The sequence below is a fragment of the Pteronotus mesoamericanus genome, unplaced genomic scaffold, assembly GCF_021234165.1.
Source record: "Pteronotus mesoamericanus isolate MK-2021 breed Mesoamerican mustached bat unplaced genomic scaffold, CSHL_Meso_final contig_65, whole genome shotgun sequence".
Taxonomy (NCBI): domain Eukaryota; kingdom Metazoa; phylum Chordata; class Mammalia; order Chiroptera; family Mormoopidae; genus Pteronotus; species Pteronotus mesoamericanus.
In genome coordinates this window covers 852,784-993,262 of record NW_026555228.1, presented here as the reverse complement: position 1 = coordinate 993,262, position 140,479 = coordinate 852,784, and the positions used below count along the sequence as shown (strand labels likewise).

General features: G+C 58.7%; 2 protein-coding genes across 3 annotated transcripts; one reads left to right on the top strand and one right to left on the bottom strand.

Moving 5' to 3' along the window:
• Positions 1-23,862: 23,862 nt before the first annotated feature.
• On the bottom strand, positions 23,863-101,470 carry STS (steroid sulfatase). 2 transcript variants are annotated; one of them, XM_054581027.1, is made up of 10 exons: positions 101,403-101,470; positions 59,952-60,092; positions 58,546-58,667; positions 58,303-58,425; positions 56,291-56,714; positions 51,610-51,746; positions 37,830-37,967; positions 33,612-33,771; positions 29,142-29,263; positions 23,863-25,895 (listed from the first exon to the last, which is right to left on the bottom strand). In XM_054581027.1, exons 1-10 carry the CDS (start codon positions 101,414-101,416, stop codon positions 25,519-25,521), a joined length of 1,758 nt encoding a protein of 585 aa, XP_054437002.1. In that variant the 5' UTR covers positions 101,417-101,470; the 3' UTR covers positions 23,863-25,518. The 2 variants fall into 2 exon arrangements, with proteins under 2 accessions (XP_054437002.1, XP_054437003.1); XM_054581028.1 differs by lacking the exon at positions 101,403-101,470 and adding an exon at positions 75,982-76,088.
• Positions 100,979-130,354, top strand: PUDP (pseudouridine 5'-phosphatase). The gene is made up of 4 exons (XM_054581030.1): positions 100,979-101,069; positions 121,154-121,372; positions 122,752-122,981; positions 130,142-130,354. Exons 1-4 carry the CDS (start codon positions 101,000-101,002, stop codon positions 130,316-130,318), a joined length of 696 nt encoding a protein of 231 aa, XP_054437005.1. The 5' UTR covers positions 100,979-100,999; the 3' UTR covers positions 130,319-130,354.
• The last annotated feature ends 10,125 nt before the right edge of the window (positions 130,355-140,479 follow it).

The following is a 140,479-nucleotide window of genomic DNA, read 5'->3' as shown; positions in this document are numbered from 1 at the left end:
CAATGACATTTACGCCATGGGCTCGGGTCTCTAACAGAGATATTTACAAGGGTGGCATGTGTGAGGGACTCTTACTGCGTGGGGGTCCGAAAAGACCCAGAAAGAGTTATGCAGCTTGGCGTTGTCTGAGACTAGAAGGAACCCAGGTACGAGTGGGAGGCAATGGCCTGAGAAAAACCCACGAAACTCGTCCAATTACTAGAGAACATGGCAAACATAGTCTCTTTGGAAGTACATTTGAGAAAAGGTTCGTGACATGTATCCTCCTTGGTTTTCCACACCACACTCCCAAAAATATTGAAAAGTCGCGGAAGTCCCACAGGAACCAAACCTCTCGATAAGAATCAGCTAAAATAAACCCGGTTGTTTTTATTGCTTTTTCCTTCGTTTCGCTGTTATTTTTAACGCGTCCTTCAGACCCTGTTCTCCACCACTGGCCGGGTTCTGCAGCTTCCCAGCCACAGGGGCGTGGCTGACCGTGGACAGATCCCGGAGGAACAAATGCTGATTCCCTGTCGTGCGGAGACTTTAGACCCTGGCCGAGGCGGACAACACCGAGGAGGAATGAGTGACACAGGCTGTGTGCCGGGAAGGCCTGTGGAGCTCTGCCTGCTTCGTGTTTGCAGGGACGCTGCTAACCAAGAATGCAGACAGGTCTGCTTGGACGAACGCAGGGCAGGGCGTGGGCAGGGGGCAGGTGAGTCTCGGGGGCCAGGGACACCAGCGATGTGCTCTCAGCGCGTGCAGGACGGCCTGGGGCACCTCGTCCAGCTGTGGTCATCAGCGCTCTTGTCAGACCTGGGTAAGACAGGACAACCCGCTCTCGCTCATCCACCACGGAGAACGGGATGCGGGAAATCGGTTTCAAAGGCGGTAGCGTAGCTGAAAAGCCACAGCGTGAAGGTGGTGGGGACCCCTTCGTCCTCAGGTCGGGCAGAAAGAGAAGAAGGCATGGTGTTGGGAGACCTACACTCCTGGGAAGGGAGGGAGGGCCTCCGGCACGGGGCTCCGGCCTCAGACCAGCATCGCCAGGGAAGCGCATCAAACACTCGAGGTGCGTGAAGCACCCTAAACACCGCGGGGCTGTTCGCGCCGATGGGCGCGTAGGACGCAGGAATGTGTCGCGTCCTCAGCTAGAGGGTCATGATTGAGCAGACACTTCGCCGACTGAGAGGAATAAGAATTAAAGCGAATGAAAACAGAGGGCGTTCGTAAATGCCCTGGTACTGCACACCTGACCGTTATCCCAGTCAGTGGCTGTCGTAACGGGTGAATTGACGAAGCCCATCAAAGGGAATATTTTTCACGGGCCGGGACTAACATTTCAATAGAGCGTGTTGAAAAGCCAGACATGGGCAGACGGCCGTGGCAGGCGCCGTGTTATCCGAAGGCTCGGGATTCAGCACTGGGATGATGCAGCAACAGAGTGCGCCCGGCTGGGAGGTGGCCTTTCCTTGGCTTCTGGTGGAAGCGAGGAATCCCCCAGGTTTGCAAACTAATGAGCAAATCCAACTAGGGAAGGTTCTTCAAGCCTAACTAGTAATTTTGTGGGATGTGTTGGGCTAAGGGAAACTCGTAGGGCTGGGCACACGTTAGCTGAACTCATGTGTTATACAAAAGACCTTTTCACTCCCTAGTCTCTCTCTTTCTCCCTTCTGTGCCTCTCTCTGTCTCTCCCCTCTCTTCCAAAACATTCTCCTTGTGTCTTCGTTTTTACCTGCCCATGGAATTACACCTTTCAAACACAAACTCCCGGGTTCTACTATAACAGATACTTCCCCACCGCCGCCCCCCGCCCCGAGTGAAAAACCAATTCTACGAGCAGAAATTGCATTTTGTTTGTGGGCATGAGCAAAACAGGCCGGCATTTCAAGGCAGGCGGGAGATGGATTTTCCCGCACACGACACACTGTTCAATCATGCCGCTGTAATCACTGCTCGCTGCCACGTGCCCGCCATTTTCCCCTTCGTTAATTCTCCATCCATTAAGCCGAAACAATTGATGAAGCCCCGAACCCAGTCGCTCTAATCAGCCAGCATCCTATGAATCAACATCGCTTTCCACTGACCTTCAAACCCATGAATATATTAAGGGATTCACATTGAAATAAATGTTCGAACCATGGAAAGATTTCGCGGGGGTGCGGGGGTCCAGTTTGCACGTCAACCCCTGGGTCGAAGGGCCGGTATTGTAAAGAGTGCTCAGAGCGTCGACGTGCGGCTGCCATTGAAGGTCAAGGTCCAGACGATGGACAAGGCAGCTGAGAAGAGCTCGTTGAGGGTAGGCTGCCAGGAGAAAAATAAAATCGGCGTCGATGGGAAAGGCACGGTGCCCCCACGCTCTCGGCCTTGCCCCATTTGTGCCTCCCGCCAACCCCGGAATGGAGGCTGGTGCACGTTGCTCAGATGTTGCAGGTGAGGGCGGTACGCGTGTCCAGTCTGACATACACGATTAAAGATGCCATCCACCAAAGAGGAAATGCTCTGTCCAGGGTCACACAGCCCGTGTAAGAGCAACCAGGAATTTGAGCCAAGGACTGGCAGGTTCAGACTTTTACGTCACGTGGAAGAAGCTGAGAGGAACAGCCTTCCTTCCCAAGCAAGTAGGGGGGAGTCCGTAGGCATGTTTTCATGCGCGTGCTGGTGCTGGGGGTGAGTGAAAAATGTCCCGCTGGTGCTACGCTGCCTGCCTTCTCCCCGGCAACTCGGGACACCTGCTTCCTGGTTCCCGCCCTCTCAAGAAGGCAGAGAAACAATGGGGCAATGTGCTCGCCAAGCAGAAAGGCAGGGACTAGGAGGCAAAGTGTATCTCAGCAACACAAGAGTCAGAGCAGAGGGACGGAAGCCTGTAGGAGGAAAACGCTCCGGTCCCCAAGCTGGCCTTCCCTCCAAGGCCACAGCGTAAGGCGGTAAGAACCTAGGCTGCCTTATTGTTCCCTGAGGCTGACAAACTCGGACAGCTGAATGACATTCCCCGACAGGCAAGGGCACGGAGAGAGGCCGGGTTTGGGGTGAGGCCCTCTGTAGGGACGCTCCATCCACTGTCTTTGAGGAGGCCATCGACAACGTCCGATCTTTATATTTTAATCACCTTCTCAAACCAGCCTCCCCTTGGGAATATTAGAATTGAAACTTGCTACTTATGCTAACTATAAATAGAGAAAACTGGCTTCGTGAATCACTACCTACAGACGGAGAATCGGCACTGGAGAGAAAATACGCCTATAGTAATATATAGAGCAACCGGCCCCTTTGAAATATTCAACCAAAATGTGTTTCCCTCCCTCAGTGCATGCAGGCCCGCCCACCGCAGCTAGTCCACGGGTGCCCTTCACGACCGGACACACGCCTCTGGAACGAAGAGCTCGGTGCTCCGGTTTGCCTTGCAGAGGGGATGCGGGCCGCATCTTAGGGATACTCGAGGTTTGCACGTCAGGGACCGACAGCAAAGCCAAAGGCTTGCTTCCGTCACAAAGCTGTACTTGCTACATCCGCAGCAAAACCTGGGAGGATGAGCCGGGGATCCTGCTATAAGCCATCCGGCGGAGGAACCCCAAAGGTAAGACGCAAGGAACATCCTACAGACTGAGAGGAGGGGGAGAGAGAGTCCTGGAGGCTGAGCCAGAGGCCAAGGCACAGCAAACGGCAACAGGAGGCTGTGGAGCTCTGCGTGGTCCACACAAGAGAGCATGTCCTGAGAAACAATTCTGCACACCCCGCCCCAGCATCTCCGCGCGCTGGATCCCCACGCCTCCGACACGGTCCTCAGGCGAGATCTGCTCGTTCCTACCCAGCTGAGAGCAAAAACGGGGCGGACGAGCTCGTCTTCCAGATGGAGACACACATGACCCCATCTTGGGGGACGGCAGAGTGACGTGACCCTCCCCAGGAGCAAGTGGACATCGTCGCTGGGATGCAGAGGCTGCCAACGCGGGGGCCCATGAGCAGGCCGGCGGCGGGGGTGGGGGGGCTGGAAGGACGGTTCTCACCCTGAGGACTGACTCCGGGCTATGTCCACTGCAGGGCAGGAAGCCGTGGAAGACCCTCACTCCCCTGGGCCACGGGCCACCTCCAAGAAGCGACAGGCCTCCCCCAAACCCCACCTGCACCCAGACACCATCCCGACCCAAGGATGACAAAGGAGAGGACAATTCCAAAGGGGGCAGGGGGAGTTTGGATTCTGAACTTCACCTAAAATATAAAACCAATAGAGGCTGCATTGCCCTGAAAGGCACAGGGAAGCTTGAGATTGTCTTGTGCCCCCGGCACCGCTGGACATGGGGCTTTAAACAGCGAGGCCGAGTCACAAAGAAAATAATACAAAGAAAATAAACAAAGAAAGCTGCTCCCCACCCCCCTCCCCATGCACCTGAAATGTGCTGTGAAATCTTTCAACTTGTTTTGCTCTCGGCTCCCAAGTCTGGCTATTGTGACAAGGTTTTCTTTAAGTGTCGGCGGTGGTTTTGTGCATTTGTCCAGCGAACTGAACCCCGAGCCGCAGAGCATTATGGAGCAGAGGTGGGACCCGGGCGACGGCCAAGCCTGCCCACGTTCTGCCTTCTGCTCGTGTGGTCCTGAGGATGTCCCCCAAGCTTGGCTTGATGCCCATGCAGCTGCCAACCTCGCAACACGCTCACGTCCTTAAGTCCATCATATAGACAGACATCTGGAGGTTCACGGGCTGCAAGAAGACGCTCATGTGGCGAACCACTGGGTGCAAAGGAACTTGAAGGCACAACGAGGATCCGGCTCTCCCGAGCTCTCAGGCTGGGCTCTCAGAGGTGACCCTCGGTGACATCTTACGCTGTGTCTGAACAATGCGCCGATCCACACAGTACACACAAATGTTAATCGCCGCAGGTCTGCTCATAGGACACTCAGGAAAACTCATTGCTAATGGGGTGCAGATGGGAGTATCAACAGACAGATGACATTTTGGGAATTAATCAACACGAGTGCTTCACGCGGCGAGGCTCTGTTGGTTTCCGGATGCTTTGCCTCGGTGCATAGCTTTCCCCTCAGTCTCCTTGAGGACGGGCAGTCGGAACCGGGCAGTAGAGAGCCCTTCGGTGTATCTGAGAACACAACAGCATAGAAGGGGAATGTAATCCTACCTCCTGCGGCCAGTGACTCCTGAACTCCGCAGAGGCCACTTCGGGGCGACCGTGGAGATGACCCCACGTGATACCAATGACATGGGCTGCTCTGCAAATGCAGCACATGCCGTTTGAGCACCTTGTGTATAGGAATCCTGTGTATGATGTTTCAAGGTCGGTGCCGATTACACCGTTTGTCATGAGGTCGCAACACAGCTTTGCCTGTGAATAAGTCGTTTTCGTGCCATAAGCTCTCAAAACGTCCGGAGTCTGGCTCCCGGTCTTCTGTGGCTGTGCTCATGCAAGTGCACACGGGCAAGGTCAAAAAATTCTCATCGAACTCTTTGGTTCGTTTCAGGCACATTCATTCAGCATCTGTGGAATAATCACTACATGGAACAGCTACGTGCTGCCAATTAGTTAGAAGGATTGGGTGCAGCTCTGCCTCGGCTGCCTTTTTGATGGGATTAAATTGACCAGCTCTTTTCCCATTTGCAAGCAGGTCCTGAATCTTACCTCACCCTCCTTCTGAGACATTCAAGAACCTGGGCTATAAAAACATACTGTCGTTAAAAGGCACGTTGAAGGGCGAATTGATAAGAAGGAGGAAAAAAAATAGGCAGGCTCATTAGTATGAAAAAGAGCTCAATCGTTTCATTAAAATTAGGTTACTGAGTTTAACGAGTTGACTCATATTTATTCCAATTAATTTCAATTAGGAAAAACAAGTGTAAAGGCCCGTGTAGACATCCAGTGACCAGGCTGCTTGTCTGAGATCATTAGGCGCGATGTCCGTGTGTAACTCTTAGCTCAACTAGTAGTCGGTGACTCCGGCTTCTCACCGGTTCATTCTATTGGGTAGGACGCATGGTGTGATGGTCCTTAAATTAAATATCCATTAAGGATTCTAATTCATCTAGACACGCATAGGGCTTTTTTTTTTTTTTGGTTCAGAAAATTAATAATGCATAAGAATTACAGAAACCAGCTGAAGCTGTCTTCTTCCCATCTCTTTCATCTGCTCAGGATGCTGGCCCCAAAGCCCAGGCGCGAAGCAGGCTGTATTTCTCAAGCAGGCGTTGCTGATGCATATCCCAGGCAGATTATCAGCGGCCTCGCCTGGCCTCTGGCACATTGATCTGGGAACTCGAGAGCTATCCTCAATGGGGCCAGAAGTGCAGAATGACAGGACCCTTGTTTCTTCTGAGGCCTCCAGGCCTCCAGGCCACGGAGAGTCGCCAAAAAGGAATCCACACGGCGTGGAAACCCCGGAGGACCTCATCACGACGGGAGCCTAACCCAACCTTCAGCTCGGCCATGATGGAAGGAGCCAGCCCGTGGATCTGCGTCACTGGCTCCGTGACGAGGAGAGGGACACGCCACTTAGTACCCTAGTAGTGAGAAACGAACACCCCGGAGAATGTGCTATACAGGAGGCGAGCTCTGGAAGAATTGCGGAGTGAGGCAAGAGCATTTTTGAGGGAGCAATGAAATAAAAGAAGATGTCTTATCTCGGTACAGACAGGGTCCGGCAGAAGGAAGCCCCGCTTCAGGGTGGTTGGTAGGGTAATAATAGGGGTGTCATAATGTCCAGTTTTCATTTGAGCGTGTTACCTAAAATGTCATACAGCGCGCTTGGGGGCGATAGGGTTATGTTACAGAAGGGCATGCTTACGATTTTTTGGAATAAAATATTTTGTAAGAAAAAGGGGCGTTATTTGTGTTGGCCCTTATACAAACAGCAGCCACCCGGACGGACACCTGGGCCATGCAAAGTAGTGGACACGTATTCATTCTGACTTCGACGATGCTATTGAGCAGTAGATGTTTCAATACCCATTTTGCAGAAGAGGGAACTGAGGCTCGGAACGGTGTCAGGGAACCACCCCCCCCCCGCCGTTATCTCTGTCCCCTCCTTGCGTCTAGAACCCCCAGGTTCTCCCACGTCTGCCCCATCGAAGACAAGCCAAGCCAGCCGATGCTTCGTGCCTGAGAGGCACTCCCCACGCTGGGTTGTAAATGGGGATTTGGGAAGATGCCGGGGTGGATAACATCTGGGGTAGAAATGGCCTGTGATCAGGAATGTACACAAGTCTGCCACCCACATTTTGCGGAGCAAGCCCTGCCACGGGCGCTGCACCTGGGCCCCGCACGTTGAGAGTCACAACCAAGCGATCAGAGAGCCCCCGCCCTACGCGAACTCCATCGATTAAAGCGCAATTATAAAACACCAGGTCTGAGAGGTAGCCTGTGATGCAATCAATTTTCATTTCAAGTTCTCTTTCTCTCTCTCCTCACCTGGTTTTACTTGTAATTGCTAGTGTGGTGTATGTTTCTGAGAGCTTTTCAAGGTGTCTTTTAGTAGAACAGAATGAAAACATTGTTTCGATTTGTCTCTCCAACTCCCTCTTTTGTTATTAGAAAAACAAGGACAGCTGCCTTCTCGATGAGGTGTATATAGTTCACTATATCTTTACTTTCTTTATAATGTGATTAGATGGCCCCCATTTCTTTATCTCTATTGAACAAAGATCTTTGAAGTGTCTAATATTTCAAAGTATAGTGTAATATATGAGGAGAGGCACAGAATACTTGAAGAGGTACTGGATCTACTTGAACAGACAGACATTCACAACACTGCAAGTCATGGATAAACGATACAACAAATGCATAAAATTGTAGCTCAATGAGGAAAAGCTGCCAGCAAAGGAATTAAATGGATTAAAAGCACAACAATACGCCCTGAGAAACAGGCTCTGAAGACCTGGCTTTAATGAAATGAGGAAGATCCTGAAAACCAGGGTCTCCTTTGAGAAGTTCTGCTTTGTTTTCGCATGCAGAGCAAGGATCGCAGAGGACATGCCCTGCTGAGTTTTAGCCGTGGAGCGGACGGGAGACAGAACAGCCGTTGTGACAAGTAAATCTGAACTTCGGTGGTCTCTTCAAGTAGCATCATCGTTCCAGGATGCTACTTGGTCGATCCTGGTCCAGGAGATTTCAAAGTGTAGACCTCCGATGCGTGCCAGTGCGGGAGAGGACGTTCAAGCTCCCGGGGGAAACATCCACCTTCCTAATGATACAGAAACGCCGTTTCTTGTTCTCACCCTTTAAAAGCTGGGGCAGAGCCAACTGCCGGTGCTGAGCAAGGTGGTAGATCCGAGCCACACTAACATTCACGGCTGGAGGAAGAACATGCTGGCTTCCCTTGAGAGTGCGGTTGGGGAGAGCCGTGCAGATTGATTTCCTCGAGTATCTCTTGAGTACGTCTTTTTGACCGTTGGGCCTCATGGTGTGGAAGTGCACACGAAGTCCTCTCACAAGGCATTCTGCTGGGTGTCTCCAGGAGAGACCAGCGTTCTGCGGTTTGAGGGGTGAGGCCAAAGAGGAGCTACCGCCTGAACTTGAGAGCCGGACAGGCACTCTGTGGTAATGCGGCGCGGGGTCTCTGGCGAGCACGGGTTCAAAAATGAACAAAGCGAGCCTGTCAACGGACACTGTTTGCTGCCAAGCACAAAAAAAAAAAAAAAGATTTCAGGGAAAAAAAAGGAGACATTTAAAACTCTTTTCGTCCTGTACTTCCCATATGACTTCATTCTACCTTGCGAAAGTAGAGATTGGTTAACAGCACGAACTCAGAGAGTACACCCCCTGTCCACGGTCACCGGTTTGTCAATGCCGGAGCTGTGATTTCAAATCAGATCCACCCAGGTCTTCAAAGTCCATGTTTTCAGGCCTCCACCCACCCTCTCTACCAGCACACAGCCTCCCCCGCCGCTGGCCTATGGCACGCTGCCGTGAAAGGAGCGACCCAAAGTCAAGGGCAGCACAGGGACTATCATCCATAATCCTCTGATGACGATGGGAAGGTGCCGGATGGGGCGTAGCCTTATCAGCAGGACCGCTCTGCAAAGCGCATACATGTCGAATCACCATGCAGAACTACCTGCCGCCATGAACTCAACGCTCCCCCCAAACTCAAATTCTCCCCCAACAAGTCAGCCGTGATCTTAATCCAGGTGCTTTTAATCTATAAGTTCTATAATGAACTGTGCGGATACCTGGAAGGCCCACAGAACTGGGTGGACTGACATTTTTCCCAGGGGCCAAAGCATAGTGTTACAAAGTCGTGCGTCGCCTACCAGGTGCATGCTAAGGGCAAGACAACCCGATGATTTTCATGTTACAGAGAACAGTATCATCCTCGATGTAGGTTCAGATGATACTTTTTAACTGCCCTGTAAGAATCCATCAGTGTTGAGTTCTGGTGTAGTATTTCAAAATCTACAGTTATTTAAATATCCTATTTTTTGCAGTTCGACACCAGCAGGAGGCCAGGTTTTCTTTGTACACAACACAATATATTGCAACAGACTGCATGCACCAGCTGCTCTGAAAACCTAGCTGTCTATGATTACAACCTGACATTAAAAAGATTTGCAAAAATGTCAGGCGATGTTATATTTTACTGTTATGTTTTGGGACATAAACATGTTCTTGGGCTCATGTCAAAGAGCTTTATGATTTTACTGGCACATGAATATACAAACACTTTTAAGTGTCTCCCTTTTAATTTCTGATTCGGTCAACAGCAATAGATGGGATTCGTGTGAGCAATCTCTTCGTGCAACTCTTGTCATCTTTCCCACTGAAAAGGGAGCCGTGCGAGCCCACCGCTCGGCGTCTGTTATTCGCGGCGCACCCTGTTTTCTGGACTTAACTAGGTGCTGCACTATCATTTCCAACGCTCCGAAGTGGGGGGCGGGGTTGTTCATTGATTGTCTTGGGACTGTCCACTTGCGTCCTAAGAAAAACCCTTTATAAATAAGGAATTTGACTTGTTCTCTTTCCGTCTACCCAATCACATGGCTCACAAGAGCAACTCTCTGGATACCTTATTGATAACCACCCCCTCCCCCGCAACGTGACCTTCACCTGCTCTTGGTCGCCCCTCCCAGTGCATGTGTTCTTCCATCGATGGTATGACTTCACAGGGTTAAGGACACGTGTCTCTCTACAGAGGGGCACAGCAGGCCAACTCTCAGATGCCCGGTCACCCACACCTTGGGACCAGAGGTTTCTGTCCCGTGCGGGCCGACTCAGTGACACGTCTCTACCCAACAGAACGGGCAAAGGCAGGGAGATGCGATGTCCCGCCCTAGCTTATGAAACATTGTAACCTTAGCTTGCTCGTGTTCGGTCTGGCCTTCTTGGCCAATGTCAAAGCTGCACATTGCCAGACTGGATTCGCTCACGTCAAAAAAAAAAAAAAAAAAAAAAAGGAAGAGAGAGAGAGAGAGAGGGAGAGAGAGATGCCTCCATCACACCTGTGGGAAGAAACTGAATTTGTCAACAGTCGCATCTGCTGAGAGGCAAGCCTCCCCGTAAGGCCGGAGCCCGGCTGACACACGGACCGCAGCTCTGTCAGGGACCAGAATCCAAAGACCCCATGAACCTGTGCCCGGACTCCGGGCCCACAGCCACCGCAAGGTAACGCATGCATGTCATTGGAGCCCGTACATACTTGGCATCGTGTCCTGCAGCAACGCACAACTAGTACGGCGAGTGCTGTGGAATTTCTGGTTCTGTGTAAGTCAGAGGGCGTCTGGAGAGGGGTGACACTTGAGAAGATCGACCCCTCATGCTGGGCGTTAATGGTGCCTTCAGATTCCCAAATTCACAGCGCCTCCAGCCCAACAAGCATGGCAGAAACTGCCACCCCTTTATGACAGCATATTGTCCATGGAGTTGACAGATGCTAGCGTCTGCGCATGTGTCTCAGGGTGATCCCGGATGTTTTCTGAGCTCATGGGACTGAACCCTGGCAGAGGGGGACAGGCTGCTAAGATCCTAGAACAGAAGGTTGGCTAAGTAAGGACTGAATCAGAGGGCATGCAGAAGCAGAACATAAGGACCATCCCTTGGAAGAAACAAACTAAGCGCAAGTCACTTCCTAGAGTTTGTGTTTTGAAAACGGATGGAGCTTTTGCGGTAAACAGAACACCTCCCTGAACGCATGCATCCACACTCTAAACCCTTGACCTTAAGTGACACCATCATACCTGCAGATGGAATTAAGGCGACTGACCTTCAGATATGCAGATAATCCTGAGTTCTGCAGGCCGGTCCAATCCAGCCACAGGAGCTCTACAAACAGAGGACTCTTTGTAGCTGGCCTGGCAGCGATGCAGCAGCAGGGGAAGGCAGCGATATGGCGCCACAGGAAGACTCGGTATGCTGTTGAGAGTTGGGAGCCAGAGGGACGCGGCTGGCCATAAGGAGCTTACACGGAGCCCTGACAGACAACCACCAAGAAGGCGGAGGCCACAGCTCTACTGCTGGGAGGAGCTGAATTCTGCTGACCCCCTGAAGGGGTCGGAAAGCGGGTTCTCTCACAGACCCTCCATCACCCTGATTGTAGCCTGACGAAGCCCAGAGCAGAGACACCAACCAAGCCCCCGCCCCTTCCCCGGACCCCCAAAACGCAGATGTTTCATGTGTGAGGAGTTAAGCTGCTCAGTTTGTGACAGCTTTTTCTTAAGGCGGCAACCGAAAACTAATAGCGATGTCATGGGGTCGGGGGGAGGGGGAGCAGAAAGGTCATTCCGGGCAGCGGGATCTGTTCGGAGCGAAGACACACAGCCAAGATCAGAGAGAGGAAATGGCGAGTTCTCCCGTGTGGCCAGTCCCTAAAAATACAGAGACAGGAGCAAGTGGACTTGGGGAGATAAGGCCAAGGAATGAGTGTCGAGAAAGCTAGTGCGGGCATTTTTCTGTAGCATCGAGTGGGCGAGAGTCTGCAGGAGGGAAGATCAATCCGAAATCCTCCAGACAGGACATGACAAGGCCCTAAACGAACCGAACAGCCCTCGGAATCGATAAACGTGTACAAGTCCAAGAGGTATTTCTAAAGTGGACTCAACAGAACTCGATAAAAATTAAATGAAGAGCTGTCGAAGGAAGAAAAGGTGACTTTAATATGTGGAGGCCAAAAGAATTCAAAGAGGGTAATGCGATTAACCGAAAGGGAGCGCTGGGCTGGGTGTATTCCCCTCCTCAGGGAAGGCGGGGGCGAATTAATGCTGTTCGGGATGCGTTGTGTGTCATGCGTCTAGAGAGGCATTTATAACGCTGAGAATTCAAGCGGGTAAGAGCTCGTGAGGGGAGCTGGGGACCCTTCCTCGGAGGAAGGGGTTGCAGGCAGGACAGTGTATTAAAAGAGAGGAGATACCATCATGTCCTGCACAAAGTGTTCCGCTAACATTCCCCGTCCTCGGCCTGGCACATGCTCAGCCCTTACACTACGATTGGCCATATTCGCTGTGCTGTACTTCACGGCCCACGGGCAGCTGTCCGTCGCTTCGCCGTGACGCGATACTCCGGGATGCAAGCTGTAATCGAAAGCTGCAGTGTCAATTCAACACACGTGAGAGACGAGAACGTTCCGCGGAAATCCCTTCCGCAGTGAACAGGAAGGCAGCCGGAGGGAGGATCAGGGAGGAATATTCAAAAAGCAAAACGAAACCAAAAAAAAAATCCAACAAAACCAAAAATCAGAGAGTTCCTCATCGGAAAGAGCGGTCCGATGAGACCGTGGAGTGGGCGCTGTCCTACAGAGACACGGAAGAGTCTTAGACAGCGAGAGCTGGTTAGTAGTGACCGATACCATGGCAATTCCATGGACATGAAAAGAAGCCAGCCATGTGGACAACAAACCAAAAGACTACTGGGAACCTTGGGGCGCGCCACACGGACAGCAGAAGGAGCCTGGCTTCCCTGTTGGCCGGGGAGACGGCAGCAAAGCCAGCAGAGGGGGACCTCTGGGATGAGGCCGAGAGGGTGTGTGACACAACAAAGGACGGACGACGTGCCGGTGGACAGGAGAGGGAGGGCGCACGGGACTCTCAAGAAAGAGGGCATCTGCTGAGGACGAGGCCGACGCTGCCTAAGAGATGTGCAGGCAGATCAAGGTCCTACGGAGAAGACAGTGCGCTCATTCAAGAGCTCAGGAGCCCGTCCGCGCAGGTGAGCCTTTCTAGGGAGCGTTCCAAGGCAGAAGTAAACGTCGGTGCAAGGGCTTAGAGGACATTTGAGATAACGGGCGGAAATGCTGTGCGCCTGTGGGCCAAGGCTCTCAGCACCGTAAGAGGCCAGAGACAGGGAGGGGCAACGTACGAGAGACGTGAAAACAGGGCCCCCAGGGCGAGGAGCTGCGGTGGCGAGTGGGATACACAGTGTCGAGGGACGCAAAGTCTATCAAAGGGCGGCCGAGAATGCCCGATATTTGTACAAGGCCAAAGAGCGTTCGAAGGCGAGTGCTGTGCATAGCGTCTAGATATTGTAAACACTCTGATATGTGTGCGTGCGTATTAAGGACGTCCCATGATAACCCTCCGTGGACAAAGTCCTGACCCGCAGTGGCGAGCGATCACCTTGCTCAATCTTGTTCACACCACACAGAGTTATTACTGTATTATCGAGTCTATTCCCTGTGCTGTGCTGAGATCCCTGTGACTATTCTGTAGCTACCGACTGGTACTTCGAAAACCCTTCGCCTTTCTTACCCACCCCCTCAGCACGCCTCCCTTCCGGCAGTCACCGAAACGTTCTCTGTATCGATGAATCTCTTTCTGTTCTGCTTGTTCGTTTATTTCGTTTTAAGTGAAATCATCTGGTATTTGTCTTTCTCCGTCTGACTTACTTCACTTGGCACAATACCCTCTCGGTCCATCCAGCCAATATCTGTAGAAGGCAGGCCACGGCCTGCGGGGAGACTTTCCAAACCAAGGTGCCTGTCTGTCTCTAACCCCATTTTCCCCAGCTGGTTTCAATCATGCTCAGGAACTTGACCTTCTCTGTAAAAGTTAATATTATTTATCAACCTGACTGCATAGCAGATGTCTCCCAGACCAATATGCACATGGATAAATGTGCATTTGTATGCCATTGCATTAGGAGTGGCTTCTTGCAAAGCATTATTGTGAAAATAGCTGACTAATGCATGGCCAATTCCAAGCTGAAGCCTGGATCAGAGTTGATATACTTCCCTGAGGGTCTATACGATGGTTCTTGGCTTCACAACACTCAAACTGAGGGAGGCTTCAGAGAGTGGAAGACCACAGGTTGCCCACAAGCTGCCTCAGAACCAAGGCACTGACAATAAAACGAAAATAACCCTTACGAGTACAGGTGTGTTCTGACCTCGATCCATCCAGGGCCATGTACTCAAAAGTATGTAAATGTTTACACCAATTAACCACGTCCTATGCGCCTAACAAACTGCTTTTTAAAGTCACCAAAATGATGAAGCGCGGGCGTTGGCCCGCCCCGTGAAATGGAGTCCTTCTGTGATCTGCCTTGCGGGTCAGTGACTGAGTCAACGGCGGCTGTGTGACTGTGGAGGCCAGCCTCAGGGCGTTGGCGCACGTGGCTCTTGGGAGAGCCTCAGCTGCCGCAGAGCATGCAGCCGGAGCACAACCGCCTCCTGCCTGTGAGCCACCACATGCAAAGGCAGCTCCGACAGTAAGGGAACAGCCAACCAATCAATGCGCTTGCAAGGGGAGAGCAAACACATACAACGGCTTTTCCCTGTTCTCAGGCTTTCATGGAATGACTCACGTTGCCATGGACAAACCCCAAGGACGTCGTCTCCTGGGCGGCTGAAAGTGGAGTGTACATTATATACCATTCAGGACGATTTGTATAAGGCCACAGCCCTACTCCTGGTATTACCTTCCAACTTCCGTTAAAGCTATTTGAAGGCTGTGTGATCTCCAAAAAAATATCCTCTTCTCCTTTGTGGTGGCTGTGTTTTTGTTCCTAGAGCTAGCTAAGTTTGCATTGTGATTTTTGAGTGCTAAAAAAATCTCGCTTTCCAAACACACCAATATATCATTTGGGATTTGAGACCCAAAGAAAGCTTGAATTCTGCTATGATAGGCGAGCTCATGAGATAATTGGTTTATTTCAAAGTAACCTGGGGGGAAAAAAAAAAGAGAGACCTTGTCCTCAAAACAAAATAGTTGCAATTGTTCAGGGCATACAACCATCAGCGAGTTGAGATTTTTAGGTTCATGAGGAATTCAATGCATGTGTTGGGTTGAGAAATTTCGATCCTGATGGTTCTTAAGGAGTAAACGCTTCTAAGAGGGTGATTTTTACGCAGGGAGTTCAGACCACTCTGCATAATAGCTCAGCTGAGGTTGGTTTTGCAGGTGATTATCACTTTCGGCCGATCAGATGGGGAGAGGGTCCCAAAATGTGTGCTTCTTTGAAAGATCCTGTTGGCCCCTTGACTTGTTATGAAGGCACCAGGCTGCTTCGCAGACGTCGTTGGGTCCCGGGAGGAGGCACCGGTGGCTCCGAGAAAGATTCCAGCGGGAACGCAGCGTCGCGGGGGCAGGGATCTAGGGTTGGAGGGCGGGGACGTAGGGTCAGCAGACAGAGCACCACAGCAGCTCGGGAGCATGAGCGCAGGGGCGCACACGTGTTCCGTTTCCATTCAAGGGGACACACGTAACGATGAGCAGCGGGCACGTCCCCCACAGAATGGGGGCGACTGAGCCAAGGCGGGGGAAGGCAGGGCTCGACGCTGCGGGGCCAGGCAGTGCAGGAACGGGCGGAGAAGAGCGGCCGGGTCCTCTGCGCCTGGAGTTATCAGCTGCAGCCTCACGTGACACCAAGAGGACAGAGACGGCCAGGGAGTTGGAGAAAAGGGGCCAACCAAAGCCGCGTGCAGCTACGGCGCACACCTCCAGGGGGCCTCGCCCACACTGTTTTCTCTGGTGGGCTGCAGACGGCGGTCTTGTTCCCGCAGCCAAAGGGAAATGGCCTCCCTGGAGTTGGGGAGGCTCTACGTTGGGGTTCGCATTCCACGACGGCACAGAGAACACCGTCGGGGGAGGGGCCCCCGCTTGGGGCCGGGAAGACCCCCGACAGCCCCGTAACCACGGCCGTGTGTGTTTGTGTGTTTGAGACTTTATTCTTAGGAAGTTTGGGGGCTCCCAGCCAAATGAGAGTCAGGTAAGGAGATGCCCCATCCACCCCTTGGCCCCCCACACATGGTGTCCCCCATCACCTGCGCCCCCCAAGGGGACCCTGGTTACAAGGATGAACCTACATGCCGTCATCGCTCAGAACCCACAGTTGACATTCAGGGTCCCCCTTGCTCTTGTACAGTCTGTGGGTCTGGACAAATGTCGACTGACGCGTGTCCTCCATTATAGCATCACACACACCAGTGTCACCGCCCGAAACATCCTCTGTACCCCACCTCGGCTTCCCTTCCCCCCTTACCCTCTGGCGACCGCTGAGAGCTGCCCTGTCTCCATGGTTTTGCCTTGGCCAGGACGCCCCAAAGTTAGAAGCCTACAGTGCTCGAGCGGCCCGTTCAGACTGGCTTCCTTCACGTAGCGATGGGCACAGAAGGCTCCTCCATGGCTTTGCATGACCTGATAGCTCTTTCCTTCTTAGTGCCAAGTAACATTCCACAGTCTGGAGGGACCACTGGGTCCTTATCCACCACTCGCTGAGCATGCCCTAGTGTCCCCGAGGTCGGACATTGATGAGCGAAGCTGCCCTAGACAGCCTGGTGCAGGCTTGTGGGTGGACATAGGCTTCGGACCCCTTTGGGACCCTCTGTTTTGAAGGTGCCTTTACCGCATGAGCAGAGGAGGAAAACTGGGTGAGGCGGGTGGCCTGCGGTTAACTATTCTGGAGATCGTGGGCGATACAGCCTTCCCAGGATCGAACCCGCAAACTTGGCGTATGAGGACGACACTCTGACCAAGTGAGTTAACCGACCAGGGCCAAACTTTTCATGGTGTGACATCGATGGTAACATTGACCACGGGTCCTTCCCTCCCTTCTCTGCACGTCCCACTGAAAGGTGACTTTGCCATTACGTCCTTTAAAGATTGAGGTGTACTAATCAACCTCTTGCACCTGCTTGAGCCAGGGATTGTGTTTGGGCCCGAGAGAAAGCAGCCAAGAGACACCGGCAGAAACACAGCAAGCGCCTGCTCCCTGATCCCAAAACCCCCGGGACCACAGCCGTGGGGACCAGCCCGGAGAATGTCGGCCACAGGGACAGCGGCCCCGGAAGTTCCCACCTTCGGTTCACAGCTGAGGTCCAGCTGTTCGCCCCTGATGAGCAGGGCCGTGGGGAGCCCACCCAAGATGCACCAAGCGGACCTGGACCCCTGAGGTCGGAAAATGTCAACCCACCGGAACAGGAGCCAGGCAAGTGGGCAGCACATCAGCCCACTAAGTTTTGAGATGGCTTCACAACCAGCGAACCTGGATACGGCTTCTGTCTTTGTTCATGCATCTTCTGCACTCTTTTCCCGCGTGAACGCATACCCTTCAAAAATATTATAGCAACGTACGCAGCGTACCTTATAGCATTAACGTCGTGATTTTCTGCTTATAGATGACGATGCAGCATTGCAAAATAGGGCGGTGACAATTGTGTTTGCCGATTGGCACCATGGTGAACCTCTCCGAAGCTTGGAGATGAGGGTGCGAAGGGTTCAAAGGTCAGCACCACGCTACCCGACTCCCCCACATTCACTGCAACCCAACATACAGTCTTTCTCCTTGTGTGTTTGTTTGAAATGTTCCACGACAGAACGTCGTTGTAAAAAATATTTTCAGCAACTACCATGCATTCTTCCCAGTTTGTGTTCCCATTGGGAAGAGCAGCGATGAGACTGGGTTTTAAAACTTTACATTTTAATCGGCGCCTCTCTCAGGAAATTCCATTACATTACTTATTCTAAGCTTTCATTCCAAATGGCTGAGGCTTCAACGGGCGGCATTTTTCTTTCACCATGCAAATTATAAATAGGTGGTGGTCTTTACTAATATCACATTTACTGTCGAAATGCAAAATTTACAGGGTCTGCTATGGTCATTATGGTCATATTTCAGAGTTTGATGAAGATGTCTTGCTTTTGCAGGGCCTAAGGTATTGGCAACTGAAATGGACCACAAAGTAATCAAGGTACAGAGCTTCGTGCTGGAAAGAAGGCTCTATTTCTCTGCCAAGATAAAACAAAATCTAGGGCAATGTGATTAACTCCCTGCATTGGCAAATCCATATTTTATGGTTTAGGAAAATACTCACTGACCGAATATGAAATGGTTTGCAGCATTGTTTCAGTTTGCTTTTGTCCTTACAAACTGCAAGAAAACCCGTGGGACATATTTGTCAAAATGCGTCTGAATGCCATCCTGCCGAGAACGTAGTCTAATTGGGTGATCCTCTCTTACGAGGATAATTAAAATGACCTGCACAGATCAACCGCGTGTAACCACAACGATGCCTTACAATGGAGCTATGATGGTCTTCGCCGTCCTTGGTTCTCTGCCGCTGGAATTGTATATGTACGTTCTAAAACTCAAATTATTTTATGTTGCCGTGAAATCCTGAAAGTTAGCGATTGAGGCTTCCGTGAACTCGCTGGGCCAAATCCTTTGTCTTCCAGTGTGTGTCGAGTCAAGTTCTGTGGTCATATTAGAGAAAGTAGAAGCCTAGCCAAGGAGACCCCACCAAAGAGGACAGGTCGAATTCCATGCAATGATGGAACGTATCACAAACAGCCGGGCAATGCTAAGGATTGCGGCGTTCACACAGGGCACATTCACACACCTGCCAGGCCTGCAGGGACAAACCGGTCAGCCATCGGCCTCCAGTCCCAGACAGGGTCGCATGCCACGCAGCCGCTAGGCACATCGTTCATGACCAGCGGCGTGGCAAGATAGCCCTAGAGCACTGCCATTCCCTAGGACAAATCTCTGCTTCTCCAGAAGCGATGTCTTGTGTGTCTAGGACACTTGGGTGCCGCAGAGATGCAGAGGGAGCTTGGGCAGAGAAAGATGTGTTTGTAAGGCGTGCTACGTGGTGAGCGGACAGTGGCTGCTTGTTCGCTGTGGAGAGGCAAGATGGTGCGGCGGGGGGTCTGCGGGGAGGTCTGCCATTTCTGGCTCTTCTCCGCACCCTGGGGCCAAATTGTCTCTTGGACAGTCGCATTCATCAGGGGCCTTCTCGGGCATTATCTGTGATCCCTCAAGATAGGTTTGCACTGGGTAATCGCCCAGCGGTGACTGATGGCAGGAGGGATCTGCAACCTCCGGTTTATCATCTTTTAAGAGAACTGCACCCCGAGGCAATCTCTTCCACGCTGGCTCCTGTGTCTCTCAGGAACAGCCCCTGCCTTCCGCTCCTCAAACCGCAGCAGATAACCCCGCCTCGGGGCTGCTGGGGACTGACTTGTCATCGCCGCCATGGCTCAATGTCAACAACGACACGAGAGAAGAGGCGTGTTTATTTATACCTGGAGAGTCTGTCACATGGCCTTGCTGTGCTGGCCATGATATACAATAGGGTTTTCACTATTTCCCTACCGCAAGTGGCCCTCTCGGGCATTGTCGTGGAAAATAGAAGCACTGTACAATTTGTCCCACCGGAATTCCCGACACATTACTGGGGGTGGAAAAAACGGGCAAGCTTAATTCAAATGATAAAAGGTCAAAAGATAGTTTTACTTGGTTCAAAGTCCTACCGAATCGTCAGTAATGTTCCTACTGTACAACATTTTTACTCTAAATATATTGTTAAACATGTTAACATGCAATTATATAGGATTAAGCACGTGGAACATTTAAACTGGCATTAAAATGCTGCGTTAGTCATTGTTTGAGCAAAGGGAATCGCCCGAACTCACGAGATGGTTGCTGAATTTCCTTGCGTTGTAAGAAATGGCATGGGCGTTACCTCCCGAATACCCACGCAGGAAAGGTTAGGTGGTGCGTATATTTCCGAGGACACAGTCAACCTAATGTAAACATTCATTTTATTTGTCCCTTCTGTTTCTACCCTGGCCCAAACCCATCCTTATTTTCCTCGCGACCAGCTCTCCAAAATATTTTTCTAAGCCTGGCTACGCCTCAACTATTGGAGGGTCCCCAATGTCCTCGGAGGGCTGAGCCCGCCTTGTCAAAGTGAGGAAAATGAATGATGGTATATTTTTCAGAATGGAATAGCTGGTCCTTGGCAGGCTCGGGGGGTGACGGGGTCCCTCCGGACAAGTGGACTTCTGCTACAGCGACAACAGCGGACAAAAGTCTACTCCCTGCTCCTCCTGTGTGTTTGTCGCGAGTCCCGTGGGGTTCTGTCCGGTGCCTGGACTCTGAGTCCAGCCTGGGCAGGGGGCTGCCTCGACGCGGGATGTTGAGAAAGGGCGGGGGGCTTTTATGCTGCCAATGGGGGCCCTAGCTGTACGGTACTGATGACACGGGACGTTTCTCATGCTGGCTTGTGAGACGCCAGAACCACCACCCGGCTCTGGGCCTGGACAGAGGGACAAGCCGGAAACCTTTCGCAAATACCCTGGCGACGGTCGCATTGCAGTAAACAACCAGATGAATGAACAGCAAACCGAGTGCCTTAGAGTGGAACGCAACGAGTCAGCGGCGAGCTTAGACCCTTTTAATGATCCGTAGGCTCAGATGACTTCTTTCCTTCTGGACGTGGCTGTTCAGTCCTGTTTTCTGTGTCTGTTTCCTCTTCTGTATCAAGACAGGCAAACACACATAGGACAGGTCCACAGACAGAGCCACAGAAGCATCCGGAGTCCGGCCTGGGGTGAAGGAGTGTCAGCAAAGCTCCTCCCACACGGCAGCCGGGCTGGGGCCCAGGCGCTGGCCCCTCCCTCGCCTGCAGGGCTGGGGGGCCTTCCCTCTTCTCCGACGGGATGGTGTGCGCAGGCTCCCCGACACACGCTCTCAAGGACGGCCTCCCTGATGCGTCTTTCTCTTAGCAGTTGCTGACCCAAAGCATTTCCCTTGTCTGAGAAGATGCCACAGAGGCCCTGCCCTGAGTTACTGGAAATGGACTCGGCTCAGCCTGGCTGCAGAATGTCCTTCGGATTTTAACACGGAGCCCGGACTTTGCCTCAACAGAATGTTTTCAACCCTGACTTTTACAAGCACAAGGAGCAAGCACCTCATCAATCAACGGGAACGATTAACCACGAATGATGTGTTCCCATTTGAAAAGCTGCCCAAAGATATTAGCTGAACAACATGGCATTTTTTTTTTAAATCTTTTCCTACAACTAAAATCTGACCCACAAAATGAAAACACCACATTCTCTGTCGTCCCTCGCCAAGGCACACAAAATGTTTTTACAGTATTTCTAACACGATACTGTTTCTTGGGAATTCGAAGCGTATTTTGTAAAAATGGGTTCATTGGAAAACTTGGCCATTTAAAATGCCATCGTCCCTCAATAGGTCTGGCAAACTTTGAAATATGCTACCCTCATACCAATGAGGCACAAGGGAGTGTTCCCCTTCGAGAAAGAACCTCGATGCTTCAGGCCTCATTCGTTTGTCGGTCGTGCAAGGAATTAAGCTCTGCCTCTTGCTCTCTCGCATTCTGGCTGCACACTCACTCACCCACGATTCCGGGCCACGGTCAGCGGGCCATGACCAACAGGTTGTCGTCAACGGACCGTCGTCAACGGGCCGTCGTCAATGAACCGTAGTCAGGTTTACCTGCCTGCAGGCTTCGCAGAGCTGATCTCTGCGCAGGTACCGCCCTGACCACGCTTCCTTTGTCCGTCTGTCAGTGGACGTTGAGGGAGCGTCCACAGTGCGCTGTTGTGAATAAGGCCATGATGCACGTTCTGGTGCAGGCGCCCGTGTGAGATCCGGATTTCGACGGTTCTGGGTAAACATCCACAAGTGGGAGTGGGACTCTGGGGTCGCACGGTAGTTCTGCTTCCAGTTTTTTGAGGCCTGTCCATACGGTTTACCCTGTGGCTGTACCGGTCTATATTGCCACTGACGGTGTAGGAGGCATTGCTCCAATTCCTCCCCATTCTCGCCAACACGTGTGTGCCCGTCCCCAGCCGCTTCTTCCCCAGAGCACGCGTGCGCGCTCTCTCTCTCTCTCTCTCAAGCTCCAAAGGACCCTCTTCTGCCCTAACTTGTTTCCCGAGCCCTTGTCTTCTACAGCTCCCTTCTTCCGCCTCTGTGACTTCCTAAATAAACTTTCTCTTATAATTTGACAAAAGAAAGAAATGGATCCCGGTGTTGGACAACCAAGGACAGATGGGCGGGCGGGGAAGGCTCTGGGTCACGGAGTCGGGGCGGGGGCACCCCGCAGGCAGCCAGGAGGGGAGGGGTAATGGGAGATCGGGAGCAAGTTGGGGGGGCTGCTGCCCACGTCACCTGTCCCACTGGGGGAGGAGAAAAGAGGAGGGAACGACGTTGGGCTTTTGTACCACTTGAAAGCCACAGGTGAACCCGCACGAAATACGCATCTTTTGTCTTCCTTTCCGCTTCCTGCTGTCACTCATCCCCTGCCTGCCTTCCTGGGGACACAGTCCAGCTTTTACCCAGAACTGCCCGGTCGCAGGAGACCCCATCCAAGTGCAGAGCCCCTGATACGCGCCCTTCTCTTGCTCACCGCTCCGGCGGCTGTTCCTGGGTCCGCGGTCTTGGAAAGCGACCCCGTCCACAGACAGAGAGCAAGGCTTTCTGGGTCTAATTTTAAACGCGTCCAACTCGTCTGCGGCCAATGCCTGTGCTGCCAGGCACAGCTTCGTCTCTCTGCAGGGCCCGCCAGGACGGGCGCCGAAGCCAGACTGTAAAAGCATCCGGCTCCGTGCGAGGACAAAAATGTTACACGGAACCCTACAATGTTAAAACACAAACACACACGGAAACTGTTTTATGACTGTGTGGGTACCCTGGGCCTATCACCTTTACCTGCTGAAACATTTTTTTTATTAAAGGCAGACTGTAAAAGAAACTAAGACATCTTAGGAGTCCACTGATAGAAGATTTTGCTTAAGGACGATGCGGCACATATATATACGCAATGGACTACCACTCAGCCATGGAAAAGAACAGACTCTTGCCATTTGTCATGCTGGCCACAGAGGTGGAGGGTGTTATGCAAAGTAGAATAAGTCAGACAGAGAAAGACAAACGCTGTCCGATTTCCCTTACATGTGGAAGCTAAAGGAAACCAGTAATTGTACATATCCATGAATTAAATAAACAGAAGAGAAACACACCCCTGGATGTAAAACGCAAGCTGAGCCCCGGCTGGGGGCCTCAGTTGGTTGGAGGGTCCTCCTGTGCACCAGCCCATTGAGGCCTCGATCCCTGGTCAGGGCGCGTACACAGGTTGTGGGTTCGATTCCCGGTCGGGGTGCGTACGAGAGGCAGCTGGTTGATGCATCTCTTGCCCATCAACGTTTCTTTCTCTTGCTCTTTACCCTTCCACTCTGTCTAAAATCAATACGTATCGCCTTGGGTGAAGATTAAAAAGAAACCAAGACACAGCTTGATGGTTGCCAAAGGGCAAGGGGGTGATGGGAATAAGAGAATTATTTTTGAAAGCCATTTTTGGTGACCCTCTAGAAAAGGCCGGGCCAGGGGCCATGATGGACCTTGGGACCTCACTGGGCTCTGGGGTCACGCAGGTCGGCGGCTCCATGGTTTCTTGCCCATCTCTGCATCCCCCCGCCCTTTGCGCCTTAGAGATGGAACGCCTGGCAGCAGACACGCCACCCCCTTGCCGAACGGAGCCGCATCTGAGGAATCAGGGCACCAGAACACACCACGTTCATTGCCAGGGACAGTTTTATTTCGACGTCACGTGAACAGGACAACGAGGTTGGGAGGAGCCTGGGCCGGAGGGTCTCACGTGACACGTAACATTCTCCAGACACAGGCCAAAGGCGGTCCCGGTCCTTGCCGCCTTCCTTCACGGCGCAGCTCACGTCGGCCTTGTCTCCTGAGTCCTTCATGACTGGGCTTCGTGGGCCATGAGCCCGCCCTTCACGCTGAGTTCACGACCGTGTAAAATAGCGCCCGCTATAGGTTGACTGTTGAAATGCTCGGAAGATAAAGGGTTAGGATGTGCTTAAAGCTTCCGAGTCCACTAAGACTTGGCTCTATAACTCAGGAATGACTACCAATGCATGCTGTGAAGGCAAGTGGCTGAAATTAGGTCTTCCGCAGAATAAAACAAACAAAAAACCAACTCAGAGACACAGACAGCAGGAGGGTGATGACCGGAGAGAAGGGGATGGGGGAGGTAGAAGAGGGTAAATGGGGGGGACACGTGGTGAGGGAAGGAGACGTCACTGGGGGGGGTGAACACACAACACAATATACAGGTGACGTGTTATAGAATTGTGCCCCTGAAACCTATGTCCTTTTCTTAGCCACGATCATCACCTCGATGAATTTGATAAAACTTCTTTAGAAAAATAAAAATAGAGAAGGTCTCTCCTGAGCAAAATCATTCAATTTTCCATTTGTACGATATGTATCCTTCATTTTCTCTTAACATTGTGCAGATTAAACAGTTAATTCTATACATAAATATATGTTTATGTTATCTATGTACATGCTTCAAGTTATTAAACCCTCCGACACACAGTCCCACCTCATAAAGTGTCTGGAAGTGCCTTTGTATTGAATACCTTAAGCTTTGAGTGAACATGATTATCTTAAAAAGTAAGCTCATACAGTGGCTTTCCATAACTTATGTATGATAATATCAGCAATAATCCTAAGACATCATTCACATGCCAATGCGCTCTTCGACAAGAATCGTTTCTTAAACAGTATGAGACATTTTTGAGCAATTTCTGGCACGAGAAATCCCCATTAAAAGTAAAAGTCTATCTATCCTGGCTGTCTACCGATTTTAGTGAAATAGTGATTATCAGCTAGTTCCGTATTTTAAATCTCTTCGCTTGCTTGAGGAAAGAAAGAATTGGTGCCTCTATAAATACATCCATTGCGAATAATATTTGGCGTGTTCTCACTAATACTGATAGCGATCGCCTTCCAGTCACTCGATGGGAACGTGGCGGTATCTGTGACTAGTCCAAGAGAGGGTTCTTCACGCACTCTCCCCCGGCATAGGTCAAGGTTCACAGACCGCTCGGTAAACCGTGCTCTGCGGCACTGGGGACCCGGCGGGGTCACGCCGCCTGAGGCATCGCATCGGAGGGTGGAATGAACGGAGCCTCCGGCGGCCGCTCACGCCCATGCGCGGCAGGGCACGTAGGCGACCTTGCGCGCCGCCTTCGCCTCTGCCTACCCTGCAGTGGGACCCCATTTTGCGCCCTCGTGCATTTACACAAGGGCACGTACTTGACCGTGGAAGGCATCCGCCCAGCATTTGTCCCTCTCCGTCCTGGTACCCTTGATTTTTCTGCCCACGGGGTCCCTGTGGGGCTCTTGAGGGGCCCTTGGGTGCCTAAAGAGAGAAGGGATCCCAGTCCAAGGCGCTGGCTGTGCTGCGTTTGCACAGTGGCTCTCCGCCCGTGCCTCTGTCACGGGAGGGGCGGGGCGGGCACTGTGCGTCGCTCACATCCCCTGGCACCCGGGGCTACCGGCTCCCTCCCCTGCCCTGCTTCCCCTGGGGACACTGGCACGACAGGGCGGAGGACGAGGAGCAACACATCTGCAGCCGCGGCTTCCAGAGAAGGTTCTGCGAGGACAACTGGTTGGGGACCTCTTGCACGGTGTGTGTGTGGCGGTCGGCCGCCTGCTGCATGGTGTCGAGGATGTCCCAGAACCGGGGCTCGGTGTCCGGGGTCACCGGGGTCGTCTCCCTGGGGTCTTTGGAGAGATCAAAGAGCAGCGGCGGGTGGTGGCGGGTGACAAAATGCCCGAAACAGAAGCACACGTGCGTGAAGAAGCAGCCGTTGGCGCCCTCGGGGGTGAAATTGGGCGTGAAGAAAAAGGCTTTCCAGATGGACGAGCCTGCAGTGGACAAGGACACAGGTTGGCGCCACAGGGGAACCGCCCTGAGAGTCACCGCCCACCAGACCCCACGCGGACATCTCGCTGCCCGGGGCTGGGAGCAGGCGCACGAGCCGCGCCCTGTCTCCCTCACTCCAGACCCGGCTCGCCCCGCCCCGCCCCGCCCTTCCGTCCCTCTGCCTCTGTCCTCCTTACGGGTCCCAGTCTCGAGCTCATGGCGCCCTGTTGTAGGGAGAGAGGATAAAAGCCCACTGGCTTCAGCACCCAACTCCAGCAGGGCGCTCGTCCGAGTCCCGCAAACCTTCCAGCCTGGCAACGTCGAGCGGACGCACGGTAAGTATGTGGGGACGGGCAGGGGACAAGCTCCCGGGGCGGTGCCCTCCTGTACTCCCGCGCCCACGTTTTCAACGTGCAGCCCACGCGTGGCTGGTTCAGAGGGAACGGGAGGGGCAGGTAGGCTCCCTGCTAACACGTGCGCGGGTGACAGACACGCACGCCCGGCCGTCGAGCACAAAGCCACCCCCGGGGCCTCCGTGAACACGTCGTTTCCTCAGCCTTGAGAAGGCACAAATGTGTCCCAGGCCCCCCCCCGCCCGCCCCCGAGCGTGGGCCCAAGGGCGAGGAGGGCCTGCGGAGGGGACGGGGGTGATCTGATCGGGGGGGCTGGCGCGGAGCTTCTGATGGGAGATTGTCACTCGACAGGCAGGACTCCGTGCATTTACTAAAAATCATCGAGCCGGAACCACCTCGTGTCGGTGTTACAGCTTAATAAAAGGATTAAACACTCCAATTTAGGGGAAGCCGTTGGCCCCAGGGCAGGAGGGTGAGATTGTTTTGAAAATGTAAGTTCTGTGTTCCATGAAATCCCCAAATGGGAAAGTTTTCGAAAACGATTTTTCAAGCCATTAGGCGATGATGGATGTGTTTCCCGGGCTCTCCCCACGACTCCCGCTGTGCGAAGAGCTCCCTGCTACGCAGACATCCCCCGACGGAGGCCTAGAAACCGTGGCTGGCTGGGAAGCGGGCGGCCGAGAGCAACCCAACGCATGTGCGTGGACCCACTGGAACCAGCTACGCAGGACACATGTCCTTTCTCAGGCTGCCCTGGCCGATGTTTCGCATCCATCGCGGCGTGTCAGCCGCCGGCAAGCATCGCGCGGCGATGTACTTTGCCTGGATGATTTGCGTGTGTCATAGCCACAGCGACTGTTATAATTGTAAGCATTTAGCGAGTCACTGATCCAAACACAAAATGCGTTAATGGAATTAACTGCACGCTGTTGCCACGGGGGTGCGCCGTGCCCGGACAGCTGTGACGTCGGACCGGCCTGCGCCAGCGGACGCAGGCTGTGCTGGGGTTTGGAGGGGGAAGCCGGGAAGCAAAGGGCAAGCGGTGCGAGTATTTTGCAGAAGCAGGTGGCGTGAAGGTCCTTGTCCACTCCTCGGCCGCCTGTCCTCCTCGGTGGGAGACAGTTGCTTCAGAAGCTTTCTCTGGGACACGGCGGCCTCAGGGACCGGCGCCTGGCCCAGGCCAGCCGGGCTGCGGCCGGCACAGACCAGAGCGTGCGGGAAGCCCTGCGGCGCTGGCGGAGCACGCCGCGCGGGGGTGCGGGGGGAGCGTTTTGAATGGGCCGTGGGCGTCGAGCCGTGGCGTGCTGAAAACCCAGAGAGCGCGCAGGGATGTCAGGAGGCGCGCCCGGGAGGGGCCCGGCGCTCGCTGCGGCCAGCGTGCGCGGAAGGGAAATTGCACAGCAGCCTGGGATGCCGAGCAGCCACAGAACAGGCACACGTGGCCGATGGACACGGACAGCGGCGGGAGACTGCTGGAGGCGGGCAACGGGGGGAATCAGCGTCGCGGGCCCGGCACAGCCCGTAAAATATTATAAAGAAACAAAACTAAGTTTTCTGAGGAAGTGCTTGGTAACGACAGGCAGGTGTTTGCCCTTTAGAGTCTTCCGGTCTGAGTTTTTAAAACCCTTTGCCAAGAGGCAGGCGGCTGCTTGTCTTTGCTTCGGACCCCTGCGGGAGCGCTCCCACAGGACGACTGGGGCGGCGTCTCACTTCTCATGGGTCCCCAGGGTAAGGATCCCACGTCAGGCCCCGGCCGGGTTACCCTCCCCCGCCGCCCCGGAAACCTGCGGATCCACACAGCAACCAGCCACTTCCATCACTTGCAAAAAGAGACACTTTCCATTTCTCATACACTCCCCGAAGGTAAGAAGGAGCTACTGGTCGGAAGTTCCGACGCGTCCTGAGAGACGAGGCTTCAGGAGCTGAACCCCGGAACAGAACAGAGAAAGGGGCGCTGTAATTTATCCTCTGAAGAGTAAACGGAACGCCCAACCTCAGCGTCTACCTCGAGAAGACACAACAGTTGCATGAACACTTGCTGGCTTTCCGCCGACTCTTAGGTGTCTTGGTGACGTGAACATTATTGCAGTTTTAAGTTTAACCAGATGGAAAAACACACACCTGACACCAATCAGCATCCTTAGGCTAATCCCCTGGTTCCACGGGCCCCTCCGGGCTTGTTAGAGAACAGCCCTCAACCTGGCGCCGGAGAACCCCATCCCTGCCAGAGCGCACGACCTGAAGGACACCACACCCCGCGGGGGGAGCCCGCCGACATCCACGCACGTGAGCTGCGTGGTAAAGGTCTAAGTCTACGAAGTCCACGTGCTCCGTGAGAACAGACCGACGGGTAGGACCCGCCACGTCCGAGGCTCGGGGGACAGAGCAGGGAAGCATCTCCACGCGGGTCAGGACCACGCACAAAACGACGGGACCGACACAGCTCTCAGAGGGCACGCGCGGAGTGTGGCGTTTCCGAGGGGCTCCGGGAGACAGAAAAGCATTGTCCGGGAAGAAGCAAGGAAGGCCCTTCCAGGCGGAGGAAGCTACAAGCCCTCACCAGCCATCGGCCGAGCACAGGACAGCGGGGCTGAGAGCAGAGGGGGGCGGGTGTGTGGACCAGCGGCTGTTTGCGCAGGAAGGGACCGCGTGTCCTGTGGCCCCCCTGCGCTTCCTGTTCTGAGGGAGGAGCCACCAAGCCCTGGTATAAACGCGGGGACTGCTCAGCCCGCTGACGTCCTACCCGCACAATGACTGGGCCCGGAGGAATACGAGAACAGGGGAGGGAGCATTCAAAGCCCCACACGGTCCCCGTCAGAGACCCCTTGGGATTCACCGGGACACGGAGCGCCCGTGGCGCCCAGGGCAGAGGTATGGAAAGGCGGGTTCACTCACTGTTAGGCGGGTGCCAGCGCACAGCGTTGAGGAAGTAGTTGCAGTAATGGAAGAGGAACTCATGCTCCGAGCGTTGGCTTTTCCCTTCAAGCAGGGGCATCAGGTCCCGGCCATCGATGATCCTGCGTGACAAACCGGGAGGGCGTTAGGCGTGGGCGGCCGCATCCTGCCTGGGCTTGGGTGGACACGCCCTGACTCCCGAGTCAGGCTTCCTGGGAAGGAGCGCAGGACGGAGCCGCGTCGCCGTAGCTAAGGAACCAACACGAACGTGCTCACGGGCCTCTGTTGGGGGACAGACTCCATCCCATGAGGCCCGCGGTGCTCAGGTGTAATCCTTCAAAGGACACCGTGCATCAGCGCTGTTAGCAGTGCATGGCAAGATCAAGAAACACAGGCCAGAGAGAAGAGGTAACTTATCCAAGGTCACCAGACGAGCGAGAGCCTGGGGGCAGTAGGGGCGCAGCTGGCTGGGCATCTACTCTCTCAACTGCTTGCAGCTGCTGCTCCTAAACCTGCTTTTCTGCCTCTGGCCTTGGCAATGACAGCGCTTTATTCCCACACCGCAGGTCTCCTGGAAATGAGAACGTCTGGCAAACTGGGTTAAAGAAAGCTAACAGAGAGCGTGGGGAAACTCGGCTTGCGTGGACGTCAGTGAAGTCAGAAGGAGTTAATCGGTGATCGTAAGGGTGACGTGAAGCCCCCGGGGACTGATGCCTCCCGAACACCAACACCGCCGACCCTTGAGGAACGGCAGTGGGAGCTACGCGGGGCCGCTTCCGCACAGACGTTCCTCAATCGACCCTCACGGTTCAATCGACCCAACTTCAAATCCGCTTTGTTCAAGGCTCCGCCCGCCGTTGTAAAACACGCATCATTAGGACTGACTGAAGTTGGACCCACATTTTCCACTGTGCGGGTGGGTGGCGCCCCTCACGTCCACAGGGGTCAGGGGTTGCCTGCGCACGGTGGGCAAACGTAGGTCCACAGTTGTGAGTACGCGAAACGCAGCTGCGTCTTGTGCTCATATTTATTCAGGATCGTATTATTTTCCATTAAAACAACTATAAACCTGCTTTTGACCACGTGGTGTATCTCTTCTACCACGGGATCTCTACCTAAGCCGAGAAAGGGAACTTTGCAGATTGCAAACAACAGCTACAGACAACAGGTGACCAGGAACGTGAGAGATCATTTGGAGTTTAAAGGAATGGATAAAAGCCTACGCTTTGGTTTTGAGGTGCACAGACACAATCACGAGAGAACTGAAATCTTTGATGTGATAAAACCGCCAGCCTCGGAGCCACCCAGGAGTGCCCCGGAATGGCTTGGAGGCTTTACCCTGTGGACGCGCCTCCTCTGAAGAAACATACTCCCTGCCTGTCACCCCGGCCGCAACTGGACGTTTCGCTTGGTTGTCTAATTTGGGGAAGCGTTCTTCAGGAAGGCTCCATCCCTTGAGCTTTGTCTGTGGTTTATTTTGGTGTCGCTAAAAACCCCAAAATGCGTCCTCAGTATTCCTCATGCCTTGCGGGGATGTCTATGGACGGAAGGTATGCCTTGACCGTACGTTAAAAATAAGAACAAGAGAGCCTTGGTCACGTCCCAAGCCTGCACTCCCGTGTGTCTTGCGAGAAAGGGAAAGGCCCAGGGCAGACTGACAGGTCTACTCAGAGGCAGCGTGTCCCCTGAAACACTACTTCTACCCCAGAGTGGCACTGACTCCTTTCCAATCGCTTCCGAGAAAGACGCAGTCCTTAATACCCCGTGATCCGGAACAGCGTGCGGAGAGAGGAAGGGATGACAGAGGAAGCTGCAGGTAGCCCTGAGCCTGAGCCAGTGGGGACACATGACCCGAAGCGTAGAGAGCGGGACAGGGGTTCAGCCACCTCGCCCTGTCCTTCCCCTCAAGGGCACCGCAGGCTTCTCGGTGACCCCTCGAGAGCAAGGACCAACCCCCACTTTTCCACACAATCTCTACCTCTACTTCTTGAAGCTGTTTTGCCTTTGTGGGTCGGTTTGTTTGGTGGTCAGAAGCCATCAAAATGCAACACTTGATTTAAGAACACATTCTCGCCCCCGTGAGAATGGCTGCCGCCGCTCCATCAACCAACTGCAGGTGCCGGTGAGGGCGTGGGCAGAGGGGACCCTCGGGCACTGCGGGCGGCACTGCAGGCTGCGGCAGCCGCGGTGGAGGGCGGTGTGGCGTTTCCCCGCCAAAGCCCACAGGAAACGGCCTGCCGACCCGGCGGGTCTACGGCTGGGCATGTATGTGAGCAAACACGAAACACTACCTGGAAACAATACAGGCGCCCTGCGGTCATTGCGGCGCTGTTGACATTCGCCAAGACAGGGCTGGGCAGTTCCTGCCTAGGGATGGGGTGGAAGTCCAGCACAGGAAAGAGGGTCACTCGTCCTGTGACAACGAAGGGGCCCCGGGGATCCTGGAACTATCGGGGGTCCCTGTGTAAAGACCATGATTCTCTCACCGCTATCCTGCACCCCTGAAACTAACAGACGCCCACAATGACGGAAAACTGCTCTCTCCCAGGAGCCCTGGGTGACAGAACTGCCTCCTGGTCCGGGAAGGCAGGCTTTCCCTTAAAAAAAAAAAAAAAAAATGACTCCACCTCGCACGTCATCCTTTTCTTACCTAAAAGCGAAATATTTAAGATGTTTTTACGTGGAGGGAAGCACAGCCTCTTCTGCAAACGTCTTCTTGTTCGAATGCAGCACTACCTCTTTTTTTGTTTTTTAATTTCTTTTTTTTTTTTTTTAAATCAAGCCTCCGCGGCACCTGGTCTTCCCTGAGAGCAGGCGCTCTGTCACGCTGCTGGGGAAGCCGCCCCTTCGCCGCGCTCAGGAAGGACGGGCGGTCAGAAAGGGGCTCCTTCCTGCCCTGGAAAATCGCAAGTGACGCCATGGAGCGCCACGTGGAAGGGGCGTCTAAGCTCGCCAAGGACTGGGGTGGTTGTGCACCGCACGGGCTCGTCCCTGCGGCCCCTGCCTCCGACCGCCAGGGGCACGTTTCCCTCGACACTGGCCGTAGGCGCTGTTTTCATAGTGTCCCATTTGCAGAAGAGGGACCGAAGCACTTGCGAATGCACACAAACCGCCACGACGTTCTGTGGTCACGATCCGATGGGCCTTCTCTGTACACAAAGGCCATCAGACCCGCTGCTCTTTCACTTCCACACGTCACTGTTTGGGGCGCACGCAGCGGGCGCCCCCGGGGCCATGTGGCTGGGGTGCGGTCTGCACTGTGTCCTCCACAGGAAGGAGGGGTTGGGGGCGCTTGTGTTTCAACATTGCTGTTGAGGTTTCCTTGCTAATACAGTGAACGTTGACAGATAACACGACGCCCACATAAACAAACGATCTTTGGGTGCCTGGATCATTCAAGAGTGTACGTGGGCCGTGGCCAGGTGGCTCAGTTGGTTGGAGCATCATCCCGTATACCAAGAGGTGGCCAATTTAATTCCCGGTCAGGGCACGTGCCTGGGTTGTGGGTTCGGTCCCCAGTCGCGGAGCACACAGGGGGCACCTGATCGATGTTTCTCACATCGATGTTCCTCTGCCTCTCAAGTCAATAAACATATCCCTAAAGAGCATTAAAAGAACAAATGTGGACATGGGCGTTCAGCCTACAAAGTTTCAGAACGGCTGAGCTGCATAGCGCTTCCTTTCGTGTGTGTGTGTGTGTGTGTGTGTGTAGGTATGAGAGAGAGAGAGAGAGAGAGAGAGAATATGCATGCTTGTGCGCTGGGGTGGCGGAGGCTCAATGAAAGTAGACACCTGAAAACCACACATAGAAATACGAGCGCTGGAACAAGCTTGTGACCCCCGGGAGGTGAGCCCACCTCCCCAGGACGCGCCCTGGCTGAGCTGTGGCTATGCGTCTGGTCCCTCCCTCCCTCCCATCAGCCGGGGCTGCCACCGAGCTAATGAGAACAATCCGTCAGCGTGCATCCCTCGCGAGTCCTCAGGTGGGCGATGACGCTCGGGGAGAGACCCCGGACCGCTTGTAGGGAGCTGCATTGAAATGCCAGAGAAAGGCCTTACCTTTAGAACTCGCGCACCGCAGACACTGGGAGGGCGGGCCCTTAGCTGGGGAGCGAGCTGCCTTCCTGGGCGCGGCCGCCAAGGGCTGCTCCAGCCCGGTGCGCGGGCAGAGGTGGCAGGCCAGGGGCACGCTGCCAGGGGCCCTCGGGTGAGGACGGTGGGCCCGCGCGGGAGACCCAGGGTCAGCAGAAGGCTGCAAGGGGCCTGTCCGTTCCAGACCACCCTCCACATGCCAGCCTGGGAGCTCACTTTCCACCGGGGTAACGGAGCTGGCAGCGGGGTCTAGGCGTCCGCGGGCCCCCCAGCGAGTCCCACGACTGGATGCGGACGACCAGTCCCGCAGGGAAACCAGAGCCCGCCTGACGGCGCAGTCTGAACAAGACACCGCCCCGCGCCTCCGAGCCACGGTACCTGTCCTCAGGCAGCGCCGCCCCCGCGAGCTTGGCCACCGTGGGGAATATGTCCATGTTGCTGGTGGGCTCGTCGATCTCCACTCCGGCCTGGATCAGCCCCGGCCACCGCAGGAGGCCCGGCACCCGGATTCCTCCTTCCCAGTTGTTTCCTTTCCCTCCTGAAAGGCAAAGCAGAAGCCACAGGGCGAGCTGAGCCATCTCTGTGCTCACAGGGGGCTCAGGTCAACGAACTCTTCAGCGGTCCCTGTGGGAGAATATCGTGGGGACAGAGAAAACGCTGTGGTAGAAAAGCAGCCTGTGATGCAGGCACTGCTGTGGGTGGGGTCCTCAATGACGGCTCTGCCACCAGGGACATTCGGCAAGAGAGGACGCCCCACAAGGACCTTGGCATCAGCGTTCAAATCCCACGCCGACTTTGTACCAGCGCCCCCCCGCCCCCTTTCCTCACACACCATCCCCGAAACTGGGGTGCAGGACCTAGTCTGGCAAAAGGGGAGAATATGGAGACTCTCTGTGTGAGTCCAAGGTCATCAGTAAGGTCCTTATGAGGGACAGAGCAGAAGGCAGGAGCAGCACCGGCAGAGGCTTGGGGACCGAGGCCCTGGGAGACACTGTGCTGATGGCTTTGAAGGCGGGACCGGTGGCAAGGCGGGGGCGCCAGGTGACAGGAGGCGCTGGGAAAGGCAGCGAGCGCGCTCACCCCGAGAACCTTCAGAAAGCTACGCAGCCCGGCCGGCAGCTCGACTGGACCCCTGTGGGGCCCACCGTGGACACCTCCACTCCAGAACGACAACATGATACGTGTTATTCCAAGTCACCCGATTCGCGGTAGACCTTCCGGCATGGTGTCCTCAACCACGGGCCCGAACGCCGCCGCCCGGAACACGGGGCTCGGAAGCTCCCCCCGCAGGGTGTGTCAGAACAAAGCGGTGCCATTCTAATTATTCTGCCCGGCGTCCTCCGAGACAGGACGTTCCGCAGTTGGATCATCCCCTTATGTGGACACGCCCAATCACTGCCAATGGCACTTCCATGTTCGCGGTGTTTGCTAATTTTATCCTCTCTCTCAAGTCCCTCCTGCCGACTCAGATTGCGTAAATGCACCCTATCCATCCTTTCTTTGCTAAAAATTGAATGCCACAGGGCCTCTCCCCTGCATTCACGTGTCTCCAGTAAGGTACGAGCTGTCACTGAAAATACCTACGTCTTCCTTGTAAACCTTGGTCCTCTCTGCAATCGGACCTTCTCAAGTATCCTTCGCACGTGCACGGCCTCGCTGTTGAAGTTTCCTCAAGAGAATGCGACGCTACTCTTCCCCACGACAAACCCTCTCCTCTCGCACCTGCCTCCTCGCCTCGACACGCTTCACAGACTGTTGTCAAGAACATCACATAACTATCTATTTAAGTCTGTAGACAGGATGGGGCGAAAGGAGGTTTGCAGTTGCTCGTACGGAAAGCAACCCAATCACGAATCAATAATAATACAAGCATAAACTGTTTTCCATCGTCACAACTGTGGACCTACGGCTGCACCGCCCTGTCATTGCCGGTGGGAAGGCCCGAGGTGGCGGCCAGATTCAGGAGCTGGGGGACCCGAAGCCAAGGCAGGGGGAAGAGAAGGAAGCGGCGTCACGTTGTGCTAGGACCTTGTACGGCCACAGTGCAAGGTGATGGCCTCCCATTCCATTCTTAGCGGGTGGGAGTAGAGCGTTTCAAGAAGAAAGAAGAGCCACGTGAAGCTGAAGAAAGAGGTTGGAGTGATGTGCCTACAAGCCAAGGCATGGCGAGAAGGGCAAACGGACAAGGGTGGCGGGTCCCCAACAGCCCCCACGGGCAGCCTGGTCCCCAGACTGACAAGGCGAACGTTTGCGGGCATCGTTAAGCCCCCTGGGTTGTGGAGCCTTGTTAGCAGCCCCAGGAAACGGAATGGAGAAGACGGGGCGCGTGTGTGCTGGAGGCCCCAGGTGCCGGGAGGAGGCGAGATGGCAGGCAGCAGAGGAGGGCTGGGGAGACCACGCAGAAACCGCCGCGGAGACATGTTTAGGAGACGGGGAGCCCGCCGGAGGCCGGCGGGGATGGAGCTGGGAAACGCGGATCGGGGTCAGCCAACACTCAGAGGCAGCGTGCACTGGACATGCTGCTGGAATTTGTAGTCCGGGCGGGTCAAAGACAGACCTTTGAGGGTCAAAGGACCCCGGCTCCGGGGGCTGAGACCCTGAGTGAAGCGTGGGGTGGTCCGGGCGGTGAGCTCCACCAGGGGCACGTGGGGCAGGGGAGCAAGAGCGCGCACACACGCCGGTCACAGCGGGCCTGGCCCAGGGTGCGGCGGCTATTTATTTGCCCCGATGGAACTCCTAACAAGGCAGTGGGAAAATACTGTCAGACTGACCGGCAACTGCAACGTAAAGGACGGCCTCTTAATTCCTTACATGGCAGTCGGGGTTGTGACCTAGCCCACCGGAGTTGTGGGGTGGACGCCATCCTTCCGAACACGTGGGCAGAACGCAAGTCATTCTAGAGGCTGCTCGAAAGTCAGTGTTTGGGGATCTCGCACATGAGAGGCCTCACCAAGCTCGCCGAACCTTCTGTGGGGTTGGGGTCAAGGTCACATCGGACCCCACCTTTACCTCCCAGTTCCCCTCAGTAAGATGGCCTTGGCAAGGATAACGTTCTCCTGTATCTACGTGTACACAGGTTGCGCATCCTGCCAACACGTGTCATTAAAACACGTGAGAAGAGAATTCAGGCGTCAAGATCCCCTCTCCGGTCTCATTAGCGAGTGATGATGTTTTAGAAGCAGACCGCAGTGCCGGTGCAATGTTGCTGTGCAAGAACAAATACCCCGTTGAATCCTACAGAAGGGTGGTTTGACCGCAGCCCTTCTATGAAATGAGCCCAGAGGTTGGATCCCTGAAACGGCCTGGCCCACTTGCCCGGGGGCGCACAGGGGAATCGCCGCATTTGAACAGGGAAGACCTTTGCGAAGGGTCTGGGTTGAGGGCAGAAGCTGTTATCGTTCGGAAGAGGACGCTCCTTTGCAGAGGGGAGAGCGAGCTGGGGATCCCTCCATGTTCGCACACGACACGAGAGTTCGCAGCCTCAGAGAACGAGACGCTGGGACTTCGAGAAGCCTTCGGCCATGCCCTGCAGCTACAAGGACGCTGTGTCTTTCCTCTGGGCATTCTGTTTTAACGACGTTTCACGGCGCCTTTGAGGTCAACGAGACCAGACACAGGGACAGTGCTCTGCGGGACAGCATCGGCGGACACTCTCGGACCGTGTCGCAGGTGGGTGGTACCTCTAGCGCTCAAGCCAAACAGCCTCCCATTTCTAACACTTTCACTATGTTTCTTACAGGACAAGCAACCAAAAAAACTGAGTTGCTGCTCGCATGCTTTGAGGGTGGTGCGGTAACCGCAGCTCCCCACCGCCGTGCGGACTCTTAACGCTGTCCTCCTCACCCGTCCCACTCATGTGTGCAAAAGTCCACCATGAAAACAAAAGGCCAGCCCCACATCCTCCGGCCTGTCATCTGCCTTCCACAGATGCGTCAGCCAGCAGTGCGGGGTCGCGGGGTCGCCTCTGTCCCTGAACTGAGGCTCCGCAGCACAGATATGTCCCTTCCCTAAGGAACGGACTGTTTGCTAGCCACACCCATTGCTGTGACAGACGACCTGGCCTTGCCAGCAGCCACGACAACACAACCTTGGAACCTAGCAGGCCTTGGGCAGAGGGTGAGTGAACAGGCGAACCAGCGCAGGGCACGCAGCCTGGAACTACGTCTCTGCGGACGCTGTCATCTATAAAACAAAATGAACTCCACGCTCTCCACGCAGGCTGTTGCCTCGTGGAAACGGGATGGAGACGCCCGGCGTTACTTGCGCAGGAAGACGCGTGTGGACCTCCACCGCTCTGAGTACGGTGACAGAGCGCAGCTGGGTGGGGCTGCTCCTGTTCACACTGAGTGCCCGGCGTCATCCGTGAACCCACGTGCACTCTGGGTCTTGTGCGCCGCACCGGAAGATGCAGTGTGTGTGCTTGTAAGTTCCCTGGGGACCACAGCAGCAATGGCCTCTTGAACCATCTGTTCCATGGCTGAGACACAAGGAAGTGCTGACCGTTGCCAAATGTGAGGGGGACACCACCAGGGCTGTAAGACTGGGAAAGCGTGACCTGTGAAGGCCCAGGAGGCCAGCGGTAAGGCGCAGGCTCACCTTTGTAGATCCCGTTACTCCCTCCGTGGACCTCTCCTTTGGTGGACACTTCTTCCACGTGGGCTCCTTGGTCCGACGTGAAGTAGACGAGGGTGTTATTCGTCAGTCTCAACTCCTCGAGGACGTTCAAGATCTGCCCTGAAGGGAAGAAAATAATCCATTATAAAACGGTTCTAGCTTTACAAAAGAAAGGGTGCCCCTTGGCCCTTCTGGATGGGTCTGCCTCTGTCTTAGGGCAGGAGGGGGATACTGTTTTATATGCAGCTCTCCCTGCCTCGTCCCAGAAGAGCCCGTGCTGTGACCAGGAGGACTCGTGGGCAGGGCTGATCAGGACCACAAGGAGATTCGGTCGTGGAACCACGTGACATCTGTAAGCATCGCTGGGACCCAGGGGCATCATAGAGGGATTCTGTACAGAGACCCGCTAAAAAGTTCTATGAAAATCAGGCGCGTCGGTCCTGAGTCCCTTGGAGGAAGAGGCAAGAAGAGAGGGGCTCGCCGTCCACGGTCCTCAGGCTACAACGAAGCCAAGTGCTTTGTCCTTATGGACTAGAGAGAAAAAAACAGCCTCCAAACCGCGGATGTCCCTCTTGTGTGAAAAAATCTGCCTACAGATATTTTATGATGAGTTATTTCTTTTAATACTTACAGTAGATACCCCAGTGCAATCGCACCTTGCAGGAGCATCAATACTCCTTGTGTATCCCTTTTTCTTGTCCGCACCTCCTTTCCCAAAACCTACCATTGCGTTCTGCTCCCAAATAACACCACTCCAAAACCATAACAATATCACCATGAAGAACCACTGCTATGATCGTTCCAGCACCGTGTCCACGCACGGGGTTTTGTGACGCGTTTAGACCACACTGAGCCTACGAGTAAATAGGCGGTTGTTTCTTTGGTCATTCACTTGACAGGTGACAGCAGCTGAGCTCTGGGAAGGTAAGTGCCCTGCTCAATTTCACACAGTGAGGAGGTGAGAAAGCCGCAAACCAAGAGTCACGTCTGACTGCAAGACCCAGACTCTCCAGCCCTGCGTAGCCACGTGCGTGGCCTCACTGAGAACCACAGAGCAGCAAAAAAGACATTAAGGGGAAAAATTAGAGCGATGCACTGAAATATCCGTATAAAATGATCTGATCACCACTGTCTCCTTCCATTGAATCCAACACGAGGCGAGTGTGGGGTGTAGGTTAAATAAGGGTGGATCGAGGACACGCGAGAGTTTTTGAACCTCCCTGCCTCCTTCTATGGATGCTCCAATTTTCCACTTGCCAAAAACAGAAGCCGGGTGAAGACTTAAGAAGGGGCTGAGCATAGGCTCTCTGATGAGGAAGCTATCACCGGCTCTCAAGGCAGAAGAAAATGATGGCCAAGCTAACAGCGTACAACTTATAGTTTCCGCAGAGCTCTACGTGCCCGGAGGCTGCTGGTTTAATTTAGTAAGTGAATGCATGCAGTGGAACGCTGGGCTGTTAGACTCTGAGTCCATTTTTTTTGGATGTGTGACTGGTAGGTGCTTCTCAGTGCGCCCTCTCCTCTTCCGCTTGAGCTCCGTAAGGTGACAAGAAACCCCGAGTGCCGCCCTCGGCTGTGTCCGGGGACACGTGGGGGCCCGTATCCACTCTCGCCCGCCACCCACCACCCACCACGGCCGCTGAATCGCTCTCCTTTTCCAGCTCTCTCAAGCTCTTTCCAGACCAGCTTGGAAACCACCCTGCCGTCCCCACAAGGCCTCGCTCCATGAGGAGGCGACCTGTTCCCATCCGCTTCCTGTGCCATCGTTAGTCTGGACCCGGGCCCCGAGTTCTGGGTGGCCTCCAGCTTGCCACTGCCGGACGACCCCAGTAACTGGCCTTCTACGAGAATGCCCGGTGTCCTCTGCAGCAGAAATAATCACTGGCGACAAGTGCCTCCGAGCCACGGCTCCTGGAGATACTCCTCCGCCCCAGGGCCCCCTCCCCCCCGCCAGCCACCTGGCCCAGGAAAGGACCGAAGGAACCCAGCGTCAGTGCCACCACGGACATGGCCCAGGTGAGTCCCGATGCCAAAGCAAGACCACGACCTTTGTGGCAAGGCGTGTTTTTGCTGCTTTATTGCCAATGCCGCCCACTGCCGTGCATTCAGTCTCTCTTAACTTTTTACCTCCTGTGATAAACATTCCTAGAAGGCTTGTCGTTCCCAGAAATGTCCCGCTCAGAACCAAGGAATGAGCCGCACGCGGCCCATTAGAGGGGCCCGCCTCCCGTGACGAGCCACTGCCGCGCACGGCTTCACCGCGGTGTTGGTAGAGCTAAGCAAACCGCCGGCCCATGCGGGCGTGGGGCTACTTGGCTCTCGTGCGAATTTATGCCCCATCACTTTGCAAACAGTAATTAGTTTAATGAGCTGGAAAAGGAAGAACCAATAACACAACTGGATCCTCACTTGTATTCTGGAGAAAAAGTTCCCCTTTTGGCTCATACACAAGTAATTTCTAAGCAAGATAATAGCCTCCGCAAGCAGCGGAGGATTGAGGGTTTTCTTGTCCCTGGGCTACAACAAGTATTTTGCAAAAGGGCACTCAACCATGCCCCTCCATTTCAAATGGAATCCACCTGTCCTATATTTACCACTATCTCAGCGTGAACAAAATCCTGCGAAGAAGTGCCTTTGTAAACAGTGTGACTTCCGTGATAACACCTACAGGCACGAGAACCTGCACACACGTGTTTCGAGCAGGTTTGTGGCCAATCGCCGAAGCCTTGGAAGCCACCGAGACGTCCTTCGGCAGGTGTCGGATACAGAAGGTGCGGTCCGTGAAGACAAGGGAATATTCTTCATCGGCACACAGATATGGGCTGTCCAGCCAGGAGAAGATATTTACGATGCACCAGACTACGTGAAAGAAGGCCATCGGGGAAGGCCTCACACTGTGTCATTTCAACTCTGTCCCGTTCTGGAAAAGTCCAGGCCAGGGAGGCTGTGCAGAGATCCGTGGTTGCACATGTCGGGGGCATGTTATGGGGAGCAATAAAGAGGAGCATGAATAGCCTTTGTCCAAGCCCATCGACTGTGCAATTCGCCCAGTGACCCTTAATGTAAACGATGGGTATTAGCTGCCTCACTAACGTATCAATATTGGCTCATCAATTGTGTCGCCTGTCCCTTACTAATCCAAGATCCTGCCACAAGGGCAACGGTGTGCAAAAGGAAGAGAACCCAGGAAAACGCTCTGTAATTTTCCTGTTTCCCTAAAACCGCTCCAAACACAGGGGGCTGCTGTTGGCAGCGGGCCTGTCCAGGGCGGGGGTGGCCACAGGCCTCTCCTCTGGCTTCCAGCCCGTGTTTGTGCAGCTGGCCGTCATCGCGGGCCGACGGCTGGCCGGCAAGGCGGCAGGGAGAGCGTCTCTCCCCAAGGCCTCCTGAGGCACGGCCCCTCTGTCCAGACCGGCTCCACCTCCTGCGGACACCAACCCCTCCCTGCCGGCTGCTTCCACCCCCAGGCACACCCGCCGCTGCACGGACCACCCCGGCCCCTTCGACGGAAACGCACGCTTCGTCCGTTCCCGGCTTCACGCGCCTGCCTGCGTGTCCCTGCCGACCACCCTCTGTCAGGCGGCCATCATGTGGCGTGTGCCTGGTCCTGTGAAGTCCAGCTGCCCACTTGCCAGAGCGCCAGCTTTGGCATTTCCAATGCACACACCGCGCCCAGCGGGGCTGGGATTCTCACGAGGGCACCTCGCTGAGGCCATCGGACTCACGCCGTTCCGGTTCTGCAGAAACTGTCACGTGCCTGATGTCCTCTCAGCCCCTCTTTCTCCCCCTGAAATACCTGCCCCGGATCCCGCTCTGCTTGGGTCTCAAGCCAGAATCCCGTGTGTAAAGCCCCCGAGGCCATGACCCTCTGAATCCTTCATAACATTGATGGTTCACGGAGGGGCACACGCAGGCGTCCCGGCTCTCCCAGGGAACATGATACGATAAAGGATAACACAAGAAGGAGCTCTGGTTTGGTTACTCCCACCTGGAAACCTGCTTTTTCCCCCACCCTGGGTAGAATTCTAACCCGTTTCTCTCCCAAAAGTTCTGAACAGGACTCTGCCATGGGCACAGAGGGTCCAGCTTTTTATTCTTGCTTCCCGAGCAGCATATCGCCAAGTCAGAGGTCGGCAAATATTATTTCTCAGGAAGGCTCTCAAAGTATAATGATACCAATTTATATAGGATGATCATTTTGAATTACCGATGGTGGGTTGCTGGATAGGTTATAAATGAAATGCTTTATTTCCAAAGCTTTCTCATCTTGTTCCCTGAAGGAAAAAAAAATACCGAAAATAAGCCATTTTGAGAGCAATTTGTTATTTAACGGGAGAAAACAAGAGTGAGCGTATCAAAAAAGGAGACCTTCCAGAGCACACTTTTGTGATTCTAAGAGAAGAAAACGTGGAAATGGGAAAATCCGGCTCCTTCGCCCTCCAGGAGCGGATGTGGGTGGGCGAGGAAGATCAAATCCCCAAGTTCCGCTGTTCCCTGTAGTCATTCAGCCTACGAGGATCAGTTTAGCCACTGAGGAGAGTCTGCCCTAGGACACACTGCCCGGGGCACAGCATGGTTTGCGAGGCACAGGCGGAGCTCAGTCTTGGCAGAGGGGGGGCGCTGTCCCACAAAACTAAGAGCTCAACCTGGCTTCCTGGTCCTGGTCGAACCAGACCTGGGCCCGCGGCTCGCTGCCTGGGGATATCTGCGCCCACGTTGGACCTGATAATCTATCGTAGCGGAGAAAGGCCAGGAGGAAGACAGAAGGATGGAATCCAAACCCCTGAGCCCAGAACTGGACAAGTCAGGGCGATCCATGAGTAACGTACGTGCGTGTCTAATCACTGCGCTGTGCACCGAAAACTCATGAATAGGCTTACTGTATTGTATGCCAACTGCAACGGAAAACCGTTGTTTTTTTTTTTAATGAAAAAATTGTCTTGCCTCACAGAAGCAGCCTTGTGACTTCAGCTGATGCGCGTTTTCTCCTCCCAAGCCCACAAAAAAATGGGAGCTACCTTCCGTGGGGCATTAGGCTCGGGAAACGAACAGAAACTATCCTTTCTGCCGCTCACAAATAATTAAGAAATCCCACCTACTCAGCATAACTCTTGGGAAGGCAGGAAACTCGAAGTCCTTTGTCTGGTCCACAGGTTGCAGGCTGGACCCAACGATTCCTGCTGAGCCCAGAATGGAGGAGCAAGGAGAGAATTTAACTGCCGCACCTGCTGGGGGCGGGCCCTGTCCGCAGGGCCTGGGGAAGGCGAGGCCGGGCTCCCGGAGGCCCGCTACGTTTTAAATGATACATACTGGGGAGAGACAACATGAGTTTCAGGCACGCAGTTCGACAATACGCCATCTGGAAGTCGCACTGCGCGCCCAGCACCTGGAGTTGACTCTCTGTGACCCAAGCTCGGTGCTCTCCTGAGCCCCTCGTCACTGAGCGGCCGGAGAAACCGCGGGCGCGGGCCCGCGCACGGCGATTCTCTGCTGCCGTGGGTAGTGTGAGGGGCACCCCCAACAGCCCTCGCAGCAAAGCAGGCCTCTCCACGGACAAGCGGACTGCGTGTGGCCCACAGGAAGCAAGGCTCACGCGATGCAGGCCCACGTGATTCCGCAGCCCCCCCTCGCCAAAAAGAGATGGCCGACGGCCAAGCGCTGGTCCACGTCCGCCTTTGTCCTCTGCAAGCCATGGAGCTCCAGGCACCACGCAGGCGGGACATTTGGAAGCGTCTCACTTATCTAGTGCATAAAACCTGGTTCCAAAGCTGCTCCATAAAAGGAAACTAGTCTGCAACCCCCAGGCAAAGTCCCAAGCTTGGATGATTTGTCTGGATTCTGTAAGTTGGACAAGAGGCGCAAATGATGTGCTGGCTGATGGGGGCGGGGGGTGGGTGTGCACGGGGAGGGGCGGGGGGTGCTGTTTGTTACGACTCTTCGTGTGTTATTTCACTGCAAGATATTTTTAGGGAAAAGCACACCCAACCCTGTAATAGTTACACAGACGACGCACGCTTGGCTCTAATCCAAATGTGGCAGTGCATGCGGTGCACGGTGTCACTGTTCTGGTGCCAGCTGGCCACCAAGGTCTAAGGAGGCATTGGAAATCAAACGCTTGCAACGTGTTCCCGCCAGCTAAAAAAAAAAAGGAGGAGCAAGACGATGCACTGTAGCACATAGGCCATTTGCATTGGCACTTGCTGAGGGATGACAGGAAGGTGGCTTCTGTCCCCAGCATCCCTCTCCCGGCTGCAGGCTAGAGCCTGAGCATACCCTGGCCCAGTCATGCAGAGTGAACGAAATAACGCACGCACACTGTGCCTTTAAGCGGCCAGGATATACCCAAGGCTTTTCCGGTTTCTCTCCTTTGAGTCACTAAATGTTGAACTATTATTGCGGTAGAGAGTTGTTGTGATGAGTCGTATTATTAAAATACTGCCAGATCGCTTATTAATACTGGCCGAATTAATGACTCTTTGATAATTCATGATGCTATCTTCTGTCTGGAAATAATTTCGGAAAGTGTTAAAAAAACGATTCATTTTACTTTGAGATGGAAATGCAAGGTACAATAATATCTGAAGCCGGCTCACGACCATGAAAGGAAGCTTCGGGCTTCGTAAAAATGGTCACATTGTTACAGAGTTCGGTGGAACCCAGAGGTGAATGATTTATAAACTCAATTAATTTACGGCGCCCCAATCGATATTCTCCACAATGAGTTTCCAAATACACATCACAGCAAGAAGTTTGGCTCCGCCTTGGCCCCGCGCGCTGTCTCCCGATCCTCCTCAGTCTGTTACTACGTGCTGTTCCCATCTGCAGGCTAAGGCTGCAAAACCCTGTTTCTGTGGAAGATGAACTATTTTGTCACAAACACGTCTTTAGCAGAAATGCACATTAAAAAAAGAAAAACCAAAGCGAAGAGAAAGAGAACCGTACAGGATGCGTGCTTCCTTCACTCTTGCGGCGCTGCTGTTGACCTAGCAGACACCCTGGTTTAGGTGAAGCTTTCCAGACGGGCGCGCCTGAAGCAAACGTTTACCACCCAGAACAGGCGGATGGAGGAGAAAGGCAATTGTTGAAGATCAGGACTGAGCGGTAGGAACAGGACGTTGAACGTGAACGCAGGGGCGAGCAGGGCCCGGGACGGACACAGGGCGTACGTGGTGTGTCGTCTCCGTGGGCACACGCGGGGGTCAAACGGGGGTCATGCAGCGAGAGAGAGAGAGAGAGAGAGAGAGAGAGAGAGAGAAAATGGCTTCAATACTGACGCCCATAGAAGGCAGGAGAAGGCGGGCGATTAAGGCAGCTAGCTCCTCGTTTCTGTGCGCCCTGTGGCCGTGGGAACCCGCTTTCGTCCTGAACCACAGGTTCGCTCTTGCTGTCGCCCCCGGTCAGAAACGCTCACAGCGGCCATTCTCAGCAGTGCCCACGGGAACAGGGGGCCCCTCCCAGGGACCTGCACGGCCGGCCCCACCTGGACCTGCCCGGCTGCGGCGGAGAGCGAGCGGCCGTCACGCGCATTCAGAAACACTTCGACAGGCACGCCGCAGCAACTGCCGTCGGACCGACCGAAGGGACTGTCTTCCCAGAGAACGCGGACCCTCCCGCCGGCTGTGCGGGCACTCGGCACACGGGCAGGACAAGGTCACACGCGACGAACACGCGCAACGGGAGCATCGAGTAAATTATTATTGTCGTGCGGTGCAAAGACATCGGCAGAGAGATGTGTGTTCGACAGGGTAGATGCCGCCCCGGCTCAGGGACGCTTCCCGTCACGAGTCCATCTGCACTGCTCTGGCCAAAGAATCCCTCGGTTTCTCCTAGGTCTCACGGACGGCCACCCTCCCTGACCAAGGATATCTCCGCCGGCCCCAGGCCTGCCTGGAAGAGTCTAAAGTTCCGGGACGGAATAAAGCACAAAGCATTCCCAACAAGGAAGCATGCACATCACTTGTGTGTATGATAACTCCTTGTATTTGAAAATAAATTGAAATGCCCTTTGCACGTCTCCGTTCCCGGTAGCCTCCCTGAATGGCAGCTCCAAACAAAGCCAAAAGGTCACGTTATGTAAACACAGCAAAATGTTCGTCCTCAAAGTCCATGCCCAAGGCTTCACGGATTGGCAAAGGAGCTTATGTTCCGCAGGTTTTCTTTCTAATGCACGGCCTGTTTACTCGCCGCAAATCAGATGCATAAATGCATTTCTAAGGTGGCTGTTCCTGATGAATCGTGGCAGGAAAAAAACAGCAAAGCCGACCACGCTCTCTGACAGGCAACTCTGCCGTCTGATGATTAACGTTCAAGGACGTCCCATGCTGTAATTTTGTCATTTTTGTTCTCTCCTGGCTGCTGTCTTACTTCCGACTGAAAAAAATATCATGACAACCGTTCTTTCTCCAATGATCCTCTAGAAGCTGGAAAAGCGAATGCAGACAACGGTCCCATTTCGCCATGACTGAAGGGGGATTCGGGCCGGGAATGTCACTGAACATTTGTTTCAAAATGGTAGTAATTGGTAACATTCAGAAGCCACCTTCCCCTGAAAGAGACGCAACGCACGTGCCTTCTGCCAAGGACCGCGCCCGCGTCCTGGAAGGTCTGCGTGAAGCTCAGCGAGCACCCAGGTAACTCCAGAAACCGCGGGGGTTAGAGATCGGCTCCTTTTTCATTTGCGCCTGCCAGGAAGTGGCTGGGCTTCCCCGTGGACAAGGGGACAGGATCTGAAGGCCGCACTGAAGAGTGGCTTATGGACGTACGCTACTTCACAGCCCCACCTGACTTTGTTCGTGCTGCTTGGGAGCAAATAAAATAACTCGTAGAGTCCTGTCCTCAAAGACATCTTCCCAAGCAGTATGGAGATTCCTGAAAAAGCTAAAACTAGATCTACCACACGACCCAGCAAGTCCGCTTCCGAGTATTTAGTTGAAGAAAATGAAAGACATTGGCAGCCCTATGTTCCCGGAAGCATTAGTCACCATAGCCAAGACCTGGGAGACACCGAGGTGTCCCTCCGTAGATGAGTGGCTAGAGACGCGGTGCGTGAATAAAACAGAATGTCGTGCAGGGATCGAAAAGAGTGAAACGGTGCCATTTGGGGCCATGTGGATGGTCCGGGAGGGTATTGTGCTAAGCGAAGGAGGGCGCACAAACACAGACACCAAATGGTTTCATGTATCTGTGGAACCTAAAACAAACACACAAACACAACAAAACAAATTCTCAGGAACCACAACCAGAGGGATGGTTACCAGAGAGGACGGGATGGGGGATGGGTCAAGAGCGGAAGGGGAACAGAGTCCGTACTGTAATACCTGTGAACGACGACAGGGGATTGCTGGGTGGAAGAAAGAGCTCAGCCTGCCAACTGCTCCCTCGCGATTAATAGAGCGTGGGATAAACGTCTCCCGACGACCCCTTATTCCGTCCCCCTCTTCTCAAAGTACAGATCAGCACGGCCTTAGCACTGGTGTCTGAAGCGTCGGGCAGCACGGGGCCACACGCCAGTTCCGGCCCCCTGCCCCGTCCTAACTGTCTCTGCGAAGGGACCCAACTTGCCGGAAGAAGCGTGACTGATCCGAGCCGCCCTCCCTGCCCCCACGCAGGTCCGTTGGTGGCCACGCATGTGAGATCTGATCACCATGGGCCACTCATGGAGGAAGACCTGTGCCGGTCACCCGGATGGGGTCACTGGGGCACAGCCCTCTGGGTAAAAGGGGGCTTGAGGGGCTTCTTTCTTGTGAAGTCCTCGGAGACCTTGCAGAAAGGACCTGGCCTGATGCCCGCTGCCCAGACACGAGGTACAGTGTCAGGCCAACAAAATGCACGTCCCTCTGCTTCTGAGAGGCCCCCAGCCGTGGAGGGGGCTGACCGACCAAAGCCGATATCCATCATTCTGAGCCAATGACACGTGAACATGGAGCCTGACTCTCTCTCTCTCTCTCTGTTTCTCTTCCAGGCAACGTAGTCAAAAAATCCCCTTCAGAAATTTCCATGAAGAAAAGCACCAGGGTGAGAATAAAATCCTGTTTGGGGCTTGAGCGCTAATAATTCCGTTGTAAAATAAGAACCACTGTGAATGGTTTTCAAATACATGTGGTGAAGCTAAATTCAGTGTTGCGTTAGCAGCGGCAAGCACGTGCGAGATTCGGCCACCGCGGATGCCACACCGCTGTAACTCTGTCACGTCACGCACGCTGGGCGTATGGGGCTGCGGGAGATGTGCTGAGCCCACCTGATAAATGACAACCAAGGCTTTTTCTTGGTTTAATGAAAAAAGAAAAATGTCTGGCCTTTTTAGGACTCAATATAATCTGATTTGGCTTCTATGTGGATGCTACAGAACAACGTAAACACACGAAGAAACCAGAAACCGACTCACAGATACAGAGAACAGGCTCGGGGCGGTCTGGTCTCACATTGGGGGAGACGAAAAGTCCACGCTCACAGTGTTTGCTGGAAAGCAAGAACCGCACCCGCCTCCCGGAGCCACTGGACCCGAAACCGAGAGTGGCAGGAAGTTCCCTTCGTACGGCCGGGAGGTTAGGCCCGAAGCACAGTTCCCTCTCACCGCTCTTGCCTTATCGTCCACGACGTGCGTTTCTTGTGGGAGGACACAGAACGCGCCGGTCTAACCCCGATCCTGCTCCGACGGAGGTTCCTTCCCGGGTCCCATCCCTGCCACGGGTGCTCCGTAGATGTTGGCTGCCCTCGTACTCCTCCCGGCAGCTGGAGCCCCGCCCGTGGCCACGTCCCAGCCGCGGATGCCACACCGCGGGCGGGAATGGCGTCTCCCTGTCCGCCCGCTCCCTCTGCCCGCCCCCGACTCATTCACAGCCTCGGGTTAATGTCCTTCCGCTGGAATGACGCGCCCCCAAATCCTTGGTGTGCATTTGGCAAGATCGGTCTCATGTGTCTGCGCCTTCCCAACGCCCCACTGGTGTAGAGTTAACAGGACTGAACAGCAGACTTTCCAACGACCCGTGGCCGCCCGCAGGCTTCAGTGGTCTGGCCGCCCTGCAGAAACGAGGAGGTGGGCAGCGGCCACCAGCCCCCCGTTCGCCACCCTGCCCCTTCCCAGGCTGCTCAAGCACTTGACCTGCACCTCCCTCGGGACACCCACTTGCCCCTGTCTGTCCCCTTCCAGGTCTCCTGGAAGAATCTTACATCCCTTAGTAGCTAGAAGTCTTCTGAAGTATTATCATAATTGCATCTCCCGTCCAAAATACATTAGGCTCGCTGCCCGCATCCCAAAAAACGTAACTAGTGAAAGCACCGGCACCCTCCGCGTGGTCTAGAGCCGACCGCACGCCAGCGTGACACGCGCGGCCTTTCCCACTCCCTGGGCGGCCGTGGGCGAGGCGCTGCTCGGTTTGGGCCGTCCCTGCCTGGCTTTACGGCACAGCCCTCCCAGGGCGCGTGCACCACGTCCGGGCGGTCCGTCTCTCCTCCGCTGCGCCTGCGCTAGGACAGGCGCAGTTACATGGCCCAGAGAAGGTGCTCAGCCACCGCAGCGTGGGCCGGGATGGGCCACGGCAGAGAATGAAGTAGCCAAGTTTCTTTGGGCGTGAATGTGCCCCTACGGGGGCAGAGACCCTTGCCGTGGGGGAAGCCATGCTGCCTGTAGTAACGGTGCCGCCACCACGCTTGAAAGAAAGCACGCCCAGCGACCGACGTCGGCTCTCCCCGGCCAAGTGCTGCTGCGTGAGCAGCCTCTGGTGCGGGGTGCGTCTCTTTGTCAGCCCACGCCTTCCTTTGATTTTTTCTCTCGTGATTATTCAGAACGCTACAGTCCACGGCTGGGTAATAATGAAGCGCTCTTCTTAGAGGGAAGCAGCCAACCTCAACACGCTCGCGTGTGCTGGATTTGTAACACGCAGAGATGTCCTGACAAATAACATCCTGGCTTAGGGGAAGGACTGTACTTTTCGGCAAATAAAAAACCAAACAACAAAAAGAAAACCACTCATCTCTTAACCTCGGATGAGGCTCAAACGCAGATCTCAAAGGCTGAAGAATACTCTTTGTTCTAGTCCAGAGGGACCGGTAATGAAAATAATTGGAAGTCAGACTTTTGATAAGTCAGAGTAGGCCTATGTGCCGTCATAATTAAAGGAAATTAAATCATTAAATAAAACAATGTATATGTGTGCCTATACCAGCAGGGGCTTGCTTGTCAGCCAACCAAGTTCTTGGAGTTGTGTAAGAAGCCTGTTGCATTTGACTATCACACTCATTAAAGAGATAAACTATTCCACTGGTTCACACTACCCTGTATTCTCTCGATTTGCACTACAAAGGAGTAGAAAAGGTCCACTGATCAACACACAACATGTGAAGAAGGAAAAAGAAAAGCAAGCAGGCTGGTAGGTGGAGGCTGTGAGGATAATGGGTTCTTTTTATAAATCTCACTAGAGGGACTGTTCTGTGTTTGTTTTTCCTAGAATTCCTCATCTGTGCTCATTTCTGTTATTGTATAGAATTACAGAGCCGTACGGAAAACAAACAAACAAACAAACAAACTTAGAACTTGCCTCATCTGAATTCCTCATGAAAAGGTGATGGACCAGAAGCCGAGCGATTTAAGACGTGTCTCAAGTTCACAGAGATAGCTAACGACAGAGGTCGCAGTCAGGATACGGGTCCGGTGTTCTTGTTTCTCGGGACAGTGCTCCTTCCAAATTTCAAACAAAGCAAAGAAAAGAAAAAAAAGAAAAAAGAAAAGAAAAGAAAAAAAAAAGCAGCAGCAAAACTCATTCTTGCAGCCCCGGGAGCAGGGAAGCATCACCGCCTCCCATGTGCTGCGGAAAGCAAACCAACAAGCACGTGACGGTCTGACGCCTGAAACTAAAGCTGACAGGAAATAACACTGAGTGGACCCAGGGAGTGAGCAATAGAAATTTTTAAAAAAACTACCCTCAACAACAAAAACAAGGTGCTGATGTTCAAGTACTTCTCTAACAGCTGGATTGAAAACTTCAGACCAATCCATGTCGTACACAAAGAGACCAGCAAGGCAAAGCAAGAGACAAAGAACGGGAAAGAAAGCCACTATACAAAAACCTTGGCCGGCGGACTAGCGACCTGTGGACCATTTTGGCCAGGGAGACTCAGCGATGCTGACAGGAGACAACATCTTATACAGTAGCCTGGGCCTCAATGGGAAGCTGAGAGCCCACACGTTCTCCATGCCCTGGCTTCACCCACAGCTTCTCCCTTCCCGGGCACGACAGCCTTGGCCCAAGACCTGTCAGCCCTGCAGAAGGCAATCAAAGCTTGGCCATGGTTCCTCCTACAAGACATGCTCTTCAAAAAATAAAAAAGAAGCTTGGATAAGAAGTCTCCCCAGAACTTGTGAAAAAGAAATGTCCCATGTCTAAAGCAGGGTCTTTGTCTTGGGAAGAAGGTGTGGAGAACAAGGTGCCCCTGGAGTCCCCTCGACCCCAAACCCACCACTTCCCCGACTGTGCGGAAGACGGCGTGGGGCCACATTTCATTGTTTCTAGAATGCGTGATGGTGAGGACTCCCGCTTTGGCCTCTTTTTCCACCTCTTTGATCGCCCGCCCGTAGGCCCAGACTTCCCCGGCGATGTATCTACCCCTGGGCCACCATCTCATGGCTTCGGGGTCACCCTCCCTGGGGGACAGTTACTGTCTAGGAAGGCATGGGGAATGAGGTGGAAATCCAGAGGAATCAGCTGGAAGGAGGAACAGACTCAGCCGCATCTTAAGGACACAGCGAAGACAAAGACACACGTACCGACGCCCCAGTCCATTTCCTCAGCCGCGTCCCCGTAAAGGCCGTGTTTGCTTTTCCCGGCAAAGTCCGTGGACGAAAAGAGGGCGGTGTGCACCTGAAGACTGGAAAACATGAGCAGGAAGGGTGTGTCTGCGTTCCTGGGGGAAAAAAATATCCAAGAGCCACATCAACACATTGGCTACTCTTCTGCTCAGGATCAAACTCTTAATGCACGATGTTACCTGACCGTTCAGAACACACTGCACAATGAGGGTTTTATTGAGGGGGAAGGAAGTCTCCATAGGATCTCTAGGGAGAGACTCACGGTCACTGTCTACAGTCAGCAGATGGTAGGTATGTTCTAGAGACATTTTCCCATGGCAGCACACAGGAGTGGAGAATGGATAGCTTTTTTCCCTGAATTCTACTCTTCCCTGTCTATGTGGTGATTAATAGGAATTCAAACAGCTTCAAAAGAGTGTTCACTTTGGAATACACGCCCCCCCCCCCAACTACCTAGCCAAGACAGTATCTTCAGTTGTCACTTTTTATATCCACATCTTTCTAATGTGAATTCAACTCTCTGTTCTACCACATGGCAGCCTCTTACTATAGAACGTATGTCCCGGAATTAACACTCAACTGTCTACACTGACACTCGGGAAGCTAAATGGAACCTTCTTTGAACTGGCCCAAGTCTACAATCTAGAGAGTTTCACAGTATTGCAAAGGCCTTTCTTAATTCAGAGTTCACCTAAATCTACTCGGTTGGAATTGGTGAGGACACACAGAGGATCAAGAGTTCTAAGTCCCTGTCGACGTTCAGTTCCGCTGGGGGCCCCGGGGGTGACGTCCTATTTGGCGGAAAAGGATCAGGAAGTCATACACGTCTCCTCTACATCTGGTTGGCCTCTGAGAAACGCACTTAACGCTGTGTTTTGGTTCCATACAACAGGCTCAATCCGCAGCTTTGCCTGGGAAGCTCTGTTGATCCCTTTCCTGCTAAAAGGGAATAGGGAGCGAGTGCCTTTGGGGAGCAGAGGCCATGCGCCCACTTTGCGGTGCAGCAGGCTGCTGCTCTTGGAGATGCACCCGAGAGGTCGTGATGCCCAGAGGAGACGCACCCCACCGGGAGCCACTGCCTCAGTCCCCACGCCCGATGCCTCCCTCTCACCCTGCTTCTAGCTCCTCCTTCGAGTGCCTCCTTGAACTTGGGTGGACACCCTGCCTCTCCAGGCTGCAGGCTCATCGTCTACAAAACACTCTAGTGCCAGCCAAGCCTTGTGCTCATGCTAGCACCCTCACGCACTCCAGACGCTGTCGCGATGTGTTATCTATCTGGTCCCAAAGGTGACCTGCACACGCACAGCTCACTGCCTGCCCTGCGCAACGTGCTCGATAATATTGCCAACGGAAGGAGTGCACCCAGGAAGGGATGGATGGGTGCACGGGTGGAAGGATGGAAGGGTGGATGGATGGAAGGAAGTGTGCGTGGATGGGTGGGCATATGGATAAATGGATAGAGGATGGGGTCATAGATGAATGGATGGGTGGATGGGTAGGTATATGGATAAATGGATGGAGGATGAATGGATGGATGGGCAGATGGGTGGATGGATGGACGGATGGGTGCATGGTTGCACGGGCAGATGAGTAGATGGCTGGATGGGTCGATGAATGCAACGTGTAACACAACACTCGCCGCTCTACCCCGTCACCGGGAGCGCGCATTCCCTCTCTCACTAGACCGTGAGCTGGGCCAGGCCACTTACATCTCTGTGCTCCCAGGATGAGCGCAGCGGATACTGCTTTCACTTTTTAGAGCAGCACATGTTACTTTCCTGACCATAGGAAAAGGAAGAAGTATCTCGAAGGCAGGGAATGACGAAAGCCACCTCCTCCCGACAGCAACGAGAATGTGCGCACTAGACTTGAAATGTGCCCCTGATTTTGGTCTTGGCCCACGCCCTCCTCGCCACAGCAGGTGGGCCCGGTCCCCATGCTGGCCCCGTACTCAGAGCCCCCCGCTGGGCTCTGGCAGCGTCCCCGCGGCAGCTTTGCCTGAGGAGCCGTGACACGGCATGACTGTGTGTGGCGTCTGCCCACCACGGAACACGCCGAAGATGCCGCACTACGGACACCACCTGAAACTACCCTCCACCCCCAGGCCCATGCTGAACTTGAACTAACGTGCCCAAGTTCATCCGCACGCCCCTCCACAGAACCAGCAGGGGAGGACGCCTTTGGCGCTTATGCTTTTAAATCACTACCTGTTTTCATGCATTAAGCGTCCTAACCTGGATGGTGGAAGACACCGGACCCCTGCAAGGAAAGTTTTAAAAAAAGACGCACAGGGTCCACAGGGTCCCTGTGTTTCGGGGGCAGTAAAATGAGAAACGATTGAAATTGTTGTGATAGGAAATCAATTTCCAAAGTGCCTCTGACAATTAATCACACTTGGTTTTACTTACTAGAGGACAATTCCAACAATCTGGATGAGGGATTCTTCTTGTCTCTCCCCCTATCCCCGCTTCCTCTTTTTCCTGCTCCTCCTCTTTCCTCCCTCCCTTCCCCTCCTCCTCCTCCTTCTTCTCTTCCCTCGTTCTCCTCCTTCTCCGTCCCCTCCTCCCCCTCTTCCTCCTATTCAGTGATAAAGGCCGGGGGACATGGACCCCTCCCTACGGTGACAGAGAGGCCTCCCTCCGTAACTGGACTCGGCTGCGTCTTGCTCCGCCGGGAATGAGGGGCTCGTCCGAGAACCCCTCCACCCCCCAGTGCGCATCCCGCCGGCCCACGAAGGCCATCCCCCAGTCTAGCGGTGCCAGCCGTTCTTGAACAAGGCAGTTCTTTAATTAGCCTTTGCACCTTGGAATGGGCACCTGTCACCCTGGCTGTTGCCCTCGACGTTTCCTCCAATGTACGTTTCTCACCGTGAATTGAAATCCATACGCCTCCTAGTCCTTTCTGGCTTAAACTCGTAGTGGAACTGGCCCTGTCGCTCCATGGCCCCTTTATTCACAAGATGCTCTGTGCCCAATCACAGCGTCCGCCACGGCCACTCCTCCGCGGCACGGCGGGGAGCCACGCGGCTCGGTTGCAGGCGCCCCGCACCCGCCTTTCAGGGCTCTGACTGTGCCCAATGGCAGAGGCAGGAGGGCAGGATAAAAGGTCACACCTCCCGATGTGCACCCGGAGCAGCGGTCACAGCTTTCAGGCGTCAGGATGGCACAAGCAATGCTTGTAGCAAGACGCATTTACAGACAGTAAAACTAGAGACCATCGAACGTGGTTAGGGGGTCTCTTTCCCGTGACCCTGCACCGGGGGCGTCACCCCCCCATGGATGTGTTATCTACCCCGGTCACCCCTCCTTCCCATAATCCAGGCGTCTGGGTGGCCTTGCAGAGGGCTAGGTTTGCGAGGGTCAGAGAAAGGAGACCCTGCCCCTCTGGGACATCAGTCACTGAAAATAGAATTCTATGTCATTTCCCAGTTTCGGATGTGTTTGCCAGAAAACCCAGGGCTGAATATGCAAGAGATACCCCCTATTAAGCTTCACAGAACACGATCAGGGTTGGTGGCACTTTTCTGTGCAGCCTCGTGAAATGCACACGCACACGTGTGGACTGTGGACACAGCGCACGTAAATGGGGCCGGGCCACACAGCACCGTGTGCGTTTCCCGGATTTTGGGATGCAATAACTGGGTTCCCTAAACGGTACAAATTCCGTGACGGCCTATACTTGCCATCCTTGTTCGTGGAACTTTTCAGTTCAGGTGACTGCCTGTCTCTTTGCGGAGGAAAACAGGGTGCTTTCTTTCAACATCCACGTTTTTGCCAGCAACACAGCACCCCTTTCAATGGACGTAGGGCGGAAAGGGCCAGTGCAGCTCAGCTCTTCGCCCAGCAGCATGACCAAGGTCCGCCGCTGTCTGCTGAGGGTGACGTGACATTTTTGGCGTGGGCAGCTTAGCCTAGCATCTCACGCCTCCCTGCTGCTGTTGTGTCGCGTCAAACGTGGCCTTGGCTCAATCTAAAGCAAAACTCCTTTGGGGATGAAAGTAGCCTGCGAAATGCCCTGTCCCTATACAGCCTTCCTTGTCTTTTCAGAATACCCGACGACGCTCCTCCGTCGCCATGGCGATCAGCGCCCTGCAGGCGGCCGGCCGGGCCTCCCTAGGGTCTCTCCGGCTCCTTCCGCCCTGTTAACAGCAGCAGGGAGCTCCCGCCATGAGGGGTGACCTGTCCCTTGAGTTGCTAGGCACTTTATAACATAGGGTGAGCTCAACATATACCTTTCTAGCAGTACAAGCATCTCCCTGAGATAAATGTGACCCAAAAGGCAGAAGTGGCGGTGAGGGATCGTGGCGTGCATGGCGGTATATTCCACACCATTTCCCCGCTCAGCGTGGAAACATGCACTGGAATCCCAGGCACGGGCCCAGCTGGGCTGGTGGGAGAGCTTCGCCAACTGACGGCGCCTCTTTGCCTGCTGCCCTGTCATTCATGTCTTCCCCCGTCAGCCTAGCGCCTCAAGCGGCAGTCCTTGAGCGGAGCTCACTTCCTGCAACGCGGTTTAGGGAGAAAACGTGAACCGCATGAAGACTTCCCCCATGGCCTCGGACGGACGGAAGGACGGATGGACGGACCGCGCAGGAGCTCTGACCCCGCCCTGGGGGAGCAGGACGAGCCGCGATACCCACCGTCGGATGAACTGGGCGGCGTCCTCCGTCAGCCTCTGCGTCAGGTTGTCATAAGACAGGGGCTGCTGGGTGATGTCGCGGTCCCGCAGGAGGAAGCAGTTGAGGGGCCGGAAGTAGTGCAGGAAGCAGAGCAGGGCGCCGAGGAGGGCGGCCGCCAGCAGGAGGAGGCAGGCGAAGACGAGGCCGGGCACGCGCAGCAGCCCCAGCCAGCGCAGGGCCGCCAGGGTGAGCAGGGTGAGCGCGATGACCTGCAGGGGCACGAAGACCAGATTCCGGATGGCCGAGGTGAAGACGCTGCCCTGGCCCGGCTTGCAGTCCCTCAGGTTGGTGACGGGGATGCCGTGGAAGTAGTCGAAGCCGTGGCTGGACGGGTGGTGGCAGAAGTCGCTATTGTTGTGGCAGTGCGTTCCCAGGTGCCACTTCCCTGCGGAGACAGACGGGGCACGCGCTCAGTCCCCAGAGACGCCCGGACTCGCACGGCGGCCTCGGCTGCCCACACCCGGGAGAGGACGGGCTTTCCACCTGCTGCTCAGCCGGCGTCCTGTGCATGGTCTGCCTCCTTGTGCACAAACCCAAGGGCATGAGCGAGTCGCTCTACTGCAAAACAAGGAGGGACGTAGGGACCGGAAACAGAACGACAGCAAAACACGAGGCCACACCTCACGTAGGGGCTCCGGCACCAATAACGCCCCCTTTGAGTCCATAGAAATCTTTTGATCATAGAATCCTAAGCGTGTCCTTCGGCAATATACAAATATCACCCCCCAGCACGCTGCATGACATTTCAGGTGAGAGGTTCAAATGGCGCCCGCGCTGCGCGAGACGCCCGCGCACCGCACCAGCCTCACGGAGCGAGCCTTACCTCCGCCGGACCCTGTCGTTAACAAGCGGGACATGGGACTACAGGGAAGGAACACACGTTCTTCTGAGAGAGGTTCCTTTTTTTTTTTTTGTGAAACACATTTCCTTAAAATGACAGTCTTGGAACCGACTGGACTGTGTCCCTTGAATGTTCAAAGTGGAAAGGAATTCTTGTTCATAGAACTGCCCCCCGAGGGAATGAGGAGATCCTACTCATAACTCAGCAATTATTTTAAATACCTATCAACATTTCTTATAAAATGCTAATTATACCACTAAATGACGGAGTGCCTCACCACAAAAAAAAAAAAAAAAAAAAAAAAAAAAAGGTGCTGGTTTTACAGCAGCACGTGCGAGAAGCCAAAAAGGTAAACTTCTGCTCCCAGCGGAGTTTGCAGGATCCGTAACATGGACCCAGGTTATCCGTCAACGGTGGGGACGCGTCATTGTTACCAAGGGAATAAAATCCACACGGCAATATCCCCCGACACAAATCATCACATGACCATATTTTAGTATTAGAAAGTCAAATGAAAATCTTCATCCATAGCATGGTAGGTCTATGCGGTTTTGCCTGCTTCATGGGACGGTCCTATCTTTATGTATCATCGTTCCCATCTGTCTGCCTTATTCGTCCATCAACCTATCATCCATTGCCTCTCTTCACCGATCTCTTCCTCCCTGTGCCTATTGTTTATCTATCTTCCCATGTCCCTGTTTGTCCATCCTTCCATCCATTCATCCATCCACCATCCACCTCACCTCTTAATCTATATGTCCTTGTCTCTCTCTGTCACCCGCATCGTCTCTCTCTCCATCTGCCCACACGTCCATGTGTCCATCCATTTTCTGGGTGCCTGTCATTACCTGTCCCCTATCCCTCTACCTGTCTTCCACGTAGCCATCTGTTCACCCATGCGTCTCCACCAACATACACGCATAAACGCACATGTACACAATGACACATGCCTATGCGCTCCAGGAGCCCAGGTGGGAGCGCTGGGATATCATTTACAACAGCCATCATTTCGCTCCTATTTAAACTTGCGCGCACGGCCTCGGCCACGTCAACCCTGAAAGGCTGCGCCCCCTCGCCCACCCCGCTTGGCCCGCCCAGGCCCCACCTCCCCCCACCCCGCAGCTTGGCCCACCTATCAGAGCTGTCGCGTAGCCTTGGCTCTTCAGAAGTTTGGCGAACGTCACCTCGCTCCCGGGAAGGCCCCCGGAAGAGGCCGAGAAGAGGAAAACTCCCACGCGGGTCTGAGACGCCATCCCTGAAGCAGGGGGGAGCAACGTTAGGGCCGGTGCCGTGGGACAGGCGCCGGAGGCTGCCCGCGGAGGGGGAGGACGAGGAGGGGGAGGAGGAGCAGGAAGGCCCGGGGCGCGGCGGTCACCTGATCGGATGGGGTACCGGCCCGTCATGAAGGCCGCCCTGCTCGGCGTGCACAGCGGGGAGGCGGCCAGGTGCTGGGTGAGCTTGACTCCCTCCTTGGCCAGTCGGTCCACGTTGGGGGTCCTAGACAAAGGGGCCACGGTGCTCGTGATGGCGTGCGCGAGGCCGCTTTCTCGCGGGCCGGTTGGAACGAGTCGCCTCCCCACGACCCACGGACGGTGGGGGCTGTGTGGAGTGGGGAGACGGTAGCAGAGGAGTGCGCGGCCACCGCGCTGGGCCGCCCACCGAGAAGGAACCACCCAGGGTGAGGTCTCACAGGCCCCGGTCTGCCTTCTTCGGGGGGGCCCCACAACATGCCTGAGCGGGGCACTGAGCTTGCGCTGCACCCCCAGCCCTGGGTGAGGACACAGGGGCAAGGCTGGAAAATGAGCTTGTCTGAGGAGGTGCAGAGAGATGGCGGAAGGCCTCACTCTGTCCCCCGCTCCCCGGGCCCCTCCCCCGAGGCACCTCTGTGCCCCCACGCAGGAAAGCCCTACGCATAGCCCGGCTGCCTCTCCCCACCTCGGCGAAGGGGACGCCCCTGACCAGTGTCCGGCAGCCTCTCCTCTGGCAGCGGCTGCCCCGGGGCGAAGGAGTCATGGGTCTGCGCGCATTCACCAGCAAACAGCAGCAAACACCGGGCATGGCCCAGGACCAGGGTCCCAGGCTCGTAGGAAGGAGCTGGCCGCCGGGGGCTGCGCGCAGGCTTAGTTGGCTCGCGGTTTTAGCAAGCGCTCACGTCTGGGCTCCCTTCTAGGGGGGGTGCGCTACGCAAGCGAAGCCGCCCTGGGACCCTTCTCAGCAGCGCGTTGGCCCCTGGCCTCAGGAAGTCACTGCAGGCTTCTCGGCTTTTAAAAGGACACGTGCCCGGCTTCCTGGACCACGGCCAGCTCCTGAGGTCCAGGGACTGGGCGGCCGTGGCGGGGAGGGGGCGGAAAGGATGCAGGTCTGAGGGCGCAGAGCGCAAGCCGGCGGGGGGAGGGGGACAGGGCAGCCGCGACACCCCCCACATCCAAGCCAGAGGCCCAGAAAACGGCACGAAATACGCGGCGTGAACCAGAGGGCAGGAAAAATGAGAACAGGGGGGATGAACGCAGCAGAGTAGCAGCCAGTAGGAAGGAAGTGCTCCGATATGTCGCTAGGGACCTCTCTGAGTGTATCCGGTGGATGGCACGTGTTCACACACAGCCACGCCTGCCCACCTGTATCCGTGAGGGTCTCCGTGAGGACGCGCACCGCGGCCTGAGACTGGGAGGGCTCCGCACCGCTCCGCACGGTCTGTGCTCTGCCGGCGTGGGTCCGCCCTCCCCGGGACGGCTGCCTGTACAAAAAGCCACGAGCTCCCCCCGCACCCGCCGTGGGCCCTACCTGAGGGTCTTGTTTCCGTAGCAGCCAAGGTCGCCGATGCCCAGGTCGTCTGCCATGATGAGGACAAAGTTGGGCTTCGGTGGCACCTGGCTCTGAGCCGCGCACAGGAATAACAGCGGCAGCAAAAGGCTCTTCATTTTCCTGCAAAGCACCAAGGGAGAGGTGAAGGGCGCTGGTGTGGGGTGGCCTGTTCTCCTCCTCCTCTAGAACCTTCCCCCCTGCTCGCAGACATTTCAGACGAGGCAGCCCGTCCCCACCGGCCACAGAGACGTCACTGTGCGAAACGCCTTATCGTCTCTTTCCGAGGAGTTTGTTTCCAAAGCAAATCTTCCCTTCTGCTTGGACACGGATGCTGCTTGGTTCACACCCCGGACCAAAACGTAGGTTCTGCCCGGAATGAGGCGATGCAGCCACCCCTCGCTGTCCCTTCGCAGAAGGTGGGCTCTGTCATCAGCTCAGCATTCCCTGCCGGAGCCCTAGACGGCCAACCCTTGCATGAAGATCCCATTTTCAGCGTGACTTTCTTTCTAAAATTACCTGGCAGACTCTGCCGAGTAGCTTTTTAAAGACAAACATAGACACACGGGGAAATCCTTCGATGGCAAGGAGCAGGCGGTGCCCTGGGTGTGCCTAAGGGCTCAGAGCCAGTGATCACAGGACAGGACCCCGCGAGCCTTGTGTGGCCTCCACCAGAACACACGCCCAGCAGAGCAACCCCCTTCCGTTCCTTTTGGAGGACGGCGCGTGGGCACCCTGGCCGCGACGCCCTCTGCGATGCCGCCCGTAGACATCGCCAGCTCAGGATGAGGGGGCAGCCGTCCTCGTGCCTCGGCTGTGGAGGCACAGGGCTGCCGGAGCTATGCATGCAGCCAGCTGGGGACGACAGGGGCCGGCCCCGCGGCCTCTGGGAGCCTGGGCTCCGCAGGAACACCTGCTCCCCTCTCAACCCACTCTCTGACGCTGAGAGTCACGGGTGTGTGCCCAGGCCCGGAGGCAAATAACAGCTGCAACCTCGGGGGACGGAAGATGGAAAGGCAGCCGTCCTTCCTCACGGGACCGCGGGCCCCAGGAAGGTGGCATCCGGTTTAACGCGGGTCGGAGAACGACACGTGCAATTGAGAATCGACGTTGACTCGGTTGAAGGTACAATTCCTCGCCCCCACTCAACCACAGAGATGATTCTCAAGCCCCTGGGAACAGCCATAACAATGCCTTGTTAGGAATGACTGGTTTTTTGTAAAGGTGTCATTTTTTTTTTTAAAGACTTTCTTTCTTTCCTTCTTTCTTTGCTTCTTTCGAGAGAGGCCGGGACGGAGGGAGAGAGGAAGAGAACATCCCTGAGTGGTTGCCTCTTGAATGCCCCCCACAGGGGGCCCGGCCCACAACTCAGGCATGTGCCCTGACCGGGAATTGAACTGGCGACCCTCTGGTTCGCAGGCCGGCGCTCAGTCCACTGAGCCACACCGGCCAGGGCACCTTGTAAGCAGTCTTGTGGGGGTAGAATTCTATCCGTAGCACTAGCTTTGATAAGGGAAGCGTAGTTAGGGGCCAGCAGCGGTTAGCTGCAGTCATTTTCAGCGCTACTGCTCTCAGTTCGGGCCGAGGAAATACAGCGACAGGGTTTTACACAAGGACCGAAAGCCCCCCTCCGGTATTCCCATCCGGTAGGGTCCCGTGCCCTTGCGTTGGGCTGGACCCGGAGACTTGGTTCATTTAAGGAACAGACTCCAAAGAAGAGATGGCACGTCCCTTCTGGGATGAGGTCACACAGGACTCTGACGTCCGTCCTGCTAGAGGACACTGCCTCGTGCGGGGTTTTTGCAAAGTGACTTGCCGCGTTCACGGATCCCGGGACAAGGAGGTGCAAGGCCTCCGGCCAACAGCCACCAACAAGGGACGCTCTCAGGGCACAAGCCTGCAAGGAACTGAATCCACGCACAGGCCCTGAGTGGGCCTTCATGCTCTTCCCGGCCCGTCGAACCTTCCGACAAACCGCGCCTTGCCCCCCGCCCCGGTCTGCACCTCGACAGCAGCAGGCGCAGCAGCGGCGCTGTGCCCGGACGCCGGACCCACAGAGACTGTGAGGAGAAGACCTGGCCGCTGAGGTCCGTGGCCATTTCCTCCACAGCGGGCACCAAAGCGCAACAACTCACAGCGGGAGGTTCGGCTGCATTGCCGAGGGTCTGAACACAGCTCTCCGTGGGGCGGGCTCACAAGGTCACGTCGGATTTATGCCATGAGGAATGGGCGCTGGGGATTCCCAGAGGTCATTTAAAAATACATCGCTTAGCTCGCCCACCACGCCGCAGTGAGTTTTTGTCTCCCAGATGAAAGTCGAAAATGGCAGGGATAGAAAAGAGGAGGTACAGGCGCCCCGAGAAATACGATTCAAAGAGACGTGGAAATGGAGCCAGAGTCAGGCTCTGTGTGCGTCTCCAACTTTCCCTGAAATTCCAGTTTTTCAGAGACCTCCTTGGGGCCACGGGGGTGCTTATCGCGTGTTCAGAGTACGTCGGAGTCTCTCTAAATAGGTTTTGTTCGGCTGTGATTTTACTTTTCTTGTACATGTAGGAAAAAAAAATATATATATATATAGATATATAGACACAGCAAGGAGTCAGAGAATCACTCGGGGGACCTGCTATGATTCCCCCACACGTTGTCTTTTCTGCGCTCGTCGAGGAAACGGCTGAGATCATAGCCACCCTGCGAGGGTCTGCCCTGTGTCTTGCTGGTGTGTTTGCTTCTCCTCGCGATACTCCCACGATGAGGAGGAGAGCGTCTCAGGAAGGGCAGGGCTCAGACGTGGAGGGCGCTGTTGCCCGAGAAGGACATTCACCGTTACCCAGGAGGCAGGGGACGCGGTGGAGATGTTACTCGACGGTCCCAGGCGCGTCCCATTCGCATCCGCAGACAGACAGCCGGCGGCCTGGCGGGGCATGGGTGGGGGCAGCCCGGCCAGGAGCGTGGGGCCGGTTTTCTGCGCTTTGGGGAGAGGGCGTTCGTCCATGTCCGGGACTTTTATACTCCAGCGAAGCCCAAGACGGTAAAAGTCCATGAATCATGATTTATATCTGTATGTATTTCTGAATTGCCGAATGCTTTTGCTTAGCACAGGGCAGCCTTGTATCATGCACAATACCTCGAAATGGGCCGCGGCGGGCGGCGTGGTTAGGCCAGGGGTCTGAAACACCAGCAGCCCAGGGAAGAAGGCTGGAAAATCCGAGTCTGATGATAGCCACTTAGAACCCCGCTGTGTATAAATTATCGCCGCCTGAAGGAACCAGACCTTATTTTCCCCCACAGGCGTGAATTAGAACAAAGTGTTAATAACGATGTTTTAAATGATGAAAAGAGACTGAGTTTATAAAAGCACTTAACCATTAAACGAACACGCTCCAAATGATGAAAAGCAGGGCACAATTACTTAAAGAACTAAAGGATGGTTCTGAACGAACGGAATTTGGCCCAAAAGCGAGGTAAAAAACAAAAACAAAAAACTATTTTGAGAAAGTAGCTGTTCCTAAAACAGAATTATTCTGAAGGAGACAAAAGGACATGTTCATCCCTGCAGCTGTAATTACATTAAATTTGTTGATTAAACAGAAAACCCACCCTGGGATTCTGCAACAGCAGTTCTTCCATTGTAAAGATAATGATATGGATCTTTTATTGGGTTGGCGCTGAAAAGGCTTATTGAAAAATAGGGAAAACCCTACATGACAAACCGTATTTTATTTCAGAAAAAAAAAAAATGGAGCTTTTCTTCAGTTCAAACTAGGGACAAATCAGATTCGATTAGCAACGTGTTACCTAAGAGATGCCCTGTTTTCCTTAATCTTATGGAGAAATAGAGTCTGATATCTGGGCAGGAAAAAAAGCCATCTAAATATCTTTTCAACAGGCGTTTCTATAGCTATAACTATCCACTGAAATGGCGTGTGCTCTTTCTAAGATGCATATTCACTAAGGGGAGCATCTCTTTACCTAGTGAGCCCTGCTTGTCCCGGGTGTCAGTGGGGAGCTGGTCCTCTGGTCTTCGTATTTCGCCGCAGCTCAATTACACCCGCTCTGATCGAGGCCATTGCATTCATTTAGGAGCATGAATAAATAAAGAGTAATTTTGGAAAAAGTAAGTCCTGCCCAACCTCTTTGTTTTCATTTGACATCTTCAGAACAGCGGGGAAAACGCCACGTGTGGGGAGACTGAAGGGTCTCGGGCCCCCCCCCCGGCTTCCCCCTGGTCACCAGCCCAGCAGGCATGGCGTGAGGTGGGCTGGGAAGACAGTGTGGTGGCTTCGGGGTGATGAGGTCGTGAGGCGGAGCCGCCCATGCGGCTCCCGTGCCCTCCTGAAGGGGTCCCAGAGAACATCCGTAATAACAGTCAATAGATCAAAGCACCCATGAAAGAATAAAAGCATGTTCCCGGCCTTCCACAAGGACCCTTTATATAAACAGTATCGATAGACTATGACAATACGTGACTGGAATGAAGAGGAAGTGTTTAGAAATCGTCATCAGCCAAAGAGTGGTTTTGATATAAACACATAAGCAGATCTGAACGCTGGGAATGAAAGCTAGAGGAGAAATCCCCATGTGGAACGGAGGATATGTCCTCAGGAAGGGTTACCTGTCGGTCTGCTATTTCGGGGGATGTTGTGAAAGCCTAGATAAGACCATTCAGGACCACAGTTGGGACCACAGTTGGGCTAAACGTTCGTTTGAAAAAGACTCCAAACACCTGCTCTGCCACAGAAGGGCTCCTTCCCCACTTGGCTGGGTTCTCTGAGCTCAGACCTGCGAGGGTGTCTTCACTGAAGCACGTCTTCCCTGAAGCAGACCTGCCCCTGGTTCATACATTAGTGCGCACGAAATTCAAGCTCAGCAGCGACAATGATCGTCAACCAAGAAGATCCAAGTTCAAACAGCATCGTCATTATACTTGACAAGGGCCTGCCTTTCTCCTTAATGAATTCGCTAACGATGGTGGTTCCCCAGCTTTGAAAGCAACGCCTATGCAAATATAAACACAGGAGCCCAACGTAGCCTGAGGTCGCTGTGTGTATTGGGGAGGCGTCCGCATAGTTACTGACTGCAGGAGCGTGCAGGCTGATGATGTCATCTTATAAACAACCCTGTTATTTTTAGGTAAAAAAAAAAAAAAAAAAAAGGAAGATATTTTTGCAGGTGGGTACTGGACTCGTCAGGGAGATCACAGCAAAAATACTTCTTGGAGATGCAGGGAATTGGCACCAAATGACTCCTGTGAGTCTTCCCAACCAGGAGTTCCCATCTGTGCACCAGCAAACTCATCCTCTGAGATATTTTGAAGCGGAAATGAAGAACGAAAGCCTGTTCAGTGAGACAGTCATCGAAGCCACGGAGCACCCTGGTCCCCCTGTGCACGGGACCTGCCGACCCCGAGATCCCTGCTCTGGCACCGGACCTCGGAAGCCGTCGCCTGACGAAATAGACTCGGTGGGAAGATGATACTCAACCAATGACTTGCCAGCTAATTCAATGATCGGCCTTTTCCTTGTTTGGAAACGTCCATAACAACGATGTGCCTCTCACTAATTAGTCCCATTTATAACGCCTTCTAAGCCTTCCCTTGCTAAGCCGCAGAGAAAATCATTACAATCAATGGAAACGGCCAAGCAACAAGAGATTTTTAAAAACAAGTATACAGCCATCCTTGTAGAAAGGACGTGGCAGTTCCGGTTGCTTCCCGGCTGCACGCAACAGGCGTGCTCACGGTCTTCAAGGCTGGGTTCCGCCCTTCACTGGGGCAGATGGTCCAGGGCACAGCAACTTCATTCCTGACCCTCCGGCCTCAAGTTCTGCACCAGCAAGAAACTTAATAAGTATGTTCTCGGGAGGAGCCTTGTCCCTGGAAGGCGGGCCTGTCCGACTGAGTCCTGGCCTCGCTCCTCAAATAAAACTTGGGCGTGCAGCTTGGCTCTGCGGCAGGGCTTGGCCCACGGGCAGCTGGGGCAGCTGGTCCTTGCAGGCAGGGCGTGCCGGGGTACGCATTCCCTGGGCGTCTTCTGGAACACCTGCTCCCTGGCAGCTCAACAAGGAACGGAAGGCGCGCGCTGCTGGGGGAAGCCCTACCGCCGACTACGGTGATTGTCTCCCAAGCCCAAGCCAGAGAGCTTGGAAGATGGTGAGTTAGGGATGGGGAAAAAAATGCGGACAATCTGCCGCCTGCCCTGCAGGATGCAGGTGACACTCACAGGTGCCCTTCCCCCAAATATCCCACGGTGATACGCTAGTTCCTTTGAATTTTAGCTGCTGGAGCAGCCGCTGGTTCGGGAAGAACAGGTGGACCCTCCCTGTCTCCTTGGAGGCAGGAAATTAATCTTGCTGTGTGAGGTGCGCCCCTGGCCGCAGGGGCTGAGAGAGAGAGACCCCCTGATCCCCTGAGGGAAGGGACCCAGGGCTGAGCGGCTTGTATAGCAAACCCCTTTCCTCCTTCACGGATCGACCACCTGCCCGAGCCCGAACTGGGTGCAGATGCCTCAGCAGTGCGCACCCGAAGCCAAGCGTCTCTGTCTTGTCATGTCTCCCCAAATGTGTTCTTTCTTAATCTAAAAAGTATGAAGGGCTGGCGAGCCCACCCTTCCGGAGAGCCGTGCCCTCGAGGACCTCCTTTGTACATGTATGCTGCTCATTTTTCTCCTGTTCATCGGGTCTCCTGTCCGCTTTATCCCGAGTCCAACCACAAGGCGTCAAGACGAGTAGAGATGGCATTCGCCTCCTCCCTGACCCTACCTGGCTCAAGACCAGACGAAGCCTTTCAGACCCCCATTCTTGGTCTCCTAAATGATTCTCTGAATTGCCTGTCCCTGCTAGTCGAAGGGGAAAAAATGCTCGTGAACAAAATTTTGGTTCAGTTGAGCTCCTTGCTGCCGGAGGCTGAGCTTGGCCGCACCGCGCCCCGACCTGGAGCCGGTGGAAAGGCTCCACCGGGAACAGGCAGCGCTGGGGTAAACCCTCCCTGGTCCCCTGCGCGGCCAGGGCTCCTCCCCCCGCTGCCCACACTGGCTCCTGCGGCCACAGCGCGCGCCCCCTTGGCCACCATCCCCTTGAAGAACCCCTGCACTTACTGAGCCAGGGCTGGTCTTCTGTCTGTCTCCACGCGGGCCGGGCTGGCCGGCGTGAGGACACTCTCGGACCAGCAGAGCTGAAGCCCTTTTCCAGGTGGATTTTTATGCGGAATGAGCGTTCCTTCCCTGTCAGAGTTCCCTGGCTGCCAGGCAATGCAGATGCATCCCTGCCGTCTCTCAGGGGACACTAGTTACGTAAGCGCTGGGCTGGCGGGCACAGCAGCTAGCATTATCGGCTGCTCCCTTCGGCTTCAGCGGGCAACACGGTCCCGCGTCCTTGCTGTCCTCGCACGCTCCAAACCGGCAGCTCCCGCCTCTGCTCAGGGCTGCCCTGCCTGGCTCTGCTGCTCTGTGGACGCACGGTTGTTCTCCTGGGGCGGCGGCGGGGGGCCCCGAATCAGTCAGACATCCCGGCAGGAAAGATGAGGGCCACGCAACACAGGAGACCTACAGGGCCTGGGAAGTACCCCCAGTTTTACTTCCACAGGCAACGGGGCAGTTCTGATGGTGTGAGAGCCTTGGAGGAGGTGTTTTTGTTTTCGCTGCCCTGCTAGCAACTGCAGGGGGCCAGAAAGCCTTCTCCTCGGGCCCCCGGCCCCCAACACGCAACTCAGCACCTAGGACGCAGAGAAAGTCCGTGCATCGATCTGTGGGCGGCGCATGGCTTTTAACATACGTGTCGCCTTGGACCTGCCACGATGCAAGTACAAGATTCTGTCCATTGACCTAGAGCACAATCCTTCAGCCACTTGTTAGCTTTCTGACTACGTTACAGTTCTCAAAGAACTGACAGAAATGCACGTTCCTTTGTGTGTGACAACCTTGCTTCAGTTTGAGCCGCACGCTGAATGGCAACACGTGAGCGCGTGGAACCCTGAAGTTCCCTCTGGTCACCAATATGAACGGTGCACGTGGCCAAACTTTAAGACTGGCACTTGCCTATCTCATCCTGACTTTCACGGCCATTTTCTGACATCATTTTGGAAAAACTGAAAGCTGCTTAAAGGGAGTATTTATGAAGTCAGGCAACAGGGAAAGCTGTAAATTCAGTCCTTCCCTGGCCTGAGGGTGTTTATAAGAGAGGGTGTGTTGAGAGAACTGTAAAAAGACAACCAACACTCTCTAACCCTCCACGTCCCAGAACGCCCTTAATCCTCACTGTTTCTCCGAATCCTGGAAACGCCCGTAGACAATGCCAACCCAAGTCACGTGCGAAATTCCAGGGCGCTTTCCGGACAGGTGGCCAGCTGTTATTTTGCGAATAAAAATGTAACGCCGGAGTCCTGCCGAAAATCAATCCGCAGCCCTTAAAACTGTGTTTCCTCGACATGTAGGAACAGGTGTTATTTTAAACAAACAGTTCAAGCTACCGACCTGGACTGCAGGAAAAGAATATCAATTCACTGGCCAACACTAAATGAATGCACTATTTTCTGTGATAACCTCTGGTCTGTATGATACATCAAATAAGTAAATGCCCTGCCCAACGTCTCCACGTACCTTCGGTTAGTTTGTCCTTCAGCCTAGGGCGTACGGTTTATTCCCCACAGGGACAGGCACGCCCATCGCTGGACGCTCTGCGCGCCTTTCGATCTGCCTGTTTGTGATGGCAAAGAAAAGCATGGACCGTTGATAGATGGGCCCGGGCCGTTTTGTGAAAGGAGAGGACATTGGGGATAGAAATCCTGGCAGGTCGAGACCGACTGAGTGTCGGCGACGGTGCTGGCTCAGACAGGCGCAGAGGAAGATTAGTCAGCCGCAGGCTCTGTGGGCGACCGAAGCGGACACAGCGTCAGCCCTCGCGACACCCATTCCCTGTGCGGCACCTGGGGACTCCGACTCCCCCAAGGCTCCGTTTTCTCGCTGCGCGCGCGGGATCAGCATGCTGTTCCTCTGCAAAGCGCTGGAGAGCTTTCAGGGTAACATGACAGATGCGACATGCATGCTCTCTAAAGACCATCGAAATTTCCAACGAGGGTTTCGAAAGTCTATGAACCCAGTTGTACAAAAGCGGAGAGACAGAATCCCGGAGCTGAGGAGGTGTTTCCCCGGGCTTCTGGACGCTGGCAGGATTTTGGGGGACCCCACGGGAGATGCCGCAAGTGGGAGGCGTGATCCGGCAGGAGGCGGGGCGGGTTGCCCCGCCCCAACGAGCAAGGGCCCTCCTACTTCTCTGGAAGGCAGTGTCCTGCTCCGCACAAAGGGGAGGTCCCCACGCAGCACACAGGGACGGCTGAGGGCCACGACGCACAGGCCGGCAGCCACCGAGAGCTACCCACGAGGCGGCCGCGCCAGGGGGCCCCAGACTTGGAGGCAGCTCGACAGAGCCTGCGCCCCGACAGTGCCCAGCAGCCGCGGACCAGAACGCACGTGCGAGGACTCTCGACCGGAAACCCGAGACAGCAAAGGACCTCGGCACACGAACCAAAAACCAATCAATCATCAAGCAATCCATCGAGAAGGGACGGTTCCCACCCCGTGCCCTCAGAGAACTAGGCTTCTCTCAGGTTTGAGAAACGCTGCGTGGTCGATGGGAGAATTTGGCAGATGCCACGCGGAGGGCGTCTCAAACAAACGTGGGACAGAAAGGCAAGGGGATTGGTAACAGCGAGGACAACAGGAACATAGGGACATCGTAAGAGGGGCCCAGGCTGAGGAACAGAGAAAGATGGCACCCGTGGAAGATGGATTAGCCAGGCGCCAAGCAAAGACAGAGCTTCAGAATGAAAACGGGCACAGAGAACCCCTGTACTGATCACACATGCGTGGCGGGATGGGGCAGGTGCGTGTAGGAGTGAGCGTGTGTGTGTAAATGGGTCACATCGAAAGAAGCAAGGCTCAGGTGGCTTTGGTCTTCCGCCGCCGCACTGAGTGAGGAGTGGCCGGCACACAGGGGTGGGAACATCCCCAGGCAAAACGACCTCCAAGCTGCCGTGGTCCTGCGCACCCACCCCACGGCCGGCCACGAGCAGGGCTCACTCACGCAAGCCGAACCGCGCGTCTGCCACCCGGCTGCCGTCTCTGCTCCCGAGGACTCGGCCACTCAGCCTGGGAGGACCCCACACACCCAGCGGCCCGTGTTTCTCGTCCTCACATGCTGCTACGAAGACCCCCAAGGGCGAAGAACTGGAGGGAGCTCTCGCGTTTAGCTTGGGGGAGAGGAATAATGACGATGATACTAAAATTCCTGTTCCTTCTCCTTTTCACCGCGGCCCCAAGCACGTTGGAGCGCAGGCTGAGAAAATCGCTCTCGGCTCCTCAGAAGGGCATGGCACCCCGCGCCCTCCGCCGGGCTGGCCTGGATGGTCGTACAGTGCCCAAGGCTCCATTTGGTGGCACGCGTTCCTGGCAAGAAACCACGGAAAGGCGCCCTTCCGCGCTCAGACCTGGGTGAAACTGTCCCCACGCGTGGCGCCGGGCCGCCATGTCTGTTCTCGGAGACACGTGCCTGTGGCAGACCCTGGAAATCTGTCCTCACTCCACCTCTGCCTCCACCTCGTCATACCCACGTGGGAGCCCCCCGCCCTGCCCCAGCGTCCAAAGACACGCGGGAGAGAGGAGGAAACGCGTGCCGTTGTGTTCAGGGCCGGCGCGGTCCTGCCCCACTGGCCCGCCTCCCGCAGGATAGGAACTCCATCGCGAAGGTGGAAAGGCGGAAGCTTTCTGGTCCTGCGTCCCAGACAACACAAGGGCATGGCAGGTGAGAGAGGCGAGGGATCCTGGCTAGAAGGTCCCCATTCCCGGCAAGCCCCATGTCAGATTTTCTTAACCGAGGCGCACCACAGCGACCGAACGCTTTCCAGTCTTCCGGCAGAATGGCCACTAAAACTACGACTCCAACAGGGTGTCCAGATCATGAAGGAGACACACCAGACAGGGACCACCCAATCAGTTCTTCACATTCCCAATGAGGATGGTATGCGGTAATATTTCAAATACAGGAAAGACCAGATTTATACAAAAATTGACATGCGGAAAGTGCTCTGAAAGTTCACACGGGGCGGGGGGCGGCGTTTCTCCAAATTACTTTTTTAGCGATCATTTCGATATTCAGTATTATCAAAAGGGCTTAACACTTATCTTTGGTATTCGTATGCTAATGCCTCCAGAAGCGGAGAATGGTTATTAGGCGATTTGCTATTTCAGACAAAGAAAAATGTCCTTGAAAGTACATTTATTCTGCAGTCAAAGGTTTTTTGGGTGTTTCTTTTTTTTTTTTTTCTCTCAGAATAACAGGTAGGGTATTGATTTCAAAAAGCAAAGAACACAAGGAAGGAAGGAAGGTGATGTCGTCTGACTCGTAAATGCACATGGACTGTATATTTTAAAGTTTTTTTGTTTTTTTTTTGAGAATGTTAGAATCTGAAAGGAAGGAAACGGGACAGATGACTACAATCAGCTGGCTCTCCGTCGGGTGGGAAAGATGAGGGAACCGTTCCATACACTCATCCAATTACCTCTGGCTCTGAGGACACAGTAAAAGTGTCAGGGGCTCCCGGAGACTCCATGAGGGTTGTAAGAAGGTAGAATTCAAGGGGGGGAAAAAAAATCTACATTTTAATTTATGCTAGCAGGGGATGAGAGCAAGAGGACATGAAACGGTAAATTTCCATGACGGTACCAAATTCAGTGTTGATTTTCGCCAACAGAGAGATCCAAACTCGTGCAGGTGAAGGTGGTATAGAGACTGTAACGTAATGGTATCGGTTTAATCAAAAGTGAGGTACGACACAGAGTCGTTGTATCAGTGAGAACAGTATTAACAGCAACCACTCACCATCAGCTGATTATCAGTTTAAAATGAGAAGACCATGCCCCTAAATGATAAGATCAATCTAATTACAGGTATTTTATGCTTGTCCTCTGACATTTTATATGGAAACGGGGTGAAGAATTTGAACTTGCTGTGATATATCCTATTTATTTTCTCATTGATTTCAAAGACGACCTCATTCTACGTGCGATGCTGTAGCGTTCCGCAGAACTCACTCCTAAAATGAAGGGCTTCATGTGGGTTTTCTACAGGAGAAAAGAGGATCAGCAACAGAACGCGTCCCACGCACTGGACACTCAGGAACTGCCACACTTCGTCCGCGACTGCCGCCCAGGCACGGCCACGTGCCAGGAGCGACCAGAGAGCTCAGGTCCCTTAGTGCCCCATTTTCTGTCAGCCTATAAAGGACAAAAGGCAGTGCATGTATTGGGTCTACCGTTCTCCATGTTTTCCCTAGAATGGATATAAGGCTCGCCAGGAAAGGGCTCACCGCCACGTGGGGTGGCAGCCGTCACCAACGAGCCCGCCGCGGGCGGTGCCTGTCGGCTGGCACACGCACCCCTGACTCACAGCGGGGGGCGGGGGCAGCAGCATGCGACCGGGGCCTCCCCTGCACTGGCCCTGGACGGCCACTCAGACGTCCCATGGCGACAATCAACCCCTCCTCACACAGGAGCGGCTGCCTAAACCCACGAGGCCTCTTCTCTCAACTCTGGTTTCCTTGGGAAATGTTCACACTGTCGAAAAACCACAGTATTGCACTGGCAGGAGGGAGAGGAAACCGAACGCACCGCACGAACGAGGCAGCTGAGAGACAGAGACCACAGCGTGGCGGTGACCAGAGGGCGGGGGGCGGGGGGGTGGACGAGGGTGCATGGCGTCCAATGCGGGGCGTCGGAAGGAGACGAGGCGCACACAGCGCCAGCTTCACATCCTCGATCATCGAATTGTACACCGGAGACCTATGTCGTCCTTTCGGCCCATGTCTTCCTGCAACTGGAGCAATCAAAACAGTTGAAAAACTAAAACCGAGCACAGCTATGCTCCGTGACTTCTTCGCATTCGCTCCCTTTCCTCCTCGCTCTGTGTACGGGGGCCCGAGGACACGTCTGCACGTCCGTATTTCTCTACATCAGAAGATGAGCAAAGGAGGATGACTGTATCGGTATTTGTGAGAGATGACGTTCCACAGAGACGTGTGCGCAGATGAGGACCCTTCGCCCTTGAAGACTCTGGCTCGAGACCCCTAAAACCAGGACAGCTTCTTCTGTCCCCACGATGGGAACACGCCAGGACGACATCAGCCTGCCTCGTATGAAGTCCCCCAACACAGCCGCACCGCCTGGTTCTTGCTTCCCACCCAGGACCCACCCCCGGGTCCGGTTGGGCTGCGACGTGGCGCCGTCTTTTGAAATCTGCCCCAGTCTGCTGGTGTTGGCTTTGTGTAACAATGACATTTTGGGAAGAACCCGGGTCGATGACCTGAGACAACACCGTGCATCCAGGATTCATCTGCGTCTTTCTGGATGTGCTTGGGTGGGGCCTTTCTGGCAGGGACAGGCCCAGGAATGTGTGTGTCCTTCTCGCTGCCTCCTGCTGGGCGACACGTGGCCACCAGGGGCCTCCCTGCTGACAAGCGCTCGGTCCGGGGCCACCGTCGATGGCCTCGCCACTCCCTCATTTCCCTTCAATGAGCCTTTCCCTCGTTCACTGTCTCTGCGACCCAACGCAGCTGCCGTCGATGTTTCTGGAGGGGATTATCTTCATCCAACTTCCCCGCGGGGGACTTTGCTGCCGGAAATATCCTTACGAACACTTTCCTGTCCACTTGAGAAATCTTTTCATCATTTTGAAAGGATTTTTTTCAAACCACCGCCCGTCCTCGGATGCATTGGAGCAGAATAAGCCAACAGGCAGCCGGAAGGGCTCGTCCCACACGATGACATCGCATGAAACGTCCCTTTTTTAAAAAACCTTTGTAAGAAAGCATTCGTATCCCTGGACCTTGCTTTGGAGGGGAACGCGTTGGGAACAGCCGGCAGGAGAGGAAAGCATTTTGTCGATGATCACTAATATGCCCCTCCGCTTGCGGCGGGGAGTGGGGAGGACTTAAACATGCTGTCCTCAAGCTCTCGGCATTCTGCACGGTGACAGAGGCTCAGTCACCTCTTGTGGGGGGCTTTTTGTGGGTAAGACGTAACGGACGTTGTTATTAGGCCTTCCGGAGTGGACATTTCAGTCCCGCTGAAAGCCGCCGCCCACCTGACCTCTGGGCGGCAGGAAGGACTATGAACACTGTATCCGTTCACTGGGAATGAACCATGAGGCTCTTGGAGCTCAGACTCAGCTCCCGAGCCCGGCACTGTCTCTAAGCGCTTCTAGGGCGGTCCAACACCTGTCCATCTCCCCTCCAGACTAAAACCACCAAAAAAAAAAAAAAAAAAAAAAAAAAAAAAGGACTCAGAGCATTTCCTCGCCAAACGTACCAACATTTTCCAGAGGAATAAACCTAAAATGCTACAGAGCAGGTGCTTACGGCTTTGAACGCTAGGGCAGAAGGCCAAGCCGACTCCGGCAGGAATGGGGCCATGAGGAAACGGATAATCTCTAAAACGCGCAAAAAGTTTGTTTCTGGAACAGCGGAAAGGAGCCCACGACCTTCCGCTGCCACAGCGAGAGTGATCCCAGGAGACGGTGAAGCGGGCATGCAGCCAGCCGGGCCCTGGGCGCGGACACGGCCGAGGCTTCAAGCCCCCGCGTGTCCCTTGCAGCAGGAGGATCCTCTGCTGTGGGGAAAAGGCCTCCTACGAGCTCATCTTGTTCCCTTTCATTCTCATCCCGACGCGACTCCCTGGGAGGAAACGACCTTTGAATGTTCCGAGAAGAAAGAGCTCAAGGTCCAGTGAGTTGCTCTGTAGAGGAGGATGGCCCTACCCGGGTACTCTCAACCCAGGGCCCAATAAGGCTTTGTGGTGGGGTCCAGCCCACACACGGCAGGGCAGTGAGCAGCGCCCTCGGCCGCCACCCACCAGGGGCGGCAGCCAAGCCCGTGCACACCTACGAAACCCCAAGCGCCTTCCGACTTGGCCCGAGCCCCGGGCAGGGATGATCAGCGTGAGGCAGGCCCGGCACGGGCCACCCGGCACACTAGGCCGCGTTTACAGATCCTTCCATCTCCCTGGAACCGTCTCTTTGTGGCCTGTCCGCGGGGCTCCCAGGAATGGATACGCGTCCCCTTGCTGCTGACGCCCGGCCCGGACACAGAGACGCACGCGCTTCCTGAGCGCGCGAGGCCATGGAGGGCGAGGCAGCCGCCCACGCTGGAGCCTCCCCGACGCCGCAGCGTGGCTCCCCTGCTGGGGCGCGCGCCTCCCCGCAGTGAACCGCTATCTTCCCGGAAGGCACCTCTGGGCCCTTTTCTGCAAGGCGGCGGCTACGGGGGCGGGGACAGCATCTGATGAAACAGTGGCCACCCAGACATCGCAAGGACGGAGCGTCACAGACAGGTGGCCCCCTTCTGAGAGCAGAGAGCCCCACGCGGCTCTCAGCAGTGGGTCTCTGCCACCGTTTCCCTCCTACTGCCCCCGGGGGCCGCCCCCCGCGAACACACGCACCCCCCTCTGCCAGCGGGAGGCGCTCCTCCTACGGGAAGGGCGCGGACCGGGCCCCTCCGCTGCTGACTCAGAACAGCAGCGGAGGCCGCCAGGGAGACCAGGAGCTCCCCGCTCTGCCGTGCGTTGGCGGCTGTGCTGAGTCCACAAGCGCCGCCGCCGCCGTCCAGGGCGGGCATGAAACCACTTCTAAGGGCCCGCCCGCCAGCCTCAGGGGCCTCGCGGACACACTGCGCGCCCTGCTTGTCAGCGTCCTGCCCCGGCAGGAAGCCCGGCGTCTCCCTAGGAGAACGTCCGTGCACGACTCATGCTCCCTGTCGGCAAAGGGACCTTGGCTGGCGAAGGCCTTTCTGAACGGAAAGGACTGGGGGGGCGGCCCCCAACGTGTGTGATCCCGATAGCATTGGAGTCTCGGGAACGCCGTGACACCTCCTGTTTCAGTCCGTGTGCTCAGGCGAGGCCGGCACGGGGGACCGAACAGGCAACCACGGTCCTTCCAGGGGGAGGGGAGCGCCGCGGGCGTGGCTTCTACTTACACTGGTGACGTCCTGCAGACGGTCTCAGGGGCGGTGCTCCACAGGCCTCCCGGGGCGCGGACCCGCAGGCGCAGACGCCGCGAGGGGAGCGGTCCTCAGGGGAGGCGGCAGGGGGGCATCGGGTGCGCCCTGTGAAGGCATCCACAGGAACAAAGGTCACAGCTTGCACGAGCACGTGCCGCGCTCACCAAGGGCTCTTCCTTGCCCGGAGAGGTCCTCTGTCTGCAGGCTTCTTCCTCCCACTCTCCACCCAGCTCCCAGCCATCGCCAGGCCCGGGCCGAGCAGACACCACCTCCGTGAAGCGCCACCTGATTGCCCGCTGCAAACACACCTGTCCCTCTGCTGCTGACCACCGTGGTGGTACCTTCCCCCTCGACAGCCTCTCTCTCACCATGCGCAGTAATGTACGTATCCACTCGTTCTCTTATTACCTGCCACCTCGCCTTCCTAAGGACAAAGAGGGCAGACGCCATTGTCCCCCACTGCAAGCTCTCACTAGAGATTTCCTGAATAGAGCCGGGGCCACAAACAGACAGCATCCCCGAGAAGCTGCCCGCGGCCCCCGCCCGCCCGCCCACGCATTTCGGTAGCCCGGGAAGATTGTCTTCCTTCTCCCATCGGAAACGGTTAAAACAGGACACTGTGGGAGAAGTACAGGACAGTCACGTCTCAGGGCCTGTCGACAAGCTCCGCAAGACGCGTCCTTGTCACCGGCGGCTGTTTCTGTGCTGCCGGGACAGGTGGCCGCGTTAGGACTGAAAATGTTTATTAACCAGCCCTTTCCACAAACTTTCTCCGCCTCCGCTGGGGGCATGCGGCTCCGCACGGCCGTTGAAAAGGCGCTTAGAGAAAGCCATCCAGGGGGCTTTGAACGTTTTTCTCTATTTATTACACTCTTTCTTCCTTAACCTTTAGACAAAACCTTGCGCACGCCTTGGAACAATGTACTAATGCCTCCATCTATCATTTATGCTTTCAAAATACAAAGTATAATCCCGCTAGGCGCGAACATCCACCAGGGGACAGGGCGTTAGAGAAAAACGGCTGTCGTATAGATTTTTGTAAATGTGGACCTGGCCTTCTTGAAGTTCAGCCGTCAGCAACGACGTCTGACGGTCCCTCCGTGTCCCAGAAATGTTATGTCCCCCCTAGAGGGGGGCTTTGAAGCGGCCATCGATCTCCCGGCCCGGCTTTCCACGTTCGATTCGTGTTGGAAGGCAACGGTGTTGAGTCGACGTGCGGCCTGTCCCTCCCACGGGAGCAGGCAGAGCCCTGCTGGGCACGACCTCCCTCTTCTGTCCCTTCAGTGTGACCCTTTTTGGCAAGATTGAGATCCCACGGATGTGGATTGGGGCCTTCGGGGTCAGGCATGCTGCTGAGCGAGCTCAGATGCGCAAGACATGCCCCACCCCTGCCCCGCAAAGCAGCAGCCATCCCAGCTCCCTCCACCCCGACAAAGAATGAGTAGGTCTCACTTCTAAGCAGCGCTCAGGGTCCGAATCCATGCCCTAGACTAGGGGGCCCACACTCATCAAGGGCGTCCGACACAGAGACCTACAGACAAGCAGACGGGGGCGGGGAGCTGGCCCATCCACTTTGCTCAAACCACGACACACATGAATGGCGGTCCACTGCGCCTGAGGGAAGTTATGGGAACATGCGTCTCTTCGGGCAAAATTTATCATCCAAATTATAGTCACAGACGAGGACAAGACACCTGAAGCTCCACATGAGGTGAGTGGCATCGACCCCCCCACCCAGGCAGGCGAAAACCCACCTATAACTCCTGACCGCCCCCCCTCCATCTCATGTACTGACAAGCTACTGCTGACCAAAAAGGCTTCCTGATCACACAAACACTCAACGAACACACACTGGGTATGTTATCGGTGTTATATGCTGTGTTCTTACCATCAAGTAAGCGGGAGGAAAGAAAACATTATTGAGAAAACCGTACGGAAGAGAACATACCCTTACAGGACTCCACATATTTATTGAAAAATAGCCATCTACAGTAGACCCGTGTAGGTCCAACCCATGCTGGTCAACGGGCCGCTGTATTGTGTTGCTCTGTTGTGCCTTTAGGTTTACTAGCACTGGGGAAATGTTTCAGTGAGTTCTGAACACTCCGTGACGAACAGTGGGAAGACAAAGAGAAACGATCGTTAGTGGCAGCCCGGAAGTTATGAAAAACTTTGGTTATGGTCATTAAAAAGTGTGACTGGGGCGTGCCTCTGAGTGGTCGGGGAAGACAGCGAAGAAGCAGGGCAGACAAGCGGTCAAGATCGGATCAAAGGTTTGCCACGGGGTCAGCACGCTTCCCGGTGTGTCCGGGACGGAGAGGTTCCCGTTTTCAGGTTCGGAGAGCCCTGGCTGGATCGGACTCAGTGGTCACCCGGGTTCCTCGCGGTAACTTGCAGAATGCCAGTACTGCTGACGGTCAACGGTGCTTCGTTAGATGTATTTTGCAAACTGCTCAATCCCCCAGAACCCCCCGAACACAGGCCTTGTCCCAGAATCTCTTTCCTGGTGCTCACCGGGAGCCGACAGCTGCTAACACTTCAGTCCGGAATCGAGACACAATGCTGATCAAATCGCCCCAGCTTCTCCGCAGGCGAAGGTCCTAGGAACACCCTCACGGATGACAGGACACAGGTGTCGAGTTCATGCCCTTGAATGTCTTCAACTAACTACACGCTTATCATCGACGGAGAGGCCCAAGGATAATAGCGGGGCTAATGATCATGGAATTGGGAGCCAGAGTGAAAAAAAAACAAAACCCGGAACAGAGCCTGTGCCACTGTGACTGGGGGGGTGAGGGGAGAGACAAGCCCCGCCCACCTGCGGTTTGGTAAACGCGGCGCCCGCGCCGGACAGCCTTGCACACCCCACTCGGTACCGTCTCCGGCTGCGTCAGCGCGGCAATCACAGAATCGCCTGAGCCCGCGATCCGCAAAGCTGGCAGAATCCACCACGTGGCCTGACACAGATGACCTTTCCCCACCCCTGACCTACATGTGGTTAAAATGTGTCTCCTGGTCACTTGGCCTCACGATCAAGAGGCTGTGTCCGTTGAGCCAGTGCCAGAGCGAAGGTTTACAGGGAACTCGAGGTTGACAGGACCGAGGACAATGAAACAGGGTTCAAAAAGGCCGTTTTTCCCAATACCATTTTGCCCTGGGGACACTGCGTTCCCCGGCCAGCATCCCGTGGCCAACTCAAGCACCCAGGGATCGTGGACGTCTGTGCCACGTGTGTGTTCACAGCTTTTCATGGGTTTGCATTGGCTCTGTCTGATGTTTTACTTGCAGACTGGGAAGCACTCCAGGTACGGATGGTCTAGCCTCACCCACCTTTCCGCCTCCTCCCGGATGCTATCTAAATACCCTTTCAGTGAACTTGGGGTCTTCACGCATCCCCCTGGGAGGAATGTGTGCACATTTTGTGCAGGGACATTAATGTGTCGATTGCTGAGCCTGCTGCGGGGCGGGGGGCGGGGGGAGATAAGGCAATGGCCTGCATTAGAAAATCTTTCTAAAATATGCACGCCTCTGCACTGCCAACTGCATCTGGCTCTCCGGGCTTCAGAGAAAACCTGGACAGCTCCCGAGAGCTCGCAAGGAAGAGCGCGCCCGCCCCCTAGGAGTGCGCAAGCAGTGGGAATTTAGTCGGGGCACGCGCCGCGATGTCTCTGAGCCGGTGGAGGACATCTGGAAGGGTTACACAGACCCCACGGGAGCATTCCGGCTTCCCACGGGCTCCTTTCTTGCGAAAGAAAGCACGTCTTTAGCTGGCGAGGTCCAATGACAAAGCTCCTAAAGCCGCGTGGTCTTTCTCCATTTCCCATGGTGGAGACTCCGCCTCGTGGCTGGGAGCCCGCGTTCGCTTCAGACCCACCGGCAACAGGGCGGGGACTGTGAAGAGCCGCGTTGAACAACAGAGCCGCGCTTCGGCCTGAAGCACGGCTGACTCGGCATTCGGGACGCAAAATCAATCCCTGAAATCCGCTGAACATGAGAACATGGACCCCGTGGGGGACAACCGTGACTGCCTCAGAAGCCACGTCCTGGCCACGGAGAGTCCGAATTTTCCCCATGGACGCCACGGGTATCGCCAGGACCTGGGAGGCCACGTTCCGGCCGCGCCGCGCAGCGGTGCGCTCTGCCGGCTGGGGTTCCCGCGGAGGCTGCAGGGTCCGCTGCGGACCTGCCACTTCACACGGAAGGTCACTGGAGGTGCACAGGCTTGTTCTCCTGCGGGCGCTTCCTCTCGCCAGGGTCTCCGCGTGCCACGTGGCGTTGGGGCGCAGCGAACATGCCCGCCGCCCCGGCTGCGAGCCACTGTGTGCATGGCTGGGTCAGCGCCGATCAGACGGCCTCCCCTGTCCTCGGGCCGTGACCCGGGGACATGTATGTGGACAGCGCCGTGAAAGGGGCCTCCCCAGAAGGTTCCCCGAAAGGATCTCTGTCCTGGTCGTCAGCCTTCGCCTCTCTTGGCGGGCCCTCGCTGGGTGTGTTTCCCTGAGAACAGCTTCAACAAGCCGGGGGGGCGGGTCAATGTCCCCATGGGCCCCGACAATCGGCGGACCTGTCTCCCCAGCCTTACCATTTTACGCTAAAAAACGACAGCGCAATGGATTTAGAAATGTGTGTGGAGAGAGTCAGAGGCTTCAACAGCACTTCTGTTTGTTTGGTGGCTTTCCCGGAAAGTAGAGTCCCGGGTTCTTTGCCTGGCAGACCCGCCGGTCCTGCCGACAAAAGCAGGAAGGCCGCTCCTCATGGACAAGGCACGTCCCTCCCTGCAGCCCCAGCTTTGGGTCACGGCACCAGGCAGCCTGCCACCCAGGCCTTGGGACGGCTTTGCTGGTTCCGGCCTGGTAGGTGGCGCCTGACTTACGAAGACGGTGTGTCAACTTTTGAGCGTGGATTTTCAACTATGATTTACAGGCAGACGCGTAATTACTTGCTTTCCGTGTAAAATGATTAATCCTGGTCGCTGGGGGAATTTATGGTGCGGGCTGGCTCTCTCAGGTGAGGACGGTTATCAACAGCCTGGCGCGTGACAGGTGGCCCCCGCCCGGTGCGGGCACGGTCATTAAACAAACATCCTTTACAGCCACCGACATGCTCAGGACGCCTCAGGGCAGACTTTTGCTACGCAGCTGAGGGGGAGACAACCGAGAGGCCCAAACCCTGCGCCGACCGCGATGTCTGAGGAGCGCCGTCCGGAACTAAAACCCAAAGGCCGCGATTTATCGGGCGGAGGCTGCCGGTGGCTCCCTGGCCCGGCGTCACCCAGGAGCGCAGCGGCCACCGCAGCAGAGCCCAGCTCTCCGGACCCCCATGCCACGTCATGCATGTGGCAGGGGCTGTCCTGTGCACGCAGTGAGCGTTCAAGCCTGCTGGCGTCGGGCCCGGCACAGCAGCCCAGGGTGGCGACTCTCTGGCACCTTGTGTGGGCCCAGTAGGGCCTGGAACCCGCGGGACCGGGGACTGTTCCTCCTGCTGTGTGGGCAGTTGGTTTCAGAAACCAGAGACGCCGGGCAAAGTGCCCGAGCCGTCCCAGGTGGCCCCGTGGGTGGGGCAGATGCTGCGGTCAGTCGCTAGAGGAAACGCACTGTGGCTTCCAGCAGCAGCACGGCAGGAAAGGGGAGGAAGGAAACGGAGGAGGCCTCGGCGGAAGCCTGTCAGGGCCAGAGGCCATGGCGGCGGGCAGCAATAAACTCAGGCCACACACCTGACCCGAGGAGGAGCTGGAAGCCCTTCCGTGCGACCTGTGTGCGCAGACGGAGGGGCGGCTGCGTTCCCCTGGGAGGGCCTCGCCTTTCACTGGGGTTCGCAGGAGGCCTTGGGGTTGTACTTCCCCAAGACGCGGGCTGTACCTTGAAGAGGGCAGTGGGCAGGGCCACGTGGCCTTAGTGCAAGAGACTCAGCCCAGAGCTCCCGACGTAGGTGAGCGGGACGTGAGTGTGGGATGAGTTTTTTTGAGAGGGGCTTGGTGGGGAGCAGAGGCAGAGTGGGCCGGCTGGGCATCAGGGTCGCCGGTGTCCTGGGGGGCCCGCTCCCGGCCGGGGCGGGGAGGGGCGGGCGCGGGGCTGCTCCCCGGTGAGCGCGGAGGGTCTCGCTGGGGACGGAAACCTTCGCGAGCTGATGGATGCCGACGATCGCCCAGCCCGGTGACTCCATAAATCACCGTGCAACTGGGGGAAGTAAACGCTATGTAAAACATGCCTCCACGGTGCTCTCATCGTGCAGTTCATCGGAGTTATTTCCAGGAAAAGTAAGACCGCAGCCTGAATTTTCTTTGTTAACGTGTGCGTTTAGAAGGGCGCGTTTCCTCGAGTGCCACGGACGAGGCGAGGAGGTTGGGTCTGCGGGCGTCGTGCCCGGTGGCTGTGCGTCGCTGCCGGGGCGCGTCCGGCCCGCCCGTCACCCTGGCTGCTTCCACCCACGGGCGCTCCCTGGGAGTTCACCGCAGGCGGGGCCGGTGCTAAAGCTCGCCTGCTGCCCCTTCCAGCTGGGCGGGGGGGACGTGTCCCAGGGCCCCGACGGAAGGGGAAGTGGCTGGAAGGTGAGCCTCGGGCTTCCCTGAGGCAGCCCAGCCGCAGGCCACGCGACGTGGCAGAGAGAAGCCCCGGTCTCCGCGCACGCGGCCCCAGGGGAGGTAGGAATGGACCCAGGAAAGCCAACAGCGCGCCCGGCGCGGCAGGGCGGCGTGGAGGGAACGGCTGGCGTCACGTCCAGCAAGGAGTGACTCTTGGGACACGTTCGAGAGGCACAGGTGCCGGCTGTGGGCGTTGGGGGCTTCCGGGTTCGGTGGAGGCCGGCGCGGGGGCAGGCACAGTGCTTTTCCTTGCCCCTGTTTGCAGTGTGAGCACCTGATGCTCTTCGTGGACAACAGACCCAAGTTACCCACGTGTAACGTCCTATCACATGAAGCTCACGTACCCTGGTCTCGTAAAATGTTTAGGAGAAGAAGAAAAACAGCTACGATTGTTGGAATCGTTTGATTGCCATGGTCTATCTCTGAATGAATGACTCTACCACGGCCGAGCAATCAGACCAAACGTCAGTCTCCTAAATGCAAATGCCACCTGACAAAAACATGCGTATTCTATGGATCAGGGCCTAGGATATAGCATTAGCCATGGTCATGGTGCACATTTTACCATCAAAGCGTATTGCCATTAGACAAAGGTGGCCAGCAGATGTTCATTCTTACCCATCAAAGTCACTTCCGTTCAATTATTACCGTTCTATACACGGAAACATCAACGGACAGCCAGCCGCTTTTCTAAACGTGTCTCCGTGGAGGTGGCGATGACCTATCCGCGTAGATGCTCAGCCGCAGTGAGAGAGATTCCGCCCAAGGATCCCTGCTCCCGGAACACTCCCCGCGGAGGGAGCAGTGTGGATCTTGGCAAGAAGACCGGACGGCCTGGTGCATGTGGCGATAAGGCAGGTGAGGGTGTGATGAGCTACGGGCGGAATGCGAACGTCTCTCAGGCCCGCGCCCCCGCCACACAGCGCTACACCGTGGTCACGAAGGCCACCCTAAAAAGCCCGAGAAGTCCCTCAAAACATGGAAAAAGAAGCGGCCAGTGACCCGGCAGTTCCACTTGGGGGAGTGTATCCGAAGAAACTCAGAACGCGAGTTCGAAAGACTATGGGCGCCCCTGGGCTCCTTGCCGCCTCGTTAGCAACCCCCACGATTTGCAAGCAGCCCAAGGGCCCGTCAGGAGGCGCGTGGATGAACCCAGTGGTACCGTTACCCCGTGGAATACTCCTCCGCTGGGCACCGTAACACGGCCTCCCCATTCGGGACAGCACAGGCCGACCTGGACGCTATTACGCTCTGTGAACGAAGCCCGTCAGAGACAGCCAGACGCCCCGTGGTTTGACTGAGGAGGCAAGGCTTACGGAGCTGGGCAGACACGGCGAAGACATGGAGAGGGACAGACGGGTCATTACAAAAGAGTCATCGGGATGTCAGTCCAGCGCAGGGAATCGAGTGAATGATATCGTCACAACGGTGTGGGGGGCCACGTGGGGACTGGACTGATGCGGGGGATCGCTTTGTAAAAGACATGACTATGGCGTGCCCCTGAAACTCACGGAAAGCAATACCGCATGTCGGCTGCAACTGGAACACAAAATGAGGCCGAGCAAACCGCCGGAAGAGAGGCGTGCGCGGCTGGCGCCGTCCCAAGCCTGGGAATCTGACGTCGCAACAACCAGCTGTCGCACGGATTGCACACCAGGACAGGGCCTCAGGGGCGACGGCTCCCGTCCCCCTGTGCACTGCTCGCGAGTCCAAGTACCTCGCTCGCGGAGGTCGCTGTGTGAGCCCAGCAGGTGGCTGCCAGGGCGACGTGGATGAGTTGAGGGAAGAACTCGCCGGGGCGGCCGTGCCCCTTGGAAATGGCGGGGGCGGCAGTGCTGAGAGGCAGCTGGGTACGGGAGGGCCTCCGCCCTCCGTGCCAGGCAGCCGAGGGTCCCTGCACGCGTCCCTCGCCTGCGGGTCCCGGGCAGGGATCGTCCCGTACGGGCTCTCTGGCACGCATGCCAGCGTCTCGTGGCCCGGGGCGTGCCACAGGGAGGGCCGGGCCGCGGCCCGGGGCGCCGTCGTTCCTGCAAATAACGGGTCCGCCGTCCCTCAGGCCCTTCTCTGCTGTTACGTCTGAGAAAACGCCTCGTCTCATGGCTTGTCCGCTGGACGCCAGGGTGTTTACGGAGGGGATGAAATGGGGCTTGGGAGAGACGAGCACGTGAGCACAGCAAACCCAGAGAGCGCGGCTCCCGGGAGAGAGGGGATGCAAAATAGGCCGAGGTTCCTGGGCCCTGGGCTCCAGACCCCGGACCTCGGACCCTCTGGCTGCGTCCCGGGCCAAGGCCGGGGAGGCGTATCGGGGGCTGCGCTGCGGCGGAGAGAGGCCAGGCGGGAAAAGGAAAGCGGGTGGCCCGTCCCGCAGAGCAGGCAGGCAGCGGCGCCCTGTCCAGCAGGCCCTGTCGGGCCCTGGCTCCGAGCCCAGGCCAGGCAGAAGAGCGTGTTCCACGCACTCACCGACCGAGCGGCCCCTGGCGTGGCGGCCTCCCCCGGGGCGCCGGCCCGCCTCCGGGCCCCGCGGTGCCCTCTGCGAGTTGTCCAGCCTCAGAAAACACCCCGAGATCTTTGTCATGCCGAGGAGGCGCCGCCGCAAGGCGCCAGGGCGGCGTGACGGGGCCACCCGCACCCGCAGGCCGGCTGAGGCCCCTGCGTCACTGTGTCCCCTCGGAGCCATGTGACCCTGCATGTCAGGTGACCTGCGTTTTGGGGACTCCCCCCTCCCTTGTCTGACACGGCAGCCAGAGGCTGCGGCTTCCCCGAAGGGCTGCAGGGCACAGGGAAGCAAGCCTCGCCTGGCAGGCCGTTCTGGCTCCGCCCTGGCAGAACACGCTCCCCGGAACGCCGGCTCTGGCAGGAGGTGCTGTAGCCCGAGACAGACACGCCTGCTCCACGAGCACCCTAAGAGCGAGGAGAGCGTTGCACTCCTGGCAGAAAGCAGGTCGGAAAGTGTGGCCTCGAAGGACGACGGGAGGCAGCCAATCCCCTCCTGGGGGGACCCCCAGCAGAACCGCCAGCAGAGCCTCCAACAGACACGTGCACCCCCGCGTGCCCAAAAGACACTCGTCACGATTGCCCAACGACGGAAGCACGCTGGTGTCCCCCCCCACCGAGGTGGACACACAAGCCCAGGCGGCCCTTGCACGCACTGGACTCCGGCCCCGCCGCGAAGAGGGAGGGCGCCGATGTGCGCCGCCCGACGCCCAGAGTCCTTGACGGACGCGGTGGCGCGTGAAGGCAGCCGGCGCCGGAGGCCCGGCCGGCGCGTGAGTCCACGTACAGCGCACGCCCAGAACGAGGCGGCGCACGCACACAGAAAGGGGCTCCTCGGAGAGCAGCCAGCCTCTCCCCAGGGCGCCCGCACGGCACTCACCCGGCAGTTTGCGCAGACGGTGCACCAGCTACTTAGAGACACAGTGGTCGCCTGGCCGGCAGCCCCGCTGCCCGGCAGCTCGGCGGGGGACGGGGGGCGGGGGAACGCCAGGCAGGCTCCCTGGGCCCTGGCCGCGTGTCTTCCGGGCCAGCCGCCCTGGGCCCGCGCCTTTTCCGTGGGTCCTGTGCCCTCCGCAGAGCTGCAGCTGGGGAAGCGCCTACCGTGTGCGGGCGAGCTGGCGCGGAGCCTGTCTCCTTCCAGCCCGAACCTCGTGAGCCACGCAGCCTCTGGCTGCAGGCACGCGCGTGGTTGCGCCCTCCTGGCAGACTGCTGACTGCATCTGTCACCCGGGCCGATGGGCGGTGACAAGTCTCTGGAGCCCACTCTTGTTGCTGACGGTGGCTTCTGATATGTCAATCATTTGATCGACCCGGAATGCCCACGGAGCCTTGCGACATCCGTGGGGACGAGTCACCCGTGGGACCTCTGACAACATGGACCGGTGGCACTCTCTAAAGAGAACGGGCATCGTTCCCCTCCCCCCCGGAAGGGGACTCGGCAGACACATAGTACAGTCTCAGCCTGGACCAGCTGTTGTCAGTATGGAGGGACTTTGCCTGCCAGGGCGCACGGGGACCCGGCGGCATCTGGAGGGGCCTCTGAGGTCACCCCTGGTGGGTGGGGCTCCCGGTATCCAGTGGGCAGAGGCCAGGGATGCTACTAACTCTGTGACAACGCCGAAGGCAGCCTGTGACAAGAGCGTGAGCTGGCCCCCGCCCTCTGCTGGCCGCCACGCTAGGGAAGTGCCGTCAGCCAAAGCCCCGCCCTTGTCATGTTTAACTGCTTCTCCACGGCCGAGCTCCCCAGGCGGGGTGAGTTTGTTGCCTTCCCCGCCCGCCCCCAGGGGACGTTCCACGCCAATGAGAGCCTCTTCCGTGGTCACAGTCGGGCGGAGCTCTGGGCACGCCCCAGCGGCTGCTGGAGGATGCGGCTAAAAGTCCTACCATGGGCAAGACCCGCCCCCCCCCCCCCCCCCCAAGGAAGCATCCTCCAGCCACACAGCAGCACCGGAGCTCCCGGAGAGGCGCCGCGTCGCAGGGACACGCAGGCTCACCGGCCGCTCGCCTTCCTTCCTTCCCAAGCCAACGTGCACGGGGGTGCAGGCTGTGTGTGGTTTCAGTGGAATGCACCGGAGTGACACGGGTTCGTAAAACGACCCAGGTGCCAGGTGCCTCGTCTGTACAGGGCGGTGCGTCTGCACGCGCCCACGGCAACCCTCCTTCCCTCACCGATGACCCCGCACCCCTCTTCTACCTGCCCACCCCCTTCCCGCCTGGCGACCCCCATGCTGCTGTGTCTCGGCGCTTTTCCTTTTCGGGGTCGCTTCAGATCCGACAGAGGAGGTGCCCCCCCCTTTTCTTCTTTGTAATGGGATCGCAGAGCTGGCTTCGTAAAAGTCAAGCCACGCCTTTCCCTGGGGTTCCCCCGGGGCACGGAATTCCCCAGCAGGGGGCCCCGCGGCCCGCGGGAGGTGGCCGGCCGTGGCGGTTTGCGTCTCAGGTGTGTGGGCTGCAGGGCCGGGGTGAGAGGCGGCTGGGCCACAGGGACCAGAAGGCACAGCCGTCCTGCCCGACCCTGCTCGCTGCCTCGGGCCGTCCGACTCTCCTGCCGCGACCGCCAAGCGTGGAGCGCGTGCACGCAGGGCTGACTCGGCTCTGAGCGGCCGACGCAGCTGCTGCGGGTCCCTGGGAGCGTTGGGGACCCTCTCATTGGGGGCCTGCCACCGCAGGTGTCACCGTCATCGGCTGCGTCAAGTCACACGACTTACAAACGAGCCCTTTCCTGCTTGCAATTACGATGCCAGGGCCACGGTCTCCAAACGCAAGCTCGGGGGGGGGGCAGAACATTTTCGGACTTTCGACGGGAACGGCTTTTTAACGCATCCGCATACATACAGCAAAGGTATTCAAAGACCACGTCACCGTCTGCCTGCCTCCCAGTCAGCTTTTGGGGTTCGGACTGGACGCTCGTTTTCTTCACAGCGGCTCTCGCCTCGTCACGCACACCCTGGACTACCTGAACCCAAGGCCGATCGCCGAGCAGCACGACGGGGTGGGTGTGAACCACACTGACTGTGGCCAACACTGCCCAATACAGGCTCCTATCACATCATCAAATCACGATGTTGTAGGCCTTAAACGTCTACGTTATGATACGTCGATGACATCCCAGCAAGTACTCTGGAATATATCTATTTGTCGTTATGTGCTTTCCCATATACTCCTTTTGGTTTGGGACAGAGGACGATGCGTCTGCCATGTGAAAGGCACCAAAAGCAAAGGCAGCATTGGGAAGAGGAAGTTGTGAAGGCAGGCAAGGGAGAAGTAGAATAGGTACACTCAGTGTGCACATGTCATATACGTATCCATGTATAAGACATGGATTTCAGGGCAAACGTGTCCTGGAATACTTGGCACCTCCAGCAAAGTGCTGGGTAACGGGGTGTCGTCACACACAACACACACACACACACACACACACACACGCACGGCCAACGAAGTGGCCACGCACCTTCCGTGGGATCAATCAGGGCTATGCAACCTGACCTCCGTTTGACACTCTTTGCTTCAGGACTAGCGTCTTGCCAACCCGTCCAACGAGTTACCCAAAACACCTCATTTCCAGCCCTGCGGTTTCCTTTTTCCCTTCTAGAGTTTGGACGGAGGGCTGGCCGCCCGCCTGTCGCACGGAAGCAGGACCCAGAGAGAGCACGTGCAGCCCCCCCGCCCCCTGGGCAAGCCCGCCGACGCCGGCGCGCGTCTTGGCCAACGCGCTTGAACACGGATAATGGCAGAGTTTCGTCACACATGAGAAGGGTGCAGGTCATGACCCGGGAAACCCGCGCGCAGGGACCCAGGTCAAACCAGCTGGACCGGCGCCCGGCCCACGCGCCGCGCCGCGTGGGACGCTGTAGACAACGGAGACCGGGGTACGACGCGCGACCTCCAGGCCTCCTTCGTGCTCCCCGATGCTCCTTCTCGTCTCCACCTCCCTGGTTCTAAACCCGAGGGGGCTTCACCCTCCGGGAGACGAGGGGCAACGTCCGGGGACAATTCTGGAGACAGGCGGGGGTGCGCTGTGGCATCTACGGGGTGGACAGATGCACAAGACAGCCCCAGCAGAGAACTCTCCTGCCGCCACGGTGCCCAGGGCCGGGGGCGAGGGCCCCGCGCTACAGCGGGGGTGGGCCTCTCGCCGGCGACAGGCCTACGGCAGGGCGGCCTCAGGGGACGCTGGACAACATCTGCGGACCCTCTGGGTGGCTGCGGTTTGGGAGGGGGCGGCTCTGCTTCCATCCGTGGATTCTCAACATCCCGCAACGCACAGGGCGGTCCCTGCTCCCGCCACGGAGCGCACTGTGTCCCTGTAACAACGGTCCCAACGATGACTGCGAATGTGAACCCCAGGGAAGATACCTTACCGAGGCAGCCAGCCCCCCCGTCGACCTCTGACAAGAACCTCCGCCTCCTCCCCCGCTCCCCGGGGACCACCGAGAGCCACGCTGGGCCCTGCGCCCCCGTCTCAGCTGCAGGCCCCTTCTGCAGAGCTGCAGGTCAAAGCCCAGCGCGGGCTGTCTGCCTGCACGGCACCCCCGACCGGAAGCAGGGTGTTGTGCGGGCCACGGGCACTTCCAGGGTTTCAGGACACGCGGGGGTTGTTCTCCTTCCTGGACGGCGTGGACGCCAGACCGCATCTGTGTTTCATCATCGCGACATTGCTGATGGCCAGCCAGCACAGGTTAGCGCTTGTTGACTCAGCGACCGGCTGCGACGGGGTTAATCTCCAAACAAGGCAGGAATTTTAATGAGAAGACGAGATGGAAACAAGCTCTGAGATAGAGACAGGGCTGCCGAACTGGTCTTACAGATTTGCCCACAACCTTGTCTCCTTGCCTCATCCGGCCTGGGAAGGGAGGCCTGATGTGGCCTGCTTATGCTTTGAACGCGCAGAAAAGGAGGCGTTCTCTTTTTTTTTTTTTCCCCGACGCACCGAACGCTTTTACGTATGCCGATCGTGATACCATCTCCGGGGAGATGAATGTTGGGCACCGTGTCAGCTGGTACCTCTTAACGTCCTGCAGACTCCAATTCATAGCCACGAGCTGTCAGGTCGCGTCACGTGTTTCGCGAGACACAGAGAGCCGATGGCCAACGACCGGGCAATGGGATGGTCTGTCAGGAAGAACGTTTCACCGTCCTTCAGAGGGGCAGCCTCTCTGACGACAGTCCTTTTTATGCGCCCTCCAATCCCACCCAGAGAACAAAATCAATGCAGACATGAAGATTGAGAAGAGAAGCTCGCGAGAGCTGGGCATCTTAATTCACTAGCATCATTGCCTCGTGATCATGGGGAGGGTTCACCTGAAAACAACCACAACGTCTCTTTTGGGGGAAAAAAAACAGCGCACGCGGGGTTAGCCGGTCATCGGTGCGTTGGCGACGGCACGCCTTGCAGAGGTTACGCGGTGTCCGGTGGCTCTCGCCTGCCGTTGATAGCAATTTTCAGGCTACCGTGGTGGTTTCTGAGCCACAGACTCATTCCGCCCCGCCCCTTCCGAAAACCGGCCTGCAGAGCGAAACGCCGCGTCGGCCATGGGAGCACTACGCAGACCCGCGCCTGACCCCAAACCCACGCAGCCTGTTTAGAAACACTCGCCTCGCCTCCGCCGTGTGGCGGGGATGGGCACAGCGTCTACGTGCCAGGCTCTCCACGGGGGACAACGTTCGGTTCTGTGGCCCGTTTTCAGATGCCCACTGCAGGGGCTGACGACCAAGTTTGAAAATGCACATGAAAAATGCAAACAGGAAGAGCAAAAACAGTTTTTAAAGGGTGAAATGGCTATTAATGCCTCTGCGTATTTGCTTTTAAGAAAAGCAGCAGATGCGAGGCTTGGAGGAGCACCAGTCTCTCGTGGCATACGTTTGAGGGCAAATACGTCTCCTTTATAGTCATTGTATCTAACCTAGAAGCCGTGGGCCTCCCTATGATACATCCCTGTAGTGACCTCCATTTCTCTTGAGGAAACTATAGCTCCAGCACAACACTCTTTACTGTCTCATTCCGTCTGCTGGGTCCGGCCTCCACGCTCTCCACGATTCTCCAGCCTGTGTTTCCAAACTACCATCTTCATCCAGAAAGAAAGAGACGGAAGAGTATTCCCCTCTTACTTTCTTGTCCCTACAGACCTCTGTTTCTGGGCCAATGAACACAGGAAAACATATGAACCACACTGTTGCCGGTGGTTTTAAACAATTTTTTTTTTTTTTTAAACAATGGAACACTCCAGGTGAGAATGCACAAACTTTTGCCCTGGCTGGGTCGCTCAGCTGTGTCAAGTGGCATCTCGATACCCCACGGCTGCCCGTTCCATCCCCACGCAGGGCGCGGACAAGAATCAACCAACGAAAGTACCAATAAGTGGAACAACACATGGATCTCTCTCGCCCCCTGTGAAGTAAAAAAAAAAAAAAAAAAAAAAAGGAATCTACGAACGCTCATTCCTCCCACAGAAGACAGTTTAAACCTCTGGCTCCCAAGGGCTAAGACGTAGCTCTTTCATGTTTAAAAATTAGCCCTGACTGTGCACAGGCTCCATTCCAGAAAGAGCAACAGACGCAAGCCGGCACCCTCCTCCTCCTGAACCGGAGGCACGAAAGTAATTATCCCCGAGGCCTCTGTCAGTTACTTATCTCAGTATCTCCGCTGCAGCGGAGAAAAAGACACTCCTGCAACTCACCGGGTCTTGCGAGGATTTCAGGCAGGGCTGCTCCCCGGGACCTCGGACACTGTGCCTCCCCGCAGGCACCTGGCCGGCGTTCCACTCCGCGCCGCAGCCCGGCCTGCCGGGGCGTGGACAGCCGTCTGCCAGCCGGTCCGGGCAGTTATATGGACCATCTCTAGCGAGCTGTCAGGTCACGGCTGGGTAATTGGTGAATCTATCATAAAAAAGTTATTTAAGTGCTCGGGCCTCTCCGCCTGCCCATCCCTCACACCCCACGTGTTTCAGACATAAATCAGAGGGAAGCCGGACTTCCTGGACGGAGTGAGCCTATCGCGGCAGGCACGTGGTTGCGTTCTCAATCTTTTACTGCGATCTTTATTTGCCGGTTGGAACCCTGACACGGCGGGGGGGGGGCGGGGGGCAGCGGCGGGGGGGGGGGGGAGCACGTTGGCCGGGAGCATTGCTGTGTGCACAGCAGGAAAGCAGAAGTGCTTGTGGGGAGTCGCGGTGGAGGACTATTGGACGGATGAGCGTAGCCACCCAGGTGCCCGTAGAACTGGGCTCGCACGCTGCTGCGGGGGTCGGCCGCGAGGCGCAGGGTCATGTTTGGGACGCTCTGGCCGTGGCCTGTTGCCCATCAGCTTGAGAGGTGAGCCCGCCCACGCCCCCGGCACACGGAGCCCCGAGGAATTCATTCCGTGTCAACAGCGAGGGCTCAGCCATGAGCAAGGCCGCCTGGCACCCGCGTGGGTGGCAGCATGGCATGTCGCTATCAGCGCTGGCTGGCGGAGGCGCGGGGAGTCGGCTCCCACACCCTGGGGCCATGGCTTCCGGGGCTCCCTTTGATATCCCCCCGCCCCGCCGCGCGGCGTGTCTTTGGCTCTGTGTAGGGGGAGAAAAGGAAAAAAAAAAAGGAACAAGCCACGCGCGGCATCCTCGGCCTCTGCTTCTGTGCATCCCCTTCTATAAATAAAACATGGCTTATTTTTAATTGTCGTGTGTGCTGTGCCCCCGGCTGCCGGGAGGCGCTCCCGTCATTAACACCTCACGTCGTGGCTCACATATTTTACATCGTGAGTGGGAGCCCGGGGTGACGGTGCAGCGGAGTCGGAGACAAATCGCGTACCATGAGTAAGATGACGGGAGTCGCCCGGGAAGGCGACGCTCGGGCTCCCGGGGTCTGTAGGGGTCGCGTGCCCCGCAGAGCAGGTTCACGGCGGCTCGTGAGCACGCCCCCCCCCCCCCGTGGGCAGGACGCCCCAGCTCACCGCTCGCGCTGACCCTGCGGCGCGGGTGCCCAGCGGGATTCCGAAGCCCTGCGCGTTCCATTCCGGGGGGGCGCCGCCCCAGCTCGGGCGAGGCTCCGGTGGTCCAGGAAGGTGGGGCCTTCGGCGGGCGCAGGTTCCGGCGTTCTCATCCCCGCCTCCCACGCACCCCCCCCCCCCCGAGGCGGCAAGTCTGGCCCGGGAATGGATGTCCCTCTTTGGCAAGTCTCAGAGGACAGGACAGAACCGATGCCGCCTCATCGAACTGCGGGAGCCTGTGCGCCCGGAGCCATTGTGCATGAGGCCGAAGCGGCAGCAAGTGCGGCTCTGGCTGCCCCGGCTGGGAGCTGCTTCAGGCCGGCCGGCCGGCCCTCCGTCATCTGCGCGCTGACTTCCCTCGGAAGGGCACCTTCCCGGGATCAGGGGAGCCACCCCCGCCCTCCGCCCCATCTGCTACTGCTGAGACGGGTGGGGGGCACGGCCTCCTCCTCCCCCGGAAGGAGTCTTGCTGAGCCAAAGGCCCGTGGCTGCAAGCCGGTCCCCGCGTAGGGTGCCCACCGGTCACCGAGACCATCGGCGGTGTGTCTTCCTGGGAGGCAAATCTGGCGTGCACCCTGGTGTGTCTTCCTGGGAGGCAAATCTGGCGTGCACCCCGGAGCGGCAGAGCCCCCCCCCCCGGTCCGTGGTCCCCCGGCCTCCCCAGCCTCGTCAGGGGGACGGGGGTGCCGGCCCCGTGTCCCTGCAGAGGCAGACTGTGACCCCGGCCTCCCTGAGACATGTCGCTGAATGCCTGGCGCTGGGCTCGAGAGAGCGGCTCCCTGCCCTGGGGCAAGGGCCGGACGCCAAGGCCTCAGAAAGCCCTTCCCAAGCGTCCCCCTCGGTCCCCTGGGACCCCAGCCCGTGGGGCCCCGCAGCCCAGGGTGGCGGCAGCGGCTGCCCACACCCAAGGCCGCCCAGGGCTTCCCGCGCAGCCCGCCGGCCGGCGCTCAGCCCCGCCCCCAACGACCCCGCTCAGTGAGGGACGCAGGCCTGGGCAGTGGGGGGCGCGAACTCAGCCCCAAGGCGGCCGCGGTGACCTCGGAAAGCACGTCAGCTGTCGGGGTGCCACCTCGTCTGCTGCAGGGCCGGCAGGGTCCCAGGCGTGGGCAGCGTTACAGGTACGGGACGAGGGCCCGGGGCGGCACGCCTGGCCCGTGAATAGATGTCCCTGTTCGGCACATCTTACAGGACAGGCCAGAACCGATGCCCCTTAATGGACCCGCGGGAACCGCTGCGCTCGAAGCGCAGGAAAAGCAGAGGCTTCGTTCTGTTACCCTGGGTGGGGGGTTCGGGACGTTTGCCAGGGTCCCCCCCAGCGGACCGTCGCGGGCGCCACGCGGGGCCCTCCAGCTAAAACCGGGCGCCCCTGCTCACTGGGGTCTCCCGAAGGAGAACCCCGACGCTGCTGAAAAATTCTAGAGGCCCCCGCCCCAGGGCAGGAAGCAGCCGCCAGGGATGAGCGGGCCAAGGCTCGTTCTCCGAGACGGAGCGTGAAGGAGGCCAACGCCTGCTCTCACGGTGTGAGGGCCTGGAGGCGAGGAACACGCTTCTGGCCGTGGGTCAGGCGACGGGGACGAGCGGGACGTGGCCTTCACACAGGGGGTCTCCCCGGACCCCATCGAGCGCAGAGAGCCCGGAGCCCGAATCCGCCGCCGCCGCCGCCCGCGCATCGTCCCCAACTGCGTGCCTTCCTGCTTCCTGCGCTGTGCCAGGCCCCCCGCGCAGCCCCGAGTCCCTCCAGGGTGCAGGCCGCGATCTTCCCAGCCCCGGCCGGGGGCGCGGCCGCCGTCGCCACGGGCGCGGAGGGGGCCGCCAGCCTCACGCCCTGTCCTAGGTGCGGTGCTCAGAGGCGCCCGGGCGAGCCGGGTCGACGCGGGGAATCCCGCAGGAAAGCCGCTCAGAGACACCACGCCCCACCCCCAGGGGAAGGCGGAGCAACCGGAGCAGGTGCGCGGGGTGTCTGTGGGGCTCGTCACGGCCTTGCCCTGGACACGCCGCCTGTGGGGACTGAACTGAGAGCCTTACGGGTAACCCCCGGACAAAGGCCTGGCGCGTCACCACCTTTACGTGGCCACTGGCCATTCTGGGACGCGGCGCTCAGGGCCGTCGGTGGCCACGGAGGAGCGGTCGAGCGGCTACGCCGGCCGTCGGAGGCGGAGCTGAAACACAGGCTCCTGCAATGTTACTTTTGAGACCTTAACGTCACAGCGGCCCACACCGGGTGGAAACGTGCCCGCGAAAGAGCAAAATACATGCACTGGGCTGCTGGCTTCATCTCCTTCACTGGACTTACTACGTGGCTCTCAAGCCTGTGCGGTTACGAACGTACGTATACATCCATGACAGAGACACGTTGTATATAAATATACACATGCTAGGAAGTCCTTTCTTGTTAAGCTTCAGGCTTCATGTACGTGTACTGACGTACATGATATGTGTATATATGTCAATTCCAGATGCTTCCATTGTATGTAATGATTTTTCCTCTTAAGTTTGAAGTCATAGCCGCACACATTTCTTTACGTATATGATGTGTGTCTATCTCAATGAAATGTGCTTACATCATGTATAACGACCTTTCCTCTTACGTTTCTTAAAACCACCCACCCCTGTTACTTATTACATATACCACATTCATATGTGTACGTGTTAGAATTACGAAATGTTACATAAAGACATCTCCTCACGGTTCTGAAAAGTCACGCACACGGGCACTGCACGCACCGAACCTGGCGGTGCGTGTCTCCGTGGACACGCGTTTGCACGCACACATCCTGTTCTCTTCGCCTTCGCGGCCCGAGGTCCCTCAGGTTCGCAGTCCGCGCAGGCTGCTGTGCGAACGTACGCTGCGATTCCAACGCAGCGGTGGCCGGCGCCTCGCTCCCACCCCGCAGGGGGCCCCGGCGCGGGCCGGGGGGCCACGCAGAATCCGAGAGTCCCGGCCGCGCCCAGCCATCACGGACGTGTGGCCCGTGAAGAAGCCGGGAGGAACCAACCCAGGGGGGAGTGGCCCCTCGTTCTCCTCAGAACACGGACGCGGCGTGTGCGGGGGCTGCTGCGTGACAATCAAAACCGCGCAGCGCACGGGGGACCGTGGACGGGCGCGTTTTCCCCGGACACCAGTGGCTTGTGCACACGTTGCCTGGGGATGAAGGAGCGACGGGGACACCCCCCGTTCCTGGTTTAGGTCCCCGTGGGGAGGACGAGGCGGCGGCCACCCAGCGGGCTGCCGCCGCCGCCACCTGCGGCGTGGGGGACACGGTCAGGCAGTCCGGTCACGCAAGCACGTTGCTCGCGGCTTGAGCAACATCCACGCTGCACAGGAAAAAACGAGGGTCTTCTTGTGGGTTTTTCTCCGTTTTTTGGCTGATGGTCTCCAGAATCTATCCCCCTCCCCCTCCTCTTTTTGGTACAATCATGAATGTATTTGATTTTCACATTCCTTATCCATTAGGGTTTTGCTGTGGATGGCTTACCCGCAAGGCAGGACAGTTTAAAACACAGGGAAAGATGTAAAAATAGGTGGTGGCGTTTGCGGGCTCGCTCGGACGGAGCACACCCGTCCAGGACCACACCTGCCTGCTGCTCCCTGGCAGGTGTGTGGCCTCGGGCGACGCGCTGCTTCCTCGCACCGCCCCATCCTTGTTTGTAGAACAAGAATAATTATAACAAGAATAATTACGCTGCGCCTCGCCAGGTCCAGGGGAGAGTGAAATGGCGGCTTGTTTGCAAAGCAGCGAGCGGAGCTCAGCCTGGGAGGGCTGGTGGCTCCAACCGAGGCTGCTCTGAAACCAACGGCCAACGTAACCACGAACAACCCACCGCCCTTTAGGCTGGGCTCTCGGCGCCTGCCCTGGATAGGTGCTCTGGCACTGGCCAGGGCCCCCCGCCCCCCGCGTAGCCCAGGCGTGACTCTGCCTGGCCTCCAAGCCTTTCTGCCGGGCCAAGGATGTCCGCGCGGCGCAAGGTGCTCGTGAGAGACGGCGCACAGCCAGCTGAAGCCGAGCACAGACGCGTGAGAGGCTGGAAGGTGCGCAGGCCGGGCCTAGCCCAACCCTGCTTGCAACTCCGGGGCAAGAGCCACGAGGGACCCACCCGGCCAACGTCCGCAGGTACCTCTGCCGTAAACACTCCTCCTACCCGACGGGTACTACAGGGAGGAGGCAACACGACAGGGTTTGGGCAGACCCCCAGCAGGAGAGGGGATGAAGGAAGGAAGCACAGGGGCCGGGAGAGGAAGGCAGACGGAGAAGGCCGAGGAAGGGAAGGAGGCGCGCGGCCTGCCTAGGGCGCACTGAAGAGCTGGGCCAGCTTCCAAACATAACCGGGCTCCAGCGCCGTTCCAAATACAACACAGAAAGCAAACACACGGGCCGGAGCGCGGAGAAAGTGAGCCACCAGAGGGGTGACGTTTGCGGAGACGGAACAGACCGGCCCGTACAAGGCCTGCGCCCCGCCCCCGCCCCCCACACCCCCTGGCGTGTATTTGTAAAACAATGTGTATGTATTCTTCCCTGGTTAAACGTCAGTCCCCTTCAAAGCACTCGCCACCTCAGGCCATCGTTGTATCGAGATCATTGTTCCCGCTGCGCCACACACTTTTGGATCTTGTCGCTTCCGATGCCTTTTCGCGGCTTCTGCGTTTCTGGTTTCCCCTCTTCCGTCTCGGCAACACGTTGCCCTCGGAGGACTTCTTTTTTTTTTTTATCCGGGAAACAACAACAAAAAAACTTGCTTGCGGCGAGATGGGGTGAATAGGCAGGGTGGGGAAGGGGGTCACGCTGCTTTTGGTCAGAAACTGCTGACCACTCCGCGTGGTGTGGGCGTGTGTGCGCGTAAATCGCCCGCCATGGAATGGGCAGATGCCTTGAAAGGGTCTTCAAAAGACTGCACTGAAGCCGAACGCAGCCTCTCACAACGACGCCAGCTGGGTCACCAATACACATGAGAACTCAGCGAGCAGGGGAGGCCTTGACTACAAGGGGCCTGCCCAGCAGAGGATGATTCCATTTTGGGGTCCCCCTTGGTATCTGTTTGTATACATCGAACGCTGTATGTCTTCCTCTCACAGTACATGGCATGTTTCCGTTTATACGTCGCTGAGGAAGTACCGTGATTTTATGAGTCCCACCTGTGGTTCGTGAGCGTCTGAGACCCCTGTGCTACAGGTCACTGGGCCGTCCCTCCTGCCGCTCACGTTGTCGAGGAACGCGAGCGCTCGCCCCTTGGGGAAAACGGGTTGGCACCAACAGGGATAGCCCTGGCTCGGTGGCTCGGTTGGCGGGAGTGCCATCCCACACTCAAGAAGGTGGGTGGGTGTGACTCCAGGTCACAGCCCACGGAGGCTCAGGGTCTGATCCCTGGTTGGGGCGAGTGTGGGAGGCAACAGATGTTTGTTTCTCTGTCTCCCTTGCTTTTCCTTCCTCTCCCTCGAACATCAGTGAAAACTTACTCTTGGCTGGGGATTCTAAAATAATAAAATAAAAACGCGCCGTGGTTGGTAGAAGGAAAACTCTGTCTCTTCCCAGAAGCCGCCCCCATCTGACCGTCAGAATAACGAAAAGCTGAAAGCGTCGCGTCGGCTGCGCAGAACCCACTGGGGACCACAGATGTTCACTGTTTTCCAGGCCGGCTCATGGCAAAACCATGTCGTCACAACGTGTCGTCAGACGACACGGTGCTGTCAAAGTGATGGGGGACCCCCACCTATGCAACACATGCTTCCGAACACTGTGGCGAATAACTGAAATAGGGAAGCAGCTGTGGAGAAGCACACCGTTCGGTTTCCGCGGCATCTCTTCCCCCAGCGACAATGACGTTCTGGCAGTTCTGCCCCAGACGAAGGGGGAGCTCCCCGCCCGCAGGCGGGTTCCTGTTAGCATACGAAAGGGACTCTCCGACAAGGGCCCTGCCCGGAGCTGCAGGGGCTAGAACCAGGCAAGGAGGAAGCTCTTCAAGGAGCTCCGCCCTTGCCCGGCTGACAGCTTCCTCACCTGAAACGCTGCATTTGCTTAGCTTTTCGCCCGCTCCCTAGGTGGCTTGCAAACCCGGGCCGCTCCCTGAGCTCCTTCCTGGCTCCTCCTGGCTGTGCGGTGAGCATCCGGGGGGTTGCTTGGGTTCACATTCTTAGGCCTGGAGCCGCGGTGCCTGTCCCTTTTCAAAACACTCCTTTTCTCGAAGGGACCGGCAGAACCGTAATGCTGCCCCAAGGGGCAAGAAAAACAACCCTCTGGTTTGCAGGTCCATGGGTCTCGAGACAATGGAAAGAAACAAGCGCTCTAAAGGGCCCACCCAGCAGCGGGGCCTGGGCCTGCTGCGGGGGCTCCACCCTCGTGGGCGACATGAATGTCACAGGGGGCACGGTGTCCCCCCGGAAAAGGGGTGTTAGAGTTCAAACTCCCAGGGCTTATTGGAAAATGTGGCCTTACTGGAAAACAAGAGTCCTCATGTAGGTCCTCGACCTAAAAACGGGCTCAGGAGGGTGGTGGTCATCTGTTAGGACTGGTTTCCTTCCCTAAAGGGTACGTCGGGGCACAGAAATAGACGCGCAGGGAGAAGACCGCAGGGAGACCCGCGGATAAGAAGCCCGCCGACAAGCCGAGGGACGAGGCCTCGGAGGAAAGGAACGAGGCTGACACCTTGATCTGAGACTTCTGGCCTGCTGAACGGGGCGGCGAGACCTTCCTGCTGTTGAGGCCGCCCACGCCAAGGTCCTTTGGGCCATGACCCAAGCAAGGCATGCTGGGTCACCACGCCCTAGCTGGCTGATTAATTTCCTTCTCTGAGGTTCTGCATTCTCACTGGAAGATCATGATGGGATTAAGTGGGGCAAAGTCTCTTGACAAGAGCAGCTCTAAAAAGACATAAGTTAATGAAACATATACTGTTTTAGCATTGCGCTTGGAGGCAACAGAGGCACCGAGGCCGCACAGCCCTGCATCGGCGATCAGCTTGCGCCCAGATTCAGAAGTTGACCCCACACACACACCCCCTCCCATTTTAAAGTCTCTGGAACTTTCTCCTCTCTGCTTCTTGCAAGGTCTCCTCCTCATGCTTACACGTGCGTAGGCAACGTCAACGACCATCATTCAGCGACAGGGACAAAAAGGTCTCCCTGAGCGTGGGGCAGAAATGCTTGGCAGGATGCATTCAGAAAGGCTGGAAAAGGAAGAAAAGCCAGAGCAACCAAAGACTGATCGGGCTAGAGAAGGCAAAGACAGCAACGCCTGTTTTAAGAGAGTCTTATTATCTGTCTTTCCTATCAGATTCTGGTCTTCGGAGTTTGCCTGGGGACAATGCACCAGCCAGGTTGCCCGGAGGCGCGCAGGAGATGCAGCTGCCAAGGCTGCAGACCCGCGCGCCGCGCGCCGCGCCCAGGGCCAGACGAGCCCTCCGCGGGGGCGGGGGCTCCCGTGCCCGGGGCGCCTAGCGTTCACACGGCCCGGCGGCTCGCAGCGTGGGCAGCCGACCCCAAGCATCTCTGCACCCCTCCCCGCAAAGCCCGCGCCAAAAACCCCTCCAGGCTTTCCTTTCTTCCGCACTGCATGCCCTTTCTAACTTCAAGCCACGCGCGTGGCCCGACCCCGGGAAATAGGCTCCGCGCGGCCCCCTGACCGAGCATCCCGGCCCGTGTGCGAGTGCGGAGTGGTCGGGGGTGGATAGGCGCCAACTTGTCCCGGCCGCGACTCCTACGCGACAGGCAGAGGCGGTGCGGTTCGGGCCGCGCAGCTTGGGGGAGGCCCAGGGCGCGCGTGCGCACCGACGGCCGGCGGAGGGGGGTGGTGGCGGCGGGCGGAAACAGGAGGCCCAGAGCGCGCGTGCGCGGGACCGGCGCGGGGCGCGAGCGCGCGGAGGCCCGGGGGCGTGCATGCGCAGAGCGCCTCGGCGAGCGCGGCGAGGCCCGGAGCGCGCGCGCGCCACCGCCCCACCCCCACCTGCCCGCGAACGGCGACACCATGGCGGCGCCCATGCCCGTGCCACGGCCAGTCACCCACCTACTCTTTGACATGGACGGCCTCCTTCTGGGTGGGTAGGCTGCGGGCGCATCCCGGGAGGGCTGTCCGGGGAAGGCGCGGGAAGGGAGCGCGGGCTCGCGGGGCCGCGGTGGGGCCGTACCCGGGACCCCGCGGCGGGCGGCGGGGCCGCGCGCGGGGCCCAGGCGCCGCCGCCGCCGCCGCCGCGGGCACCCATTTCCGGTGGCCGCGCCGCGCGTGGGTCGCAGCGCTCGGGGACCCCCGCGCGGGCAGGAGGCTTGCGTGAGGCCGCGAGGGCTGCGGGCGCGCGGGCCGCCCCGCCTCAGTTTCCCCACCTGCACAGGGTGCTGGAGGACCCCCAACCCGCCTGCCCCGGTGCACGCACCTTGCCGGTAGCATCCTGCAGGGCAGCTGTCCTCAACCTGCCGGTGTGGGGACATGTGACAGTGTCTGGAGGCATTGGCGGCACCCTCCGTGGAGTGGGGGTTGGGGATGCTGTCCTCCAGAGGGTGGAGGCCAGCGCTGCCGCCGCCGCCGCCGCCGCCGCTGCTGCGCCGCCCGCAGGGCCAGGCCCAGCACCGCCCCACAGCACCGGCGCCCTCATGTCGGAGTGACCGCGCGCCGCTGGACACTGCCTGGCAGCTGCCGGGCGGGCGGCGTGGCGCCCCGGCCCCAGCCCGCCGCCCCCTGCGCCCTCGGAGTCCGCCTGTGCACCCGAGAGGCTGCCAGGGCGAGAAGCGCGCTGAGTTAACGCACTCGAGAGGCTTTCGGGCCTGTACGCGCACTAAACAGCCCTGTAGGCGGTTGGGGTAGGTCCTACCGTCACCAGCCACAGCGCCTTCAAGTAGCACTCAAAGGAGCAAAGGCTCCGTGAATAAATAAAACTGCAGCGAGGCCTGGCGAGAGCGCGACCCCGGGCCTGACCCCGCAGCCTCCAGAAGGCCTCCGAGGACTTCAGCCAGGCCCAGAGACGTGATGCAGACGACGATCTGCTTAGGGGGGCGGGGCAGGGGGGTGGATACCTTATTCCTTCATCTCCTAAAATCCTGGCAGGCTGCAGGAAATGTTTGCGTTGACGGATTAAAACCCAAACCCCCCCACCCCCGCCGCAAGGCAGAGAGGGAGTGACCGGCGGGAGGTCACCGGGCTCTGAGAAAAGATTCCAGATCCTTAGGACGGTAAATAGAAGGGATGGTCTCCTCTCAACAAAGGCAGGCATGACTTTGTGCTCGGCTCATCGCTTTGCTAGGAGGTTCACTAGCAATGAGACCGATTGTTTTTAAAGGCACGCAAATAAAACAGCCGCTTGGCTAGGGACCCAGAGAGAGACACAGATGAATTCCTAACGAATAAAAAAAAAAAAAAATCCCCAGAGAGGTCCCTAATGGGAGAGAACAGGGCGGCCAGCCGCTAATTCTGACATGACTCAATTTCCCAAAGCTCCCGGGATCCGTCAGGACAGCGTGTCGACGTGAATTTTCCTGCTCTGGTGTTTCAAGCAGTTAAACCATCCCATTCCTCACCCTCTCATGAAAGGTCCAGAGAACCTGCTGTGGGGCCCTTATGAATTTTAACGCGCACCGCGACGTCTCATGAAAATTAAACTTACCAAACTTCTAAATGAGCCGGATGTGGGCTTGGGGCCGAGGTGCCACAGCCGTTCCCCGAAGCGATGAAATGGGCCTGCCGTGGCCCTGCCTGTGGGTCGCGAGCAGCCAGGGCCTCCTCTTTGCTACTTCACGCCAGTGGGCTGGGGCGGCGCCTGGCTCGAGGATCTGAAAACCAAGAGCAGGTGGCATGTGCCCAGACAAGACCTACCTCCTTCCTCCTTGCCGTCTCCTGCCCTTTCTCTCCTTTCCGGCCTGGCCGATTCTTGCGGGGGGTCAGGCTTCAGGCACCTGTCTGAGGAATTCACCTTGAGCCTCTCTCTCGCTCGCTCTCTGAAACGCATTAAGCTCTACATTGTAGAATGTGCTAGTTTATCTCACTGAACCTACACAGCCAGGCCTGCTCTGATTCTTAAGTACCTCCCTTAAGCTTATCTGTTGCCGGTGCAACAATGTATCGTCCGTTCACAGTGCGATCTTTTGCAGTAGGTCTGCTTTTTGAGGTTTTGGATCCATTTCCCCAGGACGGTCTCTTTGTCCATGTGGCCCCGATACGTGAGGCTTGGCTTTCTTTTCGGATTCTTTTCTCTCTTTTTTTTTTAATTTTAGAACTATGGTTATGGATTTGAGAGAGAAAGAAAAATAGAGAAACATCAGTTGGTTGCCTCCCCCGTATGACGGACGAGGCATCTACCCGCACGCTGGGTGGGCCCCCCAACCGGGGATCGAACCCCCAGCCTTCCCGTGTACAGGACGACACTCCAACTGAGCCACAGCAGGAAGGGCCCGACGGATACTTGGTTTTCAAGGAAGCGAAACTGAACGCAGAGCGTTTCATGGGAAATTGTTACAGGGTCGGAGAAGTTTGTATAATGGGAGGGGAACGAGGAAGTAACTGCAGATTTTTACAGGGACACCGGAGCGCTTTTTGGGGTGTTTTGAAATGCGCCCTTGCCATTGTTCTTCAAACAGAAAAGAGAACATAGGATTCCATGGTTGTTGACACAAGGCAACCGCTGGCCCCGACCCAGGTAATCCTTGCGGCTTTCCGTGCCACGTAGGGCGCGAGAACGGCGCGCTGGGGTTGTTTACGCACCAGGACCCGGTTCTGGAGGAAGCAGCCAGCCAGCCGGCTGGTGCTCAGCGCCCTCCGAAGGAAGGTCCTCTGGTAGGTGAGCAGCTCCAGTTAGGAGCACAGAGGTGGGCTCTCCTCTTTAAGAGACACGTAAGCCGGCGCTGCGGGGCAGCAGCACCTGAAACAGGAGCCCATTCAGCTTCCCGGGAGCCGCCGGGAAACGGCCAGGGGCGCAGCGGGCACGGGGCCGGCCACGTCTCGTCTCTCGCGGCTTCCCCGGCGCTGCCATTCGGCCCGAAGCCGTGGGGGTCCCTCGCGGTGCTTTTCGCGAGCTCGTCCTTGAAATCTGCGCCTGTCATGCCCGTCGCACGTCCCAGGTCAAAGTGCGCACACGTCAGCGCTCCTTCGCCAGGTTGGGTGAGCGGCTACCTCCTTGGGCCGGGCCGGGCCTGAGCTTTAGGAAGCCAGCCGTGGTGTCTGCCGTTGGTAACAGGGCCAGGCACAGGGCGGAGGGTACCACTGTTCAGCCTTCGGAATTGGGCCCTTGTCAAGCGCGGTCTCCTGGTCCTTGGGTTTCCCAGGTGTCTGATACCGGAATTCGTTAGGGCGTTTAAAAAAATCGGCCAAAAACGATCAGCTGACCTTCAAAGCCATGCAGACGCCCCGGAAGATCAGGCCGCTCCGCGAGGGGGCGTCTCTGTGGGCGTCCAGGGGCTGCAGGGTCGCCACGGCGGGCACGGGGCTTCGCCCTCACGCAGCGCGAGACCTGACCTGCTGTGTGCCTGCCTGCGCTCCCGGAGCTTCCCACGGGCCACCGGGCCCCCCCCTTCAGCCTGGGGGGACGTGCCCGTGGGTCTGCCTGGGGCCCGGGGCACCCCGTGCGCCCCTCAGGGGCAGGCGCGTGGTGGCGCTCCGCCCCGTCCCCTCCCGCCGGAGGCCGCAGCCCCACCTCACCCGTCCTGCTGCTTGCTGTCCCCAGCCGGCGGATTTCAGTCGGCACGGGGACTCCCGCAGAGCAGGCAGCAGAAACAGAATCTTCTATAATAACAGCTCCTGCCCCAGGTCCGCCTGCGGAGGAAGCCGCCGCCGACAGGGAGGGGCGAAAGGAGGGCCACGGCCCTGACTGCCCAAAACAGTTTCTTTCTGAATCGTTATGTATTAACGACTGTATGATTTTGCGTACGAACAGCTGGGACGCTGCCTCGGCCCCACCGTGCCCGCGGTCCTTGGACCGCGCGCGGCCCCGCCGAGGGTGGAAAGGGCCGATGGTGAGCTTTTCAGGGACCGCGGGTCCTTGTCCCGTGATGGGAGGGCCGTCGTAGGTTCCCGCGGGGCCTCGGCGCACCCTCCGCAGGGAGGGCAGGAGAAAGAGCCCTTGGGGGTGCTGGCCAGTGCAGAGGTCCCAGCCGGAGCGAAGATCCCTCGCGGGCGCTTCCTCAGGGAGACCCCCCACCTTGGTCATGGGGATGGGGCCCCCTTTGGGAAGGCGGGCTGGGCTGCGCCGCGTGCGCCTTCTGCCTGCCCCGGGAGCAAACAGCGCAGCCTTCCGCTTGGGTTCCGCGGCTGGGTGACATCGGGCTCCTTCCACCTTCCCCGAGGAGCGGGCTGTCGCTGGCGAGCGAGGCCTTTGGGCCGCGCAGCGCCCACGTGGGAGGGGGCCCTGGCGAGGCTGTCTCAGCGGCGTTTACCCGCCGAGTAACTGCTGCGTAGGGGAGCTGGGAAGGTGCCTGGCACGGCGGGGAGCACACGGAGGCGTGGGACGGCTGTGTTCATGATGGGGTCCCCCAAGCTTTGGAGTCCGATGCTCGGGTCGGGGGGGATGGTCGGGAAAGGTGAGAATCGGCAGTGCCGGACGGCAGCGAAAGTTGGTCGGTAGCCAGCGAGCGATCCGATTATGGGCCCGAGTGGGTCCCTGCCGCTCGCCTGGGTTCTGCTTTCTGGGCGGCCTGAACCCTGGGGCACCCCCCCCCCGCCCCCGTGTGTTCTTGTACTTGGTTCCTGAGTCCGTGGTTTGTGGTCCTCAGCGGCTGCTGCTCGGACACAGGAGGTGGCACGGAAGTGAGATCCACGATGCAGGACGTGGCGGCGGCCGGGCCAGGGGAGGGGGGCGGGGAGGGGGTGCCGTCCCCGCCCCCGCCCCCGCCCGCCTTGGCCTCCCGGGCTCGCTGGGCGGGCGGGCCCGGCCAGGCCAACAGGGCGCCGACATCCCGGTTCCTCCTGACCGCGCTCGCCCTTCTTTGCGCCTGGCTTTCTCAAGAGCCGTGTTTGGGGGTTCCTCGCTCCCTCCCGTCTCTCTGATTATTGGCTGTTTCCTTGGATGATGGCTGGTTTGTTGTTTTAACGACTATAATTTCACTCTCAGCTGTACTCTGTCATTTGTCGGGGTGGATGCGGGTTTAACGCGGTGAGAAAGACCGGGGAGATGACCCCCCCGGAGTGATCCCCAGCAGGACCGCCCATGACCTAGCCACCCCCGCGGCGTGTCACCTCTGAGGACGAGAGATCGGCCCAGGGGTTGCTGCCCAGGCTGGGGCCGGAAGGCACCAGAGGGTTGTGCCAGTCTGGAGGACGTTGGCGAGTCAAGTCCCCCCTGTCAGCCGTAGGAGAGTCCTAGCGAGAAGTAATGACAGCGTTTTCTCTGGGAAAGCCTTGACTTACCGAGTTGCCCTGGGAGGGACCCGCCGCGGCTTTATGGGGCCGCCGTCTGGGGTTCAGAATTGCCTCCGGGGTGTCTAACGAGAACCTTCTTGAAAACACCCCACTTGGGGCGCAGCCCCATTTCTGCTCCGGAACCTCTGCCCCCCTGGCCGCGGCCGCAGCGCCCAGAGGGAGGCCCCGCTCGTGCCGACCCCGGGCCCTCCGTGTACGGCCCCGGGGGATTTTGTAACAGATTTAACCCTCGGAAGGCGCCAGGCAGCCCTTCCGCCTTCCCTGGGTGGGTATTATCAGAGCAAGTAAACTGAGAGCCCGCCCCGTGGGCGGCGGGCGCGTCTGCGGAGTCGTCCGAAGGACGTAGCGCCGCTGTCTCATCGCATCGCTCGGGGCGACGAATCAGCGCGGGGGGCCTGCCCTCGGACTCACCGTGTGTCTCATCCAGGGATGGGCCCGCGCGCGCGCAGGCGAGGCTCTTCTTCGTGCCCTGGCTGGGGGCCAGTTCACCGGACCCCGCAGGCGTCGCTTCCGCGTTGCCCTGGGAACGCGAGGCCCCCCCCCCGCCCCCTCCCCCGGGGATCGCGGCCCGTCTTCCCTCAGGGGCCGAGCGCTGGCTCCGCGGCCGCCACCCCGTTCGTCTCCTTCCCCCGGTCAGCGCGCGTCTGCGTCGAGGTGAAGTCGGCTGCGCCGGTCACTGGCACAGAAGCAGAGGGGCCGCTTCCGCCCTGGGAGCTGGGGACTCGTGGTCACTGCTGCGGGGGCCAGGGCGTGGCTGAGGCTCCGAGACGTCAGGCGACTCCACTCGGAGGCCGCGACCGGGCCGGCGACCGCCTCTCGGCTCCGCGCACGGCCGAAGGCACGCGTGGCCGACGCGGTTCCCGAGCGCCCCGTGGCGGCGGCTGCCCTGGGGCGCTGCCGCGGGCGGCCTGCAGATTTCTCGGGCCCCGCTGTGTGTGGACGGAGGCGGCGGGGCTCAGCAGCCGTTCCCCCCAGAACGTCCCTCGCCTCCATTCTCGGGGGCACTGGGCCCTGCACCGGTGCCTGCCCCCCGTCCGAGGGAAAGAGCGAGCGCGCGCAGCAGCCACCCGCGCGGCCTGTGCTGTGTGCGAGGCCCCCTGCGGGGTGCCGGTTTCTCGCGCTCGGGCCGAGGTCACACTGAGACACGCCAGACGCGTGGGGCGGCCGGGCCGCCTGCGGACCTCGCCTTGCTCAGCCTGGCGGCCGCATTGCAGCACCTCTCACCGAACCAGTTGAGCCGACTGGCGGGCGGCTGGCAGCAGCCTCATTGGCAGCTGCGGTCGCCCACGGGCTTGTGGCGGCCCCCAGGCAGCCGGCTGCCCGGGGCCGTGGCGGTGGCTTCCTGCTCCCCCGCCCTCCGCCCGGCCTGCTGGTGGGGCCGGCGGGGTGGGCGGCCCTCTCTGCTGGTGATGGCTGGTTTCCGGGTACAGCTTTCAGTCTAAAAAGAATTTAAGGGAAGTGTCGTCGGAGGATCCACGAGGCCCCTTCGGGGCAGGGTGTGGGGACAGTGCAGGCAGGGGGAGAGAGAGAGAGGTGGGTGTTCAGGGCGTAGGGATGGTTTCCCGAACGGAAGCTTTTCTGGCAGGCCGGCAGGTGCCGGGAGTGGCGGGGACTCCGTCCTTGTGCCTCCGGGGGCGGCGGTTGGGGGCTGCCGGGCCGGCGCAGCGGGGTGTGCGCTGGAGGAGGAAGGCGCCTTTTGCCCCAGCATTGACCTGCAGGGCCGACCCCGCCTGCCCCCCGGAGGGGGTTCCCCGGCTCCCAGCAGAGCGGCAGGAGTCGCTCCGGAGCGGGAGGAGGACGGTGAGCGGGTGCAGGGGGAAGGTGCCGGGAACCCGGAGCCTCGTGGTTTGCATGAGGGGGTGAGGGAGGCTGAGCCACGTGGGACACGCCCGAGGAGGCGGTGGCGCCCGTCGCCGGCTCTGGGGCCTGGCCCCGGGGAGCCCCTCCAGCAGCGCCGCACGTGCTGGGTCCTCCGGTGCAGAAACCCCAGTGAGGGCACCCCTGCTGGACGCAGCGGGTGGGCACGGAAGCTAGGACAGGGCGGGAACAGCGCGCCGACCGGTGGGTTCCAGCGGCCTCTCGGTACCGGGCGGCCAGCGGCAGAGGGGAAGCTGGTTAAGGAAACGCGGGCTCTGCTCAGTACATCCCGGCCCCTCCCGCACGTCCGTGCTCTCTCTCGTTATGTTCAAAGCGGGGGCCGCTGGGACTGCCCGAGGCCAAGGGCTGCGCCGCCTTCCCACGGGAGGGCCGTGGCCCATGTCTCGTGGCCCCGGCGGGGGCACCGGCCCCCTGCCTGTCAGTGCGAGGGCCCTTAACAGACAGTGGCCGTGTAGAGCAAAGTCCCCGTGGGGGGCTGGCCCTGGGAACGAATCTTCTCCCCGACCCACACTCTTGATTACTCAGGGAACCGTCACCGTGGGCCCCGCTCGGCCGACGGGCACCCACGCCGGCGTGCAAGGGAAGGGCTTGACGTGATTCAGGCCCGTGGCACTCCAGTCGTGGGAACGGGTGTCCCCAGACAGAAACCTTAGAAACAGGAGCGAGCGACCCACGTCCGTCCTCGTGAAACCCGTCCCGTGCCTGCGAAGCTGCCTCATTTCCACGCGGCCCCACCCTCCTCCTATTGACGACAACGCAGGACGTCCCGGGTACCCGCTCGGCAGGCCAGGGACAGAGTTCCCCCCCAGGGCAGCGTCTCCCCTCCGCCTGAGTCACGCTGCACTCCGGTCGCGGCCGACACGCAGGCCTGGCGCGTCCCACGGCGCGGCTTTGCTGTCCGATGACGTATGCGCCCGCCGCTGTGCGCTTTCCTTTAAACGCTTCTCGGCTCTGAGCGTTGGAGGTTCAAGGACGCACCTGTTCCTGAACGTCCGATTATTTCTTCATCGGTTCCCGGGTCCCGCGGGTTTTAACCTGCGCCCCTGAGAGGCCATCACGGTGTTTCACTGCTCAGAGATGTTGACCACCTGACAACCCCTGACGCCCAGAACGGCCTGTTGATAGAGCGCCGCTAGTGTGACCCCTGTCTCCTCCTCCCCTTGACCGACGTAGCAGACGCAACCTTTTGGAACACCCGCCGATCACTTCTACGGTCATCAATGACCTTTCTAAAAGGGATGCACGTGACGTTCACGTGACTGTTCCAGCAGCCCTCCCGGGACGTCCTCTTAAATTGCCAGTGAAATCTAGCCGTTCACGTGTGCGTTGAAAAGTTTACTGGCCGTATCGTTGCCCCAGGAGGCCCGATTCCATCCTAGAGTACACGGAATAACATAATAAGTAGCGCCCCGACATTCTTTCCTCCGACGCCCAGGGACATCTCTCCGAACGTTTCGGGGACCGAGACGGTGTCTCTCCGTTCAGGCGCACCTTCCCCCGGCCCCGAACTTCCTGGCTTTTGTATTGCTTACGCGGCCTCAGTGTCTTTGCCCCCCAGTCCGGTCATCTTCGAACGTGCAAGAATTCTGCGTTTCCCATGACCCTCCCCGGGTTCATCCGAGTCCTGCGTGGGAGGCGGGCCTTTAAAGAGGCGCTTGAGGTGACAGGAGGTCCTTACAGCGACCCGATCCCGTAGGCCTGGGGCCCGTGGAAGAGGAGGAGACGGGGACACAGACACACCCCGAGGGAGGACATGGGGGAGGAGGGCGTCCCCGCCCAGGAGAGGGGCCTCGGGGCGAGCCCTGGTGTTGCTCCTTCTCTGACAGTTGGGATTCTAATGTCCCTGTACACCCACGCGCGCAGAAGCACCCTGTAATCTTACAGCTCAAGGTCTGCTAGACGGTGACATGGCGTCCTGTGAGGAGCCATGGGTGCTGTTGCTCACTGTGTCGGGCTCGGTGCCTTTCCTGGGTTTCGTAATGGCTTGCATTGCCCTGCATTAAAACGATCCCTCCTGGCGGCACTTCCCAGCAGACCGGCGGCAGGGGATCCGTCGTACCCACGGGAGGGACAGAAAGAGACCCACAGTGGGAGAGGCCAGGGAACCAGAGCCTCCTGCGACCCGAAGACCTGCGCCTACGTGCCTGTTCAAGTTCTGCTGGGACAGTCACGGGAACGTCACGTGCATCCCTTTTAGAAGCGTCATTGAGGACCGTAGAAGTGATCGGTGGGTGTTCCAAAACGTTGCGTCTGCTACGTCAAGGGGAGGAGTGAGCAGGGATCAAACGAGCGGCGCTCTATCAACAGGCATCCGGGAAGCCTGGGCGCCTGGGAGGCCCCCTGAGGAGGGTTCTGCCGTCCGGAAGGTGGCGAAGGCACCCCCGTCTCGAACTCTCTGAATGTTTCCCTCTGAAAATCCGAAAAGAAGGTGAATGACCGGCATTCACGAGACGGACGTGTCCCGAAGGGTCAGCGTGGAGTGGAAGAAGCGAGGCCCAGGGGTGAAGGAGAGCCACCCACGCGGGGCTTTGCTGGGGCAGGAAACGGGCGGGGCCCGGGCGCCCTCTAACAACACGTGGGTGCGGTGGCACCGCGTCCGGTCTGCTGCCTCGCTCGCCCTGACCTTCAGCTGCTTAGGCTTGGGTGAACGGGCAGGGAAGAAAAGCCTCTGCTCGTGGTGGTGTTTTTTAACTCCCTGTGCGCGTCGTCGTCCAATGAGAACAAAAGAAGGACTGGCTGGTGGAGAACGTTTCTTGTATTCGTTTTCGATTGCCGAGGTCGCCCCGTGGCGGCGACCCTGAGGGGCTTTTGGCGGCACCGGCGTGTCGACGTGGCCTTTCTGGAGGCCCACACGCCCACCTCCGCCTCCGAGGACTCCCCCAGCGAAGGGCTGGCGCTTTCCCCTGGACGCCCCAGGGTAGGACCTGTTTCCCTGTCTTCTCCGGGTTCCAGGCGCCGCCTGCCTCCCTTGCTCCCAGCCCCTCTCCTGTCCTCAGATGGGTCCGCGTCTCCCCTCTCTGACCGTTGCTTCTGGGCAGAGGCGGTGGCAGCCGTGGGCTGCCCCGTGGGCACAGCTTTCGTGTCCGGCCTCCGTGTTCCTGTGACGCGCCTTCATTCTCACTCATCCCAAAGCCTCTCCTGATTTCCTCCTGCGGTGGTTTCTTTGTGCACTGACTAGCTGGGTGTGTGTTCTTTGATTTCCACATGTCAGGAATGCTCCACGTCTTTTCCCCTTACCGATTGCTGCCTTCGTAGCGGTCGAGGGGGGACGTCCTTCGTACGATTTCCGTCGCGTGTCAGCGTGCCAGCGCCCGTTCGATGGCCTAGCACGTCGTCTCTGCTAGGGGCGTGCCCCGTGAGTGTTGCTCGGGCGGGGTGCCGCGCCCCCGCGTCCCGGCTGAGGCTCCGCGGGTTGCGGTCGGGCAGGGGTTCGGCGGCCACCGCCGAGTCTGGCACTTCCTTCTGAACTCCCAGCCCCGCGGCTCCGTCCGCAGCAACAGGGCGGCCGGTGTGGGGCTCTCTCCAGCGGCTCGCGGGGAGTCCCCGCTGTCGTCCTTCCGTTCCCTCACTGTGGCTCTACGTGCGCCGGGCCCCGTGAGGTCCGGGCACGTCCGCGGGAGCGGCGTCTTCCGGACGGGGTGACCTCTTCAGCCCTGGGAAATGCTCTGCGAGATGGCTTTGCTTTCTCCCCACGCAAAGCGTCGCCCTACGTCTGTCTCGTGTGACGCCCCATCGGGGCCTCTTCCGGTCGCTGTTTGCATGGGGCACCGTTGGCATTCTTTGCTTTAAACCTTGTTACACCTTTCAAAAGAGACTGTCTCTTGTGGACAGCGTAGAGCCGGGTCGTGTTTGTCCTTTCTGGCATCCGTTTTACTAATTTTTATGTTTCCATCGGGGTGTCTGACCCTCACAGTTGACCCTTGGACAGCGTGGAGGCTTGGGCCCGGGCCCCTCAGGCCGGGGGAAAAGCCGTCATGGTCACATAAACAGTTGATTAACATATTCTTTGTATATGTGTGATATACCGTATTCTTCCAGGAATACAAGCTAAAGAACAAGTTTAGAAAATCCCAAGGAAGAGAAAATACGTCCGTAGTATTTACTGAAAACTATCCCCATGTTAAGTGGGTGCATGCAGTTCAAACGCACGTTGCTCTCACGGGTGAACGCTACCTGGGAATCCTTATCGATCAGGTGGGATTTCACTGTGGCGTTTTGTTGTTTGTTTTCTGTAGGTTTTCTTTTCTTGTTCCTTTATTGCTCGCTTACTCTAGCACTACCTCTTTGTACGTTACTTAGATATTTCCTGCTGAACCGGGCTTCACTCTCTTGTCGTTTCCTTTATGGTATATATTTTTCGTCATTTTTCTCCGTGGCGGTTCTGAGGGTGGCGATGAACATCCTACAAGCACCTCGTGTGCACGAACACCAGCCCAGTTGAAGCAGCACGTCCCGCTTCAATCCTGTGTAGCTCCGCCCCCGCCCCCCTCTCGTCTGTGTACGTGGTCTGCGCCTCGGCGACGATTTGTAACGACTGCTGTAGGCCCTTGTCTTCTCAATGACAGAAACCGAGTTACAAACAAAAACCACATGAATGGTGTTTTCTTTTTTTCAATGGACGAAGTCACCGCTGCTGGTGAGCCGCCCCTTCCAGGCACTGAAAAGCACAGTGGCATAGCCTCGCTCCTTTTCATCTGATTTTGAAGTCGCGGAGCATAATGCCGAGAGATTGCCAAAGGAACCTTTACAGAGGCCATTGGAGAACCAGCCAGAGCCCTTGCTGCACAAGAGGTGGTGCCTTTTCAGTGTGTCCAAACCTTGCTGGATGCTTCCCAAAAGCAAGAACCGAGAGCAGGTCTGGGGCTCAGCGCCAGCACGTTCCAGGAGCGCTTCGTTCTGGGTGCTGCGGTCCGCCAGACCTTGGAAATGACATTGGTGGCGAAGGGAAGGGGCTGCAAGGCCCTGCGGGGACAGCGGTCATCGCGTCAGGGACGCGCGGCCCGGGAGCAGCCTCCCTGGGGAGGCTGCAGAGGCGGCCTCGGTGCCCTCGCCGAGGTCCGTGGGCTGCGCGGGGCGCGGGGGCGGCCCGGTCTGACTGTGCTCTCTGACGCTGTGCCTTCCGCGTGCCCTTGGCTTCCCAAGCGGTGTCCCGAGGCCTGCCCGGGCCCCGGGGTCGGGGGCGGGCCCTGCGCGGAAGCTGCGGCAGCATCGCTGGGCGAAGAGGTTCCGGCGGGGGGTGGGCGCAGGGCGGGCAGGCGCAATGCCATCAAGGGTCTGCACGCTCTGAGACACGACCCGAGACACCCACGCCGCCAACTGCGGCGGGCGGCAAGGGCGCTGGGAGGGGACAGGCCGTGCCCAGCGGGACGAGAGCACAGGACTTGGAAAGGCTCTCGTGGACCACGCGAGAGCTGGTCAAGGCGGCCTTGGGGGAGAGGACCGCGTGCGTGTCTGCAGCGTGGCGCCGCGTTGCCGCGCATCTGCCCAGTGCCCTCCGGCCGCCGCCTCGTGACTGCGGGTGTCCGCTTCCTGCACACACGCCCGTGGAAACCTCATCTGCGCCCCTTTTTCACCCCAGCAGAGCCTGCAGGACTTCCGGCTCCCCCTCGTGTGGCGAGCTTACCCTGAAGACCCTGCAGCGCTCTTACGGTCTCCGATCTGGACACCAGCACTTCGCTGCGGCCCTGGGGCCGCAGGCGGCGCTCCCAGTGGGCCGGCCCCAACAGGGACCTCCGCAGCCCAGCCCCTCCCCCCGCCAGCTGCCCGGCCGCCTACGACGTGGGGGCCCTTCCCGTCTGCGGAGCGGCGCTGCTTCCTTGGCCGGGCAGCCCGCCCCCCCCCCCGGGAGCCTGGGCACAGCTCTGCTCCTCAATGATCCCTTCCTTCCGGCCCTGCGGCCCCGTAATTACCAGTGACGGGGGCGTGGAGCCTGCCTGTCCCCGGGAGCACGTAGGCGTGGGGGAGGGGCGCGAGCCAGGACGCTCCGCGGTGTGGGCGGCCCCCGCGTGGGGGCGGTCAAACGTGTCCAACACCCTCCTGGCGGCGCTGCCGCTGGGTCCTCTCCCGCGTGGGAGGGCCCGTCTGGGCGGCGCGGCCTCAGCATTGCGCCTGGAGGGGCGGCGGGGGCGGAGCAGCTGTCCCCTGTGCCGCAAGGCAGCGGGGACGGCGGACGGGGCGCTCAGGTGCGGCGGGGGCACGCTCGGGGGCAGTGACGCGGCGCCCCATTGGCGCCCTGGAGGCAATGCCTGTCCCCACCTCCACATCCCTCGTTCGTTCCCACCTGCAAAGGCCACTTCGCCACCTACGGTCCCATCGTCACGGGTGCTGGGGACAGGAGCGTGAGCACGTTTGAGGGGCTGTCACTGGGTCTCGTCCCGGTCCTCGTTCCCCTCATCGAGCTGGGAGGTCCGGGCCTCTCTTCTGGACACATGCCCTGCGCGCGCGGGGGTGCGGTGCGCGTGTGCGGTAAGGACTTTCTCTGAGTCCGCGCCGTGTCGTTGCTTCCTGAGTGGGCTCCTGTCGTTTTGATGGAAACCCTGTCATCTGTGTGTTCTCCGGCGGCCCGTGCTGACTCGTGTGTGCGCCGCCCGCACCTTCCCACGTCCCACGGTTCCAAAGATGCTCCCCTGTGTTTGCTTCTACAAGCTGCACTTTCTCTTTTACAGTTAGGTTTAGGATCTGAAGGCTCAGTCTTCTTTTTTTTTTTCCCCCACTATACAGATACGTTTCCATACAGATCTGTGTGATCCAGCAACATTTTTATTTTCCAAATGATTTTTTTAACCTCGATGCGATGACCAGGAAAACGGTCTCCGACCCCTATCCCCGCCTGTTCAATGGCACGGTGGATAATATCACTGAATCGCGCTCCAGGCTAATCAGGGGTTTTAGCTTACACATGCTCACTCTGTTAAATTATCATGACCAATCTTTATTTTAAGCAATCACATTTATTATTCTTTCCAGTTCAAAACAGCTTACAGCCACAGGAAACGATACATCAAGTACTTAAAGGCTTCTCTCAGAGTCTGCTGAAGCCAGCGAGCCTCCCCGGTGAAGCCAATGTTCCTGGACTCATAATTGCATGCTTGTTAATTACTCATCCCAGCCTCTGCCATCCCTCGGCACCAGGAAGCGCTGCGCGGAACGCGCAAGGTCGCCGGAGTGCGGGCACAGCCGCGGCCCAGGCCGCGGCTTGCCGCCCTTCCCTGCGCACCCAGCACCCCGCCTGGGTGCTTGCAGGAGAGAGTCCTGGCCTGCTGCCCTCGGGCGGGGCCCTGCAGGGTTTGCTGGGGAGCAGGGCCGCCCTCCTTGCTCCTCGTCTTCACTGTCTCCCGTCCTTTGTCGCCGGGAACCCCGGAAAGGCCTGTTTCTGGGTCTGAGAGGGAGCGTCGGGGGCCGCAGGTCCCGGAGGTCAGCCCACGGGGCCTCTCGGGAGCTCTTCTGCCGACACGCAGCCTGATGGGCCCGCGGGCGTCTTCTTCACCGCTCTGTTCGCCCAGCGTTGCGTTTGCCTCGGCGGCCGTGGACCGGTTCTCCGTTCATTTTATTCAGCGGACGTTGCCGAGCTTCTCGGCTCTGGTCCCCGATGTCCTTCCCCAGGCCAGGAAGGCTGCGGCCCCCTCGATCAGGTGTCTCGCAGAGCCGATCGCGTAGTGCGGGTCCAGGGCACGTGTGCCTCCTTGAATTGACCGTGTTTCACGCGTGTGCCATGTCTGCGCACTCTTGGCTGGTGTCTGGTTTCCTGGCACTTCTCAGGCCTGGTTCTAGTCCATGCTGTGCGCCCTGTTCACCTGTACATCTTAGAGCGCCTTAGGCCCTCACAATTTTTTTTCCCTCCTGCTGTCCTTGCCCTGTGAGGTGCTTTCCTCGGACGCTTGGGCGCGCCCAGCCTCGTGCGGCCGCGGCTGCGGAGGGCTTCCCACGCACCGCGCCGACCAAGGCCTTCTCCTCAGCCCACGGGGCAGCAGAGCGGACTCTGCGCGGCTGGGCCCGGAGGCGGGCCTGGGGCAGGGGGTGCAGGATGGCGCCCCTCGTCCCTGCCCCAGCCCACGTGCGTCGTGACAACGCTGCCCCCGTCCTAGGCCTGCGGGTGCCGGCAGCCCCTCCCGCGCGCCGCTTGGGCCTGCTCCAGGGTGTCCACGGCACGGGCGTGGCGTGGGCACAGTTCAGGCTGAATGGCCGTAGCCGAGAGCGGGCAAGGCCCAGCTTAGAGGGTGTCCGCGTACCCGCGTGAACAGGCCGCGGTCCCCTGGCGGGGGAGCGGGGCCGCGCTGCGCGGGGGCCTGGCTGGGAGCCGGCCGAGGGCCCGCTCGCCCGGGGGCCCGGGGCCCGTGTGAGGCCGCGGCTGGCGGCGTCCCCGCAGGCTGTGCTCCTGCGGCAGCCCCGGACCCGGGAGGGGCTGCACGCCACGCGCGTGACTGGAGGGACACGTGAGGGCACCCTGGCATGGCCTCCGCTGCGGCCCAGCTGCCCGGGCACCTCGGGCGTTGGCGCTGCGCGTCCTCGACGCAGAGGCGCCTGTCCGCCCCCCGTGGGTGACCCAGCGTCCTTCTTGCGGACACGGGCCTGTGGGGGGAGCTAGGCGTCAGGACGGTGGCCCCCAGAACTCTGAGTGGGAACGAGGCCGCCAGAAGGTGGCCGTGACATGCAAGGCGCAGGACACGCCCACCGTGCCCGGCACACAGGGGACCCCGGAACCCCGAGCGCCGCCCGCCAGCAAGCGGCCCGGAAGCCAGGCACCCCCGCGGCGGATCCCGCGCCCAGCCTGCCCAGGGCCCGCCCCCAGGCCAGGCCCGATACGTCCCGAAGCAGTCCCCTGGGGCGCCCCGCGCCTGGCCCATCCCCGGCAGTTCGCCGTCCCCAGGCTGTGGCGCGGCCATTGGCTGCCCCCGCTCCCCGGAAAGCGGTCCCACCGCCCTGCCGCCCAGGGCACGCGGTGGCGGCCGGCCCTGCGCTGTGTGGGGTCCGCGGCGGGCGCCAGCCCCCGCTCGTTCCGGTCACCTGCGGGCCGCTGCTCCCTGGCCCACACGGCGCGGCCTCGCCACCGGGCAGTGTGACCAGCCACGGCCGCGCTCCTCCCCGCCGGCCCTGTCTCAGCGCCGGGCCTTGTCCTGTGCTCGTCTCCCGCCGTCCACGTGGAGTGGGGCCTTCCCGCTCCCCCCAGGGTGCCGGCCGCTGTTGGCGGACGCGCTCTTCCAATCCATGGCGGCGGTGGGCTGGGCAGGCGCATGGCCGCCGGGGCCCGCGGACCCTGGCCAGACGGGGCCGGAAGCTGCCCTGAGCCCCAGCACGCCTGCGCGAGGGTCCGGGCTGTGTTCCCTGTGCTTTGTGCCAGGGACGCGGGAATGTCCTGTAACACCTGTCACCCGCTGTGCGTGCCATTAGGTTTCTAGGAATGAGGAGACCAGCAAGGTGGCCGCGCGGAGTGCAGAGAAGCCCGAGGCCAGCCCGGGGTTCGGAGGAAGCCCCTGCAGCCGGCCCGGCCGGGCTCCTGAGACCCGGGGGGGAGGGGGGGGGCCTTCTCCGGCTCCTGTCTTCCCTGGCGCCGCGTTGGCACTTTCAAGGTCTCTCATATAAAAAAAAAATCTTGCTGTCAGCCCCGGCCAGGCCGCTCCGTGGGTGGAGAAAGACTGCAGGTTCGTTGGCCGTGCAGGACATGGCTGGGAGGCAGCTGCTCCGTGTTTCCCCCTCACGTGGATGTTTCTCTCTTTTTCTCTCTCCCTTTCTCTCTAAAAAATAAACAAATCCTCGGGTAGAGATTTAAAACCAAAAAAAAAAAAAAGTCTCGGCTTCCCAAGCAAAATAAATGAGAGAAAGACAAAGTCCGTAGGGCCTCACTTACACGTGGAAGCTAAAAACGCAGAAAGACCGAACAAACAAAGCACAAACAGACTCCTAGACACAGAGGCCAGAGGGAAGGCTGCCCAAGGGCAGAGGGGATGGGTGTACAGGGCTGGGACCATCCTCTGTAGCCCCGGGACGAGTTTCCATGGTGACAGGGGCTTACCAGGCATCCTGAGGTGCTCACGTTGTACGGCAGAAACGTGACGCATTACTAGGGTGTGCACCCGAAACTCCTCGTACTGATACAGGATGGTAGGCCAGCTATACGACACATCGTCATTATCCAAATCGTGCTTTCCTTAGAAACGGATGCGTATACGTTGGATGTGGGGGTAAGGGGAGGAAACAGGAAAAGAGGTGACAGGCAAAGTGGCCGTGGATGTCACAGAAAGCGAAGGAGAAGGGTTGGGATGCAGTCCATAGGTTGTGTTTACGTAGCCTCCACCAACAAGCCTATGTGGGGAAGGGGGAGAGGTCCGCTTCCTTGGTTAACGTTGATTGGTATCAGCACATCGCTGGCTTTACGGGGCACAGGACCGGGGTCCACACGTACTGTCCGGAATCCCGTGGTGGGCGTGGCGGGGGGGGCGATGCTGGATGACGCTCAGAAGCCGGCCCCGCCCCAGCGGGAGATGGGAGAGCCGGGCGCAGCCGGGAATGGGCCTTCCCGCCCCGGGAGCTCCGTCGGAGGACCCGTGGCTGAACTCCAGCAGGACATCGGAGGGGATCAACCTCAGAGAATTAAAAAAAAAAAAAAAGGATTCCCTCATTATCCGTTACCTGCGCACAATCAAAGCAGCTGAGAAAAGGTACCCTACCAGCACTCGCCACGAAGCGGGCTGTGAGCTGAGGGTTGGTCCGTTTTATTTTTTTAAAGCGAAGCCATTGCCGATTGAAAAGAGGTCGTTTTCACCACGTGGACGGAGGCTGCTGGGTTCCTGGGGGAGAGGGCGCGTGCCGCCTGCTGCAGCTTGTCCGCCAGCTTGAGCTGGGGGTCGGCCCCCCCGGGGGGAACCCGCCTGGCGTTCGCCCCGCGAAGGCACCCACCTCCCTGTATCAGAAAACACTGGCTTGAGGAGGACCCCCTCCACCCCCCGGTAATTGGAAAGGAGAAAAGAGGATCTTCAAGGCATATTCACTTTTGAGAAAAAGCATTAAATTGCCCTGTGCAGGGTGTGCAAGATAAGTGAGGTGTAAGCCAAAGTCACAGTGGGTTCAGAATCCGTTGCCCAAATCCCGTGGAGCCGGTTCTATTTATACCTTTCAATTATTTTCAAGACGCGCGCGCGGGGACAGGTATATTCTGAGCTGTACACAGTGTTTGGGGTGGGGGGCCCTGGGGCAGCCTCCGCCACCAAAGCCATCCGTGCTCCTGAGAGGGAAGTGGGTATGCGCGCAGGCCAGGTGCCATAAATATTAACCCGTCCAGGTTTGGCTGCCAAGTGACAACTTGGACGCGTTTCCAGAAGTGTCTCCATTATGCAACGGGGGACGTCATGTTAGGTCCCTGTACCAGGCCGGGGCGGGCGGGTAGAGCGTGAGTGTTGAGGAAGCCTGTTCAGGCATGAGGACCGGGCGACACTCTAGTCCGTGAATTCCGGAGATTTCTTTTTTTACACTCAGCCCGAGAGGAAACCACGTGGAGGCCACCAGGCAGCCTTCCTCCCGGCGCGGCCACGCCTTGGCAACACGTTCATGACCTTGACCTTGAACGCTCCGGCTGCTCACGACAGCAGGGCCCGCGCCCCGCCCTCTCGGAGGGTCACGGGACCGCCTCACGCGCCGGCAGCCTCGGGTCCCTTTCCACGCCGGTGCGCCTGCCTGGGGACCCGGCGGGCGTGTCCCCCCTGCTCGGCACCGGCGGGTTCTTCCTGTCGGAGCCCCTCCCCCCCGCCCCGCCCCCTGTGTGCTGGGCTTCCGCAGCCGTGTCTCCAGCGGAGAAGGACACGGTTACGCACTGTGACTGGGCTTTTCTGTCTCCTTGCGGGGGAGAACGGGTCCAAGCTATGGAAGGCGCGCGGCTCCTTTCAGCAACCGTCATCGCGTGCACTGCGCACACGCAGCCGAGAACGGCACCCCCGAGGTGGCCTCGGCCGCCGACGGACGGCCCTGGGGCCGCAGTGAGCGCCGGTGCTCAGAGCCCTCCGCGCGGCGTGGGGGCTGCCGCCCTCGGCGAGCCTGTGCGTCGGCGTTTCCCGCGGGGCCACGACGGCCGCCCGGGCGGTTGCCCGGAGGGGGCTTGTCCCAGTGCCTGCGCTGCTCCTCGACACGCGCGGGGCTTTCTGTCCTGGGCGGGGCTGCGCGGGAGGACGCGACGCCGGCGACGCCGGCGCAGGTGACCACCGCGCGCGGCGGGGGGGCTCTGGCCGTTCCGTCCTCCTCCGCCTGTCGCCGTCGCCCTGGTCCTGCTCCCAGGGCCGTTGTCGGCCACGCTGGCCTGTGGGCGGTGTGTATACGCTCTGTCTAAATGTGCATCAGGGAGACAGGAACATGCACACGTGCAGGGCTGCTGACTGCGTGGCGCCCCAGTGGCGGTGCTAGGTGCCTTGGTGGCGTTAGCGCCCCCAGGGTCGCCCGCGCGGCTCGCCGTGCACCGGTGTTGCCGCTGGGGCGGGGCCGGGCGGGCAGCCGTGCGGGGGCCGAGCCCGCCCCCCGGGGACTCCCTGCTCCCCCCGGGTCCATAGGGGCAGGACCGCGTTCGTTGTAGGCAGCGCCCCTGCTGCTGGCGGGGGGGAGCCCCTCCTCTGGTGTCAGAAGCGGTGGTCGTGGGAGAGTCAGGGAGACACGCAGCAGATGTGGTGTCCCCACGCGGGCTGCCTAGACGAGTGCGTTCGCACGCCTCCTCAGGGCAGCGCCCACCGCGGGGCGCGCCTGCCGGGCTGCTTCTGGGGGCGCTGGCCCCGGCCCTCACCGCGGGGGGGGCCGCCCCCGGTGCCCGTGGGCGCTGCCGTCTGCTTGGCACTGCGCGGTGTGTCCACTTGCGCAGCCGCTAGGGACTCCCTGGGGCCGTGGCACGCGCCGCAACCGCTCTTCGCCTCCGTCCCGCCTCTGTTTCCGCAGACACCGAACGGCTCTACTCCGTGGTGTTCCAGGAAATCTGTGGCCGCTACGGGAAGCAGTACAGCTGGGACGTGAAGTCCCTGGTGATGGGCAAGAAGGCCCTGGAGGCGGCGCAGATCATCATCGACGTGCTGCGGCTGCCCATGGACAAGGAGGCGCTGGTGGAGGAGAGCCAGGCGCGGCTCAAGCAGCTGTTCCCCACGGCGGCGCTCATGCCAGGTGCGCCCCTCCCCCCTGAACCCCGATCCCGCCCTCCCCCCGCCCCCCCCCCACCCCCGCCTCGGGCCACGCGTGTGCCGGTCGCTCGGCTGCCGCAGGCCGCTCTCCCTGCGCAGCCCCGCAGCCTCTCCGGAGGGTCCCACTGCCGTCGCCTGCTCCGCACCCGTCCTGCGTTGGGCGGGGCGTCTTAAAACAATTCTCGTTCTTTTCGGTGAGGCCTGGGGTCCCAGAACGCGGGAATTGGGTTCGTGTCCACGTTCTAGAACTATCCCACGCGCGACAGACTTGCTTCGGAAGTGGACGTGAAGACAGGCCTTGGCCGCCGCCTTTTCAGAATCAGCGACGGTCGTCGTGGGGCCGCGGCCACTGAGTCGCGAACACGCGGATGGTAAACAGGGAGCTACGGCTCTCCAGACAAGCCCCAGTGCGAAAAACGAAAAAACTGGAAGGCCGAGTTCACGTTTATTTAATGTGTCTGTTCGCAGGCCCTTTGCCTCTCCTCGCCTGCTGGGCGTGGAAAGGAAAGCGGACTTTGCTCCCGCGGGGCTTGCAAACCGAAGATCGGTCAGAACCGCCCCGTGTCTCTTGCTAAAACCGCAAGGTCAAGCGTGTGCTAGGTGGCAGGGCCCAAACATGCTTAGAAATGGACTACGACTGAGTTTAAGATGCTTCCAGGAAGAAAGGTGAATACTTAGCCTTTAGAATTCCTGGTGAGGAGGAAGAAAAAAACGTGCGGTTATAGCAGTGCTTTCGGATTTAAAATTGTGTGAGAGTGAATCACAGTTAGTTTTTAATCCTGTTTTTTTTTCCGGGAGGGGGACCCCAAACACCTGGCATTTATTTAGTCAGAACTTTGCGTTTATTCTACACATGTAACGTCAGTGACCTTCAAAGCCCTCTCCCCCGGATGGCCTCCGCCGACGGAGACCTTTTCTCAGTGCTCAGCCCAGTTTTTGGACGCGTCGATGTGGATGCCTGTTTGTGCTTCTGGCTGCCCTGCAGCCGGGGGCGGGAGAGGGGGGCGGGGGGGACCGTGGCCCACCCACCTTGGCCTAGCGGCAGAGTGTTTTCTGGGAGAGACCAGAAGCATGTTCTCTGCGCAGAAACACCGCTGGCCCCCAAGACCCGCTGTGGGCCCCCGCCCCCCGCTCCCCCCCAATCCCGGCACCCACCTTTCCCCAGCGGAGGCCAAGCTAGCATCGGCCCCCTGCAAGGGCGTCGCGGCGGCTCCTCTGGGTGACGCTGAGGCCCGAGCGGCTGCCGTGAGGTCCTTGGTTTTGGGCCCACGGCCCCTCTAAGGCAGACAGGGTGCGTGTGGGCAGATCGGTCCTGGCCGAGGCCGTGCCCCCGCCTCACCGAGGCGTCTCCCCTCCCCCCAGGGGCGGAGCGGCTGGTCCGCCATCTGCGTCAGCACCGCGTGCCCATGGCGGTGGCCACCAGCTCGGGAGCCGTGTCCTTCGAGATGAAGACCAGCCGCCACCAGGACTTCTTCGGCTTGTTCGATCACATCGTTCTGGGGGACGATCCCGAAGTGAGGAAGGGCAAGCCGGACCCAGACATATTTCTGGCCTGCGCGAAGCGGTTTTCCCCTCCTGCGGCTGCGGACAAGGTGCGTGGGGCCGGGGCGGCGGGGCGGGGGGGGGGGGGGGTGGCGCTGTCCCGGTGGCCGTCAGGCACGTGGCGCTCGGGGCTCCCGGGGAGCCGGGGCTGTGCGGGTGCCAGCAGACCCGTGTGCGAGCTGCGTGCTGACCTCCCCTCCGGTGTCGGGGAGCACGGTGCCCCGAGTCACCAGGACAGGGATGGCCCGAGCCTCCTGGGGTGCCGGCACCTGTCCGAGACCGTTCGGTGTTGACCGAACACGGCCTGACGCGGGCGTTCTGTGCCGGGTGCACAGCCCCGTGGTCTGTGAACGCAGACCTGCAGGCGGCGCGACCATGGACGCGGGTGGTCTCGGCTCGGCTTCTTCCCGACCGCCAAGGCCGCGCCGGGGGTCCGGGCTTCCGGGAGCCGGTCCCAGGGCTCAGCGGGGAAGACTGAGCCTGCGCATGGGTGTCCTTTCCCAGCCGGAAGGGACGCTGCGGTCACGAGGGCGGCACGTCCCTGGGGGTAGCGTTAGGAGGGCTGCCAGGGGTCGCGGGGAAGCCTGTGCACAGACGGCAGTGTTACCGCAAGGGGCGGCCCCCTGGGGCAGGGCCCCCGCTGGCCCAGCCACGGGAGCCCCGGAGCCTGCGGGCGGCGGCGGGGCAGGTCCCGGCAGGCCCGGCGTCCGCGCCCTTGCGAGGACATTGGCGTGTGGGCAGGCGGGGCACCCGACCACGGCTCACATGGAAACGGGGCCTTTTCCCAAGAACTTCCCCCTCGCCAAGGCGTTTGCTGCACCTCGGGGGGCAGCCCGCCCCTGCCCCCCGCCGCCGCCGCCAGCAGAGCCCTTTTCCGCGCTTGGTGCCGGCCTGTGTCCGTCTGTCCACCGGGAAAGTGCCGTTGTCACGCTGCGCGCCGGTCCCCGAGCTGCTCCGACCGTGCAGCCGCCCCCGCGCTCCGCGAGAGCGCCCGGAGCACAGGGACGGCCGAGACAAACTCCGCCTCCCTCGGAGCCCCGCCTGCCGCCGAGGCAGGGCAGGGAGGGGACCTGGCCTTTCCTTCCCGGCGGCGGGCAGCCCGCTGGCGCAGGCTGGGCTCTCCAGGCCTGCCCGTGGGTGGGGAGCCCACGCCGGCGCTGCGGGAGGCCCAGGGCGCGAGCCCGGCGCCGGAGCGCACCTGCAGGGGCCCGAGGCCCCGCCCAGCGGCCCGCAAACGCAGACGCCGTGCGTTTTCACGGCCCGCCGGCCAGTCCCCTGGGGTCGGAGAAGCGAGCGGGCGGGCACTTGGAGAGTCCCGCCGCTGTGCGCGCGTGCTGGCATCGCCCCGGTGACGAGTCCCCGTTTGTTTGTGGGTGCGTCAGTCTCGCCCAGATGCGGCCTTGTCCTGTTTCTCCCGCACGTATGGTCCGGCTTTGGGGGGCCCTGTCGTGGGGCGCCCGTGTGGCGATGTCCAGGGAAGGCCGCCACGGGCTCCCTGTCGGGGAGGCTCGCTCATGGCCCGCTGGGTGGGTCTCCCCCCGCCCCACCTCCCCCGTGGCGGCCTGGCCCAGAGGCCTGTGCGCGTCCCAGGCGGTTTTGGCACCTGCTGCGTTTTTCTCTTGGACGCAGCGCAGGCCTCCGTGCCTCCCGGGTTCAAGGGCGTTTCGTGCGCTGAGGGGACGTCCTGGCGGGGACTCGGCGGCTTTGCCGCGGGGTCTGCACATCAGGGGCCTGCAGTGTGGCAGGAACAGGAAGGCAGGGACACCCAGGCAGGAGCGGAGCGGAAACCGCCCCCTGCTGCTTAGCGTTCCAGCGGCAGGCGGCGCCGGAGGGCCGGCGTGAAACACGGACGCTTCCGTGGAGGGCGTCTGACGTGGTGTTTCCGTGGCATCCTTTTGTGTAAAAGTAGGTGAAAGCAACGCCACCTTCCGATGTCCCTGCGCCGTCGCCCTGCTGCAGAGCACCCGTGGAAGGCTTCCTGTGCAGCTTCCCGGGCGCCTTGCAGGGGGGGACCCCTGGCCGCAGGCCCGGGCAGCCGAGGCCGGCGTGGCCGCGCTGCCCGCCCGCGGACGCTATGCGTGGGCAGGTGTCCGCGAGGCTCCCGGGTCCTGCCACAGGCTGGGGGCGGGCCGGGGGCGGGCGGCGGGTGGCCTGGGGGCCGCCGGGAACCCCGCTGTGCACCCCCTGCCACGGGACTTCCCAGCCACCGGGACGTGCCGCGCTGTTGTGAAATGCGGGGCAGCACGTTATTGATGCACTTCCTGACGTCGGTATCGGTTCCAGAGAAACCAGTAATCAACCTTTAAAAACGCAGCGATCCCTACTTCACCTATTTTAATTTTCTGGTTAATCGTAAGGGATGAGTTTCAGGATTTTTTAAAAACCACTTTGTTGTGTCGTTCTTAAGAAAGTTTTGCCCGTAAAGCTTCTATACTCCTAAAGAGTAAAAAAAAAAAAACAACACAGACGGTGAGCAAGTGCATTTTCGCGGGTGAATTCTAGCGGTAGAAGGTCTTCCTCGTAATGCGCACAGCTGTCCTTCAGGCACAGACAGGGTCCTCTGCGCTGACTGCTCAGCACGTGGCGTGTCCACCATGCACCCTGCACAATCTCTCCCCCCCCCCTTCCATTGAACGTACCGGGCCGGCGCTGGTTAGCAAAATAATTCAGACGCACAGCATATCTCCTGGCCGCTGTACTGCCCGTTCGGCACCCCAAGTCCAGGCTCCTCCATCGCCACTTACCCCGCCTTGACCTGTCCCCCCGTCTCCCCGCCCCTCTGCGATCACCCCACTGCTGCCCCGGAAAGCCCCCGCGAGGGGCCTAGGGCAGCGGAGTTCTTGGGGAGGCTTCGTTGCCGGGAAGGTCAGAGGGAGCCGAGAAAAATGCCTCGCCCTGCAGCTGTGAATTCTCACATGTCTCCACTTCAGAACAATCCTCTCATCGCGGTAACGAGGTCGCCGGGCCGGAATAACAGGCGTCCACAGCGCAGGACCGAACGCGCCTCCTGCCCCCGGGGCCCGCGGCGCGTTTGCCTGGCAAAGCGCGGCCCGCCTGGGGGCTCGTTCGTCCCCGGCTGGGAAGGTGCTGACAGCCGCGCAGGGCACCTGGCCGTGGCACATGCCGGAGCGGTCCGCCCGCGCCGTTCTCACCCAAGGTCGCTGGCAGAGGGGCGCAGACAGCAGACGTTTCTGTTGGTGCCCGTGTGTTTCCGGGGTCCCCGGTCCAGCCTGGTGGGGCCCCTCTCTGGGGAGAGCTGGCATCCTGGCGTCTTTGTCCTGAGCTGGCCTTTGCTGCGTGCTCGGTGGGAGGACGAGGGAGCCCGGTCGCTCTTCCTTGTCGTGTAGGAGCACTCGTCCCATTGGCAGAGGGCCACTCTTCAACCTTCAAGTCTTTCGGAGCACCCCGTGTCCACGGACGGTCACGGCGGGCTTAGCCGTGAAGGCAGTTTTGGGGGGACACCCCTGAGCCCGCCCCTTGGCCCACACCCCCTGTGTAGGCACATCCGTCAGGCAGGCGCTGAGCATGACGCCGCTGATGCGGCTATTGGACCCCTTTGCTCGGGGACCGGATGGGGCCCAAGGTCGCCGCTGGCGCCACGGACCGAGGAGGAAGACCAGGTGATTTTGCACGCGTCCTTGACTGCAGAGACGCCGTAGGGAAAGAAAGCGCGGGTTCTGGGGGCCACCGACCAACTGCGAACACGGGGGTTTTTGAACCGTTCAGGTGCTTCCGAGAGGGTTGCTGGACTTTTCAGTGGTTCCTGACAAGTCGGGGGGAGGGCCACAGGATCTGCATTATTCAGAATGAAAATTAGAGAAAGGTGTTGCAGCTCTCTTGCGGTCCTTTGCTCAGCACGTACTTTACGCGCCTGCACCTAAAAAGGGATAGTAAGTGTGCCTCACCATTGACTTCTCCTGACGGAAGCGATAGCGTTTCCCAGGGAGCTTATGGCCCGTTTCTAAATTGCTTCCAGGCTTTCTTCCCCGAAGGAAGAGGAGTCCCTTTCGTGGTATCGTCCGTGCACATACCAACTTGGAACTCTAAAGGATTTACTCCGTGCCGGATTTATACTTTGATTTTCGTACGAATAGTAACTGAGTAAGCCAGTAGCTCTGCCATGGGCGGAGACACTGCGCTCGAAGTCGGGCACGGCTGTGTCCGGGACCCAAGCACAGCCTGGGGGGTCTGCTTTACCTACAGGTGGGTGGGTGGGTGGTGCGTGGGGGAGACAGAGGGAGGGAGATGCAGAGATGGAAACGGATCCGTGGGTGGGTGGACGGATGGAGGGAGGCGGATGCGGGGATGGGTGGGTGCAAGGGTGAGTGGATGGGAGGATGGATCGTTGGATGGACAGATGAACCATATAAACAAAAATGCTAATTCATAACAGAAAACATATATACTCTTTCCTTCTTGGACTTTACATAAAGGCTTATCATTTCAGTAAACGTATAATAAAGCGTGTACACGTTCCGTATCCCAATATGGTGGTACTCGTTTATAGGTAATTTCACCGACAGAGAACGGACGCAGACTCACCCTTTGACCACAAAGCTGTTGATCCAAACTCAGTGGATGGTACTTTAAGACCTTCTCAAAGTTTTGATGTCTTGCCTTGTGAACACTGTGCGTGAGGTTACAAGATTAACGCGCAGGATAAAAATCTGTCACCAACAGTGGTGTAGGGAGAAACCTCAGTTGGAGCGGCTCCGGGGACCGTGGTCGCTGATGCTTCGCTTTGGGCCGCAGAGGCCTTTCTCCCTGGTGGGCAGCTGTGCGCCCGCTGTGGGGGGGGCCCCCAGGGAGCCCCCGTGCAAGCACATCCACGCCGGGAAGGGGGCTGAAGTGGCTTCCTGAGCCCCTAGGGGTGTGCTTCCCCGAGCAAGGCCAACGGGGTCCCCTTGGGAGCGTTGTGTACGACGTGGAACCCGTGACCACGTGCGGCGCCAGCTTGGTCTGCACGGCACCCGTTGGAAGGAGCAGGCCCTGGAGGGAGCTGGTGGTGAGGACTGAAGAGGGACCGTCCCTGAACAGAGCCCCCAGCTGTGTGGCCGCTCCCCCACGTCCTCTGTGGGGTGACCTGCGCCAGTGCGTGGGAGGTTCCCTTGGAGCAGGGCGGGCCCCGCAGGACCGTGCCTGGAGGGAGAGTGACGGGGTGCCCGGGCGCGGGAACCCCCGTCGGGGACACGCTCCGGAGGAGCTCCCAAGGCAGCATGTCGGGCGCGCGCCCCGGCGGGAGCTCCGGCCTCGCCTGGCCTCGGCCTGCAGCGCGCCATCTCCCGGCTGCCTCTCGCGTCTTCGGGAAAGCTCTCCCCGCTCCCGTCCACGTCGCTCCACTCCCCCCACGAGGGCGGCAGCTTCCCCTTCACGGGAGCCCTCAGTCACGTGGTCCTGAAGGGCAGGGAAGTGCGGCCGCCCTGCCCCTCCGGGGGGCTCGGCTGAGCGCCTGCTGGACAGCTCCGTGGGCGCAGGCCCCGCACAGCGTCCGCCGTCTGCGGAGAAGGCGGCGCGGCCCCTCCGGCGGCGTGCCCCTGCCGGGCTTCCCCTCCCCGGGAGTGCGACGTGGCTCTTTCTAAACTCAGCCCCTCCGGCTATGGTTTAATGAAGCTCATCTGTTCTCCTGGAGACAGAATGCAGATATAGCTCAGCCTCCAGCTCGGTAGAGGGGAAGGGTATTGAATTCTGGGGGCCGGGCTCTGCTCCTCCGTGGTCTCCCCTGCCTGCCCAGGGGACCTTGATTTGACCTCTGAGCCTCTCCTGGCTCAGGTCCCACGCCTGTGACGCGGGGGCTGGGCCAGGCCCTGTCCCAGGGCTCGGACGCTGTGCGGCTCCTCTGTTGCGTTGGGTCCGGTGCGGGCCGATCCCCCTGGCCCCCCACGTCCCGCGGGTGGGCACCACGTGCTCTCTGGTGGCCGTGGCTCCCTGACAAGCCACGTCCAGCCCGGCCTGTGCTGCTCATCGCGGTCCTGCCTGGGCGCTGGGAGCGACCAGCGAAGGACATCTTTGCTCCAATGGGCGCACAGGAGCGGGGAGCCAGGGGGGACGTCCTTGGAGCTGCTACAGACGTGGCCGCCAGGAGAGCCTGCGTGTGTGTGCACACGTGCGTCTACGTGTGTGTGTGTGTGTGAGAGAGAGAGAGAGAGAGAGAGGAGCGCTGTGTGTCTGTCCTCCCGCTGACCGCAAGCACCAGAGGCGCAGAGCTGCCGGTTCGGACGGCACCTGCAGCCGCCGCCCGAGCCCCTCCCGACCCGCAGCTGCTCCCGCGCCCAGACCCGACGGAGGGAGCGCGGTCCTGGGCTGAAAGGCAAGGGGCCGTGGGCTGGGAGAAGAGCGGAGGGCCCCTGCGAGGGACCCCTGCCGCAGCCCGGGAGTTGCGGCGCCCGCAGGACCCCTGTGTGGGGAGGGCGCCCCGCACAGCTCAGCTGGAAACAACCGGGAAGGCGGCCGCCGCCACGGTCGCTGTGCGGGGGGCGGGTTCCGGGATGCAGGGACGCCTTCCCGGGGCCCCTTTGCGTGGGGCGGAGGGGACAGCGCGCGGGCGTGCCGCCCGCCGGGGGCCGCGCTGCGGGTCTCTCGCTCTGACCCAGTCCGGACGTGACCAGCATCGTGGTGGGGCCCCCAGATGCGGCCTCGGGGGCCCCCGCGGGTGAGGTGCGCAGACGCCCCGTGGGGAACGTGGCCGTGGGCGCGGGCGTCGCTCTCCGTGTACAGAGCGGGTTCCCACGGTACAGGGAAGGGGGTGGTGCACACGCAGGCACACGCGGCGCCGGCGGGGCAGAGCCCGGTGGCGTGAGGCCGGCCCCCCACAGCCACGGCCTCTTTGAGCTTGGGAGGCACCGAAACGCATGTCCCCCCCGCGCCCTGCAATTTCCTCGCACGCGCCAGACGTTCGATCCTTGATGGCACAGATGTTTGTGATTCCAATAAAGCAAAGTTTTACACCGAGAAACCCGCCCCATCGTGGGGCGGCCGCTGACAGGGGCCACGGGCTGGCGACCGCTGGGGCCGACAGAAACAGCCGTGTAAGAAACAGCGCGCCCTGCTCCCCGCAGCCGTGAGCGGGAAGGCCTGCCCCCCCCACCCCCCACCCCGCAGCGCCGGGGCCGCTCTGACAGTCCCCGCTGCCCCCGGCGAGGTCCTCAGGGCCGGCCCGGCGCCTGCCTGTGCACAGGCCCTCTCAACCTTCTCTCTCTCCCCGCCCCTGCAGTGCCTGGTGTTTGAAGACGCTCCCAACGGGGTGGAGGCGGCCCTCGCAGCCGGGATGCAGGTGGTGATGGTCCCCGATGCCAACTTGCGGCAAGACCTCACGGCCAAGGCCACCGCCGTGCTGGGCTCCCTGCAGGACTTCCAGCCCCAGCTGTTCGGGCTGCCGCCCTACGCCTGAGAGGCCGCCCTGTGGCTGCCCCCGCCCCGCCCCCGCCGCCCCGCCCGGGAAGCCGCAGAGGAAGCCACGGCGGCCGCCTCGCCGGCCCACGGCCAGCCCGCCTTGTCACTGGCACACCTGCCCGCAAACGCTACAGGCCGCACTGCTGGGGCAGAGGATGCGCTGCCCCTCGCGGAACCGCCTCATGGCCGTGTGGCGTGAACACACGCGCACGCCTGGACACCGCCGACGCGGGTGCGCACACATTCCTGTCCTACACAGAACGCAGTGATGCCTGCGTGTCCTTCCTCCTACACCCGGACTGGCGCGTGTGACATGTGTATCTGTGTATGTATGTTCTTCAGTGCACGCCTGTGTGCGTGTACGTATGTTTGTACATGTTCCGGACGGCGGCACGCCTCCCTGGGGATCGTGCAGCCGCTGCTCGCGGAGGGGAGGCAGCCATTGCATTCGGTGTGGGACCCGCGTGGGAAAAGCAGGTCACGGACAAGCCCTTAGGACATTACCCTCCACGTCAGCAGCTGCCGGCGCTCCTCTCACGCCCGGAGAACATCTCGGGCGCCTCCGCGCGGACATCACCGCGGACCGTGTCCCCGCAGTTCCTGTGCACTGTGAACATAGCTGTAGCCTGTATCCTGTGTCTAGGTCCCTGTCCTCACCGGAGAATGTTCTACCTCGAAGAAATCTCCTGTCTGCTCGAAGAGCGAGGCGTTTCCTGATCCGCTCTCGGATGTAACTGTGTTTGATGTCAGGGATGACCTAGAGCCGCAACACATTTTTGGGACAGGGTATCGGCCAGGACGCTGTAACCGTGACCCGCGTTTGAACACTCATTAAATACTCAGGAGTGTTCTTAGTGGCCTGTGTCTGTGGCTGCTCTGTGACTTCTCTTCCCACTGGCCCCTGGGAACATCTTCCTGGTTCCCTCCCTGCGCAATTGCGTTGAATAAAATCTTTGGCCCCTGTTCACATAATGTTGGTCTGGAGCTGTGATTTTAACCGTGAGAAAATGTTATCCTCTAATAAACGGAAAACATCCCTGTGACTAATGGACCTTTAAAAGAAAAAAGCTCAGCCAGCACTCAAACACTGTAAAGGGTCATTTATACCATATATGTAAGGGAAACGCAAACAGCCCACATCCTGTACAATGTCATTGCCATATGTAAGTGAAACTTGGTGCCTTTGCACGGTGAATTGGTCCCTTTTGGACTGGATATTCTTCTTCAAAACTGTTTACACTGATGTTTTCGAGTCCTTCGGCCATTTTGCACGGATAACAGAGAAGTGTCACACGTTTCTCAAGGATATAGGTCCTTGGTCCGGCTCAGTTTTCTTTTGGGGAAAATGTGACCTCAAGTGTGTGTGTGTTGGGGGCGTGGGGGGCGGTTCTCGTTTTAACCCAGCGCAGCGACTCATTCTGCCCAGGAGAAACTCCGTTGCTTCCTGAAAGCTCCCTCGTTCCTTCTCCGTCTTGCGCTCCGGCCGGAAGGCGCCCTTGCCCTCCAGCGCCGCTAAGGGGCTGAGGAGCCCCTCGAGGTCCCGGAGGCAGGGCGCACAGCGGGGACCAACGCACGCGGCCGCCGTGTGCGCGTGCTCAGGGCCCGGCAGGGGTCCGCGGGGGTCGGGCCGCGGCTCCCGAACCCGCCGCTGCCGCGGGCGCGCGGGCTGCGCAGCCTTCGGGAGCATTTCTGGGCCGGGTGACAACCCGCGGACAGGGCCCTCTCACTGGGGCCTAGAGGCCGCAGAGTGACACCCACCCCGCACGGGCCGTCTCCGGCCTATTCGAGTTCCCCCCCCTCAGTCACAGTTGAGTGACTTCCATAAAAAGGTCTGCAAGACGCGCGGTGGCCTTGCGGTGGCCTTGCGGCAGCACGCCCTGCTGCTGTTCAACAGCAGGCGCTCTGGGCTCAAAGGCGCTCGACGCCCCATGCCCGTCTGATGCTAAATCTGAGGCGCCTTCCGCGCTGTGGTTCCCACACTTGAAAAACCAACTTGCACGTGATAACGGCTCTTGTCACCCAAAAGACAGGGCGGTTTAGCCTCTTTCTCTTCCGCACTTGGCCGCCGAACACGGTCCGCGCCCCGCGGGGTCGGGCCACACCTCCGTGGCCATCGACGAGAATGGCCGAGCAGGTCTGTCACCCGCGGTCTTTCGAGTCGTCCGTAAAGATCCAGGGGAGTGAGGAAAGGCTAAGGACGGCCTTCCGCTCCGGCCCCAGCTGTGCTCCGAAATCGTCCGCCCCCGTCCGCCCCCGACCCCTTCCTGGAAACATCGGGGGTGGGGAGGGTAAGGACTCTGCAGTCTTGCAGCGCGGGGGCTGGGGGGGGGGTCCAACCTTTTGGCGTGCCTGCACCGCGCTGCAAGAAGCGTTGCCTTTGGCCGCACATTAAATCCATTGCAACCCATCACGATCAAAAAAATCTCCTACCGTTCGACGCAAAGGGACAGTTTCGCGTTGGGCCGCGTTCCCAGCCCCCCAGAGAAGAGCTGATTGTCGTCCCGTAGGCTGAGACCACTTAACGCACAAGGAGCTATGTATCCAGCGGCCGCTACCCTTGCTACGACCTCCACCTGCCTCGCTCTGCAGCCGTCCGGTTGATCGACCATAATTGCTCCCCCAAAGATCGTGGCTGACCGAGGCGCGCCCGTGATGTCGGGGAGCTGCTCTTCCGTGTCTGCGCCTCGGAATCTTCCGGGTCCTCCCCGGTCTCTTTCGCAGGCTGCGCCTCGTGCCCTGCGGCGCGTGCCGCGCGTCTCCCTCCGGAGCGTGCTTCCGGGGCTCCTAACGCTGCCCGTCAAACACACTCCGCCAGGCCGAGTGTGTCCGAGACACAGGGGCGGGGGGGCCTGCTGTGTGCCAGGCGCGGCGGAACGTCCCACTGTCCCGCGGGACGGGAGCCTGCAGACCACACGACGTATTTTCTCCTGTGGGACAGTCGCGGGGAGACGGCATCGTCTCCTTTCCCCGTGGGATTGGAGAATGGGGACAGCTCTGTTGGGTCCTGTGGGACCGGAGAGTGGGGGGCCCATTTTTTATTTTGTCCTGCGGGATAGGAGAGTTCGTCGTAAACGGCCCTGGAACGAAACCCACCCGGAGGGACCTTGGGGTGCTTCTCCGGTCCAACGGCGGTCGTCCGTTGGCTGCCGTGGGCCTCCAGGTCTTCGCAGCAGGGCCCGCGCAGGCCCCGGCGGCCGGGGTCCCGTGCGGGCGTGGGACTTGCAGCGAGGCCGCGGGGTTGCCCGGTCCGACGGGGCTGCTCCTTGACTCCACGGAGTCTTTCGGTCCCATCGTAGGACCCACGTTGTTTCTGAAGGTGGACGCCGCGGCCCCTCTTCTGCTGCGGGGGGTGCCCGTGACAAAGGCCACTGAAAACCACGGTTCCGTCCGCTGGCTGCGAGAGCCCTGTGCTTCACCGTTGCTTGTGCTCCCTGCACACGGCCACACGTCGGAGCGTCCACGCGGACGTCTACTGCGCTGTATATGAAGTGCGCATTTTTACATTAGAGACTCCAATTATTGACTCAAATGCTCGCAATTTCGCCAGGCAGTCAAATTTTGAAGAACGATTCAAGGATTCTGAGACCGTCCAGTCCCTTGACGAGCGTGAGGCCTTGGGAGGCGTCGTGGTAGACAGGCCATCAGTATCAAATCCTGTCAAAGGGATGGCGGGTTCCCCGTACGCAAAGTCACGTGCAACGGTGTGTTTTCAAACTCCGCTTTGGGAAAGCCTGGGCCTGCGTCGCCTATTTAAAGTCTTCATACATTCAGGCCAGGTGTTCACCTCATGGAAAGAACACGTATTTCTCCGTAAACCCAGTCACGGCTGCACAGGAGGGCAAAACAGACATTCCACGTCAAAGCCGGAAATGAGCGAGAAGGGCAGTCCGGCCGGCGGAGGACGCCATTTAGGGCGGACGAGCCCGGACCTGCTGGCGCCCGGCTCTGTCGGTCGCCCTGTGCCGGAACGCGCCTTTATTTCACCAGCTTTTTACGGACGCTGTCACTGGCTCCTGAACCCTGCCTGGAGGTGTCCTTTCCCCGTTTCCCGGAGGGGTCCTCGTTACCGACGTTTCCTGACCAGTTTTGCTTAAACGAGCAGCTCCGCGAAGGCAGTCCGTCTCTTTCCTCCCGCGCTGTGCCGCTTGGTGCTTGGTCTCTGGTCTTCCCAGGCACGGCTGGCTGGGCTTCGGCCGCCTTTGGAGTCCGCTGCTCTCCGAGGCTGTGGTCTGTGTTATGCATCCCTCGTTTTTACAGCCATGCTCGCTTCTGGTAACGCCAGGAGGCCCACCTCTTGGGGCCTTTCCGCGGAACCACGCAGGTGAAGCTGAACGCTCTGCAGTCCCTGCGACCCAGGAGGGCTGCTCAGGCCTGGGCTGTGCCCCCTCCAGGAGAGTGCCTGCGGGGCTGGGAGGCGCAGCCGGGCTGGGACGCAGCGAAGCCAGCACGAACAGGCCTGAGGGAAGACGTGGGGGTCGAGCCAAGACGTGGGGGTCGAGCCGATACTGCCCGCAAGGGACACGTTTCGCAGCGCAGAACCCAGGCCCACGGATCCCCGCGAGGAGGACACCGCCACCCCCGCAGCGTGTCAGCCGAGGGTCAGAAATCCGGAGAACCAAGAGGGTCCGCCGCCAGGGGCTCCGCGGGAGGCGCAGGACGGACCAGCGGCAGGGCCGGCCCCTGCGCTCAAGGAGCGGGGCGCCTCCGGCCTCGGCCAGAGCAGAACCGCCCGCCGGCTGCCCCCCTAGAGAAGAGAGGCCGACCCACAGGCGGGCGCTCGCCGACCAGAAACTCACGGGAAACACTTTTAATTAGTATAAAGCACTCACAGACACGGAGCCCTCGCCCATGGCAAAAGCCTCTCAATTCCTGCCTACGTAGGTCATCTTCATGTTTGTCGAGCGGAGGGGGCGGATGCGGAGCGCGCCTCCTGATCTTTCCCAGCCCGTAGCCCCGCGCCCCGGCCGGCCCCCCGCTGTGGCCGCGTCCCCCCTGCCCGCAGGGGCGGAGAGCACTCCCGCGCGCTCCCGAGGTCCTCCCTCTGAGGCACCGAGGCACCGTGCTCCGGCGACGCCCCCGCGAGGCCTCCCCAGGCGTGGTGGCGCCGGTGTTGGAGCTGCAAATCACCCCTGCTGGGCTCCCTCCCCGGGAACCTTCGCGGTTTCCACCGGTACGACCTTGAGCCACAGGGAACAGACCCGTTTCCCTTGTGATTCGAGTAAGAGGGATGTTCTGCGTGCACCACGCCTTGCCTGTTTCGCGGGGGAGGACACGACCTGCCGTTAACGGCCTCCCCGCACGGGTTAAAAGCACGCAGAACGCATACCTGCCTTAGTGGCTGCCACGTGGGATCAGGAACAAGCCTTTCCTTCAGCCGGTGTGCGATGCCCGCTCACTGGAAAAATAGTCGGCCCTTGGAAGGTTCCTTGGGTCCTCACTCTCCCTGGCCGCCCTGTGCCCTGAGCACAGCTCCTCCGTGCCTTGCACGCTCCCCGCGCACGCCCCACGGACTCCCCAAACGGCCCTCAGCCTCCTTGTGGAAATGCATGTACCCCCCCCCCCATCAGCAACCCTGCTCAACCGCTTGCATGTGTCGCTTCCGCCGCCTCTTCAGCTGAGAGCTCCTTGTCGGAGGAAGCCGGGTGTTGAAGCAGGAAAAGCAGGACTTGGAGTAGGGAACCCAGGAGGAGGGGGAGGCGGCTTGAGTGGCAGCTTCAGGGCACGTTGGCGGGAGGAGGACAGGAGGAAGTGGGGTGCCACGGGGCGGGGCAGGCTCTGGGCGAGGGGCGGTCATGGGCCTCGCGGCCCCGCTACCCCATGCTTAATTTCCGGTTGCAGGATTGAATGTGCCTGCAGGGGCAGGGGGTCAGGGCACCTGCTTCCGGGCTGCCAGGGACCTCTCTGGGGTGCCCAGGCGCCCGGCTGGGTCTGCCACGGCCGCCCCAGCGCTTCCTTCTGCTGGACAGTGGGGAGCCCACGCTCTTCTCTGCAGACTCAGCGAAGCTCTCCCCGCAGCAGTAGAGGTGCAGCAAGGTCTCCTTGGGACAGGAGACCCCACAGAAGAGGTGGGGGAGACCCCAAAGAAGGGGTGACCCCTGCCTGCAGCTGCTTCTCCGAGGCGGCGTGTCTGTGGGGCCTGGCCCTGCACTAGGCGGCTCGGGTCCGCGGCGGGCGAAGCGTGGGTCCAGGCGTCCTGTGCGCGCGAAAGCTCGGGACACGCTCCGGCTCCGGGGGCTGACGCCATGCTGGGCCCGCTGTCCTGGCCACGTAGAGGTGCGGACGGTGCTGCAGCCTGGGCTCCTAAAGCCGGTCCCCGCACCGACGCCCGCGGGTGGGGATGCGGCACAGGCCCGCGATGGCAGCCCTGTGACTCCTCCATGCTCACGATTCAGCATAAATGACTCAAATGCAGCCCTGGCAGGTGCGCCTCCGTGGACAGAGCGCTGGCCTGAGAACCGAAAGGTCGCCGGTTGGATTCCCAGTGGGGGCCCAGGCCTGGGCGGCGGACCAGGTCCCCAGGAGGGGGCGCACGAGAGGCCACCACACGGGGACGTTTCTCTCCCTGTCTTCCTCCCTCCCTCCCCCTCTCTCTGGAAAGAAATAAATAAAGTCTTAAAAAAAAATGCATGTGTCTGCAAAATGTTCTGTTCTGGGCTACACTCCTCCCAGCCCCCCGCGCCGATCTGTGAGGCACAGGAGGACTGAACTGCCAGAAAGAAACCTGTAGACGCTGTTTAGCATTGCAAGGGCTGGTCTTCCCGTTCCTAACCTTGGAGAACACGTGCAAAAGCAACATCATTCCGGGCCGCTTTCAGCACTTAGCAGACGCAGAATTTCCCCGGCAGGGAGCCAGCAGTACACCCAGGAAGGAAGGGAGGATGCACTGACCCAGAGCGGCACCCCCCCGCGGCGGCCGAGGCACCGCTGGATCCTCGGTCCACACTCACGCGGCCACGCGTCGTTCGAAGAGACGCCTGTTTCAAAAATCATCTTGACATGCACGACAACCTCACAGATACGCCTTGGGGATGGCGGGTTCAGATGGGCTATGCTTAAAAAAACGTGTGTTGTGCAATACTTACAAACAAAACCCTGCCTCCCGTAGAAGAGAGAGGGCAGCGGGAAAAAGCGCGTGGGCCCCATGCGATCAGGAGCTCTTGAGCTACACACAGGATTGTTTTTCACTCCTGTAAGTGTCTGATTTTTTTCCCCTGAAGTTGCCTTATTTTTAGATCACGATCCATCTTTTGTAACACAAGTGACTCAATAATTTGTATTCATTTGCACCTTCCCCTCCATAGCGACAGGGCCTTGGAGGATTGTGTGGGTTTCTTTTCCGTTTCGCCTATTTTTCCCACGCATTCAGCAGGAGTGCTGGCAAGAACCCCCGGCTTTTAACGCTTTGTTGTGTGCGGTCCGTCGACCGCTGCAGGCCCGGGGTATCGAAACGAACGGCTTCCCCTCAGCGGCATGTTTCACCTCTCCTTAACGCAGTGGAAGAGGGGATTATGAACACAATGGAAGTAAAAACAGGCCTGCCCACGGGACCCTCGGGGCGGTGAGCGTGATTGATACGGCAGAGCAGGGCGCTTTCCCGCGTGGCACCAGCCGGCACGCCGCCCGACGCGCCCTTCCCCCCGCGCGCTCGGGCACGGGTCTGCGGTGCCCGTCGGGGCTGACAGACGGCCACACCCCAGCCCGCCGGGCGCCCACGGGGAAGCGCACGCTGCCGGGCAAGCTGGAAGGGTGCCGCGCGTGGAGAGCAATGTCAGGGAGCAGTTGGTGTCATCTGTCTAGTCCATGGCTGCGCAGGCAGAACATCTGTGAGCTGCCGTATTGGGCCGTGGATAATGGGTCCTACTTTGCCCCAGTCTCCGAGGGGAGAATAAGGATGCGCCGTAGACACGGGGCTCACGATGACAGACCATGGGTATAATCATCCCATGGACAAAGCGCACGGAACGCGGGTGCGCCTTATACCCAGCGAAACACGGTGTCTCTCTCTCCTATGCCTGTTTCGTGTCTATAGCTACCCTGTACCTACATCGCCCTCCTTGGATACGCTTCCATCAACGTACAGAAAACCCAACGTGGCTATGGACATATACCACCCATGGCTTTGAATTAGAGAGAAAAGGACTACGGCCCTAGAGCATCCCTCGGAGACAAAGCACGCAGCTCTGCCTCCGGCGGGTGCCGGAGCGGCTCATCTCCGCTCATGCTGCGTCCGCAGAGCGCTGCACGGGGCTTCGCATCCTCCCGGATCGTTCTGCGCCCTGCCCCTGCGGCTGGGGAACGGGCGTAGGCTCCATTCTCTTCCCACGCTCGCACGCCCGCTTGCCCTCTTTGTCTCTCTGTCTGTCTGCCTGCCGGTCTGTCTCTCCCCGTTGTGTCTCCCTCTGAGCCTTGCATCCCGTCCCCTGGCTAGAAGAAAAAAAAAAGTACCAGGAGTGGACTGACGTCGAGGAAGGAGTCGTCCTTTCGATGGCAAACGGTTGCGTATACCCAGAGTCCTGGGCCACTTCTTTTGCGACGCCCGCTGAAGGCCCCCGAGACAATTGGAGCCGGGCAACGCAAAGCTGCCTGGGATGGAAGTAGGGTCTCCCCAGAAGCCCCAGCCCAGTGTGTGCAGAGACGGGGGTCACAGGCACGAGGGATGGGACGCAGGGGACGGGAGGGCGCGGGGAGGTGTCTTCTGCTGTGTGACGCGGGCAGCCAGCACACGCTGGACGGAAAGGCGGCGACCCGGAGCCGAGAAGGGTACGGCCCGGCGCCCCAGCTGGTCGGGGAGCCTGCCCGCATCCTGTGGGATCTGCCCCCTTGGCCAAACACGCAGTCACGGGGGCTGGGGGGAGGGAGGTAGTAGGAAGAAGGCAACCGTTTGCGCGAGGCCGACTGCGCGTTTGGCCAAGGGGGCGGATCCCACAGGTATGGCGGCCAAAGGACGCTCATCTTCACCGGAGGAAGGCGAGGCCACGGTGCTCGGACCGCACTGAGACATCCCCTCAAACGCACGTCCTCAGTGGGAGGCCGCACACGTTGCCCTCGGCCGGCCGGCCGGCCGGCCGCCACAGGCCTGGGACAGGTCGGAACGTGGCCGGGGACGCAGCCCGAAACCGAGGCTCCCTGCGCCGTGGCTCGTCCTGCCCGTGCCCCGGATTCTGCCGCAGGGCCTCCTGGGTGACCGTGACAGCCGGTGCCCCACAGAGAAGCGTCAGGGCCCGATCACCCTCCGCGTCCTTCCGCCCGGCCGTTCCCGCCTGCGACGCCCGGCAACCGCACGGCAGCGACTGCCTGCACGGCCGGCCCATTCCAGAACAGACTGTATGCTAGGGAGCCTTTGCAGGCGGCTTTCTTTCACTCAGCCGCAGGCATTGGAGCATCGGAGAACTTTTAAAACAGAAAATACATCCTTACGTTGAAGGACGGAGAACCTGTCAGCAATCTACACGTTGTGTGTGTTACCAAAGACGCCTTTTCCGTGCATTCCTTCGACAGAATTCTGGTCCCTGAGCCCGCGCTTGGCAGGGGCGTACCATGATTTTGATTGCAAATGTTATGACAAAGTGGAGCTGAAACAGGCTGTGCATTTTTTATCTGAAGAACTGAAGAAACATACACGCACGCCGATGAACTCGGATCAGAATCCGAAAATGATGTATCAGGCAGGGTTAGGCACTGTGTTTTACGGGCATCGCTAACCAAAGACTTCTGAGAGTTTCAGTATATTTCATTGTGCCATGTATTTGCATGTTTTCCAACTGGGAGTTTACCTTTTCTTCAGGCAGCTTACGTCCCTTACTTCAGGTAATGACAAAATGACAAGGCTTCCGCTGCTACCACCGCCTACTTGAATCGATGAAGAGATCCTTCTCTTGTGGTATCGACTGATGTTGTCCGCATCCGAAGAAGGCTCGACCCACTGGTAAAACGAAAATGCTGTCGACGGGGACAGGGCCTGAGCACCACCGACGTAAGAGAGGACAGGGCAGGTGGCCGGGGCGGTTCACAGCCCTGGGGCCCGAAATCCGACTTCAAAGCTCCAAAGCGGGTAGCGGGAGGGGGTGCGGTCCCATGCTGTGATGTTTCAAGTCCTGAGTGGCTGTGTCGGGATATGTATTTCATTTGCATAAGTTTAAACGCCGTGGAAGACGAACCT

Excerpts from the sequence above, each read along its gene's own strand:
- PUDP (XM_054581030.1), top strand. The coding sequence starts at position 101,000 with ATGGCGGCGCCCATGCCCGTGCCACGGCCAGTCACCCACCTACTCTTT. Across the intron at positions 101,070-121,153 it reads CATGGACGGCCTCCTTCTGG|ACACCGAACGGCTCTACTCC; the intron begins GTGGGTAGGCTG and ends CTGTTTCCGCAG. Across the intron at positions 121,373-122,751 it reads CACGGCGGCGCTCATGCCAG|GGGCGGAGCGGCTGGTCCGC; the intron begins GTGCGCCCCTCC and ends CCCTCCCCCCAG.
- STS (XM_054581027.1), bottom strand. Across the intron at positions 37,968-51,609 it reads GGAAATGGACTGGGGCGTCG|GGCAGATCTTGAACGTCCTC; the intron begins GTACGTGTGTCT and ends TCTTCCCTTCAG. Across the intron at positions 25,896-29,141 it reads GCGCTGGCACCCGCCTAACA|GCTCGTCCATCTGGAAAGCC; the intron begins GTGAGTGAACCC and ends TGTCCACTGCAG.